Consider the following 139,605-nt stretch of genomic DNA (forward strand, 5'->3'; position numbering starts at 1 on the left):
GCTGAGGCCAGCGGGGAAATTTGGAGCTTGATCAGCTTCCTGAAGTGGGGGACTTTAGATTCAGTGGGTTGTTTCAATCACATTCCCACCAATATTTGCTAGAATAATAAAAACTCATTTCTTTCCATTAGCTCAACTTGGATTTGCTATGTTGGTGGTCTCTTTTTCTCTATTTTCTTTAAGTGTTTCTGTATAAACTTAATCAAAACAAGTTTCCTAGATTTGCTGAAAGATTCCATGACATTTCCTGACTGCTGCCTTTCATGTCTGCTTAGTCTGTTCCTCCCTGTCCTGCAAGGAACTTTAACACAACCCTCTGAACCCACACAGCCCCAGCCCTTCGGTCTTCATGAGGCACAGAAAGGCTGAAGTAGGCTTGATTGATATAGTAAAGGAAAAAGGTGTGTCTGCTGCTCCAAAGGAAAAATCCCTTTCCCTGCCCTACATGACCAGCAGTTCCCTGTCACCTCTCCCCTCCTGTTAGTTGGCTGTTTTCCAGACACTGGCTCTTCATCTCTGTCCTGAGGTACCTTACAAGCTGGGAAACTCATTGTGTCATGCTGATGGATGGCACTAGAGGTGGGAAATGGTGGCTTCCCCCTGCCCCAAGCCTGGGTAGAGGCACGTCTGCTGTTCAGAGGTCAAGGTGCAGATCCCTCCAGCACCCAGGGCTTGCTCCCCAGAAAAGTCTGTGCCACCTCTTCTCTGTTCCTGGATAACAGTGACCTACCTTTCTGCATCCTTGTACTGCTCTCTGATGGGATGAATGCCCTTTCTTAACCTTGCAGGAATGTGAGTGCCTACTGACAAGAGGGGATGTATAAAACATGTCAGCTTGTACCTAATACCATGTGAAGGTGCTTATCTGGAGACACTGAGGCACAAAGACTACGATGTGCTGCTGGGAAGCAGGAATATTTCTTGGTGGCTTTAGGCCTGACATCCTTTGCTGGCTGTCAGAGTGGCAGGGAATAGAGGCACAGACAGATTTGTGCTTCAGTGCTGCTTTAACTATCAGGAATTTATTGTTCAATCATTAACATCTTCCGTAGGACCTCCTTCCTCCAAAAGCTGCAGTTATTAGAGGGAAAGGAAAGGAAGGAAAGCCCTTTCTGCCCTTTACTTGTTTCCTCTAAAAAAACCTTAAAAAACCCAAGCTGCATATCCTGTGGAGTGTTTGTTTTGTTTTGTTTTAAAAGTCTTTGCAACAAGATGGTAAAAAGTGTCAGAAAAAACGCAGCGGTTGCTTTGTGGTTTTCCGTGATTCATTGTGTTCCAGCTGACCAGCTGCAAACTTTTTTCATGCCTTCATTGTTGTTTTTGCTGTCAGTGGTTTTATTGCTTGATTCCTAATCGGACATTTCTTGCAGGTGTACCTCCAGTGGTAAATCAAGGCTGCCCTCGGTTCTTTGATCCGGGTCTTCAAACAACGAAGCCGAGCACTTATCTCTCCCTTTTATCCAGGTGGCTGTGTACTCTGCCAGGGCTAATGAGTGCAGTCTCACAGCACTGAGGAGACAAGCTGCAGGTAACTACTGTCCCCATTTCATCAGAGCTACAGAAGGCTCTCCCAGCACAGCAAGGGAAGGCAGTGGTGCAGCCAGAGCAGCACATCCAGCTCAGGCTGCCAGCATAGCCTCTCTAAACTGACCCTCTCTACTCTGACAGTGACACAGGGAGAGCAGTAGCAAGCCCTGGCAGGTGCCATTGCTCCTCTGTAGATAGAAAGACTGGTCATTATAATGAGAACACATGATGAAGAAGCATGCTTCATCTTTAAAGCGGTTTTCAAAAGTAGTTCTATAAGTTCCCAGGTACACCCTTTGCTCTGTGATCCCTGCTTAGTTTACTGAACCTGCTTAATAATAACCTGTACTCTTAATAATTACTGCCAGAGCTCAGGACATTTTTCTCCTGGAAATTAAGGGTGCACATGAGACAATGGGAGCAAGTCAAAAAATAGAAAGGACTGCAACATCTCCCTCTTAAAAATTTGCTACCTCTGTTGTTCCCAGCCTGCTGTAGAGCCTATGGAGCATCCTGATGCACAGCTTCACAGCTGGAGACACAGAGGGCCTAAAAGGGATGACCCATCTGAAGCTGCAGGGCAAACCAGCAGGAGAAGTAGCCGAGTTGCTGACAAGAGTGGGTAATTTTGGTGTAGCTGCCCAAGCTTGCCCACTGAAATGCCACCTCATGAAAAATGACACAAAAGTTGGATTTTAGTGGTCATATAATCTAGTAGCTGTTTCATATCCACTGCTGACATTTTTTTCCATACTCTCCATAACTTGTTATTCCAATTTTAAGAAATGAAAGGTTGTTTACTCCTTCTTGTTATGGTGAGAACTGTGTCCAAATATAGCTTAATGCGCAGATATGATTTTAGCTGGAGGGTATGGTTTCACAAGGCACCTCAAGCTGAATGACTGACTCACAGATCTGCTGTTTTACTGGTTCAAATTGGCTTATCTTACAATGAGATGAGTGCCAGAGCTGGTGCAAGGAGAGTCAGGGAGGTGAGGAGTGGGTAGTGCAGCCTGGAGTCCAGAGAAGGGCATAGAAGGGATCCAGGATGGAGAACAGGCTCTCCCCTCCCGTAGCAGCAGGTAGCTTCTGGTTCAGCTCATCCATCACCGAGCCCTTATTGACCAGAGAGAGATCAGATCACAGCAGTGTCTGGACAGCTGAGTCACCTCTACAGCTGCAGGGGGAAAGCTTCTGAAGGATCTCATGGCAAGCTCATTGCTCCAGGCCACCATGGTGAGGATTCAAAGAGAACTGCAAGGGAGGTGTCAGCTTGGGAGAAAACAAAGGCAGCTCTGCTACCAAGATCCTGCAACAGCAATTAGTATTATAGGTTGGTATTGCACTCCCACAACAAGGGATGCAAGTTTTAATGAATACACTATAAAATGTAGGAAAAATAAGGGAAAGAAAACATGCATTCATGAGCCATGATGGTTCAATAAAGCAATAAATAGTTAATGGATAATGATTACAAAACTAAGCCAAAAAGGACTGCAGAAAGGTGGGAGAAATTGCAAAAGCAACTGAAACAAACTGGAAGAATGTGAAATTCTTAACGGGGTCTGAAGTGAGGAAGGTAAAGAGAGGAGACGGTCAGAAGACACTCCCTCTAGAGTGTCTCATAAAACCCCACATAGCTCAAATTATTTTACTCCAAGACACATATTATAAAGACAAACCTATTATTAATGGGAAATTTTCCTGATATGAAAATTTTCCTGATATGAAAGGCAATATGAATTTGATCTTGTTCTTGCCATATGTCTTCTGAAATGACAGCTAAAGAAGGCTGAATTGCCTCCAAGAGCTAGACAGTGGTTACTGACTAAGGAGCTTTTTTTATTGAGAAAATTATTATATTCCTTTCCATGATAATAGAATTCTTCATAACCCTCATTAAAAATGCTAAGACTTCCCAGGTAGCTGCTGTGCCCTGCCAGGAACATCGCGCTCTCCTGGAGTTCAGGCAAACCCAAGTAACGTGTAGAGCTGTCTGTGTATTTTCAACGTCTTTGCAATCCTCCTTTAAGAACTTGTGATTTGAATAAGCCCAGGAGTGTCCTGATGCTTCTGAGCTGATGCTTGTGCTGCTAATCTTTGCTCCACTATTTTTAGATAATTTTCCAATCTGCTTGCTTTTCAGTTACATACTCGCTCAAAGTGACGGCTTATTTATGTGGTCCGGGAGCATTTGCCGTTTGCCTCAGTGTGTCAGTCTGAGCTTTGCAAACACTTCCTGACAGAAGTAAGCTCCAGTTCCCCTTATCCTTGGCTCCCTGCTGTAGGAGAGGTCTACATGGGGCACCTGACTGTGGCGTGCTGGAGGAGGAGGGCAGAGCCCAGACCCCTCTCTCGCTCCCACTATGTGCCCCTGCTGCCTGCTGATAAAGGATAATAATCAATAAACAGTGTTCTTCATCGTTTCAAATATTCAGAGAGAGTGAATGATCCATGGAAGTGTAATGCACTGTCAGTATACAGCAGTGCCTGCAGCCATGGCTGCAGAAGAGCCCTGTGGCACCTGACAGAGGCCAGGGAAGGTGCCCTGGAACACTTACAAGCTTGGTTTTGCCATGTGTCACCCAAAGATAGGCACACAAGTGGGGCCAGAGGGTCTTTGTGGGCCCAGACCCCCTCAAGCCTATGTTGGTGCAGATGTGCAGTGAACCACAGCAAGGAACAGGGTAAAAAATTATAACTTGTTTCCAAATCTATTTTACTCCTGTCTTCATCTAAATAGCTGCAAACCAAAGACTGAGGGTTGGAACTTGGTGGGTGCAGGAGCCAGGCTTCTGCATCCTGGCCACCTGGTTCTATGGATGCTTTGGTGGCTACATGGAACTGACTTCTTCTCCCAGATGAGATAAAAAACCTCCTCAAGAACAGTGAGATACCCTGCTGCTACAGCCTTAAGGGACAGAGAGGGGGCTTGAGCCATTAGGAGATGTCTGCATGTCTGTTGTCCTTTTCACCATCTGCAGAGCAACCAGATCAAGAAAGGAAGCTTTATTACATTCAAAGCTTTATTCCAATAAATAGTTGGATGGATTCAGAGCTGCCTTCTGTGTCTGAAGAGTGGGCTCCTCAGGCTGCAGCAGCTCAGTGTGAGCTGCCAGTGGTGAGTGACATCTATGTTGGCACTGCAAAGCAAGACTGCCATTTTGCTGTGAAAAAAGCAACATTTCTTTATGCAGGCAGGCAAATTTCACCTTGACTCAAACTAGGACAACTCATGCAATGTTTGCTGTAGGAAATACAGTGAAAACAAACCTGTGATGGCAGAGATGGGCTGGATGGGTTTTGCCCTCGTCTCTGAGTCTATAAAAGTGAGGAAATCTCACTTAGGGTCATATCTGAGTACATCTGTGAATATTCACAAATCTGTAAGGTTTTGCTCAAAAAACAGCCCTGAGCTGTTCAGATGAGACAGTTCAAACCAACCTTCCTTCTCTGCTCAAGACGCCGAGAAGCAGCAGAGGGTCAGGGGAGCGTGTTTCAGCTACAGTGCAGCAGTTTGTGTTTCACACTCCCATGAAAACTGTGTGGGTTTGCACTTTCAGGAAATGGGGCTGCCCTCGAGGAAGAAAGAGAGGTTTATCTGAGCTGACACTGTGAACAGCACTTGGCTGCTATTGCTGCCACTTTTACTTAAGGCCAACACGAGCTCACGTGCTTTACACAACTGCAGATGCTGTGGGTGTTGCAAAAAATCAACAATTGCTGACAATATATCTCCAGATGAACCCAAACCAAAGCTATTCCTTGAATTTTGAGCACTGAACTTCACTGGAGTGCCAAATTTATTTATGTAGGATACAGGCAGAATCTTAAATCTCAAGATTCTTACAGCTAAAGTCTTGCTTAAAAATAGATCCAAAGTAGCCAGCTCAAACCCCTCGGTAATTTGTTTATTTTGGGTTTCTTTCTTTCACATTTGTGACTCAACAACCTGGCAGCAAAAGGCCTCAGTTATTCTCATTATACAGGGCAGTGCATTTAAAGAAATTGGACCCAATTATGTTGGTTGTGTTTATCTTGCCAAACTACTTCTGCCAGCAAGGAGTTACGTAGCCAATACAGTTAAATATCTCTCATTTCCTTCCAAACCACAAGTGCTTTTTGCCCAGAGAAGGCTGGCCAGAGCAGCAGGTAGGTGAGGCCATCCTCTGTGCCAGCAGCCACCCCTGTCCCTTGGCAGACTGCCTTGGGCACCTGTCTCCATCGAGGGTGCCCAGGCCACCTCTTGCCTGGGGTCCCTGGTGCTGAGAGGGTTACACAGCAAGGGCTCAGCACCCACTGAGAAGTGACCTGCACTTGGTTGCTGCAGCCCTGCTTTCACAGCTGGTGAAGCACAGGGGATAGAGCTTGGTTCAGCTTTAGGGCTGCTGCCTGTACCACTGTACCACAGTGACAGAAGTCCCAGAGCAGATCAGGTGTTGAGAAAAATTTGTCTGTGGCATTATCACCTGTCTGTGCCAAATGCAGGTAAGCCCTGATGAACAGGAGCCAGCAGGGACATGTGAAAACCTCAGTGTGGTAAAAGTACAAGCCAGTACTAAATTTACCATACCAAGTCACAGCAGGGCAGAAAATCCCTTCAACCAAACACAACAGGCTGAACAGCTAAACAGCTGTTTCTTGTGCACAATTTCTTGTTTCTAGGTGCATCCTCAATGTTTTCATGTTCTTATACTGGGGTTTAACCTTCACATATGAAGCTGCTCACTGGAGAACACAGACTCGCAAGAAAGCTTACAATAGGGGCAGAGCCTCTTTGTTCCCATATCCCCTCTGTTCAGACTTTAAAACCTCCTTGCTCTTTCCCTGGCAGCCCCTTTGCCCCCTCAGCAGTCTGCTCTCCCTGCCCAAGTACTGCTGCTGTCTGCTCCCACCTGCTTGGCACAGAGTCTTCCTTAGGGGCTTTATTCCAACAGCAATGCTTCTGGAAAAGTGTGGTTGATCTGTGGGAAGTGCACATGTAAATATCCTCCAGAGAACAGAATTTTTTGATTTCAGACCATGAACTTGGCTTAAGAGATGCTGGGTGACCCCTGGTAAGATGGAAATTTATAGAAATGGTTATGTGTTTTTAAAGGCCATAGAAGCAGTTGGCATAATCCTATTTTAGGGTTCATTCCTCTCTTTGAGAGGGAAGTCACACTGAAGGAGAGGCTGTGAGAGATTGAAAATTAGAATTGAAAATTATGAGGTCAGCTTAGCTTTGCTTCCCAAGCACCCAAAATACCCAATCACTTTTCAGGAGGTGACTAATGTTGGGAAGGTTAGTCTTTGATGGGAAGAAGTAAGGACCATGAGAAATGATGCTGTCAAACAGGGTCATTAAAGAGTCAGTCAAAAACAGGAATGTAAAGAACTGCAGAGCACCACTGCTGTCAGTGGCCCTTCCCTTTTCCCTTTCCCTCCCTTCTTTTTTGAGCATGTGCTATCCATAGATTCCAAGGCTTCCTAAGTTTTCAATTAAAATGAGTTCTACTGCAAAAAGTGAAGTCTCCCTATGGATTTATTACTCTAATAAGAAAAAATGATGGAATGCCTTGATTCAGCAAACCCTGCCCTGTGTACATACAACCCACACAGGTAACTACTGACAGTTCATCAGGATCAGCAGGAAATAGGCAGGGGAACTGGGAGGTGGCAGTGGCCCATTTAATTGTGCAAGCTGAGGAAATTGGAAAATAATGTCAGAGGAGCATCAAGAGTGAGAGGAAAACAAAACTTGACCATCCTTTCAATAGGCATGACTGGTAAAAAAGAGCTTATTGAAATCTCTAATGACTTTCAGAGATATCCAAATCCAAAGCAACAAGGGGCTGGGGGCAGGTGGTGGGGAAAGATAGGGATGTGATGACAGGCTGAGAGAAAATAACTAGCCATGAGCTTGCTGAAGATCATAAAGCCCTGACTTCACCCTCCATATTTGTCATGCAGGCAAGACAAATGCCTTCAATTTTCAAAGCCCCTCACATTCAAGTCCCTTTAAGGTACCTCACAGCAAACAGGCAAAATGCAAAGAGCTAAAGTTACAGAACACTCTGGGAATTATCTAATACTACTTTTAGAAAATTTTATTTTGAAATGATAACTAGTTTTATCTATTGAGAATTTTAAAAATGTTTTAAATTAGTCATGATTTCTATTTTTTTTAAGAAATGGCATCAATTGTCTTTTATTTAAATGTGTGGGGGAAAATGGAGCTTTCCTGGCCCTCCAGTTAGCACGAAATCAAGGAGGATTAACCAGCATGCAGCATATTTCTCATTCAAGCTCATTTGGCTTCTTTTTTTTTTTCCCTAGAGAGTTTTAGCCTCTTATCTTCAGCTGACATTACACACCAATCACACCATCAGTGTTGAAAGCCAGGCTAACATTTGTGGCAACTTCTCAACTAAATACCCATATGTACCTTGAGAAATGCTTACCATTATCCAGTCCCAGGAGCCAGACCTTGCAGTGTTGGCTGATGGCAACATTTACCAAGGGTAGCAAAAGCCTCATCTGAGCAACCTTTACCTGGAGAGGCAACTGGAACAGCAATGGCAACCCATGGACCCCCTTTTCCTGTGGGAGCCAGGACACCCAGAAGCTCAGCACTGGGAGGAGGAACTATTTGAGGTCAGGAGATACCAGGCCCCTGGAGCCTCACTCAAAAGGGAAAGTCAGTGGAGGTGATAACCATTTGATTGAAACTCCTGCTGAAGTCTCCTGTCTGCTAGAGCTCATCATTGAAAGGGAATTTAGCTCTCTATCTCAAGAAGTTTGTAAGCTCAAACTAAATTTTCTAACAAAACCCCTAAGTTCTGCAAAGATCAAGTGTAAGAGCTGGGGAATTTGTCAGCTAGCTCACTGAAGTGAAGAAAAAAAAGTGGAAAAAAAAAAAAAGGCTTTTAATAAATAAAATGCAACCAGAGTAATAAAATAAGCATAGTAGATTCAGTATTATTTGTTTTTATACTAATTTTATGCTGCCTCCACAAACTCAGTATACCACAGCTTTGTGTATTAAGAAAACATGTGCAATATGGAAAGAATTAAGGATGTGTTGCAGAGGTTGCTTTAGAGGAGGGTCGTTGCTTTTGGCTGTCTGAGGAGCTGTCTGGAGTCGAGGAATGTGTGTGTCAGCTGATTAACGACCACAGGAGTGATTAGTGAGAGAACCCTTAACAACACTGCATGTCAATGCACATCTTGAGGTTAAGGAGTTAATTGCCTCTCAAAACTGTGGTTTCAAGACTTCTGTAGACCTGGGAAGAAAACCCAATGTCATTTGAACTTGATCTGCAGTTTTCAAAATTCATTTCACAAGTACAAAGGCTAGAGATGTCTCCTTTTAGTTTCAGGAGAGCATTTTAATGCTGTGTTAAACAGCTAATGCTTGAAGAATGAGGCAGACATGAACTACACCAGTGTTTACCCATCACCTCCCCTGTTTGCTCCAACCTTCTATTTTCAGGAAAATTGTTCCTTGATTTATGAAGCACACTTGTCCAAGAGTTCAAGTGTGCCTACCTTCCACAAAAGCGCTGATGTGTAGCATGTCCTCCAAAATGCCCTTCCTGCTCCTGGGAACAAGCACTGGCCATTCTTCCCATCAAACCATCCTCTTCACAACCATATATGCCTGAAGGAATAAATATTGTCCCAAAATTAACTGACCAAGGTTTTATAGACTGAAGGAACAGAAAGACCTTGATGAAAATGCCCTGATGTCTTTATTGCATAAACATAAGGAGTTGGAGCACTTCCACATGGCAGCTCTGACTGGACCCACCCTGGTGGGCACTGGATACCCTCCAGCCTGGCAGGTGCAGTGTGGAGAGCTGTCCTGTGGGTTCTGGGTGCCCTTGGCAGCCTGATCTATCACCCGGACCCCAAACTGCTCACACTGCTCACACCCAGTGCTTTGCAGCTGAAACACTGAAATGTCACCATTAAGAAAACTAGGTCTTCCACCAGAGGAGTCCCAGGCCATTTACAGCTTTTAGAGCTGTTCCCAGACAGACCAGGGAAACCAGGGATAACACACACTTTTTCAGATTAAATGTACCCAAGGCAAGTGCTGTTTATGTCCTCCATTGCCACTGCTGGGAGGACAGCAGTGAGCCCAATCTCAGGGTATGCAGGTATTGCTCTCTGTACTGCAGTCTGCGAACAAATTAAACCCAGAAAAAGCCTCAGCTGAACAGAGGAAAAACAAACATTTGTTCAGGTCAGCTGCTCTGATCTGCTCACATTTTGCTCAGCCCCCCATACAAGCCAGAGAGACACAAGATAGACATAATCTATAATCAGGTGGATCTTTTCTTACCACAAACACCTGCACCATCAATCTTACCTTGGCTGAGGCCAGCTGGCTTCAGGTGAAGCCCTTCCCTTGGCCAGCCTTGAGTAAATAACCTTTCCTTGTAGCTCAGGGCCTGCACACTGATCCGTGCCCCTGCACCGCCTGGCAGGCTGGGGAGGTACAGGGCACTCTGACAATCCCAGGCAGTGCCTGCAGAGAATCCATCTTCTCAAACAGTAGATGTTGGGAGTGATGGCTGTGGCTGTGGACACTTTGTGTCCCTGCCAATAGCTGCTTAACACAACTATGAGTTTATGCACCAGCAGCTTTAAACAATAGGAGAGGCCCTTCATGACCTCAGCTAAATCTTTAACCTAAGGGGAGAGTAGCTTTAATTTGCACAAGCACCTGCATATTCAGATGTTTATTTCAGTTGTTTTGGTTTTGTTGTTTTTTGTTTTTTTTTTAACAGCTGGGCTTGTCTTCTCTAGATATGAGTTTTTCTTGAGATATTCTGCATTTAATTATCAGCTGGGATAGGAGGCTTGCAAGCACAGCTGTTATTGCAACATTTCAGTGCTTTGACTTTCAGGCCCAGATGGAGTGAGCTGTGCAAAAATGAGGAATCAAGAGCAAAGCAAACTTTCTCAAACTTTCAAAGCAGCTCCATGTGAGAAACAGCCTGGGATGGATTAAGAGTGCACAGGGCCCAGCTGAGCTGATGAGTCACGGTGCTACAGTGATGTGACACCACGCTGTGGTACCCTGCCCTGCACCAGTGCCCAGAGGAAGGGCTCCTCCACACCCTGCTGCTGTAAAACCTCTCTGCACTGCTGGGTAAGGACTTGGCTCTGCCCTTACTTGGTCAAATAGCCTTAATTCTTTTCCAGGAGCCCACGACAGATAATGGCCTGGTTTGCAGAACAAGGTATTTGGTATTTGGCTACTGAGTGCAGACATGAGGATGGCATGGGCTCCTTGTGAGCCCTCCCATGCTCACCAGCAAAGCAGCACTGCAGGAGCCTGCTCTCCAAAAGTGCTCTTCTCTCCTTAGTGCAGAGGCAGCTGAGGCAACTAGACACCAAGGCTTTAGTTCCTAACCAGGTGGAATCAAGAAAGGTTAACTCCACCTCTGATGACTTCCCCAGACCACAGAAGAGGATCTGAATCCAGATTTTTACATGGCTCATACACTAATGCCTGGACTACCTTACTTTTCTGGATGCAGACATCTGAGAGCCAGACTCTCATCAGCAGCGTCAGTGTCAAAGAATCAAACACCATGACAGCAAAGACAGCCTCAAACACTTTTTCCTCTCATGATTGGATTTTTTCTCCAAGATAATATTTTATGAATAACTGTAACCCACCCCTTTAATACCTACATTTACTAGCAAGAGGCCCCTGTGTCATGCATTGTGCAGGACACTGGCTGACAGTGCTCAGCTCCTGCCCCCAGTCAGTCCCACCAGTTTCGCTTTCCCAGCTGTTTTCATGCTAATGCTGAATAAAGTCCAGGTCTCTATTTCCTTGTTAGTTGGTTACAGATAAGGGGAAAGGCATCCTATCTCTCTCTGGGGGCCAAAGAATCCAGTCCACAAGCTTAAAGGAGTGGATTTCTAGGAAGGCAGGATTTCAGACAGCTTTATGGAGCTCTCCCTATTGCCTGTGCAAGAAAATAATCTCTTTGGCTGGCTCATCCCATATTAGCCTCCCGATTCATCCTCCCTACTCTTGAGCCAGGGCCATCCATACTTCATTAGTTCACTGAGCCCTGTTGCACCTGCCACATACATGTTATTAGGTCACTGCTGATTAAATATTTCAGTCTCTCTGAAAAATTACAATCCTCAAAAAAGTGGGTTATGTGTTGAGGCCAATCCTGTTTGCCTCAAGGAAGATCTCTGCTCTCCTGCCTCTCCAGGGCACAGAAACTAGAACTCAGTCTCATTCATTATCCCTGGAGAAACACTCAGCTAAATAATTATGATCAGCTGCTGCCTAAACATAGAGAGATACATGCAGGCTACAAATCATAAGCAAAATACAGCAAGTAATGTCTTATAATTTCTTTTATGAAGCTGGATATGGTGGTCAATGCAGATGGGGTGTTCCCATTTCTAATGGGACAATGTTGACCTTGTTTTATCAGAGAATCACACACTGGTTGAGGTTGGAAGGGATCTCTGGAAATCACCTCAAGCAGGGTCACCTAGACCTGGTTGTCCAGACCCATGTCCAAATGGCTTTCAAATATTTTCAAGAAGGGAATCTCTAGAAACCTCTCTGGGAAACTGTGTTATGTCATAGTTGAAAAAGTGTTTCCTGATGTTCAGAGGGAACCTTCTGTGCTTCAGTTTGTGCCCATTGCCTCTAGTCCTGCCACTGGGCACCTAATAGTCCCAAACATTCTGGCAGTCTTCCCTGGGAAGGTAAGCCTTGCTCCTGGAGGAAAGTACAGGACACACAGGTTTAGTCCTTTGCACTTGGAAATCACAGTAACTGAACCCTCCACTAACAGAAGGACCTTTAGGCTATTACTTATACATTAATACAACGCTTTAGGTTTGGAGCAGTGCTGCTGCATGAGTATTGTCAGCTGAACAGCACTGCTGCCTATTTGCTCTCTCCCAATATTGACTGTATTTCTTAAAGCTCCAGCTGTTGGAAGCAAGAGATTTAAAAGAGAGTAAGCTTAGTTTTAGTTCAGAAAAAAACTGTGGTCAAGAATTAAAAAGGGGCCCCGAGTAAAAAATTCAGGGGCCAGGAGTCACATTAAGAAAACTTCCCATTTAATTTTTAGATCTTGTTGGTTTTTAAGCTCACCTCATGGTTTTGAAGTATTGATTCATAAATATCATTCACTGAGGCTTGTCACACCTTGGCCAATGTGACACAGGGAAAGTGAAAATTAAACCTCTTTTAGATAAAATTGTTTTTCCTACTAATTTCTTACACTCCTAATGAACTTCTAGAATTTAAGCTAGTTTTGCCACTTTGTAATGTATATTGAATTTGCAATTTATTCCACCCAGACAATGAAAAAAGGCCAGTCTCTCTGATTAATGTGGCTACCCTTGACCTGCACAGTTACTGCTTTAAACCTAAAGCACTTGCCTACAGCAAACTTATACATCCAGCAAACAAGTTCACATTTCCCCTGTGTCACCCACTTCCCATTGCAGTAAAAGAAGCATAATGAAAGTACTGTCAGAAAGTAACAGCTACAAACACACACATCTAGGTTGAGGATTAACATAAATAACTTGTGCCCTTCTAACAGATGAGGGGATTATATGGTATCCTATTGTCTAGGCAGTGCATATATCAACCTCATTTCTTTTAGACAAAAGCTAAATTTGAGGCCTGAATTATTACTTCTTCCCTCATGATAAAAGACAGCATAAGGCAATAAGGCAATAATTTGCATAAGGCAAAATGTGCAGTGATGTCTGAGCACAAAAATGAGTGCAACTCTCAAAAGGCTTTGCAAAATTCAAAGAGAAGCAGTAAATACTCCTGTTTAAGGGAAGTAAAAATTGAGACATCCATTACTTTTATTAGAACTGATTTTGTTATCTCACTCCTCTCCTGCCTTTGATCTTGCTTCTTCTTCCTGAGACAAAATAGATGAGTCTTTTAATGAGACACCTCAAGATGTAAAATTACCTGCAAGATGGTCCAAACTCCTTGGGTTTGGCTTGGCTCCCAAGCCCATGCTCAGTCACCATTACCATCAATTCCAGAGGAACTTGTGAGCTTGGGATTTGCCTTCTCAGGAGATGCACACATGAACAGTGATGCTTTTACCCAAGGGAGTGAAGTCAAAGAATCAAAGAGCACAAGGTCAGAGGACAGTTTTTATCCTTCTGAAGAGACACCTTTTATTAGCACTGTTTTTCAGGAAGGTACAGGCTTTCAGTCAGCTAAGGCCTGTGCCCTGCAGCTCTTGCAGAAACTTTTCAGTGTTCAGTTCTCTGAAAAATGCAGTTACAGAATGTACCTGCTATGGGGCAGGGTGGCTCACACGTACCTCTGATGGTTTACAAAAATATTATTACTTTAAAATGATGCTTCAGGGTTGATGCAAACATTGCAAAAAGAGTGAGAGACAGAGATTCACACTGTCTCTTACAAACTTGTATAGTGTTATTTACAAATTCTCAATTCATTAGTATGATCCCACCATTCCAGGATGCCAGCTGATGTTTGCAGGGCTGCCAGATAGGGAGGAAAAAAGAACAAGAACTATAAACTCCTGGGTGTCATGATGCTGTATTTTACAGACTCACTGCTTTAGAAATGAGATGACAAAAAGCTGGCTTCAATTTGGCTACCTTACTACTACTACCCAAAAAAATGGTCCCAGAGAGAAGCAACAAAACCAACCAGAGAGAAAGAAATGTCTGGAAGAAGACAGGCTGAACAGATGGGAATTCCTCAGTCTATACTGGAGGAAAATAACACAGGAAAAGATTTTTAAAATAAGTATCAAATAACAAAGTACAAAAGGGAAAGTAAAGCAGAAACTTCTGTAAATATGTCTGTATAGATCTTATACTGCTGAGTGCATTTACAGGTACTTCAGCTTAAAGCAGAGAGAAATGACTGTGGTCAGAAGTGAAGCAGAGGCTGGCCTTGAGCACACATTTGAGGTTCCAGGGAAGCCAGAAGAAACACCAGCATGTCAGCGAAGGCAGTGGTCACCCAAACTTTACTGAATTGGTTTTGACAACTTTGGGGCTCTTCCTTTTTCCTCTAACACTTTTTAGCACTGCATAATATCAGAGTGACATCTTGAATGAGATGGGCCAACCTGGAGCCATAGCCCTGTGTGTAGTGCTAGTGCTGCTATTAGTCTCAAATATAATGATTTCTGTACCTTTTCCCAAATTATGTCATGCACTCTCAGGTTTCTGTGCTCAGTTTGAGCTGAGTGCAGGTTTCCACTGATTATTTCAATATTCAGTTTGCAGAGCTGCAAGTCTACGATAAGACCATGTCCACCCAGATGATGTGTCATAGAGGCCCCTTGCTTCAGCACCTACAGCCAAAGCCACTTCCAGAGTCAACTAAATCAAAGCATAGCTGTAAACCCAGCCATACATTTGTACAGGAGGAGAACAAAAGCAGGATGAGTTCCCCAGGCCATGGGCTGAAAGCAGGGGCAGCAGTAAGCACCTGTGCTTTGCTCAGCCTTCCTGGTTTGTGCTAAACCAAGAAAGTGCCAAATCTAGAAAACAAGGCAATGAATCAAACTAGAGAGAAGAGTAATGAAGTACAGCTGAGAATCCAACTCATTAAAATATGAATTGGGCTAAGTTAGATTTATAACTAAGGTGGGGGAAATTAAACTGCATTTTTCTTCCTCAAATTAGAGCTTACCTATGGTGGTAAAGTTCAGAGTAGGAGGAAGATGCTGCTGGCCTGCCTCCACCTCAGCCCCTGCAGTCCAGCACTAGCCCTGGAGTCTGCCACACTTGACCCCAAACACTCATAACTTGTTTGCTCTCACTCTGACATTGCTCCAAGTGCACTTAATGGCCAGCTCTAATTGGAGCATGACACACCTGCAGCAGCAGTTTGAAAGGCTGTACGAATAAATGCATGTGTGTTACTATTTTCTCCAGTATGAGTGATAGGAGTAAATAGATTGTAGTGAAAAAGGAAGGTCTGTTCCAAATCAGAGCCCCTAAAAGTCCTGGGATGTCAAAAGTCTTGGGATGCCTGGATCAAAGTTCCTGAGGATTTTTGCAGCAAAAAGTGCAGGCCTGAAAGAGGCAGATTCTGCTCTCCAACAAGGTATTTGGAGAGCAATCAAAGCAACATTTTTATTATTTTTTTTCCCCTGTGTGGTATAGTACTACATGCTGGAAACATACCTTTACCAAGGAGGGGTTTTTAATCCCAGGAGACATTTTGACTGATAGCTTCAGGTGACTGGTGACTCCAGCAGCACTGGTTTCTTTCACATCCAAACTGAGACACCCAAAAAGGAGTGTTTTTTCTGTTGGCAGAGAATGGTGCCCCCAGTATGACCCATTGGGAGGGCCGATTGCTTTTGTCCAAGTGCACATCTCCTTCACCCAGGGTGATTACTCTGAAGGGAAATTGCTGTAAGAACTCATTAATGAAACAGAAAGCCATTATTTCTGACCAGGTATACAGTGTCCTTTACAAAGAGCACGAGGCTGGAAAACAAATGCAGGTGAGATCACGTGCTGGCCTTTTCCTCTCAGGTAAGAGTGTGAAAACTGCAGTAAACAATGCGTGCTCTGTATCGGTCTGCTCAACACCCGTATCACTGCCTTAACACAACCTAAACCTGTGACAGACATCACAAACTGCTGAATTCCTTAAGTGACCTTGAAGGGAATAGCTCATGGGTCAAGTGGCAGCCCTGCTCCAAGCATCCTGGTAGTGAGTAGTCCAGCGGAGCACTTTAAAGCACGTTATTCTTATGTGTGGGCACAGAGCAAAGTAGTGGAGGCACACCGACTTCCCTGCCACCTCAGGAGCATGATTACTTTTCCAGAGTCACATTTTTTCTCCTTTTCTCCATCATGGTCCTACCAGAGCTGACATACTGCCTCCTTCCCCTCTTTCCTCCTCACTGGGCTCTGGATGCCATTTGCCATCACGGGGCTGGCACGCTATCGCTGCTCTGCTCCTCTCTGGAGGCACTGAGGTCCTGGTGGAGGGTCTGTGGCAGGGAGGCAGTACCTGCACCTTTGCCAGCTGTTACACCCATGTTTTATTGAAAACCACAGCACCCTGATGAGCTCCCTACATGAGCCAAGGATGGCATGTAAAAAGATAACATTTCTAGTGGGATCAGCCTAAGCTAAGGAAGCTAGCTCCCCCTCTCCTTCCCATCCTCTTTCCCTCCCACAAAAACCAGACTAGATGCAATATATAGCCTTAGTCTTGTCTAGCCCATCACATTTCTGATGCATAAAGCATCCTCAAAACGTCCTCAGATAAGATATTTTTCCTGCCTCGTGGAATTTAAGTTAACAATCAATAAACATAAACCAATCCAAGATTTAACTGGAAATACTGATTCAGCATGTAGTGGCGGGGGGCTACTAGGCTAACACATCTGGAACACAGCTAATGCCACTGCTTCCAGATGTGTGCCCAAATCAGTGGGTACTGAGGCAATATTGAGGACATAAGAGACTGCTGCAAGTGGAGCTCACATTCCCAAGGCCTCCTGCTCCAAGGTGCATTTGAGGGCACAGTAAAACAGGAGGAGCAATGAGAGCATGAGGTGAAGGAGCTCTGATTCGGCTATGGGCTACAGATACCTAGGGATTCCATTTCTTTGTTAATTTTCCTTTATTCTGCTTTACTGCAAAATCCATGTAAACATCCCACTGAAGCAGGCACACATGTAAAGCAGCACTACCTGAAAAAACAGATTAAAAAGGGCTTTTGAAGCTTCTCCTACCTCTTTTCTTTCCCACTTTGACTAAGAACTTTTCTCTGGAGCAGGAAGATGCATTTTTAATTTTTAAGAAAGATTATTGGAACCATGAATTTAAATATGGAGAGCCAATCTAGATTTGCATGAAGGCACCCCAGAGCACCATCTAATTGTAAAAACTAAGAATGGAGGAGCCATCTAAATCCATCCCACTGCTGATGGCAAATAGCTCCCCACAGGATATTTACAAGTTTTTAACGCCTTGGCCTTGTGCCTCATGTGCACTAGAGACATACTTTTAGGCCAATAAAACATCCCTTGTCATGGCTTAATGCTGGAAGAATTAATTTATCACTCGTTATTTCCTCTTTTAAAGCTCTGCTCTTTGGATAGCTGTGACATAATTCTTAAAAATCATACTAGTTAAAGAGCAGAATATGCTGTCCCCTCTGGCTCCCTGCCCACAAAGGCCAGTTATTCAAATGGTTTCATTTTCCCAGCTTAATTTCAGTTCTTGCAGCTGACAAGGGGCCAAATCCTCTTCAGGTGGAGCACCTGGAGTCCTCTTGCAGGTCCTGCCTGGCCACCCTCTGACTAAGGGACTGCTGGAGGCTGGGAATGGTTTTTCCTTCACAGTGCTGAAAGAGTGTCCCTCTTTGGGCTAAATCAGGGAGTTATGTCTGAATTCTGACAAAGCAAGGCCTGACAAAGCAAAGATGAAGTTTTTACTTAACTGTAGCCTAAGGAAATACGATTTCACTTTAAATAAGCCTCTCTCTGTCTCTACTGTGTACACACAATCCCAATGTAAGTGATTTCATCTTTCAAAGCTGAAGGTCAGCCATTTCAACATGGTATTTTTTCCACTGGGTGTCACAGTTTCTGGTCTCCTGGCAGATCTGTACCATCAACATCCTAAATAAACCACAAAAGCAAGACAATTTGAACTCATTGGACACTTTTATTTTAATGCAGCACCCAGCTTCATATCACATACATTTTCCAAAATTAGATGGGCATAGTATAGAACACTATACATTTCGCAGCTTACCGCGGGGACAGTCTGCAGCTGTGAAAACAAATTACTTAAATCTGGCTATCTAATTTATAAGTTAAAATTCAAATATATAATAGCCTTGGGGTATTTTTTTAGATTAACAACCATAACACTTGCAATACAACTTTTTTATATCAAAAAATCAGTAACAGAGTAAAACATAATGCATATGTTCATAGCACATATCAAGATAGCTGAAAAAAGCTTCAAAATACATCATCTCTTTTCAAAGATACGAAATCACTAAGATTTACTTTTTTTCCTGAAAAAAATACTTTACTCTTTAGTCAATAAAATATGTTGCTTCACGAACTCATGTATTTTCTTGTCAAGGACTGTATGCTGAAGACTGAAAGGCTGATGGAAAATAGACATCCCTCTTTTTCCAGATAGCAACTTTTACAGGATTTCTTCCTCCTGGTTTGGAAGCTCAGCTGGGAGGAAAGCAACCTATGCACCACCAACAGGCAACTTTCACATTATGCCCATTCTAAATGCTTCCTGTGAAGGTTTCCAAATCCCAACCATCTCTTTGTGGTCATTTTACCATGCACAGCCTCATCACCCTATGCTGGCTAGCCTTGGCAGTGTTGTAGAATCAGAGACTGGTTTGGATTTGAAGGGACCATAAAGATCACCTAGTTCCAACCCCCCCTGCTGTGGACAGGGACACCTTTCACTATTCAGGTTGCTCAAAGGCCCATCCAACCTGGCCCTGAACTCTTCAAGGGATGGGGCAGCCACAATTTCTCTGGCAACCTCTTCCAGTGTCTCACCACCTTCACAGTCAAGAGTTTCCTCCTTATATCTAATCCAAACCTGCCTTCTTTCAGTTTGAAACCATTCCCCCCTGTCCTATCACTGCATTCTCTTATAAAAAGTCCCTCTCCAGCTCTCCTGTAGCCTCTTTAGGTACTGAAAGGTGCTACAGGGTCTCTCCAGAGCCTTCTCTTCTCCAGGCTGAACAACCTGAACTCAGCCTGTCTTCATAGGAGAGGTGCTCCAGCCCCCTGATCATCTGTCAAGCAGGAACTGTCTGGATGATAGCCAAACCAATTCCCTGACGTGGATATGGAATTTCCATCAGGAAAACTACTGCCATGCAGTCTGAAGATAATATTTTGACTTTGACAGGACATCCAACTATGTACCAGTAACAAGGCTGCCTTGACTAAGCACAGTTTTGTTACATCACCATAACTCTCTGGAAGGGAGAACTGAGGACTTTCTGGATAGAGCTGGTAATGTTTCCACTGCACCCTAGTATAATATTAATAACTAGGAGAAGGACATTGATCCTTAAGAATTAATGTGTGTTCACAGGTAGTTTGTTTAATAAAATAATGCCTCAGAAATGGAAACTGTTTGCCTTGCTTAATTACCAGGTCAGTATTTATTTTGGAAGGCTCAAATAAAAATGGCTTATCTACAAAGGCAATCAGTCACTACACTTAGCTGGCATTTTTCTTTTTTCACCGTGGAATTACCATAGATTGAAACAAATATAGGTATCAGGTGATATGAAAGTTAACAGACCCAATAAAGAAATGCATGAACAAAAGGAATACACCTGAGTGTACACTTACACACACACTGACAAAGATCCTTATCTGCTCTGCCTAGCCCTGTCCTGCAGACAACAATATTTATTTGCCCACTGAAGACTTGATGGCTCATGGCCAGCACATCCTGTCAGATGCAAAGATGCTGTGCACCTGTTCCCATTTATCCTCTCTTACTGAGCATGTTGTGCTCTGCTCAAGTACCCACAGAAACCACAAACCGAGGACAGTGAGAGCTCATGCATGGGAATGTGATCCCACTCCTTCATCAGGCTGGCAGCTGGGGCAGGCAGACCTTAGTTGCTGTTCTGGGTCAAGGATGTCAGGGGCTTAAAGCTGATCACTCACCTGTAGGTCAGGAAAGTACTCTGAACATTAAGACTGTGAGGTCTCCCTTTCTGACCAAATGCTTTTAGATGTAGGAGCATCTCCCATCCAAAGTTTAAGAAAGTTCTGCAAGAAATGATGATTTTGCTCCACCCACATTTTTCTAAAGAAAAAGTAGTTTTGAAGAAAATCTGTAATACTGGCTTTAGATGTGAATGTGGAGCAGCCAGGGCCTGTTAACAGTAGCCATGAGCATGGCTGCATGGAGCAACTGCCAGAAGCACTGTCTGCTTCATTATGCCTTCTCTCCTCAAAATGCTAACAGCTTCCCAAGAACAGACACATTTTTTTCATTTTGTGTGGGCTATCATAAATGCTTATCCATTGAGACACACAGAAGAGTGACCTCCTGCATCATATGTATAACAGATCGACACCTCTCCTTGATATTTCACTTTACCAGTGTGTGGTGTATCATCATCATGGCTGACATTTCACCAAAAAGAATACAAATCAACTCACATTCTAGTCATTGAAGGCATTTGATTGCAATGCTAAAAATGCAGAGATTGTTAGATACTTTTATTTATTAATCCAGTGGTAAAATAACAGCCAAGCAAGTATTTCATTGTTGGCTAAGCATGTATCATAATTTCCAGTAAATGAAAAAAACTCCTGGATCTTACAAGGAAGACATTTGAAAACAACAGTATAAAGCAGACCCTTCCACTCTTCCCTTGAACAGCATATATTCCATGAATAACTCAGGTGAAATAAACAAGAGATTATTTCAAAGGAAGCTCCTATCAAACATGAAAAAGTCCTCCACTGCCTTAAAAATGCAACGTGCACACTTCCTTGTAATCATTTAAAAGCCTTCCTTAAAAAATCACCCATTAAAGAAAAAATAAGTGTGCCATATGATTATTTCCTATGAAATAGTAAGGGCTTATTAACCAAATAACAATATATGAACTAAAAAGCAAACAGGGCGACCACTTAACCTCATTAAATCTCAGGAATGACTCAGCAGTATTATGAACAACTGAAATAAATGATGATAAATTCTCAGCAATACCACTATTAGCAAGAGGGCGGAGGCTCTTTTGCAGATTCTCAGAAAAGCTTGCATTCCTCACATTTTGTCACTGATGAGGAATGACCACCTGACTGACCTCAGCTATGCAACAGCCACATAAGTCCCAAATCCAGAAGAACAATTGTTTCTTGTTGGCACAGTGATCTTTAGTTGAATCAAAAAGAGTGCATTACAAAAACAGACTTTTAGTAACAATTCTGCCAATGCTTATTTTCACCTGCAGACTTCTGTATTCACGTCCCCCTTCCACATTCCTTTCAGCAAAAGTAGATTGTTTCCTTACCACTTTAAGCACTCCCAGTGATGCCTTTCCTATCTCTCAACTTTTGGCAGCTCTGGTGCCCTCTGATATGCCATGGCAGCCATTCCATGATGCCCCAAGGAAAGGTTACCCAGCTGATTCAAACCTGCTTCTCCTCCCTCTTGGCCCCAGGACTGTCCTACAGCTACAGGGAGCAAGCATCACACCCACAAGGGTGACAAAATTACTGCACTGTTTCTGCAAGGCGACCACATACACTTAAATTAGGGCAGTGAGACACGTGCAGGGTCATGTTTAAGATGGACAACAGGTATGTGACATCCCAATAAAGCACACCATAGCCATGGTGGGAGCAGGGTTGACATCTTTATGTCTGAAGTCACCCAGTCCAAGAGTATTGCCCCAAGAAATACAGCAACATTCATTAACCAGCTTCCACTGTAAGAATTGAGACCAAAGCCACCAACCACTGCATCCATGGATCAAATGCAGGTTAAAGATTAATCTTTGCTTCCTCATTTAGAAAATAGTTGGGCATTAGCAGCTTTCTCCTACCACTAGCATCTCCACTGATGTGCAAAGGAACCTTAACAAAAGCCTGCTGTAAAAGGCAATTACTTCCATCTCACATTTTATAGCCTCATACATAGCACTTCTGCTGTCTTCCCTCTTCTGGAAGTACAATTCTTGTACACATCCTTAAAACATACCAGCAGCTATTAAGACAACAAAGCAGACTAATAAGAATGTACATAGAATAGGTTTTATAAAAGTGCCCTGAATGCATTTTTAACCTCTTGTTAGAAGTACACTACTGGTTAAAGAAGAAAAAGAAAAGAAAAAAGCTATACACCAGTCATCTCAAGCATGCTAAAAGAATGCAGAGACACTGGTAGTTGCAAGCAAGTGCTCAAATACTGGTGATTAGAAACAGCTGTAGCTCAAAAAGATTTTTTTCCTAATTTCCAAAATAATTATATTTTAGTATTTTTTTACTGTTCTCTTATATGACTTGAACTAATAAAATACAAGTTCTCTAACATTAAAATACATCCGTGATTGCATAATAAACAGTACTAAGAAAATAATTATTTGACATGTGATTAAGGATAAAGATTCTATACATCTTGCAAGTTCTATTCCTATGGTATGTTAAATCCACAGGTACTCTACAATGATACAATCCTACAGGAATCAGTAACATCCAGAAGCACATCTCAGAGGATGAGTTTTCAATTTAAGCAAGAACTCAGGAACTCTGTACCTCTTAATGATCGGGGCAGAAGGTGCTGCCAAAACGCATATAAATCAGGAATTCTTTACATAAATAAAATACTCTCAGGTTATTCATTTCAGTGATAAACTGCATTTACACATTAGGCTAGGAAGGGGGAGGAAAAAAGGCAAAGCATCCCCCACTCAGAAATATTCCATAGTCAGGTATTTGGTTCTGTACCTTCCTCACCTGCAAAGGCAAAATGTGCATAAATGGGGTGAAGAGAGACCCGGCAAGGCCAGTCCTCCCCACTGCCTTGGCAGAGACCCTGCTCAGCTGCACAGAACTCTCCTTGCAGGGCTGCTGGACACTGCTCTGCTCGTGCATGGCCGTGTGGGCAGTCACAAGACGGTGACAGGACGTAGCTGCTCCAGCTGTGTTTCCAAGGCAATGCGTTCCTTGTGAACCTCCTGCAGGAGGAGAGGTGTGTTAGAACTCCTGGGATGCTCACACGCACCACCCTGCTCCAGGCAGGCTCTCGCTGACCTCCCATGAGGGGGCTCCCTGCCAGTGTGGAGCTGGGCTGGACTGCAGCTCCTCCAGGTTCCCATTTGGGCAGGCTCAGAGCCCCAGAGTGGGAGTGCACTTGAACCCTCAGCCTCAGGGCAAGATGTGCCTGAGGAGTACCCATCAAGTCTTCTGGTCTCCATAAAAACAGCAGAGCTCTGCTCTATCAGAAAGCTTCCAGACTGCAATATAACTCAAAGGACAAGTTCAGTTCTCTTCTGTGAACTTAGACAAACTTATCTGTCTTTTCCTACTGCAAAGCACAGGTAACAGTACTGGCCTGCTGAAGACGGAAGCAAACAAGACCTGACCCAAGGAATGATGGCAATGTGTTCTCATTAAAAGCTTTCATATCTGTGCTTATTTCAATTACTGTCCTATATTTTGCTCTGATTTTAATACTGCTGGAGGTGACATGTAGTGACTGCAGGGAGCTTTGTCACTGATTTTCAATGCATTCCTTACCTTCAGCTGCTGCTGGAGCTCACTGTTCAACCTGGCGAGCACAGCATTGGCTTCTTTGTTTTTTCGTATAGCGGTCTGAATAGCCCTTTTCTGCTTGGAAGACTGTCTGCCAGACAGATAGATACAAGACATTTCAATTAAGAGTCTCAACACTGGCTGATGCCAGAAGAACAGCCACCCATTTTGCCTAACTTTCTGCACCCTGGACTACACTTCAAAGACATGGTACAAACTACAGATTTAAAAGAAGAAAAATGTAACGCTGAAATGAGGTGGCTGAATCAGGTGGAATATTTGAAACTTCTTAACCTGAATGACAGAAATAATTTAGGCCATATCAATTATTTCAAAATCACTGCATTCTCATTGAGTTTAAGAATGATCCCTGCACAGCTGTGCTTGTTGCAGCATCTCTGCATTAGCTGTTTTCAGAGACTTGTAGAATTTAAACAGTCAGGAGTAGTTAACAGAAAATACAAAAACCATTCCATACAGAAAGAAAGGACATTGGCATGAAAATTCTGTCTCAGAATTTTTGATGTTTCTTTTTCTCAGAATTTTCTCAGAATTCTGATGTTTCTTTACTTCAGAAATTAATACTTCTTTTATACAAAACGGTCATTTCCACCAAAACCTTGTGACATCACAAACAGGAAGGTGACGGATTGGCTTCTGTCAACTCTTTTGCAGCTAAAATAAAGGATGTACCTTTTTTATTTTAAGAACTTGTTTTGTTAATTAAGAATTTTTATTGCTTCATAGGCAGTGCTAACTGATCTGGAGGAAATAACAGCTATGTGGACAGGTATAAAAGGAGACAGCTGTACATAAGTACCAACCTATTCAAAGCAAGAAAGATAACAGCAAAAAAGAAAGAAAACACAGAAAATACTGAATGAATACCCAAGTCCCTTTCCAAACAGATTATTTTCAAGTTTCACATGAGGAAACAAGAACCCTTTAACACCAGATTGGATCTAAAACAGATGCCCTATTTAAATAAGGTCCAGTGGCACACAATCCTCATTAGCCCTTCTCTCTTAACAGAGCTGATGACACTGATTTTTGCAATAGACGCACAGCACAGTGACAGGACTTTGTGTTGTTATCTTCCAGTGAACTGTCAGTTTTCTGCTTCACTATTTTCCTGCAAACTACTCTCCATAGGCTATAAATTATAGGAAAAACAAAATAAAAGCAATATATGTCTGTGGCCATTTTAACATTTTAGGAGAAATATAGACAAGACAGGATTGAGATGTTAACAAATGCAGTTATCTTTGAACCACTATGGAATATGCACTCCCAAAGCACAAAATAGTACTTCAAGAGCATCCTAGGAGTCTTATTACTTATTCTAATCTCCAATTATGCAGCACAGATTCAGTCTACTGATAAACAGTCTGCCAAGAAACGCTCAGTTGATTTGGGCAGCGTGATTTTGTTTCAGACTGAATCAGATGTCTTTTGCAAGGCCCTGGGTGATGGTGGGGTATAATGTTTGCACAGTGCTTCAGCTGAGAGAGCTGCACGGACCCCAACAGGGTTTCAGTGCCTTCACTTACCATCTGTACAGCCCCTTCTCCACCACTATTAAATATACATAGAGTGAAATCCCTACAAGTCTTTGTTGCTGACAGCTTTGACAGCTGTATTTACGAGAGCAAACAACACATCTTGGGTTTGGCCATTATCGGAGGGACTACAAGTGGTCTGTGGCTCATCTCCCACCAGTGGCAAGCTCATTTCTAACATGCCTTGCAATGAAGAAATATCATATGACCAACATCAAGCCTTTCATGACTCAGCTTCCTGGGCATTTATGTGGTCATATCTGTTTCCATGAAGGAGCAAAATTCCAGAAGACACATGCAAGGCAGAAACACACATTGTCACATATAAATGAAGTTGTGTTAGAGATGGTTGAACAGCTAGGCTTGCTCCTCATACATGTCTACCAGGTACAGAAGTAGAACAACTTTGAAGAGGTTATCTACTTACAAAATACCACTGACAGTCACTACAAGCTTAGTCTGCATTTGAGAAGACTGATGTAGATTTCAGAGACCTGTACCTTGTGAAGCATTCTCAGAAACAGAACTGTTAAACACAAAATTACACAAAGAGCAAACCCTGCTATATCAGATCTCATATTTCAGTTTGACATGCTTGGTACAGGTTTTTACTTTTGGACTGGGAGGTGAGGCTTGACTGCTGGCAGGGATGAAGTCACATTTATAGTGGGAGAAAGCTCAGGGGTCTCCAGCCCTTGTGCCTCTGTCCGGAGCTTCCTGCGGGCAGGTTTGGAGGGTGGTTGAGCAAGAACAACCTCCTGAAAGGAAAAAAACACAGCAACATTAAGTCAGGCCATATGTGCCCCATCATTAGGCTGGAGAATTCTTGTGACACATAAATTGCTGACAGCTGGTTAAAGATTTCATAATTTAAAGATGTGCAGAGCTTAATTCCAATTTGGTAATAGCCTCTCAGGTTTCTGACTGAAAAAGGAACAGTAACTCCTGCAACCCCTTCATGAATGAAAGGGTATTTTGCCTTCATCTGGACAACAGGCTCTTCATAACTGGTTTTATAGCTTAGTGTGCATGGGGTGGAGGTGGAGGCAGGGGTATAAACACATGTACTAGCCCCTGGTTGACCCAAAAGCATTAAAAACAGAGGAAGATTTATTTTTGACTATGCTCAGTTGGACAGAATCAATAATCAATCACTTGTATTCCAACTTACTGCCTCACACATCTGGCGTGGAGCCTCTCCCTTCTCCCCTGCTCTCTTACGTGAAAAAACACTGCATACAGTTTTGAAATACAAATACATGAAATTATCCATGCAAAATTAATGTGTTGAAGTAGAGAAGGCCAGCTATTTCTCTTGATAAGTTACAGCAAAGAAATAGTCTGGGTTTTCTAGGTAGAGCAGAGTCTTGGATTTTTATGACTTCAGTGGTAAGAAGTGTTTTCATCATTATAAATGAAGACACCCTTTCTTTTGCAATGAGAAGTAATTTTACCACCTTATAGCTGATTTAAATTATAAACATAAACATATCCTCTTCAGTGTGTTTTATTATTAGATCTATTTTACAAGGGATATAACTATTACTGCCTCATTTCATGAATGAGAAAGTCAGGACTCAAAAATTTGAACTGACTTGAGACATGTTTTTTCAGCAAAGACAAAACCAAAGACCAAATTTCAATATCACACATTTTACTGGGCTAGATTTCCTTCACTACTGTGTTTTCGCCAATTGTTAATAAAATAGGAAAAAAAAATAATGGGGAAACATTTTATGACAAAGCAATTACAAGGGTAATTACACTGTAGTAAGCAGCCTGACTCACAAGAGACTACTATGAGTGATACAAAATGTAAGATATCAATATAAGATCATCAATCATTCATATTAGAAGGACTGCAATTATTAAAAGAATTTGAATTATAAGGAAAAAGGTTTAAACATTAAAAACCAGTTGTGTAATTACTGAAAACATCTAAAAATATTATCAGATGTTCTGATCAGGATATCAGCAGATCAGGAGTGCACAGATCTCTGATAATGCCGTGTTCTGAAACCCTCTGCACAGACACAGCTCCCTGCAAACACACCCCATACAGCAAGGGAGGAACTTGCATATGCCTTCCACAACTACAGTGCCAAACACACAATCCCAGTCTACCTTAAACTGCCCAAACCCTACTAAAACCACAGGATAAATCCCTCCTCCCTTCAAACCACAACGCTGTAAGCAATGGTCCAAGCAGATCCCTCGGCAGGGGCTCTTTGGCTGGCTGCTGCCAGCAGGCTTTGGAAGGTGGGTCAAGAGTGCAACAACCACCTGCCTCCCACAGCCTGGGGCTTCACTGCAGTTTAGGGAACCAGGTGGGATGAGGGTGAGCATGAAGGAGGTGGACCATAAGGACTTCATTTCCCCAGCAGGGCTACAAAGCAGAGCAAGGGAATAGCAGGGCCAGGCTAGAAGTAGCATATGATGAGCACAAGCAGAGCAAGGACACTGCCCAGAAAACCCTGTCACATACAGAAAATAATGACACTGTAACAGCCTGTTACACTAAGAAGTGTGATGGTGCTCCCTGAGCATGGCACATCCAGCACATGGCAAAAGTTCTTGGCTGGGCTCAGTAAATGTCTTGCAGATGCTGCCTGGCTGCAGGAGGGGCCAGAATGGGGAGGATCTATATTTGCCCCCTATCCAAACCTGTTCTGGCTGGGGATGGTGGAAGGAGGTGGTCAGAGCATGACCAGGAGAGGGAAAATGCTCACAGCCACTGATAAGGCCACTCCATCCCTAAGCAAGGGACTTTGAAGTGTGCCATTTTAATTTCAGTGCTTAATTTTACTAATTATAGGTTCATACAAAAACATATTAGAAACTGCAGGTCTTGAACAATCTCTCCTTTTAGTGGCATATCCTCACCTCTAGCAAACAGATGTATTTACATCAGAATCAAATCTTCAATAACTGAAACCAAGAAGTGCATCACAATGGAGGAACTACAGTGAGACAGGGCTGGAGTACAATCAAACTCTTTTTGTTTTCCCTAAGGCTCCACAAACCCCTATTGATTTGAAATAAATGGCAAGCTGCCTCTCTCAAAGCACGTGCATCAATGTGTACATACTAAGAGGTTTCTTAATGATTTATCCTAGTTGATGTCACATATGATCACAGCTCTCTCCAGTGTCTTGACCTCCAGAGAAGGTAAACATGTAAAAACATAACCCTAACCCTCAGTTTAATTGCTTTTAAACTTAAAATAACCAAGTTTGTTGATGAAGGCAAATCACTCCATAATGGTACAATGTGTGCAGATCTCACCTTTTTTGCTGAACTGTTTTCTTCTGCCTGCGATGGGGGTCTGTTCATCTGAGGGTGTAATTCAACCTCAGATGGTTGCTCTGTCTGCAACAACAAATCAGTCATTGCTACACCCAGAAAATGACTAGCAGTCACATGCAATAAAGCCAATGAAAGGAAAAGTTAGACACAAAAGAAAAGTTACTTTAACAATTCAACAGTAGGGAAAATGGAGATCTAGGTTGACAGCTGAATGGATGACATATATCTTTTGCAGATTTTTAATGAAACCATATTCTTGCATTTCATTGCGCTGGGAAAATGGGAGAAAAGTTTTTTTAGTGAAGCATCAGGAACCATGTCTCTGAATGTAAACAATCCAGTACCCAGAATTTCTTCTAGAATTACCATTATATCCTAAATACTCTGAGAAAAACTAAGAGAGTGGAAAAAACCTAGAAATATCTTGGATATGCCCTGTCACCTTATTATCACCTGAAGCCAATGAAAATTCATAGGCGTAAGCCTCTGTCTTTGAAGTTTGTGAGGCTGGAGTGAGAAAGCCAGAATCATACCAAAAATTCCAGCAAAGTTACTGAAAACACGAATCATAAAAAAGCAGACAAGTCTTCCCTCCTCCCTTCTCACATTTCAAACAGAAACCCAGCTGAAAACTCACCATCCAGATCTACACATCTGCAAAACGAAACACCTGATTCCCAAATTATCTGACTGAGAAGCAAATTAAAGCAGAGAGTTAATCCTTTGCTTTGCCTCTCATTAAAGTTTTTGACACCTTTTGATTTCCTCCACCAGGACAGGGCACAGCACCAGGTAGGGTGGCAGGATTTAGAACTGCCTGTCCCCAGGTGCACAGCAGCAAACATGGTATTATAAACATGGTGTGGCTGTTTTCTGTCCAGAAGGTATGGGCTGCCTCTCTAAGATGGGGAAGGCAGGCAGGAGCAGGAGGTTGGGGCCAATTGGCACTGACAAACAGCCTCTCCTCCTCTTTCCCAGCTTCTGCCAAGTTGGAGGCAGGCTGGCAATGGCCCCCAGGCAGCAGGGGCAACCTGCAATCCTCCTCCCTCCTCAAAGGAAGCTCATTTCTACACAGGTGAAAGCCTGTGTTTAAAACCAAGCATAGGGCAAACCTCAAACTTTTAAGAGGCCAGGATTTTAGCCATAATAACCATTTGTTGCACACCAAAGAACCTAACTCACTGTTGCCAAGAGGTTTCTGCATAGGCCCACCAAGCTCTGTAGCAGTCACAAGTTTCCAAGTGCTTAAGTGTAAGTTAAATAAAAACAACAGAAAGCACTGAATTTGGTATATTTAAAAAGGAAGAACTTTTCCATACCATTTTTATTTTTTCCATAACAGGCACAGTAAGAGCTGTACAGAAAGGTGCAGGGGAAATGTGGTTCTGTGGCACTGCTCTTCTCCAACCATACAATATCAAACAAGTGCACAGAGGTGGAAGTTTTGAAATTAGTTTCTTTAAAATGCATGTGAAATTCCTCAGGAGAGAGGGAAGAGAGGGACTGACAAGATTTGTGTCTAACATTTTCTCTCCCACCCTTTTTAAGTGTGCTACATCTGTCGTGTTACTTGATGGTTAAAAAACTCCAAAGAGCCCCTCGCACTGTAATATTTCCAGTATTTGAATATGAATATCTCAATTTTAAAAAAATAAATTAATAACTAATGGATGCTAACATTTGAATTTTGAAAAGCTTTTTATATATTGAAGCGCTTCCTCTGTAAATGTAGATTTCTGGTCAAATAGAGTGAAATGGAAAAAAGCAATTTTTTTGTGCGCCTATAAAAATCAAAGACCTTTAAAAGTCCTGAATGCAACAGAATATTTCTTTATCAGCAAGCTGAATAGCCCATAACCTCCCTGATTTCTACAACTGCTTTTATACATTTGAAAGAAATGAAGGCTCTAAGCACTGTTAACAGTAGCCTGGCAAAATCCACAAGGGTTTCATGAATAATTTGGGGAAGGCAAAGCTCAAATAATGAATAGAACCACACAGTAAGTTTAGACCACATCAATTTGACAACCCATTCATTCATTTAGGGACAGTAAGTGTAAACCCAGCTCTTCAGAGAGACCACAGATACACATACTATAAAGTCCTCACAGTATAGCTTTGCTGCACAGAACAGTGCCAGGGTACAGGAAAGGGCTTTCAGTGACCTTTTAGTGACAGAGAGCACTAGATACCTGCCTTAACCTGGCTAGACAGGCAGTTTCTCGTGCTCACACTCTTGTTGGAGTCTACACTAAACCTTGCATCAAAAGCAAGCATATATTAACTTACTCCACAGAATGGAGAGGAATAAAAAATACAAAACCATCGACCAACTCCATGTTATTTATGTACAGATAAAAAAATGCAGCTTTTGAAGAATTAGTATGTTCAAACAGTGTAGAAGTAACTGAACAGACTGGTATTCCAAGATGTCTGTTTCAAACAATCAGAACTGAAATCACTGTCAGATAAGGGCCTAGAGAGGAAAGAAAATTTTTTTAAAAACATAACCCAAAATTTGTAGAACCACTCTCTCTTTTTTCTGTTCTTCCTTTTTTTTTTTTTTTTTAATGGTCTCATTGCAGGAGAATACTGTTTTAAACCAAAGGGAGCTGAAAAAGAAAAGAAAGGGTAAACCTGGTGTTCTGGTGAAAGCAAATATAAAACACAGTGAAAATGTCAAAAAGGGTAAGATTTCACAATCCGTGAGAGCAAGACGTATTTTGCAAGCTGAGTGCTGTGATGTCTGTCAGGGACAGCCTGCAGCCCATGCTCAGGGCTGTGGCACATGCTGGCTGTGGTCACTGGGCTGGCCACTGCTGCCAGGACATGAGGATGAGAAAGCTCAGCAGCCAGTGATGCAGGGGCTGGTAAAAATAAAGAAATAGCTACATCTGACCGACCCTCACCCTCTTCCCCCACCATCCCCCCCGCCAAAAAAAACCCCCAAAAACCAAAAAACCCTAGTTCTGGTGATGCAGTTCCCGTATAATGAAGGAAACCAAGTGCCTGCCATGTCCCTAAAGTGCCACCTAGTGGCACGTGGGACAGGCCACTTCTGAGAGCTTGGCACACACATCGCTCACTGCAAAGCTCTGCTGGTGCAGCCAACCCAACAAAGGCCTCTCTGAGACTTTACAAATACATCTGCAAGCTGCTCTTTCCTCACACTGTCCCCACACAGGTTTTAAAGGAAAAATAACTCCTGCGTTTTCCTTTAGCAGAGGGATTCTTCACAGATTTCATTCACTGATTTGGATGTGGGGTATTTGTAACCTGCTGTTACTGGGCAGAGAGAGCCTGGCTCAATGGTACTCTGGTCCTCTAGTGGAGTACAAGGAAAAGGAGTTCCTTCAGCAGCAGCTGAGGTGAATTCCCTTTAGTTCATCATCATTTTAATACCATGCTTAGCACAGTCTGTCCACAGCTCACTCAGAAATATAGCAATAAACTACTTCCCTACAATCACAGAAATGTCTTAAAATAATCACATATCTTGGCACAATTATTTTCGAGTTTAAATTCTTCACCATTGGTCTATTAATTATAAATTATGCAATATGGCCTCCCAAAGGAAACTCCATTTATGCTAGTGTAGAAATGCTTTGATAGAGATGTCTCACATGCTCAGAATGGAACAAACTTACCTACAGGGATCTTGATTTTGGGAAGCAGGGTAAGAGACAGAAGACAGAAAAGAGCTAGAGAATGTTCTATTCCAAATCTCCTGAAGAGATTCTCTTTGCAGAGACCAGTCCAGTTATATTAATAGACAGTATCTCCTGTTTCCTTAGCACAGTCTTGACTTTTCTAGGAACAGCCATACCCTTCTCGTTCTTCCAGGCAGAAGGTAGGACTGGCCAACAAAGTTTGTGCGCAATGGCCACAGACAGAGCCCATCCTGCAGCCTATGACCAGCACTGAGCATTAGGACAAATAATTCCTCATGGTTAAGGAAAGTATTAGGAGTTGCAAATGCTCATTATTTCATTGCATGATCCTTGACCACTCATTGGTAATCTCAGTGCTCCACGTGACGGCACCTAACAGTACTTTCTACAAGAATACATAATGCTCACTTAAGCACCGAGTGCTTTGAAAGCCTCAGATGAAAGATTTTCATAACCATAGGAGAACACAGTATCTTAACAACTGGTTCTTCACTTACATTTCCAGTTCTTTTGCTTTGCAATGCTGGATTATAAGTAGATTTCACACCCACTTTTCAAGACAATCCGTAACTGATCTTCCAGAACAGAAGATCTACACCAAGCTTTCGTATTTCTGTTATGTGATAGCCTTTTTGCAAGAGATCAAGTACATATATTCAATCATTCCCACAATTCAATTTCACTCACACTTATGCTCCAGGCTAACTTTACACATGGCAATAGTGCCATTGTAGTCACTGGTACTACTCAGAGAAATTAAATTATCTTTGTGCATTCATTGGAGTAGCCCATAATCATTACCTATATAGTGCCACTGCTTAGCTTTGCAAAAAAAAGTATTGAGAACAGCTTATCTGTAAGAAAAAGTAAGATACCAAATATGCTTAACACTCTGCATGTGCCCATTGCAATCTTCTATCATCTCTGTGTAAGTTCATTTAAGAGGTATTTTGCTCCTTTCTAAACACTCGTGTTTTTGTGCTTAAAGCCAATTTCTGGTAAGTTGAGACATCTCAATTCCAGTTTCTGTGAGTCTCCTGCATCCCACACTGAATCATCAATTCTTTTTATTGCTTATTACAAAAAATGAAAATGGTAAGACAGGAAAAAAAAACCCCACAGGGATGCAAATGCAACAAGCTGCCAGGGTCTTAGTGTGCTGCCTGCTTTCTCAGCACTGTGCAGCCCTCAAGTTTGGATAAGCTTTTTCTTTCCCTGAGCTATCTGAGGGCTGGTGATAAGGTTGAGGAGAAAGGCAGTAAATACAAACAAATTGCTGCAATGTTCAGCTCATTCACAAGGAAAGAATAGGACCCAGATGGAAGCATTAACAATCTGTTTTAATACTTCAACTTCCACAAAACCAGATTAACGTAAGCTAGAAAGGCATATGTGCATTCCACTAGAGATACAGGCATTGGGTACTTAGCTTCTTTTTCGTTGTTATGATAAATGTGAAGCCAAATTAAAGAATTGTTACAACACATTTTAATTAAGATACTTGCCTTCTTTCACTCTTCCAGAAACCTCTCTAGGAAGGATTTTACAGCATCCATCAACTACTCCTCAAATTCAATTTTAACTGCGCTACTTTCCACCACTTCTTAAATCGCAATTTATTTTGTCTGGCTGTCTTAGATTTAATATATAATTTTCATGAGAGAAAGATAATCCATTTGTATTATATTAAAGTGGCAGATGGCAAAATCTTTCATGCTATAGAAGACTTTCAGTTTCATTATTGTTACATGCTTCTTCAGTACCTATTGTATGGCTTATACAACACATGTTATTCTGCAGCCAAAACCATGGAGATAATCAAAAAAATCCAACCTTTCATTGTACAGTGGTTTTAAATGCAAGCTAAAAAACATTCCTTTCATTTAATATAAAATAGTTATTTGCAGAGTACCATCATGTATAAAATTGCATGGTGCCAAAAGCAAAATCTTCACTTTTTTGCAATGGGTAATTTTTATTTATGCAACAGAAAAGTTGCATAAATTCAAGGTGTCCTGCCAGCACTTGAAATTCCTCATGTAATTTTACAGAATAAAGGGATGCCTGAGTATTTTCTCCAAACAACCTTGTAACCAAGTCCAACCTCATCCTCCATGTATCTCTGCTTTAGCCAAAGTTGCTGGTGGGGAGGGGGTTGCCTGGACCACCTCCCAGCACTGAGCCTGCACATGGCCATCCTTGTCTGGAGGCCCAGAGGTCTCAGCAGGACGGATGGGAGTCTTTCCTCACCTCTTGGCCTCAGCAGTGGCACGTGTAATTGATGGCTAAAAATCCAGCCTGAGCTACATTTGTGGCTCTCCATGGATTCAGCAGGACGTGGAGGCATGTTAGTAGAGACAACTTCTTGAAATGGGCCCCAGTTTTCAGTTGCAATTCTGGATGATGAATGTCCAAAAACTTCAAGGAGTTATGAAATAACATTTGGAGAGCAGAACATTCAATACATTAAAAAGAGCAATATCTTTGCTTTCCAACACCACCAGGGGCTAGGACTGGGCAGGGCAACCCACCCATCACCCTTCACAGTGCTTCATTTCCAGGATTTCACCAAATCAATAACAGTGGCCACTAAACTGACAGACGAATTCTGAGCTCATATAACACAGTGAGATTTTAATCTTTAGAGCTGCACTGTACTCAGGGTACTTCAATTTGATAATGTTAACAGCTGCTGCCTACTCTACTTCACTTGAATGCTTTGCCTTCACCCATAATTTTTTCAGTGCCTGCCAAAACTGCCAGCACGGAATCAGTGGGAAAAACACATCCCAAGGTCTCCAGAAATAAAAGTGCAGCACAAACCAGTGTGAATTTACAAAACCAACAGGCTTAAAATTGTGACTCTGGGAAAAGAGACCAGGAACATCAGTTTTTTCAGCCAAGATACACAAAGTTTCCTTCCAGTCCCGCTGTTTTCAAATTCCCTTATACAGCACAGGCAGGACTGAAGATACGCCTTCATTGCTGGACAGGAAGGTACTGAAATAGAGTAATTTAAATAAAGGAATGTTGATCTAATTGGGCAACATTACAGATAGTTAGCTGATTTTGGATAAAATCCTAAAGTTATATTTACTTTTTGGTGTTCATCCGTAATTCCTATTAACATAAATATGTTACTAAATCTGCCAGAGAAAGCAGCTGTAGTAAATGACTTCTGTAGGCTTAAAAGCCAACAGTAATAAAGTATGATTTGGTTTTCCATTAAAAAAAAAATAACAACAGGGGCTTGTATGAAATGTGCATACACGTTTAGCTCCAGCAGGACATTATTCATGAGCACCCAAAGTTATTTTCTATCTGAAATCTGTGTCACTGCAAATCATCTGCATAGCTACTCTGCCTTCCTACCATGATTCTTGCACCTTCATATTACACAAATTTTCTCTCTGCAGCCCTGGATCTGCACAGGAGTTTTGGGGTCACCTTCATGCCATTTCTCCTTGATGATTTAAGTTTACTATCAAGTTAGGAACACAGGATGAGGAAAACTTACCCAAGCCACTAAATCCCATTCTCTACAAGCCCAGAAAAAAAACCACAGTAGGTACCTCCAAAAGCTACAGGTTATCTGTTCTATGTACTACAGCATGCCATGGGAAATAAGCAGAGGTAAGGCACTGCCAGTATCCTAAGTCTACAACAGTTTGTAGTATATTAAATATTTATAGTCAAAAAAGTTGGGAAATCGATATGGATAAAATTATCCTTAAATCCAAGAAGCTACTGCAGACTTGGTAAACGTGAGATGCACAAAAGGAAAACATTTCAAAGTAACATATCTAAAAAATCTCCTCTTGTCTATGCTTTTCCATACATAATCTTTCCAAGAACTCTACAGAACTGAGGCAAAACCTGAATGACTTTTTTAATTGGAAAGCAATTTGAATTGATTAATTTATATTGATTAATCTAGTAAAAGAGTTAATTCTGCTATTTACAATGTCTTACTGTAAACATTAATTCAAAATGGCTTGGAGAGCAGAGAGTTATGGGCTGGAATTCGGTTTAAAAGATCATGAACTGAAGATAATGATGTATCCACACTATTTAAACTGGCCTTTTGTCCACCTTTACTTATTCAGGTTACTCACAGTTATCATAGTGACCTCAGATAAAAGCATCATTGCCTCAGAGAAGCATCTGGTGAAAGCTCTGAGAAAACCTTGAGTACAGCTTATGAACCGATACAAAGTCAATAAAATGCTGACTGGCAATAGAGACACATCTTATACCATAGTCTTTTAGAGGCCATCAAAAAAAGAGAAACACAGACTTAAATCCACCAGCTCAAAAAGCTGTTGTAGAAGTAAAAAGAGACGCAGACATCACCTGTAAAGGTGTCAGCCCAGCAGAGGTGTGGAAGAGCATGGGCTGGCAGCAGCAAGCTGAGCTGAGAAGCCAGCCCTGCTGCTATTTGCCATAACCTGGCCAGGTCGTCACAGCATCCCAAGACTCAAGCCTGCCACAGTAAACCTGTGCATCCCCTGAGCTGTGAAGTCAAGGCCACAACTGTATCAGCTGTAAGTACCACCTTGTGCTCTGCTCACTCTGTGATACAATCCTTGTCCCTCAGAATTCAGCCGCCTGGACTATGGAAGCAGAGTTGGATGTGGACATAATTTAGAAAGTTTGTGATATAAGTAAAGATGTTTGGCACACTATGAATAACCAGTGATTCAGTAACTCACCAAGGTTGATTACCTTGGAGGTTCTGACAGGAAAAATAATGTTTTCCTAATGGCTGAAATAAATTCTACTAAAAAGCACAGCAACATAGGACCAAAGTCAAGGTACGATTTCTATATTCTGCTCTGTATTCTGGACTTCTGATCCACTGAAAAGTAACACCTACCCCTGGGTACCTCTCTTTTATACACTTTGGTTTTTATGTCCCCTGAGCCCTTTAACCTCACTCTAAAGAGCCAACTAGTTCAAGCTGCTTCTCAGTCATCCATAGAAATCCATAGTCCTATGGTGTAAGAAATTATTTCCCTCTCCTCCTCCATTAAATTATTTCCAAAGCTGGGCTAAAATAATCATATCATCATATCATGAGCCTACTTATAAGGTGCCCAGCCACCTGAAACATGCAGGGTTTGCTTCACTTCCAAGCTACGTTTGTCATTAACAGTGCTTAAATGCAGGTGTACAGCAAAATTACACTAAACAATGATTTTCAATAACGTCGAAAAATAAGTTAAAACAGAAATTTAAGGAGAGAATTTGGGAAATCTTGAAACAAAAAAAAAAGCTGAATATGCAATTTCAGCCCCACGTCTTTTCTTCAGGTCTTGATCCTGTCTCAGCTTTGAAAGCAGATCCCTTCCTCCAACTTCTCTGTGCTCTTTAAATCAAGGGCCCCACTGGACTACTGTAATCCATATGCTCATTATTGCTTACATGCTATTTGCAAAGGTCAGCTCAGCTGAACTATGACCCCATCACACAAACTTCCCTACTGTCTGCTATTTTTATCACAGAAGAGCATGCTTGGGGAAAAAATAAATAATGTGATGAGTATGGAGTTTATCATGTTTTCAAGGACCAGCTTTAGATAGTTTTAGAAGACATTAATACAATAGTATTTTGATATTTGATTCAGTATCTTTAAATATCATCAGAAATAAATGAAGTAAATGTAATGCATCTTAGCAAAGCACCAGCTGTATACTCATTACTGAGCAGACAGAGAAACCACTCTTTCTTTTTCTTTTTCTTTGTAATGGAGGGGACTGAATAAAATATTTCACATGAGAATGTTCTCGTGTTTATCATTTTAGAAAGGTCCTACATTTTGCATATCCCAATGTAGGATGAGCATTTGGTTCAGTATTTGGCAAGGAAGCTGCTGGACATGCAGAAACAAATTAAGGTGACACTCCCCTGCTAAGGAAACATAATCTGACCACAGGATAAGAGAACGGACAATTAACAGAACCTTACTTAAAACCAAGGGTTTTGTTCTCTGACAGCAGGATTTATTGTAGTTAGTGCTTTCCCCAACGGCAGCCAGAGGGCTTGTACTGCACACAGCCAGCGCTGGGGGAAACTGGAGCAGTGGCAGGAGGGCTGGCATAGGGTGCACACCACTGGGAGGCAGGGAGCTGTGCTGGGGGAATCTGGGATTGGGAGGCAGGGAGCTGTGATGTGGGATCTGGGATTGGGATTGGGAGGCAGGGAGCTGTGCTGAGCGATCTGGGATTGGAAGACAGGGAGCTGTGCTGGGGGATCTGGGAAAGCCAGAGGGAAATGCTGTCTCAGATGTCTCTGGACATCTCCCCAATGTCATGGGGGCACTAAGGGGTGTGTGCTGTTAGCAGTGTGGCTAATGCCATCTGGACTGGGGAAACATGCAAACTCAAACTACAGTGTTCTACAGTCCTCAAGCCAGAAACTGCACTCAGTGCTAGCAAGGGATGGGGAGACAAAGAGCACAACAAGCTGCTGATTGAGCTGCATCTGGCAACCAGCCTCTAATAATTTCCATCATAAGCACTGTGCAGGAAGAGGTGTCCAACAGCACACTCTTAAGGGTAGATCCCTTAAGCTCAAGTGATGTCCATTATGGCCTAAGGGAAGTATCCAGCTTTTTGTATGTAAGAGCTGTCACCTCCCCTGTGGATTTGTTTCCTACCATACACTTCATCAAAAGGAGTAATATATGAAGCATATTGCTGCCTAAGACTTAACACAGCCAACAACATAGAAAAGGATTATGATCCTTCATCATCTCCTGAAAGGTGAAGAATTATCTTGATGCAGACATGCATGACTTTGTCGATTTATGCTGTCCTGTAGTTGTGTCATGCTCTAAAACACAAAACCCAAAAACTCAGCCAAAATGCAAAATAAAAGCACACAGCTAATGGCTTGAAACATAACAACATAACTATCGTGGCATTTGCTTCCTTTCAGCCTTATTTTTTTAAGCCCATGGGTGCAAAACACACTTCCATGCCATGGTTCCCTTAGCAGATGCCCTCAGTTTTTGAAGCTCAAGAAGTAAATAGCAACAGCAGGTATCAAGCCCATGCCTGCAGGCATTAAACTCATTTTAACAGACTAATTTTGCTAGCCTTTTATTTGCAGTTAGGTCTAGGGGGTGCATGTCAGCTCCACTGCAAAGAAGTTTAATTAGTCTGTAATTTGACACTGCAACACACCAGCCAGACACAGGAAGGAGGACATGGAACTGCAAACTGCAGATTTTCATTAGCTTGGAAGTGAGAGCAACTGCTGTGTCCAAGCCAACTTGTGCTAACCACTGCAGTGGTAACATAAAGAAATAACACACAGCAAAGAACTAAAGCTTTGTCCATACCTGAGACACAGAAGGTCGAGGGGGCAGTGCAGGTGGTGGTGGGGGCAGCCAGCCAGACCTCACAGCTGAACAGTGGGAAAAGAAGAACATGATGATAAAAAATGCCAACCAAACAAAACCACTGTAATTTAATACCAGCTAAACCCAGAATTAATTCCCAGGATAAGTGGAAATTCCTCCTAGCGAAGAGACAGTATTCAAGATTTAATAACAAAACCCAAACTTCATCTTTATTGAGCAAAAGCTTGTTTGAAATAACTTCATGAGTAGTAATTTAATTGCTGTAAACTCCCAAATGTTATGATAAAAAGAAGAGAAAGAAGCCAGTCAGCCACAAAACCTGTAGGTAAAGCAACCCAACTCCAGCTGAAGAAACACAGAAGAAGGGTCCACTTGTTCTTCAGACTTTGTTCTTTGTCATTAAAAATATTTCCCTTCTTCAAAGTGACACTGTAGCACCAGACACTAGCATTCACTCTGGATAAAACACACTCTGTGATAGTGTACAGCCTTAAAAAGAAAACATCTGCCATGAAGTTAACACCACAAAAGCCTAAATGAACCAAAAAGAAATCCATTTATTTAGCTTTATATTTTGTATTTGCATGCTACTACTCAGTGGAGGTACTTCAGAGGGAGGAGGAAGACAAATCCTAACAGTTAATTCAAGCCCCTAAAAGATAACAATGTCAGCTTGGAGTTTGAGCCAGCAAAAGGGAGGATAATAATCACATTGGTGCAATACTGTAATTTTTTGTTTTCTTAAAAATACCTAAAACCTATTTGGGACAAAGCTACATGACAGATGAGAGTATACAAAGGCAACTGTGAGGAGGCAGAGAGGAGGACTAGGCTGGCACAGAGACACCAACCAGGACTAACTGGGTTACCCTCCCCAAGCTCCTGTTGCACTGAATGCTCAGCACTTGCTCTGGCAGACACTGGACAGTCCATCTTGCACAGGTCTATCTTTGTGTAACAAAAAACCCCCAACAGAATTAAACTTAGAAATGCTCTTTACCACAATAATGCTAAGCATTCCATTACATTTATACACTTCCTATTTCCATTCATATTTTAAAAAGACCACAAAGACCATTAAGAGCTGTCTTATAGCTTAGCCAATTATATATTTTATACACCAAATCTAAAAATATCTATATGACTGAAAATGAGAAAAAAATATACTAACCATTACAGATAATTGTGACATGAGAGTCAAACTGTGTGTGAAAATACTGAAAACAGTCATATTGACTATTTACAGCTCCATAAAGACTTACAACACTGGTGGCTTTTTTCTGTTTCATCATCTCCTGTATCTTATAAAATGAAGCCTGATATGGCACACAATACCAGAGAGAGTTAAAACATCTAAAACAGAACTGAACTTATGCCAGGGAGCCACTAACACACCTACAGGTGTAAAAGATATTTGAAAAAACAGTCATCAGGATCCTTTCTCTTGCATTTAATTACTTCTGTTTATAAGACAATTGCAATAACAGCATGATGTGGTAACTACATTCTTCACCTCTCCCATGCAAGTGATCTTTAGAAAGGAAGAAACCTTCCTTTCCTTTAATCTGAACTTCAGGTTATTATTTCATTTATCTGGGCAGTGGCTTTGGCATTTATAGCTTGTGACAATATTTGAAAACAACACCTATCTCAGATACTATGTGCTGGAAAAGCATCTCCAAAAGTCATTGGACATACTGTGAAACTCCATGAGTCTCTTGGGATTTGGCCCAAAAAATTCCAGAGAAAAGTAATTGGTCCATAAAACAGTCTAATGAAAAAAACCACATCACCACACATAAAAAGCCACCACAAAAAAAACCTCCTTCTTCCACCTCCAAAATACAACATATATGAATCTAGCATTAAAGAAGTTGGATGCTTACAATACATGCATTTGACCCAGTTTCTTCTTTTTAATCCTAAAAATTCTAACTTAAGCTACTCATGAAATATTCATAGAATTCCTGCTGTTGCAGAAGATCTTTGGCCTGTTGTTAGAAGGAAATCATGCTTATGTGAGCACAATTACTAGCAAAACTTAGCTGACTTTGGAGGACTCCTAACAACTTTAAAAAAAACCCTCAGGCTTCAGCCTTCTCTGGTGTCACTACCCTAAAAGAGGAGAGTCCAAACAGACACTGGTAGGTTTTCATGTGCCTTGGCAGGTGACTCGTACTATCTGGCTATTCCAGGATACTCTTCCCTGGGAGAGTGCCCCGCACAGACCAGCTCCTGCAGTCAGAGATGGCAGCACCACTTATCTCAGACACAAATACAGGGAAAGGTCTGTTTCCACAATAAAACCAAGTACCCTGGAGTCGAGCAGCAAACAGACAAACGTGGTGCTTCCAGGTACACGCCTCAGAGCCTGGAGAAGCTGATGTCCCTGATCTTTGAAAACAAGTCTTCACCCTGTGCAGAAGCCCAGGGAGATGGATGGGCCCTGCACAGCTTCTCTTGCTATTGAGCAACTTGCTGGCATTCAAACCAGGCTGAGCCACAGAATCATGGAACAGTCTGGGCTGGAAGGAACCTAAAAGATGAGCACAATCCAACCCCCTGGTCACGAGCAGGGACGTTTTCCCCTAGACCAGACTCCTCAAAGCCCCATTGTGTAAGGCAAATCCCACAGAGAGCACTGTAGAAAGCCCATACAGGTACCAGTAAAACAGATTTAAGTATCCATATCACCTGGATATTATTCCTGTAAATGACAGCATTTTCATGCACTAGCTACTCCCACGAAGACAGTGGTTTCAATTCAAAAATCATGGCTCTTTACTTAGCATGTTTACACTTTAAGATGGATTATCTGCATGGAAACCTTCCAAGACCATTTTTCTGCCCTATTTTGGCAACCACAAAGGTCTGATAGTACTAACATGACACCACACCAGATTAAAAAAACAGGTTTTCCAGTCTGAAGGTAGATTAATATTTTAAAACAAACAGCAGGCTGCAATTGTATACTCTGAGAACCGGTCATGTCATCTTATCTGACCACTCTGCCTCCAGCTTCCCTAGCAGACAACAACACTCAGCACTTAATCATTATTTGTGGCAGTGAAAAATAACAATCCTAGGAACCACTCAGATAGCTCCTTTACTTACGAGATGTAGGAAGAGAAGATGAAAGAAAAACAGAAGTTGTAACAGCCCACACAGACCTATGGAAGTAGGTCCTTAAGTCACCAGATACAGCTGCAGTGGAGAATCCCAAAACTAGGATGAACAAGTCTGGGCCCACAGGATCCTTCAGAGAAATGTAAGAGCAAGGTGCTGTACTTCTCTTAACCGATGACAGTCACTTATGCTCTTGGTTTTCAGTATTGAAGAAAAAACTGCCATAACACACTGAGCTTCTGGATGCCTTCTGTTTTTTAAAATTAATACTGGAACAGCTGCACATAAAACTACATCTCCTGAAATATTTCCAAGTTATAAATTTAATATTAATTCCCTACATGAGGATGACATCTTGGTTGTAGATGTCCATCACCTTAGCTTGAATATCACCTCAGACAAGTTAAACTTAGGGTGGAAAAAATGTACACCCTCTTTCCCATCTGAATTAATATGTAAGCAGTCTCCTGAAAGAAGAGAAGGGTGCTTTTCCTAGGACAAGAGCCATTTTGTACCTTGCAGGCCAAACTGAAACTACATCCTGCCTACCCAAGGAGACCGAACTCATCTCAAGTCAAAAGAGAGAGTCTGGCTGATGTATTTGGTATTTTTCAAGTGCATGGTAAAGTACTGTTGGATCAAAGGAGAGGCTGGTTGCACGGTAGATTTCCATCAGTTTATGCTGCTTCAGAGTTCTGAGCTCCCAGATCAGGTTGAACAAAACACCAACCAATTAATTTTATCAGGAAGCAAAGGGAGTAAGGTACTGCAATCAGCTCAAAAAAAAAAAGATAAGCTGACAGAATGAATTATTCTTCAGTTCCCCCAACTACCTAAGGCTTTGGTTCCTCGGGGAAGCCAGGCCAGCATTTTTACCCTTCTACTCTGACACTGTTCTGGAGAGGTTTTTTCCTGCTTCTGTTGCCAAAGGCAGAGCACAGAAAAGTTCTGTGTCTAAGCTGGCTTCTGTTTACTTCCTTCTTACTAAACTTCTATTTTTGAAATTAGTACTTGGTTATCCCCTAACACTGACACCATTCTTTGTGCAACTTCATTTATTTACATTCCTGACAGCAGCATTAGCAAGTGATTGTGAAATAACCATTTCTCAAGAGATCCAATTTATTAATTCTCGCTACTGTGTCTAAAAAAAAAAAACAAAACAAACAAACAAAAAAAACCCACACCCAAAAAACACAAAACAAAAAAAAAACAAACCAAAACCTGTAAAGCTGTAGCCAGGAATGTAAATTTAATAAAGGATTCTAGTAAGGTGGTTGTGAAATATCACTGATCTGTTTCAATAATTTTTGCTACTGTCTCTTTGGAAAGTAATAGCATTGCAGAAAAAATCCACCTGTTTTAGACTCCTGACATTAACTTTATCAGTTTTGTAGAAATGCTGTAGAAAGCATTGTCAGTGGCAGAATGACATCTCTTTTCTCAGTTAGTTTTGGAACTGCTCAGCAGGCAGTTTCTTGTGTCACAGCAAACGATGCACACACCTGATGTCACAGACACACATTCTTGATACAGGTCTGTTTCATGTGCTAACCTTACAGAATGTTATTTGTATCTTAAGTGAGTGGAAAAATCCATGTACTTTCCAAGTAATTAAAAAGAGATATAGCCAGGCCTTAAGTAATTATTGCTTTTGCACTATGAGCTCACAGCTGTGACCGTTTAGGACACCATGTGCTAATGTGTCTGATGGGTCATTTCCAAATCCAACAAGCAAAATATCATTAGAGATTTTTTTTATGATGTCTGTTTTTAAGGTGCTATCCATGAATTTCAGCATGTGTTAAGAAATTCTGTAAAACAGATTTTTTTTTTAAACACCTGTTTTCTGCTTTACGTCATATACCCACAACATCTGTATTTTTACCTCCCTGTCCCTTGTTTTCCTTAAACCATTTAATTTTCTAGTTACTGTTTTCTCTACCCTTTCCTTTTCTGTGTGTTTCTATTTGAGGACTGTTTCTCCCTCCTCCCTTTGCCCTTAAACAAAACTACCCAAGATTTTGTTCTGTCTTGCTTCACCTTTAGCTCCATTCTCCACCCACAGGGAGGCACAGTCCCTCCAGCTACCTCCCACAGATCCACACTGGCAGAGATTCTCCCCTCTGGAGACCTGGGGGGAAGTGCTGGAGGCTCCAGCTCTGGCCATCTGTGACCACCTCCAACTTGGACTCACTCAGAACAGGCACAAGAAGAGCAGGGGACTGCCAGGCATCACCCCTCCGGTCCCTCCTGAGGCTCACACACTTCTTGGGGACATCTGCATCCCCACAAGGGAGGCAGCTTGACTCCTGTTCCACACCTGACACAGCAGATCCTATCTTGTTTAACCTATAAAGCTGTTCCATGATGGATGAACATGTTTTCACAGAACACACATGGGATCAGGAAATAGGTCAGTGGGGCTGGTAGGGCTAGTCTAGAACATTTCAACCTTCACGACTTTCTGTAGAAGAGTTTTTGGATTAAAATTTAATTTTTAACAACCTGCAACAGGACAAAACTAGACTGGAAATCATTCTTCAATCCCTGAAAGAGCTAAGATTAGAGAAATGGGAAAACATAATTTTTTTGAAGTTCAATATATTGACACAAATTGTAAAAAAAGCAGCTATACTTGAAAGATTGGTAAGATTTACCCCAGTACTGTCCAGACGCAACCTTTCAAGATATAAATAAACGTCTAAAAATCTAAAAATGCAAAAATAAGTTACCCCATCAGATTCCTATCATGTAGCAACTATTCATCCATTTATATCCTCACTATTTCCTCCATCTTATTTAACCTTAACTATGATCTTGTCCAGTTGGGCAAAGAAGTAAGTCACACAGTTGTAAACACATAAATCCTTTATAAAAAATTCTGAAAGGCTGACAGGCACAAAATTCTTCCATTCAAATCCGAAGGAAGACATGAATATTTTATTCAGGGTAAGCTCAGCTCAGTCATCAAATATATTCTGAAAGGGAACAGGACTAGAAAGAAACCAAGAGCTCCAGTACCAGATCAGGGGCTGATTCTCAAAAGAAAAAAAAATATTTTCTGATTCAAAAAAGTATTCTTGCAGCAATTATTTTAAAAATGTATTTCATAGCCAGAGAAAAATACAAATAGCAGCTCAATTTTGTGTTCTCTGTGCTCAACACTAAGACATTTTTAATTTAAATTTGTCACAACCCTTACAACCAGTCACACATTTGATTCTACACTCCTCACTTGAAGCTTGCAATATTAGAGCAAGTTGTACACTATGCACACAATAATTTGTGAAATGGCATATTTGGTGAGGGTATTTGCCATTAGCTCTTCTCTAAAATAAAAGGTCCTTCAGAATTTTCATCTTCCTAATTTAATGTTTAATGGTCTGATTAATAAACACAACTCAGTAACATGCAAGATAGTACAATATTATAGCATGAACAAAATCCCTAGAAAGCAGCTGGATTTTACTAAAACAAAACTAATATAAGAGGAAGGAGTCCTGGAAATTAATTACTTAATTCAATTCAGCCTTAAAAAACCAGAACATTACTATTCTAAGCTCCCCCTTGTCACTTTGGTTTTCAAATAAAATTTTAGTTAAGAAATCTGTACTTAGTAACACAAAAACATAATTGTACCACCCATTAAAAGTCTGTCTTTTGCAACTACATAATTCAGACAGCTAACCTCAATGGATACAGACATTTCCTAGAAATACAATTAAGCATAAAAAAATACAGAAGATAATACAGTAATCATGCTTATCTAGGTTAAGCTTCACAGGTTTTTTGTACTCAGTTTCATATACACAAAAGGGAAAGTCACTTGCATTTGGCTCACTAAGCTAAAAAGACAATCTAGCTGAAAAGATATTCTTGAAAATAACTGAGACAACAGTATTATGGTTACTGTGGTTTGGGCCTGTTTGTATCAAAACATCTATGACATCAGAGCAACAATAATTTTAATTCTCAAAATACTCTTTCCTACACACTTATGAACTGTTTAATTCTACGTGTAGACTTAAAACCATTCAGAAATACAAAGAGTTTTACTTAGGCAAATATAAAAAAACTAAGATAGCTCAACATACATTTAACTATTCACAAACCTCCACACTTGGCAAACAAAAACCCACTGTGCCTGTAAGCTCAAGCAAGGAAAGGATGTGGTAATTGAATGAAGTAATGGAAGTCTGATGAAGTAAAGAAATAATGAAAAGCCTTCTTCAAAGGTATGAAAAGGAGGGTAAAACATGATGCTGAACAGTCTTCCTTTAGCACTAATGAAAATGAGAGGGAAGACAATTGTACTGATTGAGTCTTAATGATACAAGTACCACTTCAAACTGCTTGGGAAACACGTATATGAAGGAATACAGGAGCAATGTGGGGACACACTTGTATCACTGATGGGAATGCTGATGCACACCAATAAAATCTATTCCCTTGTTCCTTTCCTGTGAACATCAAATTAGAACAAACAGGATGTTTTCTTGTCTGGCAGCCATCACTAGCCCAGCAGTGCTAAGTACAGTTCACAGATCTGACTGTAGTCAGGAAAACATCATCTGTGACAGAAAATACTGCACATGAAATAAAATGCTTATCATGCCTCCACTTGACCTAGTGTGGAACTTAACACCTCACATTTTAAAAGTGAGAAAACCCCCAAAATACTAGCCCCTTGTTGCTGGCTGAAGCCAGCACCCCAGAAGCAGAGAATTCAGGTTGCAGTGAGTGCTTCCTTAGAAGCCTACGTAAAAAATGGTGCGTGTATTCCACGTGTTCTTCACCACAGGGACAGCCACAGCAGGAGGTGAGTTTCAAAAGCAAATGAGTGCTGAAAACCTCCAGTGCAAAATTCATTTGTAAACAGTTATATGGCTGTTTTGTTCAATCTGCTTCCAGATAACACAAAACTACACTGGTTATGACAATCTTGTCGTTTCATCAAAGCAAATTCTCTTTTCCCAACAAGTATCCTTTGTTCAACAGAACTGTTAATTAAAAGTAGTTATGTGACTCAGAAACAAAACTAAATGGGAATTAAAAGTGTATTTCAGAGGGAACTGTATGACTCTAACAAGACTCAGACAGCTGTCACTGCCCAGAAGTAAATTCTTTATCAGCTGTCATGGGCAGCAAGCAGAACTGTACAAAACATCAGATGACAACAGATGCATTTTCACATTTTAATACTTAAACTGAGACCTGTCCCAGCCCCAGAACTGCCCCAAGGCAGACTCCAGCTTACTGCTGCTGTTGAGGCTAGAAGGCAGCTGGGGCTATGCTGCAGCATCACCGGGGTCTGAGCTGCCCCAGTTTAGGCCTCCTCAATACCCAGGTCTTACTCTGGGAGCTCTTTGCTTGTATCTGACTAGAGACCAGGCTAGGGGAGAAATGAAGAAGAAAACTAGGTCATTTATGCATTTAAAATGACATTTTTGTTTCTGCTTAAAACCTGCTGTTGTCCTTCCAGGAATGCATAAACTCTAGCCAAGTATTTTCTTAACACGAACACAGGCCAAATGCCAGAGATTACAAATTCAACAAAAAGAAATACATTGAGAGTGTAGCAGCACAGGATTTTTCTCAGATGCTAACATAAAGACTACACAAATAAAAACAAAAATAGAAGAGATTTCTGTCTCTTAACAGAAATTCACTTGCATATTTCAGAAAGTGGTTCCTTTCAATAAGTTCTTATGCTTTTTTATGTCTGTCCTGTGTAACACTTGTTGCAGCATCCCAGGGAAGTACAGCTATGAAGTATGAATGAAGGTGCCTTCTTCAAGTCCAGTTACCTCCCACTTCAACAATTTTAAAGCACATTTCAATGGCTAATACATTGCTGGACACCCAAGCCATGACAGATAAATATTCTGTGTATATACTGACCAGAAGAAAGGCATAATAAGATGATGACAATCATGATATAGCAGTGATAAATGAACAACAACAACAACAAAAAAAAAACCCAAACAAACAAAAAATTCCAGTGCTCACAACAGGGATTCATCACAGTCTTTAACTGAATTTACTCAAAGATATTTTTTATTTTTTGCCCTTTGAAAAGGAAATAAACAAAACAAATGCTTCAAAGTACAGATAGTTTTACAATTAAAGAAATGATACCTATAGATCAGCATGACCTGTGTGGAACTGAAAACAAAACTCAGTACTACTGAGCATTCCTTTGTGGGTCTGGAAGCAGATTATCCACCAATCTCCCCAAATGAAAATTATTTCTGAACTAGAATTAGCAGGACAAAAACTAATGCACCAAAATAGGATTATTCTAGTCATGCTGGATATACATAGAAGCATAGAATATCCTGAGTTGGAAAGGACTCACCAGAATAATCAAATCCAACTTCTGGCCCTGCACAGGACACCTCAACAGTCATACCGTGTGCCTGAGGACATTGTCCAAATGCTTCTTGAACTCACAGCTGGTGCCATGACCACTTCCCCTGGGAGCCTGTTCCACTTCCCAACCCCCTGAGTGAAGAAAACTTTCCTGATATCCAGCCTAAACCTCTCCTGACAACTTCAGGCCATTCCCTCAAGTCCTGTCACTGGTCACCAGAGAGAAGAGATCAGTGCCTGCCCCTCCTCTTCCCCTCACAAGGGAGTTGATGCCTCCCCTCAGTCTCCTCTCCTCCAGGCTGCTGGAGTGACCTCCAGCAGTTCCACATAAGGCTTCAACTCCAGACCCTTCACCATCTTTGTTGCCCCCTCCTTTGGACACTCTCTAGTGGTTTAATGTCTTTCTTATATGGTGGTACCCAAAACTGCACACAGTTTGTTAACTTCCCCAAAAGAAACCAGTTTGTGACTTTCAAAATGAACCACTGGAAAAGCAAGATGTCAATTTTCATTCACAGAACGACTTCTTTAAGAATTTACATTCTTGTTTCATTTGTGTTCCAAGTGAAATTTAAACCCAAGTTTATTTCTGTCCAGTTTCCTCCCAGTTATACTTTGTTATCTGGATTCCAAGAAGATTTGTTGCAGTAGAAAATGTGCACTTGGCTCTGTTTGCGGTTTTATTTTGATGTATAACAAAATCAAAATTGGAGGCACCAGATCCCTCAACAGGAACAGAGATAAGGAATTACTCCTCTGTGTAAGGCAAAAAAAAAGTTTATTCCTATTGAGTTTCAGGGATCAGCACACATAGCAAGACTCTTGAATTCTCTCTAGTGTTTGCACAAAACAAGTCCCATATAACAAGAGGTAAAACTTTTTAACTCCAAGAACCACATTAGAGAGTCCACTTAAACATTCCTTGACACAGCCAAACCTTGGCTTTCTTCTGAAACATAAGCATGCCCGTGTTTAAGCTGGTCCTTGAGTCAGATGATTGGTGTGCAGCACACAAACCTCTGATCTGGTTCAAGGACACTGCTGAAGCACAGCCACGCTGGGTGACTGCTGCCCTGAACAAACAGCTCCTCTTCCCACTTGAAGGCAAGAGGCACACTCAAAGGGTAATATTGAAAAGTCATTTTCTTTCAGTTCACTCCAGCTACTATTCTATATTTTCTTTCTCTGCCCTCAACATGCACCCATGTCAAAAAAAAATACTTTTTTTTTTCTGATTCTTCTCACACATATGTTAGACCTTAATTTCAAAAATGTTTGCTTTCTTTCTCCCAGTTTAAACATTAAGGGTTTTCTTCCTGCTTCTGAACTACAAAAAGCAAGTAGTAATAAAAACCAATTATACTGTAGTTACTGATGAGAGTTGTCTAAATAGCCAGACTAGTTATAAACAGTCAGTGATGACAGACTACCATATGCTATGCTTCCCATTATGTGCCAGAAAACATTATAATCACCTTGATTATAGAAACAGTGATTTTTTCCCCTCAGTGGCGATATAGCACAAGCAAGTGCACAAGCAGAACTCCTGCTCTGCAGTGCATTACTGTCTGCAGCATATGCACACATTGCCAAGCATTTCTGCAAACAGATCGAGTCGCCAAGCACGCAGCTAAGCTGAACAGTCTCAGAAGAAGTAATGAAAGTGAACTCTACCTTGTGTGTTTTGCTGAAATATTTTGTTCAGATCCAATGAGGAAGCTCTGGAATGTGATTTTTGTGGCCTGGGAGGTGGAGTAGGGGGCTCTTCTCCCTTTTTCATGGCATCTTCTATTGATGTGCTAGAATAAGACCTAAGGAAAAAAACATGTTGGAGAAAAGCAGAAAATATTTTATTTCAAAAATTAATTTTAAACAACCATAGTGAATAGAATAATGAACCTAAATCAGAAGTCAGGTTCACAGTGGAAATTCCTTGCCCTAATGACTAAGAGTTCCCTCTTATAACAGCACAGATTTGTTTGGCAACAGAGCATGTGGAGAAAGGAACAAGTCATGCTTACAGGGCTAGTATTTTTTAAGGCTTTTTGTAACACAGCTTGAGGCCTTCTTATGTAACTTTGCCAGCAGGATAATTGTCGCAACTATTTTGAATAAACCAAAGAAAAATTCCCCACATATAGCCCTTGGAGTTTCTGTTGCCTTTCCCAACTGCAAGGGTAGCGTTTATACAGATATAAATTCAATCTACCTCTTGCAAGTAAACATTTTGTAATCTGTAATATTCTCACTAGTAGAATAAATTTTTAATCATTAGAATAAATTTTCCATAGGAAACATTCACCAAATTCCACAAAATCCAGAAAAACTGAATGGCTCCACAGTGACTACTCAAATGCATGGCTCAGTTCCTCTTTCCAGGCCCTCCTACAGCACATTAATCCCAACGTGGTGTGGTGTATTCGCTAAGAATTTTGATTTTGCAAAATACTGTCCAATTTTTTCAGCTGTTGTAGTTCTCAGTTTAGGAAAACCAAGACCAAGCAAGACCAAGACTCTGCTCAAAATGAGCATTGACAACATGAGATGTTAGACTTACTGTAAAACACTCTGCATGTCAGGGAAGACCAAAAGCACATTTGAGCAGAACAGAAAGAACTCCCACTAATGGGAAATGGACCATTTTTTTTTGCCAAACAAAAAAAAATAATACCAAAAAAAAATAAAATGGTTCCTAATACCCAGTGCCAGCTGTCCAATTAAGAGCATTTTGAGCAACATCCTATTACCCTCAGTCTCCAGGTCCAAGTTGGTTCATTTATGAGCCACTACATACAACCACTCATAAAAAGATAATGGAGATTCTATCTCTCCCTGCTCCCTACCTCATACAACTTCACAAGACTCCTAGGTTTTTCCACTCCATTATGATTTCCATATAAAATCAACATTGTTACTCCTTTTAATCCAACATCTTAATTCAAATCTCATTCAAGATCTTCTTTAGGGAGAAGTTCAGGATTTGGGATCCTGATACTCTGGTTTTCTGATCTAGCTCCTCAATTTTTCTCCTGCTCAGTCCTTGCTTTGCTTCTTCTAGAACTACTCTTTTTTTATTCATAACCAAACTTATGTATTTCCCCAGGTGGGGTTATGTGGCATCATCACAGATTTAGTAATGCTATGCATATCATTTGGATTGTCACAATGAGACACAACATCCTTTTTCCAAGTCAATAAATCACAGATAGTAAAAAGTACATGCACATAGACGACTTTCCCAGCAGTCCCACAATTCCTCTTAAAGGAACCTGAAACACTGATTTACTCCATCTTCTTCTTCTTCTTCTGCTTGAGACAAGACTTCCTGATTTATTTCTTTCTCTAACAGAACTGTCAGAGTCCTCCTCACCCTCTGAATCAGAATTTTTAGGACCCACCAGAGGAGCCACCAGAAATTCTACTTGTTCATTATCACCACCAAGTTTAGCAGATTTACTTTTCACACCACAAATTCTTTCACTGTTTTTATTTGCTTCCCCAATTATGGAATATATTCCAACCTTTTTCGAAGTTTTTTCAGCTGTTTTTGAAGTCTATTAGTCTAAGGTTTTGAAGTCTATTAGTACACATTTTTGTCCTAACATCCCAATCATTCCTTTAAGAGAAAAATAAATCCCCCTATGGTATTTCATCCTATTTCCAACAAGCACAGCAGGTCTGAGTTCAAGGATGTGCTCAAGCATCTTTAGTCTCAAGTTCTGGATTGAAGCGGTGACATACAGTCAGATGTGAGACAGCCACATGTGACAGAGCAGTCACATTCAAGTGACTTGTTTGGACCTTGTTAAAGCATTTGTTGTTCTATGTATTTGTGCACATTCTTTGCATATTTGCAACTTAGTAACACAGCAAGAAAATTAAAAAATTTAGAACTCTGCAGAAACTAAAAAACTCTGGCTAGCAGCAGAAAAACAGCAGACAAGGCAGTTCAGCCTTCCTGAATATAGGTCCTAAGAACAGAGGATTTCCATCCTCAATCACCATGCTTATAGCTGATCCTCTCTTACTAGCAGGCTTTGACAAGCCTGTAAGCAGACAGCTTCTGATTACACTCTCATTACCCAAGCAAAAATATCCCAAGCAGAGTCCTCCAACTAGCACAAAAAATGAAAAGGTAAATTAACAACATGGCTATACACCAGTAGGTGACAACCAACTCAAGATGGAATCCATTTATATACAATATTTTCTGGCATTGGTTTCCCTTTTCTTTCAAACATCCAAATTCAGCAGGTGTCACATCTAGCACACAACAGTACTGAAGTCCTTCCATCATGCACCAAATAACCACAGCCAAGCACATGGATGCCAATGAAAGGATTCACTCACCCACACCTGAGAGCTGAGCTACTACTGCTGTTTCCGTGGGAATGTGCAGTGTCTCCCTCCACTTGAAATCACTGGGCAGGTTGTAAGAGCACAGAATTGCTGAGGATGTTCCCTGCCATGGGGTGGTCCCAGCTGCCCTGCCACGACGGCCTTGGGGCTGGGCTGGAGGCAGTCACCACCCTGGCAATGCAGCAGGGCTGGGCAGACAGGCAAAACTTCCAGCACCTTATGACCAGAGATCATGGGGCCCCAGCACGGTATTTATGTAGGGTCTGTAGCTTACAGATTCCTCCTGGCAAATCTGTCTGATCTGAGCTGCACTCCAGCACAACATCAATTAAAAAAAAAAAACCAAACAACACCAGTTCTGATGCCTTGTGTCTAACACAGAAGGAATGCATGCCTTTTCCCAAAACAGGAATGAAAGCAGTACCTGGATCGTGGTCTGGCTCTGAGTACATTAGGTTCTTGAGCAGCTGGAAGAGAAAAGAAAAAAGAACTGCTAAAATACCGTGTTTTAAATAAATGTCTTTAGCTTCAGAATCAGTGTCCATTAAACATGGGAGTGTTGCAAATGTGGATGTGAGAGTATACTCATCTCACATGAGCAATGGGGATTGATTTTCACTTCTCCTTCCCCTTTGTTTTTTCCAGTGTGTGAATGTCCTAAGAATTCAAAAGCAACATGTAGTGAGAGCTTCACATTTTTAATCTGGTTACCGGAACACAGGAAGAGCAATAGGTCTGGTAGCTCTCACCTGTAGTCATGGATGTAGTTGTGATAAAGCAGTGTAAGGAACAACATAAAATTTTTATAGAAAACATCTTGTTCTTAGTCCAGGTATCTATTACTTATCCTGCTTCAAAAAGCACAAAGGTTTATGTCCTTCCTAAATACTTTAACTGATTAGTATAAATGTACATCACCCATTACAAAATATTAACATGTCATGTTGAGACTGTTCTGACCTTGGGAAGGAAAGGTGTTTAAAGGAAGAAAGCTTTTAAGTCTACATGTTGATCAAACACATTTCCATTAAAATGGGTTTATGGTATTTGGATGAATTCCAAATATCCTGCCACACGCAGGTTTTATGTGATAGGAAAACAACAGTGCTGAATTATCATCTCTGGGTAATTCCTCGAGGCTGTTCCTTGGTTTACATTGTCTTCTCTGTTACTCTCCTCACTAGTATCAGATAATTTTGAGAAAACATATCTGCATGATTGCTTTCAAATTCATCCCACTGAGATATCCTCAAGGTATTACAGCAGCATCAATGATCCTAGTGCACGTACAAAGTGAATTCTTGTCTTTTTCCCAGTCTACTAATCAAGGCACAACACTCAAGAGAAACAAGTATGATGGAGAAAAAAATATAATTGTCAGAATTTCTAGCTTCCTTCAGATGTATGCGTACTTTCAAGTCAGACATTTATCACCAGCTACTACAGAGCACTACCTGAGAATACAACAGATCCTCCAAACCACCGAGCAGGAGCTCTGCCTGTGGCAGCAGCTGGCAAATACTGAGTTTTTAATGGCTTGCACTGTACTACTGCACAGACCCTCCACAGGAGGCTTTAGGCTCACAGAAGACAAGTAACAGCATAGGGCACATGTACAGCCACACACTAACTCTTCATAAAAGAAACTGCTTTTTGGATCATGCAGAGCTAGTTGGCGTTTTGCATAGAATAAACTTCACTGCAGCTGGCAGTGACCACTTATAAACCAAGTTCTAGTAGATTGTCATTCCCAAACTGGTTCACAATCATTCCAGATTTCTCTGCAACAAACTCTTCCTAGCAACTAAAGAAGGGAGAGGGAATTAATATTAAAATATGCAGTGGTGATAATCCTCCTCCCTCTCTCTGTGTCAAACTCCCAGAGAATACAACTTCAGACACTGCTTCCCTACAGCCATATGACCCAATTTTCCAATGCTGAAATTGCTGATTATTAAATTACATGCACAATTATTAAATATGTCACTTAGAAATAGGAAGTATAAATCCTTTCCAAGCTAAACCATGTTTAAGAATCTTCAAATTTTCCTTTTCTTATGGAGACTGTAATTCTATTCATACTTCTTTTAGAAAGCCTTTCATATAAAAAAACCCGTAGGTAAAACTGACATTCAAACTCTCCAAGGACATCCTGTTGAGGTAAACAGGAAAGCACATACGGAAGAGAGAATTCTGAAATGACTACTAACAAAAAATGATAGAAATAGAATGCTACTGCCAAGGATTTTCTTTTTAAGTTTTTGAAAAAGTAGGAAATTCAAGGCTACAATTACAGAATACCCAGACTTAGCTTTTCTTTCACAAGAAGTAGTATAATACAAAAAGCACTATGAAGCAGGTAGTTCATTATTAGGACATACAAATAATTGTGGCAGGATTTCCACAAAACGTGCAGCTATTCTGGTATGTTCAGTCTGTGCACACTTCATGTCTGAGGTGCAGGTTTATACAAATACATGACAAAATCATTCAAGATGATAGAAAACTATTTATCCAGTTCACAAATTTTCCATATTTCTACTGCTATGGTTACACAATCCTAATTTTCATGAAATGGATATGTTAAACCTGTTGAGTAAATAATTTACATTGGTTATCCAAAAGTTTGTACAATTCCTGGAGTAACAGAGACTGACAGACTGTGCAGCTTAGTCTGCAGTAATTAAAGAGGATGTGACGGATCCTGTTTTGGGTGTTGAGCTGCTCCTACAGCCCTCTTGTAAGACAACTTCATTTTAACGTTCCAAAAGATGCTGATTTGGTAACTTTTGACTGTAGCCTAACATCTTACACTCCACAGCTGCCTCCTTGTTTTACAGGCCTAAGATCAGGTGGAAAATTGTGCTGAAAAAGGTGAAAGGCTAAAGAAAAAAAACCAACCATTCCCCACTAGTCAACATCAACCTGAATGACTCATCTCTTATTGGTCATATAGAGAGAAATGTACAATTTAAATGCTTGGAAATTTAGCCCTCAATCCTTTAAAAGCTAAGGTCAACAATGATCCTGCACTTAGAAGTCAAAATAAACTGACCAGATATTCAGAGTGCTGAGCATATAAAGTTGTTACTGATTTCAAATTTCTAGACCTTCTGATGGCAAAGAAAACTTTCACAGACTATCATCTTTTCCTGAGTTTACATAAACAGGCTAAATGAATAACCAAAGAAGCATGTAAAATTTCTCCTGCTTCATCCCAAATGAGTTTCCATGCTGGAGGTTAATGATTACAATGACCTTTCAGAATGGTGACTGATTCTGAAAAAACCACTCCATTACTGTACTGCATCTACTCCACTGGATAGATAAACATTTTCACTTTTCACATCAGTTGCAACCTGAGAATGTGCTGGCCTAAATCCTCAATGTGCAGCACAGCAAGAGTGGAAACCCTGCAGGGACAGGAGCCACAATGATGGAGTGAAACTCTGCCACTGTCCCCCTTGGTATACAAACACAGCAACACTGCTGGAGGAACACAGCAGCATGGGGAAGACCTCCCTGAGCAGGAGATGAAAGACAGAGATGTGCAGGTGACAATAAGTTTTTTTCCTGAATGTACTAAAGACAGAATTGCTGAACTGTGAAAGTAAAACTCCCCCGTGCTCCTGGGCAAAACCCAGGGGGGGAAGGAGAACAGAACGCAAAGTCATGCAGCCACCCTCCCTTTTCTCTGAGAGGGATGTGCAAGAGTGTGTGTGTGTGGAAAGGAGAAGCAGCAATCTTCTGAGAATAGGAGCTGAAGATAGCAAATCTGGCAGCAGCAAAGTGTTTGGGAAGAAGCCAGGAAAAAAAGATTTGGGAAATGAGGCATGCAGCTGTTGAGCAGCCATGAATAAATCGAGCTATAAGGCAAAACTGCTGTGAGAGACATGTGGGGTCCATTTTCTTAATCAAGGATATCTTCATGAGTAAAAACATTCATACAAAAGGAAGAGTAAGCAAGATTTTAGGTTGACTGGGACCAGGGAGGGCTTACAAACATTCTTACCACTGTAAAAAGAGATTAACAAAGAGGAAGGCAAGGGAAATGAAATGATGAAATGAACTGAAGGCAGGGAAAGTTTCTGAAGCAAATAAATAATTTTGACATACACTGTTCAAAAAACAATATTTTCCAGAATTATAGGAACAAGGAATGAGTGTATGTTGGAGCTGGAGAGGGAAAAATCAGGAGTGGTTTCAACAAAGAAACAAGCCCTGAGTCAAAAGCTTGTGTCAGTATCTTAAGTGCCTCAAGGTCTGTGTTTCCAGAAGGCTCCCTGTCCTCTAACTCCTTGACACAAAATAGGAAAGCAGAGCTTTCAAAAAGAAACAGGCCATTTCAGAACAGTTACCGAAACATTACAGTTATTCTATACTTTAGATGAGGTTTTACCACAAGGTACAATATTCATGCCCTTGCATCTTGTTTGTAGCACAAAACTTCAGAATCTTCAAAATTACTTAAAACATTTTCCACACAGGAAGAGCCCATACACTAACAATGAGGGAAAGAAAGCAAGAAAACCTTTTGACAACCTGAAGAGGCAATTAATATTTATCTTACGTATAAATAATAGTCATTATGAGGTAAAAGCTAATAGCAGTAGGAAAATAGTACAAGAGCAAAAGGTTCTTTCAAAAATTAATCAAGTGACACTAATTTAGGCTTACTGTGATACAGAAATACTTGATCAAAATTCTCGTGCAAGTAACACATGGCATTTTTTTTCTTACCTGCTTTCACAGTCAAGTGCTGAAATTCCTTTGGTATAGTTTTGAGAGTAGTGCTTACTTTAAGAGCTTAAGAGAAAAAAAAAGAAAAGATAATTTAGTATTTGTGTGGGTAAAATCTAGAAGTATCAGGTCTGAGAAAGGAACACCTAAACTGGTATTAGAAATTTTATAATACCTAACATACTTGAAAAGTAGCCAAATACCTGAAAACTGAAGTACTCAAGCAAGTAACAATTTCCAAGAGCACAAAAGTCAACAGAAAGAAAGACCTATGCTCAAGTTGCCAAATAATCTCAAATTTTGAGAATTTGTGGGGTTGAGTGCTTATTCCCCTTCCACATTCCCCTATGCATCCTTTCCAATGGAGTTTTTAATGCACCATAGTGTAGTTTGATGTACTGTAACACTCAGTGTTAAATGTCCACTTGGAATGAAAACTCTCCTGCTCTAGGGTGAACCTGCTTTAGCAACGAGGTTGAACCCTTGTGCCCTCCAACCTCATCTGATTTATGATCTGCCTTTATAAAACAATACAAGTTGTAAAAGTTTTGGGTCTTGTAACCCTGTTCAGTTTACATTATCTTCCAAATTTAACTCCATTATAACCTAAGTGAAGTTAATTTACTTGCATACTTTTGAAAATGCAGGAAAATTTGCTTCTACTGTCCTGAACTGCATGTTCTTGACTGCTGGGGAGATCCCCTCAGTCAGGGGAGTGGTCTGTTCTCATGTTTGTCAGAATAGTAATAAAAGGTAGAACAAAAGTATGTGTTCTTTGGCTGAAAAGGTAGCAATCTGTGTCATAAATACAGACTCCCTGAAGGAGCTCGTCTCAAAACACATTCCCATGTGACTTAACATATCAGCTATAAAAATCAAAGTACAGCTTTGTCATCTAGACAGGGAAAAAATATTCCCTTAGTAAAAAGTAAATCTTCCCTAGACATTTCAAAGCAATAACCTTCAAGGTTCAAGTCCTTCTCTCGGTCATTATACATTTTGCAAGAAAACAAACTTTGTCAACAAAACACTGATTTCTTGGAATATGCTGACATGTAAAAATGTTTTACAAACACACATCAACTCTTGACAAACTTTCTTTGAAAAGGGGACACTGGGAATCTGTCAAACTGTCACACCTGAGTGTAGAAGGTGAATCAAGAATGTGGACTACCTGGTCTCACAGCTCTCATGCCATCTTAATGTGAGGACATCTGGGAGGCCAAGATATTTTTTATTTTAATTAATACATAATCTGCAGCTCTGAGAATCAGACAACAAAATACCCACAACTGTTTTGTTTCTACAACAGAGGGACAGCAAGTAAGAATTGAGAAACAGGAATATAAAAGGGAAGGAATGGCTTAATGATGATTCAGTGCCAATTCTGGAAATCATAGAAGCTACTACAGCAAAAATGAGAAAGATCACTTCAATTTCACATGACTTGCTGCTGATGGATGTCAAATTAAATGAATGAATCAAGTCTTTTCAGTCTAATTTGACTAAAACTTTTGCTTTGCAAGAAAATACAGGGATTCTTTTTTTTTCAAATAGGAGTCAAACCTGATTTTGAAGTGTTGGTGTTTCTTGCAAAATTGGAAATTGAAAATTTGGCACAGTGTAATCTTTACTCTTAAAAAATTCCTGATAACAATTAAAATTTTATTTAACTAAGAAGTACAACATTAATTGCCTTAGAACTAGACGTATTTTGGAAGGCACATTTCATATCATTCGCATATGATAGAACTAATTTTGAAGCAAACCTCTCCATTTGTCTTCAACTCAGCTGCTGTGAGTTGTCTCTACATCTTTAGCAACACATGGCCATCTTAGAAATTAAACACACCATTGCTTCTGTCACCAAATATAGGGGCTTAGTAAAAACACATATAATTTAATCCCTAATGGAAAAAAAGTATTTATTTGAATACCTTGTTTGTCATCTTTCTTTCCATCTTGTAACAGGGCAGAGTTATCAGGTACCTCTTCAGCTGATGACTTCTAAAGAAAGATTAAATTACACTGATTGTTACAGCTCCTGCCTTTCCACAGTCAAATATTTAAGAATACAGATCAACACAATGGTGACATTTTTTCTTGCACCACAATTTATTTGTTAGATAAAGAAGAATAAAGGACCTATAGAAAGACTGTATAACTGTGCTTTTCAAGGTACAGCAGTTCCACACCCAAAATTAGTTAGACGAGCACTTCAACAGTGAATGACTGAAGGAGATAAGGTCTATATGTAAGGAGAGACTTCTCCCAACAGAGCCATATATAACACCTGTGTAAGGGTAGATGAAAGCTTCTCCAGTCTCCATGAGAAAAGTCTCTCTAACCAGAACTCCAGCTGCACTGCAGAGCCTCATGGTTATCCTTTAAAGGCTCCTAGCTGATGTGGCTGATCCTTAAACTACTCTTTTCCTTCAACATCCAGTCATAGAAATGGGAAAACCAAATTTCATTAGCAAGTCTGCTGGAGACCTATTCAGGCCTTTGATAGGAAAACAGGGAATTTCTCCCCAGTCTTATTCCTTCATTTTCTGTTATTTCAGCAGCAACTTATAGGCATTTATTGTTCTTGGAGCTTCTGCTGGAACAAATTCTACCCCCATTATCTGGAAGAACAAGAATACACTCTGCAACCAAACAAAACATTCAAGCAAATGTCAGAAACCCTAAACTTCACTAAATATTAAGTGATGCTGGTTTGTTGGTTTTTTTCCCCAGGAAGCATGGAAGAGGTTTGACCTGAAAATGTCCTGAAACAAATTTGGCCTAAACTAATGAATTAAGAAACCTAAATTTCATAGGCATTTTTTAAAAACCACAAAAATCTCAAGTCAGTAGTTCAAAAAGGAAAACTCCACAGTAAAGGTCTGTGAGATTTGTTTTATAATGTTCCTGAGGAATGGGACACACTAGCACTTCTGAGAAAGCAACAGAGTAAAAATATGGCTTGAAGAGTCTGAAAATGTATAAACAAAACATTTCAAAACCATAGCTAGCCCTGACACTCAAGTGAAGAACATGAGACCACAGACCTAACTCAATGCAGGCTTTAATTGATGAAATGACTTTCAGAAATTTTAATGAACTGTGAGCATGACATTTCTGAGGAAGCCCAGAGGAACCTCAGCCAGTCTTTTTATGCATGTTTTAACTTTAAGATTTTGGCAGTGAGAAAGCTTGCAGAAAAGAACCAAAGGAGAGTGGGAGACAAAAACTTGAGAAAAAAACAAAACTGTGAAGATAAAACTTCCTTGGTAAAGAAAAAGATCAGTCATCCGTGTCATTCCCAAGCACAATATCAGCAGCCTCAGTGCGTTTTTTAAGTTTAACAAAACCTAGCATGCAGGTGACGTGTCTCCCACCATTATTTTCTTTATGAATGCAATCAGGAACTGTTTTTATTTTATTGCAGTATTGTAGTTCGGCAGTCACAGTAAAAACAGGCATCTGAAATGAAATTTAATAGCCTGAATGGATGATAGGTGGAAATGAAAAAAGAAATTGAGCTAATGCCTAACAGATTGCATTGATAATATAATATTTTTAATGTAGTGATCAAGTATCTAAAGTATAATTCCTCAGCTAGCCAAGATACAAATGAAAATGCAATAGTGAATTGCTGCACTTCCCACTGAGGGAGATGAATGAAAGATGAATTACTGACCTTCCAAATGATACTCATTCAGTGTATTAATTCTGAATGTAAAAAACATAAGTTGAACACAAAAAAAAAATCAAGTCAAAATGATTCTCAAATTACTTTTGGGGAGATTTTAAAGTCCATTAATCTTGGACAATGTAAATGGAAGTTTTAAAATTATGTGTATGAAAGATACATAATTATATATTTGCTTACATTTCAAATATAATTTAATTCAATATTATATCTTCTTTTATAGTTTAGGTTGCAAGGCACCCAAAATAAGATCATAGCAAGGGATTAGGTGATTCTGGTAAAGGACCTGCCCGTGCTGCCAACATACCAGCACCCTGCACTACCAGATCTGCAGTGCTGCTTCCAAAGCCCAGTGCTGTGCTTTGGCCAAGCTGCTGTAGGATGAGCAACACCTCCCAGGTGTTTATTTTATTTTAACAGTTTATTTATTTTAACAGTTCCAGAAGATACACTGGGTGCTTGACGTGCTGGCTGCAGCATTGCCCAAAGTGAACACTCTGCTCCATAGAAGCTTAGGAGATTCTGTTTGGTGGTGCCACTACCAAGATGGATTTGATGAGGGAGCAGATGAATTCTGGACTCCCAGGGACTTCCCAGAGCAAGCTGGAGAACAGCCTTGCTGAGCTGCCATAACATATCACTACTTTTAAACTTGGAAGAGTGTCAGAAGGGCCGGTTTCTGCTGTCAGTCTGCCATTTGATTAACTATCTTAACACTAAACCTTTAAATCCCACAGCACATATATTGAGAGTTGCAATATTCAGGCACAACTCAGTGGCCATGATTAGTTCAGTTCTATAGGGTCTTTAAAAGTTTGGGATTTTAACCTCAGTGTTAAATTCTTCTCCTTAATTCAGTTTTCATTGCAGCAGGCTTCACGGAAACATGCAACAGCTGGGTTTGAAAGGGACCTCTGGAGATGTAGTCCAAAGCCCCTGTTCCATCAAACCAAACCTACTGTGTTCAGCTGTGGGCCCCTCACTACAAGAAGGTCAATGGAGGTAGTGGAGGCTCCAGAGCACAAAAGGAGTGTCTGAGGGAGCTGGGGTTGTTTATCCTGGAGAAAAGGATGCTCAGGGGTGTTCTTATTGCTCTCTATAAAGAGAAGGCAGTGCTGGGCTAGCAGTTGGAATTTATGATCTTGGAAGTCTTTTCCAAACTACATGGTTTCACGATTCTAGGTCTGTGCTGAAGCCTCGTATTTTCAACCAGTTTAGACTGAGCAGACACTTCGCCCGAACACGGTCCACGTGCCCCACTGCCCCTCGTGCAGCAGCCCTGAAGGACACCAACAGGTAGAGCCTACCTCTCTGCAGATTCCAGCATCTCACGAGTCCCTCAGTGACTACTGCGATATCTTACGTGGGAATATCTCTTGAAAAGCCTGTCAGCCCATTCCATACACAGAAGAGATGGCTGAGAGGGGGTTTGAGATGGCTTAATGAGAAGCTTAGAGATTCCTAAAGTCCTCTCAGACACTCCAAGTCCTGCTGTTCACATAACACAGTCTCTGTCAAGCTGGTCCAGCCCCCTCCCCTCTGCAAGGTGAGCACCAGCTTAGACCTTCTCACCTCTGTCCGACTGAAGTCCCGGGTCTGCTGGCTGCTTGGCAATGGCTCAGAGTAAGAATCAAATAGTGCACAGTCACGTATGGGCTTCAAACAAGCTGCAGGGAAAGAAAAAGAGAAGAAAAAAAAGTAGAAAAAACCCAAACCGACAAAAAAACAACTCAAAGCCAAACACAGAGACGCACCAAGTCTTTGGTTAATACATACTTCTTAGAAACCTCTGCTAGCATAATTTTGCCCTTCATTTTCACATCTCAGGCCTAATCCATAAGACATGGGTGACAAACATCACAAAGAAAATCTATCTTGTGTCTTAAGTAAGCCAGTGTCATGATAGGGATAGCTTGTATAATTTCTGTTGTAGAAATAATGGTGAAATTTGGAAGAAATTTTTCTTCTCCCAGTCCAGTATCAACTTAATTGATCTTACAGTTTATACCTGTTCTAATAATTTTAAAGGTACTTACATTACCTTCAGCTCCAATTTTGACTTTTTGAATACTGAAAAGTATAGTAGAATCTACATTATACTCTGAAACTGAGGGTCAGCAAAAGCAAAGCACTAAACACTGCCAATGCTGTAGTATATACCACCTCCAAGTAAACAACATTGAGAGCAGGGGGGGAAAAAGGAAAAAAAAAATCACATCTAACTTCTCAAAGGAATATTTACAACAAGCTTATTTCTATCCCACAAGCTAAGGTCCTTCTGCTGGTATCACTCTGGGATTAGCTCCTCTGATGTAAATCTATTTTATGAGCTGGAAAACATTTTTTAAAAGATCAATATATTAAAAGGCAGAACAACCACATTTCTAGTTTTTTGGCTAGCATTTATTTTATCTCAATAAATTAAGCTCTTGGAGATCTGTCCTAATTTAAAGTACAGTGGGTTACACACAGGGCAAATAGCTTTTGAGATTCTGCAAATTATTTTTAATAAAAAGTTATCAAAAAGAAGGTGGTGAGTCAAATTGTCAATGGAACTGCGCCAGGATAGCATTTGGACCAGTTGTACTTGCAGTTTACAGGACAAGTCATAAAACTATCAAGATTAATGCATTCTTGCATGCTTTTTTGCTCCAAGTCATTTTATTTGAAGATTCAACAGCATTGTTATCAGATATAAATAATTCAATTGAACCAAATTATGCCTCATTCTGAAACTAATACAGCAATCTGATGAAAAACAGTTTCCAGTAGTCTTCTTCAGGGTCCTAAGAAGCAAAAAAAAAATTTGAAAAAAAAATTCTAAATTTTAAAGGAATCATATTATGAAAATACGAAAACGTAAGATTTCTCTTGAAAATTGCTTTTGACATTTTAGGTAACTATATGAGGCACTTACATACTTGTCAGTGCTTTTATTTCAGAAGTAATGCAACCAGGGCTCTATGCTTTTCTGTGATTCACAGGTTTACAGTGTGTTGAGATGTTCTGCTTTTATTAATCCAATTCTTTCAAAAGACGGCAGATCAGATAGCAAAATGTGCACGAGACATTTTCAGACCCGTAGATTAACCAGAATTAGTTCATTATCTAATGAACTAATCTAATTGGGGTATTTACAGGACCCACAAGAAACAATTAGTCCTTTCACCTCTTCCATGTAGATTTGCTTGAAATGCTTGGTTTCATGCAACAACATGAAACAATAATCATCTAAGAAAATGGTAGAACTAAGTGCTTAAAGGGAAAAATAGGGGAAAAAAGAGGAGTCCCAATAGCAGCTTACCATGCTATTTCTCCCATTGACATAATGATTCCCTGGTACTACAGATAGTTATTTCCACTGCAGTTTTACCCAAAAAGACTCAATGTGAAGACACACCAAAAAGAACCTGTATGGATGAGTTTACAAGCCAATTTATCATAACACCAGGCATGAAAGTAGTGAACAAAGTGGTGGTTCTGGAGGGAAAAAGGTAGTTTTAATTATGACAGGGGAATGTAATTAGGGAGACTGAAAGTGATAAAGATTTAGAAGTGCGTGTTTTCCAGAAGCTCATTGCTTTGGATATGAATATAGTGGATTACGGGGAACATGACTACATCAGAAATTATTTCACAAATCTGATACAGGTCAGCATTTAATTTTCCTAACTGCAGCTTGATTTGTTCTTTTCCTGCCTTTTAATATACTCAGTGTCATCAAATTTAATGGAGATTTTATTAGGTCTTAAATATTATCCCTTAGCACTGTGATTAATCCTCCTTGCCCTGGAGAGTCACGCACATTTTTCAGTTGTAACAGTATATATTTCAACATCCATTTATAATTAAAAGAGACATAAATGAAGAGAACAAATGAAAGGGCAGGTCTTTCACTGCACATTGTTACTAAGTATGTTACATTTTAGATTAATTCATCCTTGTGCTACACAAATTGTTGCAATCCTCCTGCCATTAATGCAAACTACCCACAGAAGAACCTGTGGGTTACATTAAATAAATTACAAAAAAATTCAACCTTTGATATAAACAGTATCTCCATCTAAAAATACACTAGCATATGAAGCTCTAATGCAGTCCAGTATAATTTTTAACAAATCCTCTAGAGATAGATACTTTAAGGAAAAATCATCAAAATAATTAAAAGCTATATCATAGACTCACAGAATGGTTTGTACTGGAAGAGATTTCAAAGATTATCTAGTTCAAATCTCCCTTAGCATGGGCACCTTCCACTAGACTAGGTTGTTCTAGGCCTTATCCAACTTGGCCTTGAACACTTGCAAGGGTGCAGCATCCATAGCTGCTCTGGGTAACCTGTTCCAGTGGTTCACTGTCCTCAGAGTAAACAATCTCTTCCTAAAATCTAGCATAAACCTGTCCTCTTTCAGTTTAAAGCCATTGCTGGATTCCCTTTGCTTTACAGGTACTCATCTCTGTCTGTCCTGTCTTTATCTGTCCTGACACCTGAAGCACAACAGAGCAAAGGGACAGACATTAAGAGGCAGGTGACTGCTCCACTTTGCATCCCTGTCTCTATGCTTTGAAGTATTACTTCTTCAGCAGTCATCTCATGAGTACAATTAAAAACACATGCCTTAAATGCAGCTGGAGAATCATTACACAGCATAGAAGCCCATGCCAGGATGAGAAGTGAACCTGTCTTACACACACATTGGATTTCTGAGATGGCTGCAGGGATATGACTTGCCATGGGAACTTTACCTGCTTGAAGGTACTCGGGTAGCAGCGTCTCTGGCAGTGTCTCAGGCAGCTGGTAACCATTCTTCCTCGCAACCACGAGGTGGAAAGCAGCACAGAACTCCGGGAGTGTCAGTGCCCCATCACAATCCACATCACTCAGCTCCCTGTGGATTAAACAGGCACACATTTTCCAAGGTGTTACCTCAGGGAAACATAAGTGTGCCATCACGGGGGAGACAAAAATGCAGCTCTGAGAAGAGCTTGTCATATACACTTGATCCTGACTTGCACATTTGTCTCAAGGAAGACGAAGTAAGCTGATTTTCTAAAACTGACCTGCCACTTTTTCATTTTTCACTGAAGTACACTTTAATACATCATACTATTGAATATGATGGTATGTGTATATTAGAAAGTTAAATACATAATCTATACTTACAGAATCATAGGGTGGTTTGGGTTAGATGAGACTTCAAAGATCATCTAATTACAACTCTCCTGCCATGGGCAGGGAACCTTTCACTAGACCCTTCCAGCCTGTCCATGAACACTTCCAGGGATGGGAAGTCCACAACTTCTCTAGGCAATCTGTTCTAAAGCCTCATGACCCTTAAAGGGAGGTAAAGAAGTCCTTCCTAATATCTAATCTAAACCTGCCCTCCTTTAGCTTACAGCCATTCCCCCTTGTCCTATCACTACATGCCCTTGTGGAAAGTCCCTCTCCAAGCTCTCTTGTGGACATCACTAGGTATTGGAAAGCTGATAGAAAATCTTCCAGACCATTTTCTTCAGGCTGAACAGCCCCAGGTGTCTCAGCCTGTTTTCATAGGAGAGGTGCTCCAACCCTGTGATCAACTCAGTGGACCTCCTCTGGACTTGTTCCAACAGCTCCATGTTCCTCTTGTGCTGGGGAGCCCAGAGCTGGATGTAGCACTCCAGATGGAGTCTACATCCACAAGAGCAGAGGTGCAGAACCCCTTCCCTTGCCCTGCTGGTCACACCTCTTTTGATGCAGTCCAGGATGTAGTTGGCCTTCTGAGCAGAGATTAATTGCACATTGTTCCAAGTGCAGAATGAACCTTCCAATATTTGGAAGCACTTTTAGCTAATCCATGCAGGATCTTAAAACAGTTCAAGCAGAAAAAGTTAAATATGGAATTTAGCAATGGTTACTTAGCACCATTGACTAACGTTTAAAAAAGAGCAAAATAAATTCCCATGATGAGTTTAAATATTGTTAACTTCTTACTAAATGGTTCTCTTTAATTCTAGCATGTTTCACAAACACAAAAATTAATCTTCAGAAATTCAATAGTTCAATTTTATAAATTTTATAAATTAACTCTCTGTAAAATTTGAGTAATATTTTATCTTGGGCACATGGTTTAAAATAAACATGTAATTTCTTATTCTTTGAATGTAACAAGCATTATCAAACTGTTGAGGTTATAGTGACAAGGACTGAAACATTCCATGTGTTTAAGACAGCAACACAACCTGATAAATCACACTGCCACAAAATTACAAGTATCTACTAGAAAGGAATACTTTTCTTGAAATTCTGCGCGAAGAACGAGTTGTGTCAGCAATAGAAATAAAATCTGTTTTGCTACCATATTAGGTTAATCCATTCTTTTTAAGTAATCTTAAATTTAAATTCCAATATTCACTTCCCCCAGCATTATGTTTCCTCAGTTGGGTTTTTTTTTATTTTCACAACTGACAATCCGCTTTGAAAAGATTCCAGACATATCCTTTGACCCTGACAGATGTTTAGGCTCTTGCAAGCTTTTCTTCTCATCTCTCTTCATAAAACCATATAGAAAAACAAAATCACTATCCCCATTTCTGATCCATGTTTAAAACTGTTTGTTCCTCTTATCAGACATGTAATGATGACAACAAATTACAAAGCACCATGTTGTTGATGAAAATATAATAGAATTCTTGTCAAATTTTATCACATACAGTTCCATCCACAATTGTTTCTCAATAAGCTCATTAAAAGTAAGCACACTGGTTCATTAGAAAAGCACTAATGAATTATGCAGTTGTTTAATTAGGCCTCCTCTGACAGAACAAAAACATAAAACCAACAACACATCTAAAACATTCCAGAGGTGCTTCTCCTCTGTGTCATTTCATGAAAAACGCCAGTTCTTTGAGCTAATGATGCTGCCTACAATACACTTAAGAACAGCTCTCAGCTACGCTGCCATTCAAACCTTCCCAGTCCTGCTGAGTAGGTGACCATCTCTCCAGAAAACAAGTGGATCAGAAAAAGCAATGACCACCCTGCTGCTTGGGCCTCAAAGTGACTCTGGAGATAAGAGCAATAATTATAATTAAAGACACTTTTAAAATTTAACAAGAACTCTTGAATTAAGCATCTTTTAAAAAAACATGAGAGGCATCCCCAACACTATTACAGTACTCACCAGATGTGAGACAGTTCCAGGATGGGAAGCTTGGATTTTGTGAAGAAATTCTTTGCTATGGAACCTGTTGGGAAAGCATGCCACATCAACTATTGGAAATTAATTCTCCCAATTCTTCCCTTTTACCCGGTCTATCATGCCAGAAGCAGACAGTTAATTTATGTCCAAGAGATGCTCAGATTAATCAGATGCTACAATAGATGCTGGACCATTTGTCTTCTGAGTAAATGATACAGAAAGCCAGACAGAGCTGTTGACCTCATTTCTCCATTCCCCCCATATGGGAAAAATAAATAAAGGGAAACCTGCTTTAGTGCTAGTGACTCTAACCTGCATAACAAGTACGTCACCAATGATGAAATAACAGACACAAACAGCCCTGCTTCACCCAGAAGTCATGTGTTTGGCAGTACAATGCTTTGACACCTGCACTTCTCTCCCAAGATGCTGCTTCAACCATGACTTTTCTCTGCAGTGAAAATTTTACTGAGGGGGAAAAAAAGAAAAGAAAAAAGAAACTGCAGGAGCTTCTGCTAGCACACAGCTCCTGTCCTACTGCAAGCATCCTCACTCATCCTACCATAGCAGCCATTCTCATGTTTCTAGTTAACAAACACACTTCTTCACCATCTCATATGCACAGTCTGTCAGGAGTACCTGGAAGCCCTTCCTGGGTACAGGCTTACAAATCATAAGAAAACAAAGCACAAACATCTGGGATGATAATCCTCTTCCCCATGGGCAACCACTGGGGAAAGAATCCACACTGAACAACCATTTGTTCTTTGAAGCAAACTGCATGAAGGAGACTTAACTGAGGTGAGGGACTGCTGAAGCACTAATTTCAGTTAGCAGCAGGTAATTTCTTTAAACTTTCAGCTGGACCAAAGCCTCCTGAACCCTGGTGATACAGCAGGGCTCATTACTATTGCCTCAGTTTAAAACCTGTAACATAATCCTTGACAGACCAACTCTGTACATGGCAAAGTCTCCTCTCACAAGCATCCTGGACCTTCGATTCAGGATGGAAATCTGAGTATCAACAGAGCCATCTCAGTATGCTCTTAACAATACTTCTACCATGTCTGTCCTCTCCAGGATTGTTTCCTAATTACCTAGAGGTCAAAATCTTAATTGCCCAGAACCATCAGCCTCAGGCTTGACCACCCAGGGCAGTTAACTGCATGCTTCACTGTCATCACATGGACACTGTCACAGGTCTGCTGGATAAGCCAGCACAATCCCCAGGGGTTTTTCAACTCAATATACACTGCAGGTGTGATCCACAAATACACCACATCAAATGCAGAGAGCTCATTTTAACTTTTACCAAATTGCCAACACTTCTCCCTTAGATGCAATTATTTTTCTAAAATCAGGGTATTTAGGAGAAAATATAAGGGCCATAATATTGGTTTGAATAGTCTGCCTTCAAAAAGAAAACATAATCAACTCTTACAAATGTGCTACCAGAGAAAAAGTAATTTATTTACTTAACACTTTTCACCTCCCAGCTGGTCCCCCTATTTGATGTGCCCAGTGCTTGGTAAAAATTACCGGAAATAAAGGCGTTGAGGTCGGGCTGCAGGGACCTGAACTGGTTAATGTAGTAATCTCGCTGCTCCTCTGTTATCCTCCAAGGGTCATCTGAGTACTGGGTGCTGCTGTCCTGCTGCTCCCGCTCCACTGAAAGAGACTGAAGGGAGGGACACTGGTACCAGACACGGAGAGGGCACCAGAAGGGACTAGGAGCCTCAAGAAACCAGACTCACACTCTTCTATGAGCAGAGACAAATTTTCAGAAGACAAGAAGCAGAAATGGCCACACTGATGACCATCCCACTGCTTACCTGTTAAAACTGAGACTATTAGGTATCTGCAATTAAAGGAAGTTTTATGTGACCATCACTCAAAGGAAAAGGAAATCTCGCTACTACTGTTCACTGAAAGTCCAAGTCATACTTAATTACCTCTAGATTAATTTTGGGGGTCCTTTTTTCTGTCATGCTTTTCAACCCTGAACTGCACACTGTACACCTCAAATGGATGGAACCAGTGAAGGACCTAAAGCTGCATTTATGCAGCTTTGTGCATGAAAATTTATCTTCACTATGAAACTACATATTTAATCTAGCAATGGTGCTGTAAACTATGGAGATATTCCACTTCTGGACCTTCTGCTCATCCCAGTAACTCAGCACTCTTTATGCTAAGTCAGGGAGACACACAAGTCCTTAGAGACCATCTCAGACTTCCCACAGTTTAAGCAAAAATCCTCCTTTGGGTAAAGGAATACTCTGGAGGAGAAGGGTATTCAATCTAATTATTTCTTTGCCCTATCTTTGCTCTCTGATTAACTTGTTTAAGGGAGGCTTGGAGCTTTTGCAGGTGGAGGTATCTAGAAGAAGGCTGCCAGTACAGCTGGTGTCTTTGTTAAAATGGAATAAATGAGTATTCAATATTTGAGCCTGCATGGTAAGAGTCTTAAAAAGGGAGGGCAAGAATGAACAACAATCAGCTATGAAACCCTTTCTCTGACATACCTGTCTGTTTCCCAAGAATCAAATGCAAAACACCAGTTCTGAAATACATCAAAAGATCCCTGAAACAGGCAACATCATAAAGCTGTAAATTAATTTTCATTTCAAAGTGCTACACAAATGCACCCAATTTAATTTCAAGCTAACACAAATTATGTGACACTACCTGTAGATCGCTTTTGGAGGCTCAGGTGACATTTTATTGTGTGTGTGAGGTGCTAAGCACTCAGGAAAGGGTGGAGTCTCTGAGTAGAAGACTCACTTCACTTTTTAGGAAAATCTCTCGCTTAAGAAAGCTTTGCCCTTCCTTACGACAAACAAATTGTTTGCATCATAAATGCACAGCAGGAACACAGGAAAGATCTGCTTTTGCAACCAGCAGGAAAATATAAGACTCATTTTCATAAAAACAAATAAACACCCAGAAATTAATATATTTTGCTTAAGGTGCAATTTAACCAACTCGGGTGAAAAACCAAAATATGCAGAAGGCATAAATACCATGCAAGTGTTACAGACAGCAATCTAAATCAAGAAGGACTCTCTGTGAAATCTCATGTACTTTAAATGAAAATGTTTTACTTCGACTTACCTTTAGCAATTTAATTAATTTGATTACTTATTGTAATTTCTCCATACCATCAGCTTTTTTTCCTCATATACCAAAAAAGCACACTTCAGTCTGTAGTCTAAAAACACCACAGAGAACACTTTTCACTGTCAAAGTGAGAATATTCTGCTTTTTTTCACATTTTTCTATTATTTCATTAGTAGCACTACTGAAGAAAAATATGCAATTCATTACCCGGTTAGGAGTTGAACAGGTGAGTGAAGACTTGGCTCCATAACTCCCTGAAGATGGTCCATCTGGCTGGTGAGTAGAGTGTCTGACTTCATAAGGAGCTACATTAGACATTTAAAATTAAATATATAAATGTCAGGACAATAAAAAAAACCTGCTAAGCTAAAGGAAATAATTAAATTCCACAAGACTGAGAATGTGGTTTGTGAACACTGTATCAGAGCATCAAGTCCATTTGGTCAAGCATCTACCAAGTGAACCAGGTACCACAGTATCAAAGTCCATTTTCTCTTATGCAAGAGAATTCCAGCTACACACTTGTCTTTCCCATTGCATCATTCCTCTTCAGACATTACTGAGATACTGCCACTTATATACTGCTAGACAACAGAAATCACTGTTCATCATGTTTAAATATACATTTATATAATCTGTCCATGCATTTATACACTTCATATAGCCACATATATCACAACAACTATTTTAAGTAAAAAATAATTCAGCTGGGCTATAAAAAAAAAGCTTTGACAATGCGATGTGTCCTGGTTTAGAGCAAATTTGGGAGAGAACCTCCCAAACCTTCACTACTTCTCTGTATACTCTTTCTCTCCCTTCCCTAATTTCTGTTGAAAATCAAAATACATGACTCATCAGTTTGTACTATTTGAAGTAAAGTTAGTGAAAAAAAGTAACAATTTCTTCTTCTTCTTTTGCTAAAATAAGTCACTTAGGCTCCACTGCAACAAATATAGTAAGCAGCGACACAATGACACATTTTAGGAACAATGTTTTAAAAATAGAGCAAGTATGCAAACAAAAAGGCAACTCACTTGCAAACCCTTACACAGCTGAGAACTGCTGCTCACCTGTTTAAAATTTACCATTATGAAGTCTACATTAGATACTCAGAACCTTAAAGACTCATGATGAAAAAGAAGTCCAAGAAATTTTAAAACTTCTGACCTCAGGAAGAGCTTAAAAATTATACCCCTAACCCCTTTGTTTTCCTAAGGAGCCTTATCCTGTATTGCTATCTATTTTCATTCCTGTACAAGTTACTGCTAATTTCAGATTTAAAAAAAAGAGGGAGGAAGGAAGGTGAAAGGTAGGTAAATTTAGATGCCCTCAGAGTGGAGGTTTAAGCATGAAGCCACATGGCTGTACTAGCCACTGCTAGCATGAATAATGCACAGAATTGTAAAGAAAAATGTACAGTCCTGGTTGCAGTGCAAAGGGCTGCCCTTGGAGACACCGTGTCCAGTTTGAGGGTCAGATCTGAGTACAGCCCAGGGCAGGGGCACAAGCACCTCCTCCACATGCACTACACACAGCTGCCCTTTGCAGTGCTCTTCAGGAAACTGGAAGCGTCTTTATCTGAAAGGCCAGGAAGAACCAGCAGGTCTTGCACTACGCCTGGCATTTGGTACAGCGTGGGTCACAAAATGTTAACCACTCACTACCAATGAGAACACATTTGGCTAAAGTATCCCCAGTGGGATTAAAATAGGAGAGATTCCTTTTCTGGAAAATAGGAAAAATTTCTTTCTGAAAAATAACCATCATTCTGCACATCTAAGACTTTATTACCTTAGAAAATCGAGCAGTTAAATAATTACTTTTGGGAGATGTTGACAGCTGGACTGGATGATGCTGTCCCTGATCACTTTGCATAGGTGCTGAGTCCATGAGAAATTTCAGAGAGTTACATTCACAACCAAATTCATAAGGAAGAAAACCCCCAACACCCAAAACACTCCCTCATAGCATTGACAGATCTGGGACAGAGTGCCAGGAAAGAGCAGAGCACTCGACAGGTACACGGTCAGCCGGTCCCGACGGACACCCCCTGCCCAGCTCTCCACAGCATGGGCTCTCTGCCACGTGTCTTCTTCACTGGGGCAGAACATGCATTGTTCCAGAAAACAACTGCACTGGTGTGCTGCTCTCAGAATCAATCCCACCTCTGAACAGGCAGCAGTTTACCTCTGCAGCAGGGGAATGCCTGTGATTCAGTACTGGTACAGTTTTCAGGTGGAGGCCACTTTTATAGTGTCAAACACATTCTTATCACAGCTGTACTGAGTTTCAACATGTTGAATAGCTCTTTTGTAACTTATTTGTAAATAAGGACAAAAGGTGAAGGAGTAGCATGCTTCAATCTTCACTCACTGCAAACACACTAATGTAAAGCAGGAGGGATGATGGTACACACCAGTGTCTCCTGTTGCCACCAACTTGGTCAGCACGTGTTGCAATTATGAGCACACAGGTGCTTTACTATTAACAGGAACCTGTAAAACCATAGTTAAACTGGCTTCTGCCCCATTTGCCTCTGATTAAAATCTGAATGTTTTCCCACCTACTCTAATGGCATCAAAATGAAGGATAGGAACATCCAAGGCAGTGCCTTGTTTTTGTCTGAATTACCTAAGTTACATTGTGGGACTGCTTTTATACTCTCATCCTATTATTATTTCTGTTACAAAACCAGAGATGATACTATCTGTTTCTGCAAAAGAAGGTTCACTTCCAATGTGAAAATTAATATGTGGCTGCTAAAATCGAGAGCAGGCTTTTCTTCCCCTCTAATGAAACTAAAACCATCGTGCACTCTGACAATACTTGCAGGCTCTCTGCCACTGGGGTATACTGCAGAGCCTTGTCAGAGATTAGGTATTAGCATTTGTGAGCAGTCACACATAAATCTAATTTAATAGAAAGTGAATAGGAAGACGGGATTGAACAGTCAAAATAAATTGATCAAATAATTTTCCAAAACATGAGCCTAATTGAATTTTAAAATCATTAGCCTGATTGTCACTAGAATTTGCTTACTTCTAGTGTAACTAGTGCAGAATTTGGAACTTCTGATAAGGGAAAAAAATTGAAAAGAAAAACTATTTTAATACAATGTTCATTGCTGTTTTTATCCTACCTCCATGCTGCTGTTCCAGCCCACCTCTTGCTTTACCATATCCATAATTTAGCGGTATTCTCTGGTAAGTAGATGGAGAAGAGGGAGGTGAGCAAATTGGAGACATCGGAGGAGATTTGGGTTCCTATTTCAAAAACACACCAACACAAAACACAATTCTGAGACAAACATTGTAAGAAACAACCAAGTAATGCTGCAAAAGTGCATACAATATGATGAACAAAGAAACACTGCAGCATCCTCAGGCCCTTTATTTCCAAGAAAAGGCTTAAAACAGACAAGACAGCATTTGGTATTGAGTCTTTGAAGGATAAAGCATGGCAGTGCTATAACAAAGCTTTACAATGGTCAGCTCAATGTATTTTATTTCCAAAGATGCCTGAAGTAGTATATGTAGAAGGCTCAATGTCAGTGGATAGCTTTGAATTTGCATAGTGTGAGTGCGTTCTTTGTGGAAGATCATTTTCCATATTTACAAAAAAAAAAGTACAAAAAATTAAAATACATCCCTGGATCAGTATTTTAAATACTGTGGATTTTTAACTATCACTGGGTAACTATCCTAAAGCTTTCTCTTTCCTTTGATTTACTGAGATTGCTTGAGAAAAGGCTGTAAGCATGAAAGGTTTTACTGAATAAAGAGGAAAATACAACACAGATAATCCAGATGGAGCCAGGGGTTTGAGGGCAGTGTTCTGCTTTGGTGTCAGTACACAGAGGACAGGCATACATGCTCTTCTTCCTCATCCTGTTATTCCACCTGTGTATCTTGTCATCAGCTCACTCCTGCTGGCTGACCTCAGGCTGGGAATGCTGTTACTGACGCCAACGCACCCTGTGATAAACATGGGCACTGTTTTGGGAAGATAAAAGTGCTTCCACCAGGCACTTATAACATGACCTGATACTGTACAACAGGAGAAGGTGTCAAGCCTGGGGAAAATTATGCAAATCGGTCTTTGTGAAAATTATGCAGCACTGTGAAGCCTCCTGTATCTGAACAAGTGCTCTCTACTCTCCAAAATACAGGTAATACGAATGTCCCTTAGATCCTTCATTAAACTGGCATCTCAGAACTGCTGGGACAATGCTTCACTCAGCAAAAAAGAAAAGCAGATGTCTTCTGGACTACTCCTTGGGGAAACAAAAATGAAAGAAAACTTGGGGGCCTTACCCCATCCAAAAATAGTGGTTCATGATTGAACACCTCATCTCCAATTGAGTATTTCTAGAGTGACTAAGGACCATGAGTCCATATACCATACTGGCCAAGGGAAATCACTCATTTTCTTGTTCTGTTTCACAGACAGATTTGTATTTGCTGCTTTTCCCACTTTCTTTCAAGAAACAGTGGTGGATTAAGTAGGAGAAAAACACTGAAAGAACTTACACAGAATATTATAGGGCTGACAGCTTTATGCAAGTTCATATAGAGAATTTTTTTTCAGGGAAGCAACTGGGATGCATCAAAACCAGAGCACAGGCATGATGGGGATTATTTGTACATCAGGAGTTCATCTCCTGTCTAGTATTGCAAAGTTGAGTAAGCCCCTGTGAGTGTAATCATTTACAGAACTGGACCCAAAATGAGGATGCATAATGACTTGTTGGCCTGAAGGAGACTAGCCTGTTACCTGTTTGTCCCCTTCATCTGTTCTTTTGTAGGAATTTTTTTCCAAAGTTGCATGTGGAACCTGAAATTTAACTCCATGGAGTTCTGCTGGAGTCCCATAACGTACTTCAGTGTCATTTTTCAGTGCCATAAATCGTGGTAAAGGCAATTCTTTATTAAGAGAGAGAAAAATGCAATTGAGACTACAGAACATTAGAAGCACTTTAAGCAGTATCATCTTGTAATACCAATGAAAAGTTTACAAAAGATTGCTAGTTATATTTGTGATCTTTTTAAGTGTGGGACTCCTTTGATTGTTTATGTCTTAATAAAAATGGGAATGTTACACAAAGCTACATTCACTAGCTTAATATATAATCTCCCCATGCAAAGAGAAAGAAATAAGCCTTGTGCATGTTATTAAAGCAAGCAGCAAACTCATTTCCTGCCTTCAAAACCTTGCCTGTAATGAAAAGAATAGTTTCCCACAGAAACTGTGGGACAGATAAATTAATCAGTCAGGACCACAGTATCCTCAGTGCTGCCATCATAAAAGGAACAAATCAAAAATAATAGGGTTCAGAGATCACACCAAGGCCTAGAGAGACAGCTGTGTCAAAAGGTCCCATGTTGCATCTGCTGTGCTGAGCAAGAGACTGACACTTTGTCACTCTTTAAGACAATCCCTGATTATGTTGCAGAAACGCCATTTATTTTGGTGTACAGTCACCCTAAAAGATCAATACAACTAAAATTAACAGAATGCTCAACACCAAGCAAAACCATTTATCCATCACCTCTGTAATCTTTTACACCCACAGTTACAACCATGAAAAAAATAAATCACTTGAAATTTGGTACATGTTACTCAATCCACTCTAAAGGTGCTCATATATTTTCTAGAGAAAATGTAATTAGCACTAGAAGATTTACTGAAATTTTATTGAAACAGTAAGTAAGATATCAATACAAGGACTGCAAGTACCTGTTTTCACTCAAATTTGTGGATTATTTGCATATGCTGGACTTGTAAAACATACAGAGTAAATCTCAGTCCAGGTTTCTAATTTAGTTTGTTGAGAGTTTTTTTCAGGGTTTTTCTTGTTGTTGTTGTTATTTTTTGTTTTAATTAACATATCTAAAAAGGACAGCAATGCAAGAGAGAGTGAACAAGCTGTCCATAGAGGAAAAGTGACAGACACATCCAAGCCACTCCTCTTCATCTTTGGTTCAAATTCCTGCTCCAGCAAGGCACTGAATCAAACTGTACCAGCTGCATCTGATCCCTCCACTTGGTCAGGAGCTCTGCAGCACTGGAGCTCAGCTCACACAGGTCATCATGGGCTTGTCATTCATACACATCTAGATGTGTACACTTGGTCAGGAGCTCTGCAGCACTGGAGCTCAGCTCACACAGGTCATCATGGGCTTGTCATTCAGGCCTTCCCTCCCTGGGATGGGGCAGACCTGGGAAGTCCCTCCCTGTGCCTTGAAACGCACATGAATATGACATTTCATTTCCTTTATTAGGGACAGCAGAGCAGAAGCTGTGCTGGGAGCAGTGACCTGATTGCAGGGTTGTGGGTAGGTGCTGCCTTTCCAGCCTTGTCTCTGATCTTGTGGCTGGCTGCACTGCTCCTCCAGTGGGATGGTGCAAGCACAGCCTCAGGGCACGGCTTGAACACTCACCCAGGATATGGGAGCTAAAGGTTCAAACCTGTTCAAGCTCAAGCAAAAAGCCCTGCGTTTTGTAAGCCCTGCTGAGGCAGAGTGTGCATCGCTGAAGCAAGAACACAGAGTTCCTTCCAAGTTGCTATCAAGGTTTCACAGCTGAAAGGGACCTGCTTTCTCTCTTCATCGCTTGAGTTAGATAAGACTCTTCCAAGAATCTTTCCTCTCCACCAAAAATGGTACATTTAATATTGCTGACAATTCATTGGGAAGAATAAAGCTGTTTTAAAGTATATCTAATATACATTTTCACACCTATTCACAGTAAGCACTATGATTTTATCTCCACTACCCATTTATTTCATCAGGATTATTTGCTAAAGCAAATGAGTGTTACAATCTGCCCTGCACAGAGGGACTCCCTGACCTGTCCATGTCCCCCACAATGTGCCTCCACTCAAAGCAGCCATCAGCTCCCATTTTGGACAGCTGTCAAGATTAGAGGCTGAAGGTGAGAGAGAAATGCATCTCCTGCACTGATCATCTGTCATTCCTGCCACTCCTTTGTAATGCCTTTTCCAGAGGGGGATGTCATCTCAGATCTCCCATATCTGTAGTTCTCTGCAATTTTACACCACTCACTCAGAGCATGTAACATTGCCATCCACTCTTTCTCTGCTCCTTAAAATTGTTAATAGAAACATAAGAATAAAGAGTTTACCACCATGGAGAGCTGACAAGCATTAAAGGAAGTGAGAAACAAGTGCACAGTACTGCAAGCAAAATTTGCTACTTACCATTCTTAATGCTCTCAATCCGTACTGGAAACCCTGACTGTGCTGCTGCAATTAACTTCAAAGCAATATAAAATTGAGCAGGACCAAAATAACCCACACGCTTGGCTCCACAAACCTCTGTAATCTAAGAGAGAAGAGACACATTGTCAGTTAAATGCATTTCATTCTTCCAGGAGATGTCAATATCTCCACATATCTCCACATAAACAAAGAAAAAACTTTAGAAACACAAAATGCTTGCTGTATTTGAAGTCTTCTACTACAAGTATTTGTTTCAACTAAGAACATCAGTACACCAAAGACATGTTGAGTAGTTGCTGCACTTTTCAGAAGCACTACTGGTTAACACTGCTATCCTAAAACAAGTTATGGGTTTTCATACTATGTAAGATTTTAACAGCAGAGGAAATTAGAAGTTCTTAAGTACCCTGTCCAGGAAAACATTTCCACCAGAGAAGCTGTGATTTCCTTAGAAAGTTATACATAATATCAGCCCTAACAACAACAGTTCAAATAATTACCGTAACTGGAACATTAACACAACAAAAGACCCCAGCATACACTTGAGCAAACACTTAATTTTTTGCATGAAAATTAATATGGTCACAGCACTTAAGTTTAAATTCTATGTATACTTCATTATTTGCTTCACTCTGCTGCTATTATTTCTATATCTTCTGCTTCTCTGTTGCCACCATCTGCCCAGCTGCAGCCAGGGAAACAGGAGAGAGATTATATAGCATGGACCAGAGGGCTAAAAACGAGGCTCTTTCCCTTGCTGAGATGGAAGTTCAGCTTTATTCTTGTTCTTGGGATCCCATGGAGAAAGAGAGCAGGAGAGAAAGAGGAAGAATATTGATAGCATGTGTCTTTCTGAAGGCAGGGGGAAGAGGGTGGACTACTTCCACACAGCCAATAAGGAGAACTGGGGAGAAAGAGATAAGGGAAAGAAACTTACATTCTATATTTTGAGGGTACATTCTCTCAGGTCATACCATTTTTCTAAATGCATCACAACACTCTGCCACTTTTACGAAGCAAAGAGCACCATGTTTACACACTCAAACACAATGCCTAAACAAACAGCAGATATCAGCAGGTTTTAAGTATAGGTACCAATTCTCCCATGCCTGGAGCTCCCAGATGTTCACAAACAAACCTCAGACAGGCACTAGGGCTAGAACAAAACTCCATTTGTCCCAGACACAATAGGAAATCTCAAATTGTTTTCTTGAAAATACACCTAGATTAGCAATGTCTACTGGCTGGCAAGGTGCAGCCTCTCTGACAATTCTCCATGGACAAGTGCTGCTTCTGGAAAGCCACGTCTGTGGATTGGCTCCCAAGCTACGACAGCATGACAGAAAGTATTAAGCTACATATAAGCAAATAGCACAAATGAATAGTCTATTTTTTCTGATTTATTTTTGTATGTGTACATACACATACACAGTGGCAAAATGTAAGGTCAAGCAATTACTGAAAAAATCAGATGTTTTGGAATGGTAATTCTTACTAATCAAAGACAATTGTTTTCAAGCAAACCCTTTCTTCTCTGGATGTGGCCTCTGCTTTGACTGAATGAGCTCTGGCTACTTTCTCCTCCTAAAAGTTTCAGACTTGGTCACAAGACACATCAAATAGTTTTTCTTCTCTTACAGCTTGATAAAAAGGGAGATGGAATCTCCGTGTAAGGACAGCTTCAATTAACCAAAAGCATTTGTCATTCTCTTTCCTCTATTTTTTTTTTCTGTTACTGTGGCCTTTTTTATTCCACCCTTCCCACTATTACTGGCCTTGCTTCTTTTATTTCCCAGTGGGAAAGCAAGGCACTTGGGACGTGCCCGAGATGGATGATTTGGCACACCCTTGGTACCCTTTCTGAGCTCCACAGCAGGGCTCTCCTCATGGGTCCTGGATGCTCCCAATTCCCCCAGTCCCAATGCCCACACCAGCCACTCCTGCATGGTCGTTCCCCAGCCAGCAGCCCTGGCTCTGCCTGGTGCAGTGGTGTGGAGCAGATGACTGGACTGTGGACAGGACCACGCACAGCACTGCACTTCAGACAGCTCCTCACGCCCAGGCACAGCAGGATCCGGCAGCTCGGGGGACAAGGCTTCTGTGGCAGGTATGTGAGAAGCCACCAGCTTATCTTAGCCTGGGGAGAGGCAGATGGAGAAGGGGTACAACCTAGCTGAAATTCCATCTGGGTTCACAGCTCCAGTCTGTTATGGGAAATGTTTGTTAAAAAAAACACCAGTGCTGAACAGGGCAGTTGCAAAAGCTGGGCACCCACCGGCAGCCAGGCCCTCCCACGGGTGCTCAGCTCCTGTGTGACCCATGGGCAGTGCTTGGATGGCTCCTGCTGTGGGGCAGACATAGCAGACAAAGTCCCTGGATGCGCCTATAGGGTACACCTTATAGGGACTTTTTTCCTCTTGGGCTCTTTTCCTGCTTTTCCTATGTTTCCTGCCCAGCCTGTGCTTGCTGACATGGAGCATGTGTTACCATGATGTGCTTGCTCTTGCTGGCTGCTGGAAAAAGGCAATACTGAGCAGCTGGGACATTCACAGAGATGCTGCTACCTTCCTGAAGAGTTCATTTTCCATATATTTTCTATACTTTGAAATATTAAGCTTGTTGAATGCTGCAAATGCTCTGCTTGCTCCTCATATGGAAACATGAGCATTTAATTCTGAACAAACGGAATAAAAATTTTTTTCAAGGACTTCTCATCCCTCAAAAATACAGTGATGTTTCTCAAGCACACTCATAGCCAACCATCCAGAAACTGCCTCTCTCTAATTTTGCTTTTTGATAACAGAAATAAATTTTTTAGACACAAGCTTCTCTGTTATTTATGCAACCAGACTCTGAATTCTTTGTTAATGGTCCAGAGCAAAAGATGGAAGCTGACAGAGTAGTAAAATTTATTACACAATTAACTGTGGGAATTTATAGAGATTAATTGCAGGTACAGGCATGTACTCTCATCATGTTACTTGTCCAATTAAAGGAGAGGGCCTGCTCCTTCCAGACAGCATCTCACACTATCTGCATCAGAACCCTGCTTAGAGGTACCAACAGAGCAGCCCCTCTCTCCAGCAATCACAGAAGTCAGTACCAGATTAGCCTTTATCCAAAAGCAAATCCCCAGAACATGTTGCCTGCTCAAATTTCCACAGCAGCTTAAATTGAATGCTGCATTATTTTTTTGTTTCCTGGTTTTACCTTTCACAGGGACAGTGCACATAGCTTTTTGATAGGCAGATTACACTTAGTGATATGCAATTCTGAAATTAAGCTAGTTTGTGTGATACATTATTAGGAGTCTCCCAAAGTCCATCCAAATTAAAGGCATTGCATATGAATGTGATATGGTAATTTTTCATTTAAATCCTTGAGCCTGTTGTCAGTTTGGGCTGCATGCTTTTTAGCAAGCCAGCAAGGAAAGAACTGGTATTTTCTGCTTCTGCTAAACAGACACATACATAAATCAAAACAAGTTGCATACCTTGACATTTCAAGGGAAGTATTACAACTACAGTATTACAATTTTCCCTTTAATTCTCCAGCAGAAAACTGTAACCCTCTAGTGATAGCGTAGTATTGAAGTGTAATGAAGAACATATTGGAAATAATTTTTCATGGTGGTGGGTCACAGATGTTGCTTGCCAAATCTAAGACAGACAGAGTTAGTCCAAAATCACACAGAATCACAGAATAGCTGGGGTTGGAAGCAACCTCTGGAGATCCTTGAGTCCAATCTCCTTGCTCAGGAGATCAGGATCACCTAGAGCTGGTTTTACAGGATCGCACACAAAAAGGGTTTCAAAAATGTCCAGTGAAGGAGAAAGTGCCATTCTTACAGTAAAGAAGTTTTCCTCATATTCAGAAGGAACATCCTTCGGGGTTTTTTTGTGCCTGTTGCCCCTTGTCCTGTTAGTAGACACCACCAAGAAGCCTGGCTCCATCCTCTTGACACCTCCCTTTATATTCTTACATACATTGATAAAATCCCCTCTCCATCTTCCTCAGGTGAAACCTCAGGTCCAAGTCTCTCAGACCCCTCCTAAGAGATGCTCCAGTCCCGTGGTCATCTTTGGAGCACTGATGCTTGAACTTTAACCACTTGGACCCATCCCATACCTTCTAGACCCCTAACCCATGGGATTCCTCCAAATAGATCCCTGAAGAGGCCAAAGTTAGCTTTCCTGAAATCCAGGGTTGGGACCCTACTTTTTGCCCCACTTCCTCCACACAGGTTCTTGAACTCCACCACGTCATGGTCACTGCAGCCAAGGCTGCCCCAACCTTCACATCCCAAACCAGTCCTTCTCTCTTCATTAGGACAAGGTGTAGCACCACACCTCTCCATGCTGGCTCCTCCACTACCTGTAGCAAAAATTGATCATCAGTGCTCTGCAGGACTCTTCTGGACTGTGTGCCCAGCTGTGCTGTCTTTCCAGAAAATACCAGAGTGGTTGAAGAAGGTGGTGAAGGCTTGTGATCATGAGGGTACTTCCAGCTGTCTGGAGAAGGCCTCATTGACTCCTCCTGATCAGGTGGCCAGCAGCAATATTCCAGTTGTGGAAAATTGCCCTGTTCAATGGTTTGTGAGGCAAGGACATGCTGAGTAGATAATGGGTTTTCAGCAGGTAGCCTTAACACACTTGTTCTGTAGAGGAATCATACCACATTCTCTACAAGCACGCATAAGAAAGGAAGAAAGAGCAAGATCTATAAGCCTGCACACCTTTGACATGTCCAAAGTTTTTATAGGGTTGTAAAAATATATACTTTTTAGTAAGTATTAAAAAAAATAACTCCAGTTCATAAACATTAAAATCTGACATGTAGCTAGGAGCTCTTCAGAAGAGCTGCTGAAACCACATGAAGCACAGCTGAAACCACTGTGCTCCATGCAAACTTCTAATAGAAAAGCTCTACATCATCAGGTACTGGAACACAGAGCAGATTTTTGTATTTTTTATCCACTCACTGCTCTGCACTATTGGCTGACAGCAAGTGTTATTTTTATAATTGCTCCTTGAAGACATCCCACATGAAGCAGCTTTTCCCAGAACAATCTGACATTGTTCCAGCTCTCTCCAGTTCTCTCCAAACAAGTTTCCACTGCAGCCTCCAAGAGCACTGACCTTGCAAACAGTGGGCAGGTCTAATTTAGATTGCAAGAACTAAACTTCAGAAACTGAATATAAGCTGAGAGCTGAAGTTTGTTTTCTGTAAGTAGAAAAAGGAGTATAATCAGAAATACTTACACTCTAATCCCCTAGAGGCTCAAGGCAAAGGTAGACCTGGGACTTCTGCTTTTACATTTAGCTGCTGTGGCATCCTCTGTGTCAGGCTGGCACACAATTTTTGTCTGTTCCCTGTCACCCTGCTGTTACCTGACACATAGATGGTCACTGCTTATCATTTGTGGGCAAATCCAGCTCAAAGGCACTCACACCTCTATGTGGGCTGTGGGATCCTGCAAGAGCACATGTAAGCTGAATGAGTCACCTCATCTGGAGGGAAAAAGAAGGTGACCATCACTGGCTTCTATGTTAAATGAAATTTTCTTGCTACAATTTCCATCTTGGTGCAACCCCAGAATGCACATCTATTTTACTTGTCCTTGCTCAATCTATAATGAAGTAGAAATATTTTCCAGTTTATCGGGTGCCTCTGAATTTTAGGAAGGGTGTTGAAAAGCTTCTGCCATTACCCAGTGCACACCTCAGCCAGGGCTCTCCCAAGGACAACCAGCTGTGATGCCACTGCTCAGACCTCAACCACAGAGTGACCTCAGGCTCCCTTCTGGGTCAACCAGCCGCTTATAATAAGTTTTAAAGACAAATATTTGCTGCAGTGGCTTATCAACAGCTTATCTCAAAATTGTGTCATGCATCTGACCCACTTTACCCTTTTTTTTTTATAAATTTGTGTTTACAGACTCTTTGATCTGCTTGTTACAGACAAGTTTTGCTACATTCTTAAACAGGTATTTCTCTCTCAATGGATCACTGTTCAGACATTTGTAATACTAGTTGGAGCCCAGGGTTACATATCTATTTCTTCAATATGTAAAGCAAAGTAAGAAACAAGACATCAAGGATTACTGACTGGGAAGGCAATAGGAATATGCTGGGGTGTTACATTCCCAGACATACGTAGGAAGCAGCACTGCCATGGATTAGGTTCATTACCTCTGCTCTGTCATATCAGTGGTATTTCTGTAACTATTTATTTTATTCTGTCATCTTATCTTTTAAAAAGAGATGTTTTCTCTATTTTAGATTTTTTTAAACATCCCTGAAATGCTTACTAAAAATCAAGCTATTTTGAACAAGCAGGATTCCAATGTTTAAAACAAAATTTAAAACAGCTTAGTTTATAGCACAGAAGACAACAATATTTTTAAAGAGCTAACTATAATACATTCTCATGGCTTAAGCTCTGCATGATCATCAGTGTACATTTAAGAACACCATAATTTTAAATTACAAGGCAAGCAACAGATAAACTGCCAAAGCTTCACAACTTCACATAACAAACATTATGCTAAAAGCAGCAGAGATCAACCCCCTGAGTTAGGCAAAAACGTGCTGACAGCACCATCAAGGTTTCCCTAAACTCCCTCCTCCTGGCATGACCCAGGGCCATTCACATCTGTCTGCACTAGTGCTCCATCACACCTTTGCATATCTGGGGGGAAAACATTTCACTTTGGGAACACTTTTCCATCAGTTCCAAGCAGAACATTTTATGCCAATACCAAGAACCACAAGGCTCACAATTCACTGTCCACTATCTGTGCATGCATGACAGCCAATGACCACCAGCAGAACTGCATCAAACAAACACAAAACCACATTCAAACAACTCCAAGTCTGACAATGAAGCTTAACAGCAGAACCATTTTATATACTGGAAAATGTTGGTTCCTTAGCAGAGTTTAAAAATAACCCCAACCTGTAACACAACATGGTTTCAATCTTTAAAGAGCCTGTGAGGACGAGCAGGGCAGGAGCAGGACAGTCACACTTGGTCAGTGCAAGGGTCTGCCCAGTCCTCTCTCTTGTACAACAGTGAGCTATAGATGCCTAAGGAAACCCAAGTATGTGAATCATGCAGTACTTCTCTTCAAGTGGGAAGACTGGTAATGCCAGCATACCACAAGTCACAAAAATATTGATCTGAATTACACAGCTATGAGGACATGTGAGTCAGCACTGATAATGAAATTATTTCAATTATTAAGGAGTGTTGGCAAGAAAAAGTCTTCCAAGGATTAAAGGCTGCTGATACATGCTAATACTTATAACCACTGAAATATACCTGAAAGAAATGCCATCTCCCATGCTCAACCTCTTGTCTTTCATATACAAAGGCTACTCAATCATTTACCTGCATGTGATGTGGAAAAGGTGGACACTCATCTCATGTCAGTCCCATAGGGGAATTTAAGAAGGCCCATTCCTGAGAAATACCTGACAATTGTCACACCAAGTAAATTATTTTTGTGGTAACAGTGCCTACAGCATTAGGTCAGAGGTTATTACATACATTTGTTGATACTTCATTCAATCTTTGATAGGAAATCTTAGCACCACCTTCACCAAACATATGCCTTTAGGAGTATGTGAAAAGCCTAAAGGTGAAAGAGATGAAGAAAACTATTTTCAAAACTTGCTTGCCTTTTTCTTCCTACTTGGAAAATGAATTCTCCTGGAACAGCGTCCATGCATCTAAAGTTGTTTTGTGTTTCATATTCACTGTCTGCATCAAATTTGTATTAACAAGATTGATAAATACAGCAAATGTCAAAAAATATGTGTAGGAGTATAAGTAAAATTTTATCAATGCTTGGAACATAAAAATAAAGTCTGAAAACAGGTTATTCCGGCTTTAAGAACTCGGCATAAAGATACCAACAATCAGTACAGACTTTTTAATACAAATCCATTTTTTCACTTAACTGTTTCACATTCTTTGTAGATAATCAGTTTACATCTGGATATGGCAACATGGATACTCAGCAGGTGTACAAAGTCTCTGAAATGCTGCATGCACAGCCTTGCCAGAAATCACTGTTAAAACCTGAAAACCCACAGAAATTTGCAAAGTACACAGAATTGAGTTATAGATGCTTTATCTGCTTTTCAAATCTCGACTGTGGAAGCAAGGGAGTAAGAGCAAGTAAAATGGCAAGCACAGAGCTGTCACACTGCCCCATCCAAACAAGTAAATTGCAGAAAATTTCCACAAGAGTTTTCCAAATTTCTTCTGATTCAAGTCCCTGCCAAGAGCATTTAATTTTCTTGGACATGAGGTTCATAAAGCTCATCCTACAGCTGGTTAACACTGTATGTTTTATACATTGCAAAGACAGTAAAGGCACTAGTCATCCCAGGATTTCTGTTCATTTTCCTGCTCACCTTGTCTCTTTCAATAGCATATCTAGGGATGTAACACAGTGAAGGTCCAGGACAGGACAGAATAGAACCCAGACTCTCCAATTCTTGTCCACTCAGCAGACACATTATCCTGAACTCCCTTTCCCCACAAGCAACTGACACTGCAAGGGCTTGATGGAGGCAGGATGTAACTATCCACACTGAAATTTGGCCAGGGCTGGAACAAGGCCAAGCAAAATATCCATCTGTTCCTAAAACTTTCATTTTCTGGAGACTGAACGAAAATATTATCTAAATCTTACTAGTCAGAGTGAATGGGGAGCTGCTTTTTAGCTCAAGTGGAAATGCCATGTTTTGCATAGGAGCTCCATGAGTAAGTATCCTGTGGGAATGAAAACACAGGATGATCATGGGAAAATTAAAGGACAGCACTACTTTTACCGCACAAAATCCTTGTGGTTTGGGCATTTTAGACTACTTCGGCAAGAAAGCTGTTTATTATTTCAAGTAATACTTTACACAAGCAGTATGTCCATTAGCATATTTTGATCTTGAGAATACATTTTCACTGACTTAAAAATATGGCACTCATTTATAAGCTTGAGTTCATTATTAGACCAATGTATTTCAAAATGCATGTTTTTAAAAATCTATTCAAAATGCTGTGTATACATACGTATGCAAAGTTTAAATTAAATGTAACTTGAAACTCAGCCTTAAAAATCGAATCTTTGAAGGAAAGATTTCTGCAATCTGTCCAAGCCTTTTTTTACAAAAGGAAGAATTGTCTCTCCATTGCTGCAGTTCAGATTAAAACACGTACTCAGGTTTTTTTAAAAAAAAAAAACCTGAAAACACTAACATTTTATACTAGAACTCTGAAGCCATTTAAAATGCTGGACTCTCCAAGTCTGCACAAAAACATATAACTGAATCTTGTAGTTTGTCATTCATACAGAGAATCCTTATCCTACCATTGTCAAATTTCAGTCTCTTAACAGCATACCACAGACTGAGAAATAACAGGTTTTTCTGAAAAAAAAGAAAATCCTCATTGGCTGGGTTGATGCCTTATTTCTTGTTGAAGTAAAAAGTCCGTTTGGGTATTATTCATACAAAACAAATGTGTATTACAGAAAATTCAACGAGGTGTTGCTAGACAGGATTTAATTCACCCTTTGAAGAAGCAAACATCAACTCTTTGTTGCAACTTACTCTTCAATAAATGAGTATACATATGAAGTTCTGCAATACAAGTCCATTTTTTTCTCATGTTAAAACATCACCATAAAAAGCTTCAGTACAAGTAACAGTCTGTGAAATCATTGCCCCATCACCTATAAAGAAGCTTGCCAAACTCACCTAAGGTACAAAGAGTCTCTTGAAAAAGGCTGAAAAAGCTTAGCATTAAGGATATACATAAGGATATCACCTCCTGTGGACACACCATAATGTGTTATGAGCAAGCAAAACATCTTTGCAAATTCAGAGACTCTTTTAGCACCTAATGAAAAACAATGGAAACTACTGCTAGGTAAGTACTGAGTCAAGTATAGTGAAGAAAATGGGCAGAAAGGCTTGTAATCTTTTTTGTAAAAGTATAAAAATTAACTGTTATCAGAAATTTCTTTCAACAGCTCCACTACGAAAATCAAGCCACGGCTACCCAAAATATGTGCCTTTACAGTCAAATCTTTCTTTTCCCATTCTGTTCAAGTAACTGCACTGCTAGAAGTGAACTCCAGAAAACAAAGCTGTTTTAAGTCAGCACTGCGAGGGCTAGAGGGCTGCCGACAGACGGTACTGCAGTGTGCTCCTGCTGCCTCTACAACAGCTGCTTTATTATTTCCATATTTCTTTGTAACTACAAGGAAATACTTCAGGAGTTTCGCTCTCAGATGCTATGCCAGGATAACTTTACGATCTGTTCCATTTGTAGGCGTCCTCAGAGCTGAAAGCATACCAAGAGTGACCGACAGCAAATCTCATGACAATTGCCTTTATCTTTACATAGACAGGCAAAACATTTCTTTACTTATCTTGGAACGTGAGCAGCCTTTTCTTCTAAGCAAACATTTTCCTACTTGTTGATGGGACACAACTCCTCCAGCCATCACTGCAGTCTTGATGCACCCAGCTACAAACTAGATCTAAATAAATTCTTTATCTCTGATCATACTCAAACAAGGCACCTCACTCAAATCTCTGCACAGGGATAAAACACTTGGATGCTGAGCCACATGGGCCATGATTTAATTGTCCAGGATAGATTTGTGCAGGTTGTAGATGACAGAAGATGAACACAGAGGACACCAAATGTTGCCTAGAAAGATTACAGAAAAGCATCCAGTGTTTAGCTTTTTACATTTTAGTGACAACTTGCATCATTGCAAGGCCTGTGAAGAAATTCAAAATCTTTTGAAGTTTCACGATAAACATGAGTTTTCTGCTGTTTGAGTTCAAATACACAGGATATTGCCCAAATAATGAGGTACTTTGAAAAACTAAAAAGGCAGAGGCAATATTCCAAACTCCCCTTTCAGCAGTCATCAGCACTTAACTCATTTTGCCAAGCTGTTTTGGCCTCAAGCAGCAGTAGCAGCGCTGACTAGGAGTGCATTGATCTGTTCTTCAGGTTTCCTCCCACAAACTCTTACAAAAGCCTAGCCCAAAGCTCAATAGCCCTCCACTTCCCACACCCACACTGCCAGCACTGTGCCCCTTCCAGAACGCCCCAGCAGCTCCAGGCACAGGCGGCCAGGCTGTACCCAAAAGTGCCCAGCTGCAGACCTTCCACTCCCATGAGCCCAAATTCCTGAGTGAGGGTTTTCAGAGGAGTCTGGAAAACCCCTCACGTGGGAGATGTGTGCATAAAGGCTCAGAGCTAATCACTTTGCTCTAAAAAATAGGCAATTGAGTCAGGTTTCCCATGACTTTTGGGACAAACCCTTTAATATGTGGGAGAAATAACCAGCTTCCACAATTACCAAAAGAAATAAAAGCAGAGGTAGTGAGCTGAGCTGAGACTTGAATTTTGTGCAGCTGTGCTGAACTGTGGATCAGCTGCACGACTGCCTTGTCTCTGGCTGCCCAGATCCACAGGTGCCATGCCAAAAGCCCACTGGCATAGTGGGTTCTCAGGGCCACAGCAGGGGGACAGGCAGGCTCCTGGAGCACCTGTCAGTACTTCCATGCAGAACACATTCCCAGGATATGCATCTGGGAAATATTCTCAGACCCCACCAAAACATAGTGGCCCAAACCCACCCAGTGATACACAGCAGAGCTGTCCAAAAAAATACAGCAGCAAAGTCATCAGCTCCAGGTTTCTGGATTGAAGTTTTGAAAGCCTGGCACATGGATCAAAGCTGAATGGCCTCTCCCACGCAAGACTCTTCAACAGCAAGATTTTTGTACAAGACAAAACTCTGGCTGATCCCTCTGGATCTCTTTGTTTTCAATGAGCTTTGGTTCCAGTAAAGAAATTGAATAATTTTTCTTACACATTTTTCTCTAACATATGATTTATAACACCAGATTTTTTCATTCTGGCCAGTGCAATACAGATGAGAACTTAAATATTCAACTCAGCAACACCTTCATGCTTGTTTTCATTACATTTCCTCCCTACTCTTTCATTGCTTAAAACAACTCTAAGACCCAAACATCACAATATGCAAAAATAAATAATACATCACTTAAGAACACCAACTCTCTTGCAAAATCTTCCATAGCACTACAGAAAGAGATAATTGTCCAGAATTAAACTTTAACAACATGGTTTAAAGATACAGAAACTATTCAGAAAAACTACCCTTTTTTTTAACCACTTACAGAAATTAAATTCTGTATATTAGAAAAGGAGATCAAAAGTCTTACAGAGGTTTTAAAGTATGCCTTTTCCAAAACCCCAAGGGAGCAAGTGATGAAGCTTGTTTTCCAAGTCTTGAAGGCAGAGTGAAGATTTGTGCAGTTTAAAATTAATTGACATGTTATTAGGAGCATTGCACTCAATTGAAATGGGCATAATTCACTGACAAAGAGGTAAGTCAGGAGTGAAATTCTGTAAAAGGATTTTCTAACCACCAGGTCAGTGGCAATTTGTGTGGAACAGCTTAAGCTGTTTCACTCTGGAAAGGCAAAAGTCACTTAATGGCACAGCCTATTTCTCAGCTATTAGAGATGCTGCATGATCCATCACATGTCACTGCCACAGCCATTCCTGCTCAACTGTTCTCTCCCATTCTGATACAGATAATGATGGCCTAACTTTCACTTGCAAATACTACTTTGGACTTTTAAGACATCAATAATTCTCCACACAGGGTATCTGTGCACCAAACCAAGGAACTCACACTCTTGCACAGCTGAGACGAGCAACCCAATGGCAGAGATTTGCAATAGGTATGCAAATCCCTGTTTCATTTCTCCACTCTTGACACAACTTTCAACAAAAATTTATGGCTCAAAATAGCAAATTAATAAGGGAGAAATTAAAACATTGCACAGAAAAAAAAGACTGCTGATTTATTAGACTCTAAAGAGATGGGTAAAATGGAGAGTAATCTGTAACCAATGCTGCATGCCGATTTCAGCTCTCCAATGGCACTAATGATCACTGCAGGAAATGTACTATCTGCAAAGCAAGAAACAAAGGTCCAGTCAAATCTCAGTGATTTTATAAGGATATGAGTACAGCTATTTGTGATCCGGGTCTCATTTGATACAGAATTCAAAGAACTCTGTGAATTCTGTATCAAATGAGACCGGAATCACAAATAGCTATGCTAAAATCTATTTGTGATTGACACAAAGTAGATGAGCACTTCTTTAACCCTGCAAGCAATCTTTCTACAATAAAATGGGACAATCCACAAATGGAGCATAACCCAAAAACAGGACAGTAAGTCTGCATTTCCCATCAGAAGACAGTTCCATGCTTGTCTTCTGTAATGCTGCATATTCACTATTTACAATCTGCTCTAATAACTATTATATTAAGCAATTACTTTGCATTGGCCCATCATTCAAGAAAAAGTAGCTCAGCAGAGATGCACTGAGCATACACAAGAGCAACTGCGTACCAGTTCCACTCAAGGCTGCTGCTGAAACACCTTCTCCAGCTCTCAGCACAGTTATGTATGCAAGAGGAACTCACAAGGTATTTGAAATGCAAAATTATTCAATTTCACATTTCTTTGGTCTTAATGCAACCATTAACAATATGCTTATTTTAATGTACCTCTATTATTGAGAGGAAAACACAGCAGGCAAAGCACTTAAGAATATTAACTGTAAGGCTTTTATGATTTTCACAGGACTTTCTGGAATTAATCTAGAAAACAAAAAGACATCTGTACACATTACTACATATCAGAATAAAAATTATTTCCAAAAGCTTGTCTCATGGAGCTTTTCTAAATATCTGTTCATTTTTAGCATGACTTTGTTTCAGTATTGAAAATTAAGCCTATGTACCAGGACAGTGAATGAACTAGTTAGCAATCATTTTTCCTTTCAATTGCTTTATTTTCTTTCTTGCTCTTTAATACTGGGAAATTTTATATTTAGACAGAAGTCTCTAGGCAAATTATTGCTTAAAGTAAAAGAAAGCTAAATACTAGAACCCAAGCCTGCTTTGCATGCCAATTCATGTCTTAAAGGCAGCAGCCTCTCTTCCTTCTCCTAACCCTCTGCCTTATGCTTTGCACTAAATTCTGCACTAAATGAAAGAGCAGTCCTGCAGCACAAATAGTTTATCGTGCAATTAAACCTCACAACATATTCACAAAAGGACCCAAAGTGCAGCAGCTTAAAAGAAAAAAAAACAAGCTGCAGATGACTTTTAATAAAAATTATATTTTACTAAGCACGTACTCTTTGAATGACTGAGGTACAAATTTTTTTCTTCAAAAATTTCTCTCTCAGATTCATATTAAAACAGCCCCATGCGAATTCACTAGGAGAAAGCTCAAGGGTTGAAAATCCCCGAGTTTTTTAACTGCTATGTTAGTTTGAAGCCTAACTGAGAACAAGCAGAAGTACTTAACAAATATATACTCTTTCCCCTATTTTCCTTGACTAAACCATTTAAACTCCTCAGAGTGCAGGAACCACTTAAGCTTTTAATTCCCTTAGTGCTTTTGCACAGGAATCTGTTGGCTTAGTAGACTTACAACAACCACTTTGTTAGGCATGAGAAGCAAGATAACAAGGAAAGTCCTATTCCAAACACTCCACATCAGTCCCACCTAACAAATACTGCTCTACCTCCCCAGCAAGACTAACACAGAAAGTGCTGCCAGTTTGGGGTATCTCTAGTTTTATTTTACACTGGATAATTAAATTTCAGATGTTCCTACTACTGACAACTTACTGAAAGCAAGTTTAAATTAAAGAGGAAAATATTTGAATACAAAAGAAAACATATTATTGCCATATTTCTTCACTTGTAATTTTTCAACTATGGCTTAGTTTTATTTTGCTGTTGAAACCAGGTCGACAGTCAGAAAGTAGCAGTGGTTTTTCCATGTGTAAATACTTAAAATAGATATAGATTACATTTCATCATTGGATTTGAGGGTAGGCTGACAGGGAGAGAAGGGCTGATGCAAGATACTGAGAATTTCTTGGGGCTGGAGAGAGAGGCGTTATAAGTTGCTGGGGGTTGTATATGAGTGGGGGAAATACACCAGTTTTACATCTGCTCTCCTGGTGATCCATCCACCAAGAAAACAAAAAGAAGCGCCTCCAATGATGTTCTGCTGTTCACCAAGCTGTGGGCTCATTGCTGACGAGCATGAATGGGAGTTTCTTTCTTTCTTCAAGTCCTTAGCCACACTAACTTTCTAAGTTGTTCTATGGCATCTGTACAGAGGAATTTCCACTTCTAAAAAAATTGTTTTAAGCAGAAATAAACAAACTCAAACTATTTACCCACAAGCACTTTTTCTCTGGAAACAAATCAGTGTATACATATTTTGCAATACTATCTGAAAGACTCTCTGGTTTTATTAAAAAGTGAAGCATCAAGATAAAATTACTTTTAAAATAATCTGTGGTATGACATTAGTTCTGATTTTAAATTACTTGCCTACTCTAACTAGCAACAAGAAATTAAAAGTATCACTGTCCATTATACATTTTTTTAAAATGTTAACTTCCTAATTCTCAGAAAAATTTCTGGTAAGTACAAATTCTTAAAATATTTGGGAGAAAAATAAAAAATAAAATACTTTTCTCAACATGTTTGGCAGATACACTGCATTTCCGGACTACAATTTCAAAATCCTGTTTGGGACTGATGTCACAGATAATTCTGACTCTCAGCACTGTATGTACCTTACTGGCACAAAGAGGGTATTTAATACTGACAGATAAAATAAAGCTTTGAGGAATTTTATGCCTATATATTCAGGTGATCTTGAGGTACATGCAAAACAGGATGATTTTAAATCTGACAAGTAACAAACCGTGCTACCTTTTTCTCTCAAATAAACCCTACGAACTGCATAAATTTACTGGTAATCTGTATGCTTCCATGCAAACAATCACCAAAAAATAGTGACAATTGCAAATACCACAATGCATTAAGCAGGAAAAAGCATTCCAAATGCCACATAAATAATACAGTTAGGAGGACCAATAAAAAATTATTTTTCAGAAAGATAGCCTTACTCTTAAAACAGCCATGCCCTTTTAGAAACTTATTTGCTTACCTGTTTCATTCTTCCAGATTCAGAAATATAGAAAACCTCTTGCTTACAATGAACAAGTTGTGTAAAAATAACTCAGTTAAACTACAGTTTATAGTGGAATTTATTTGTATTCTGTACCTTTCTTTTTAATGCCACAATATTTGGGCACCATACCCAGGCTCTTATTGTTTTAAATCCCTCAGAACTGCTTTTACAATAACAATTCCCACAGCACTTAAAATCTTTGGCACTATCCTTTAATGTCAAAATGAATTAATTCAAACTGAAAGAATACAAAACCTTTTGTCCTTTTAAACAAGAACTTTTAATGAGGTATATAATTGTACTTATTGCACATAAAGAGTACAAATTCAGTTCAGACTTCATAAGAATACCAGATTTATTTTTTTCCCTTCTTGCTAAAAAAGCTAGAGGCACTTCCACAGAGTATTAACTTTAAAAACCTTGACAATCCCCACTGGAAATTGATTTTCTACAAAAACTTTGGGAAGGGTTCAACTTGGATTCCTAAGCAAGACACCTACAGTCCATTTGTGTTCCCAGCCTACAACACAGACTGCAGATGAGAGCACAGGATATGGAAACCAAACACATTGAACAAGTCCACATCAGATGAAACTTTGAGAACAGGAGGAACAAAACAGAAGGTAACAGTAAACCAATTCTAGAGTTTAACATTTTTCCTACATCTCCTTCTTAAGCATTCTGTAATGAAATTATTTGCACAGTAATTGCTGATCTTCTGTAAGTCTTGACAGACATATGAGATGGCAATCATCCAACTTATTTTGCTCCCAAGAGCTTCAGATATGACTTGTTTTTAAATTAATTAATAAGAAACATTTTCAACTCAACAAGGATTTACCGTGAATTCATTCTCTTATGGAGGGATGACTTTTGGGAGGGTTTTGTGGGTTTTAATCCTAATTTTGGGGTTGTTAGTTCAGTTTGGTGCCAGTATTTCCAGCTGAGGGCTCTTTGAATGTTGGGTGCTGTTGTAAGGCTTTTATTTTCTGGTCCACAACCAATGCTGTTTTCAGGGAAAAGAAGTGTACATGACTACACAAGGTGGTCACTAACAGTAGTATGTTTTTAAAAGTAGAATTTAAAGGAAAGAACACAGACACAGGTGAACACACTATACAACACAATCCACCACTTCAACACACGTGCAGAAACTCCAACCCTGCCTTGCTGGAAACTAACATGCTTTTATGAACCTCAAAATCTTCATGAATTCTTTACGGATTAGCCCATTGGGGCAAGGAGACAGTTTTGGGGCAGGCAATGACCCCAGACACAATTCACTGATGGACAGTAAAGTTCCTGCAGTTGGTTGATGCATTTTGACTGTCTTGAGCATCATGAACAGTGGTTGTGATCAGCAGAACGGGCACTACAGCCCTGTCCACAGGGAGGACCTCTCCTGGCACTGCAGCTCCCCAGGGCCTTTGAAAACACACCAGAGTGCCTCAGGCACAAGGGAATCCCCACTCAGAACCCAGGAGTAAGCCACAGTGGAATTCCCACTTCTCTGAGGAATCACTCCCATATTGGCTTTATTCTTATGTCTGATGTGACCATTTGCACTGTTTTCTGTCTTACTAAGCAAATGCTACCTTAAGATTCCTGAAGACAGATTTTTCTGCTTGCTCTTTCCCAAGACATCCTGAAGAAATGTCCAAATGTGTCAATTTGCAGCACTAAACTAAAAGGAGGTATGGTAGCAGTTGGCTTGAAAAAAAAGAGGAATAATCTGTTCTTTATATCCTCTGTACACTGCATACAAACATCAGGCTTAAAAACAAGCCTGAACCCAAAGATAAGGCAGCAGTAGAGTGCATTACCTATAAAAGTTGTAGAGTTAGCACCAAGGATTAACAAATTACTCAATACCTGGCAATGGGATTTTGCTATGGGCAGGAAAGGGTATTTAGGGATGGTCCAAGGTCCTCTCCATGTAGATTATTCCGCTTCCTGTAAAGATGTGACTGATGTGATCACACCATACAATACTCTCTCCAATACTTTTCAGAACTCGTTAACTTTAGTGTCTATTTGGTCTGAAAGAAGGGCAGAGGTGTCAAGAAAAGCACTTCCTAGACCATGATTTTCACAGGTCTTATCAGTACTGCTGGTGCAGCTCAGCCCCTTCTCTGTGCTGACACAGCCATCAGGTGTCACGAGTCGTTTCTGAACCAGTTAATGTTTCTGCTACCACTGGCCCATGAAAAGTGCTATGCTGTGCTCATGCTGCCACTTGCCTTTTTCCTATGAAAAGGCACTGTGGAAAGCCAGGAGCAAGGGTGGGCAACTCTGGGGCAACTAAGGACACAAGTCCCAAGTCCTGAAAGACAAGAGTGTGTCCATTGGTACCTACCTCAGCAGCCATTTCAAGAAAAAAGTACAGAAAGATCACTAATTTTCAATGACACCTAACATCTACAAAAAATCTCAAACATGCCTTTTACTGATTATCCTTTTTTTTTATTCCCTGTCATATTTTAAGAAGTGAAAATGACAAAGTCTGGTCTTATTGGGCAGCCTCGCTTACTAATGATCAAACTCTCTTCCTTTTGTACACTAAAGGGATCCTTGACCACTCCAGATTCACTATTCTTCCCCCTTACCAGCTTCCTGCTCTACAAGCAGCAGAATCAGTAAGGAAGTGAAGAGCAGAGGAACATCCAGACCCAGCTGAGCAGGGATACAGGGATGAAGGTGTGCATTACCCATTGCTTGTACCCTGCTTCTCAGAGGAAGCTCAGCCCTGGCATTTTCAGACCATGCACAAACATCTTCCTAGACTTGGAAAGCTGGTTAAACACAAGCATACAACCTCTGAAATTATTTTGCATTCCAAATAGTCTGTCAAACAAACCACGTCACAAGCATTTTATACAGCTCAAGACCTAAAACACATCTACAAAGTCAAAAGGTACACAGTCAAGGTAAGCTTGGCCCATAATTAGATAACCTTACATAATTCGTTCCAAGATTTAGTATCAGCAAAAAGCACTTCTGCCACAAAATGAACGGTGGAGTTTGTTATTTTTAAATTCCACTGGGCACAGTCGTGCAGGTTTTGTACAAAAAAGTATTTTCCTGCAATGTTTGTACTTAAACATTTCTATAATAAACGTTTAAAAGTAAGACAAATGTTCCTTCCAAGTAAAGAAAAACAGACAGCAGAGAAATAATAAGAAATTAAAGAAAGTCTATTAGTCATTTTTACTCATAAGAAAAACCACTGGATTTTTTTTAAAGATTAAAAAAAAATCTGTAAATAATTTCAGAAGGCTCCACCATCCTCTTAATTAAGGATGAAATAGATATGGAGATAATTAATGAGATAAATATATCACAAGAGAAATGTTTTGTAATAAGACATAATCTTGCTGCAAAGGAGTCTTAAGCAAGCAGAAGAATCTCCTGTACACCAGCACAGCTAGGGCAGTTCTCTCACCACAGGCAGTGAAACCTACAGGGAAATCACTGCTGAATGACCTAGACTTCTTAGACATAGCTGAAAAAATTAATTCCTCCTCACACAAATGAGAGAGGAAAGAGCAAATGGCAGGCAATGATGTTGGGTATTTAATTTAGAAGTAGCCATCAACAATGCAATATGCTGAGCTGGCCCACTGCATGTGAGGGGCTCATCTCTTTGTTGTGCAAAGGATAATCCAGCTGGTCATCTCAATCCCCAATCTGAGACAGCAATTGGAGTCACTGGGAACCTGGGCCTAAATACAATTTTAAAAAAAACAGGGAGTGGGGGGAAGGAACAGATATTATCTCCAACTCACAGGCAGATGGCAGTCACAAAGGCTGGAAACTCTGGGAGAAAGAACTAGCACAAAAGGAACAAGAATAGTGCTGGGGCACACTGTCTTCAGCTTCATGGGGAGTTAGAGGGAATTTATGGGACAGACAGCTCCCTAAGCCCTGCAGTGATCAAATGGAGGTGCAGGTTATCCTGCAAAGCACTCCGTGGGCAAGAGGTGCCTGCAAACAGAACTGGTAAGCCCTTAGGGGACAACATTAAACCTCTCAGTGGCTGTGGTTATTTAATAGCAGAATATATGAGAATCCATCACCACCAATGTCCAAGCACTTGCATTTTTCTTAATGCCAGAAAACTAAGGAAACCAAGGAGGCAAAAGGATTCAGCTCTAGTTTAAAGGAAATCTTCTCAAAGTAATGCATTTTAGCAAGGCATACAATTAAAAAAGAAGCCCTAAGTAAAGCTGACAAAATGAACAAGAACACATCCCTTCCGTTTCCCATCCCTGTATTTATTTATTTCCTGGCAGATGCAGAGAAGTGCTGAACCAGCAGCTCTCTTGGCTGGTGGAAGTCGCCAGCTGGAAGCCAGGGGAACAAAGAGAAGTGCAGGTGGAGCTGTGTGGGAAGAGATGGGGGAGCAAAGAGGGGCACAAAAATAGCGACACAGAGCAGATATGGAGGCACTCTCCCGTCCCTTTTGCTCTTCTCCACTCACTACTACAGTGATTTTTAAAATGCCATTTTACAGACATCTTTTATCTCATGCCCACACCACTCTTTAGAATCACAGAATCATTTAGGTTGGGAGAGACCCTAAGTGAGTCCAACTGTTAATCCAGCACTGCCCAGGGACAGTGACTTGACCACTTCCCTGAGCAGCCTACATCGGTCAGGGAGCTGTCTCAGAGCAACAGAACCAATAAATCCCAATTTCCTCCAGACCCTTGTCTTGAGGTGACATTCCTATAGGGATTCTTTAATGTTAAAACATGGGCTGATTTCCTTTTGGAATGCTCCTCTCAGCAGCAAAATTAATAGGCTTTTCTTTTACTAGATGACTTAGTCTTCTGTATAACTCTCAGGTACTCTTCAAAGTCTCACAATTTTCTTGCAATTTTGTTGAAATAGTTAACAAATTCACAAGTTATTACAGGGCTGAATTAATAGCATAGTTGCACAAGCCTCACCTCTTTCGAAAATCAGACCAAAGAAACCTCAGGTCATGACATAGGAAATTGACAAATTTTAGATTACGGTAAGCAAGGTAAAGTAGAATAAATAGTAATAAAGGAGACCATCTCTTTTTCTAGCTAAAAGCATGCAGCTATGTAGAAAATGGCAAAGCCTTTCAGGAATATAGGTTTGTGGTTAGTCATATAGTGATAACAAAAAGACCATTAGTTGAGAGGTCATTGCTAGCAGGAGATAAAATCCTGAACTGAATAAAGAATGGGGTGACATGTCAAGCCAGCCCCTAACATGCAACCAGATGAGGGATGCCTTTCCTGCAGTATACATTACACATTCAGAAACTCAAAGGTGTCCTCAACCATTTAATGGTTAATAAGACTGATGGGTATTCACACAAGGATATAAATAGCCTTCATATCCTCCTTGCAACCTTGGTAATAAAGGAGCTACTGCAGCTACATAGGGGTAAATGGAATGGTCTATTGCAAATAAGTACTTCTAGCATCGTGCTTGTAGCAGTTCTAGATAGACCACAAGAAAAGGGGAACTCAACAGAGAGCAAGGCCATCATTAAAAGCATTGACAGAAAATTCTAACAGAATAGAAACATCAGGAGCAGACTAAAAGAAACATTTTTTATTATGTAGTAGTGAAAAGCCATATGAGGTTAAACATTTTTTAAGTGTTAAGTTTGGGAAGTGGTCCATTGTGGCAATGTATATTAGCTTATGATTCAAACACACCATTCCTTGGAACTATACAACTCCATTATGCTCTTTCATCATAAAACTATAGCCCTGGCCATCTTAGAGCAATGGTGAAATGTTTTTGAAATAGCTTAATGTTCTTCTACAATGGAAAATTTCTGTACAATGTTTCTTGCAAGACATGTTGTCTAGAAAGTGTCAACAGGAAGCAAAGCACAATTTCAGGTATTTAAAGTTGGCCCAAATAATTTCACTGCTCCTAAGTTTTTCTCTGTGGAGTCACATATGACCCAAGCCCCCCAGTGAGACAGTGCTGTGAAAACTGCAGCAATGCCTTTCTGGGCCAATGCCAATTTGACCATAGGATGGTCCTGCAACTCTCAGTTTAGGCCCCTGAATTCTCCATATGGATGGGAATCAGGAACACATAAAGCTAGATAGTACTATTCATCCACTTATTTAAACGTATTTCACATTTACAGCCCTTGACACATCACTCCTCTTTCCATTAAAATGTGAAACACCTATGTTTTGAAACTTGACCAACTTCCAAGAAATATAAAATATTATGGTGCTCAACTATTAATTAGATGGTTAGTAATATTTGCACTTATATATTGCTAAATAATTTAAACTATAAAATTTAAACTATGTAGGAAAGAAAAAAAAAGAAAAAATATTCATAAATGTCCCTTTTACTTTTGCCCTCCTGGATGTTTCCCTCACTCAGAGATATTTACTTTTAGGTCCATCCTTCAGTACCTGAACAGAAGACTCTCCTTCCATTTCCAGAGTAATCTCTTCTGTTGCAGGGCTTAAATACAGTAGTTATACTGAAACAAAGTGCCTTTCTAGACTTAAGGAAAGCTTTACCTCTTGCACACTTCCCCTGCAATCAAATATATGCATAGTAAGTAATGCAATTTAAAAACAGCTAATGAGTATTTCCTATGGAAAAATACTCCTTTGGAGAATATACTCCTCAAGGACAGTCCTGATTTAGACTAGATCAAATAAAAGATATAATTACTGTAATACAGCTGTGGGTGGAGGAGGGGGTGGAGAGAAGGAGAAAGAAAATAAGGGACTGATAACTTGATGTAAATAACACTAAGAATTATTTTCCTGCTGACATCAGTACTGCCCAATGCTGCTCTTCTTGCTCTGAAACATATGCTCTGGCCAGTGAACCTGGGACCTGTCATGCTGTGAGGTAGCAGGTGCTGTAACATCGTCAACACCAGGCTCCCCATCCTGGTTCCTTCCTCTCACAACACTCAAAATACATTTTGACAGACATGACTTCACAGCTGTATTATTTTAGAGGTATACTGTATCTCCAGAATAACAATAGCATAGTGCCTTTTTAAAAAGAAGTCCATGGTTAAGCAAGGGTAGCAGCAGGATACAATACAATTGCAAAAAAACCCCAAGCATACTATTTGTTACATGTCTATCATATGTCAGGCATAGAAAACTGAAAGCTAAGGTTCTCCTCATTTCTAACCTTGGCAGCACCTGGTGAAAAACTCAACATAAAAACTGAGTAAGATTTTGGCTCCAAAAATTTGGTTGGTTTCGGGGAATTTTGAGGGGTTGTTTATTTGTTTTGGGTTTGATCCTTCTCTTGCTGTTGCCAGGCTTTCCAAGATATTACCCAAAGACTCTGTAGAAAGCTTCAGATCTCAACACAGTTTTAAACTTTATGTTATCTCTCTTTAAAGGTTACTGGGTTCTAGCCTGTTTCATCTTCCATCTGCAGCAGACATTTATATTTATAACCTGTTCACCACCATGATACCTAAAGCATCTAATAAAAACCAGAAACAAGCAGCTTCCTGGACCCTGTCTTTTATCACTCAACAACAGAGAGCAGCCGTTAACAACATAACTGGGTTTTATTTATTTTTGCCTTCTGATCTCCTCCCAAACCAGAGAAGCCCCAATGAACACTGGCCACCTGGATGACTCCTTCAGGCTCCTCCAATCTCTTTCACATCCACTGCTTCCAATGGCATTCACTGCTGTCCTGCTCCTACTTATCGCCCTTAGCCTCAGGTAAGGTCTTTGTTTACACATTCTTAAAAGGGAAATCTCTTCAGCCTATCTATTCTTTATGCTTCCAACCAGCACTGTAAGGGATCTCCTGTAAGTACCAGAAGCACAAAAAGCTGCTGGGAGGCATGAACTTCACAGGTTCCAAACCCAAAAAGGAACCCAGCCAGTAACACAGACATCAGCCCACCATGACCTGCAGAAATGTACCACCTACTTTGGAACAGGGTTGTTTCTCCTTCTCACACTTAAGAAGAGTATTGCTGTATATAAGGTCCAAAGGAAAATTTGTTTGCATTAATACTGAAGTCAGAGTTTACAGAAGAGACAGCCTGAACATATGGGACATGTCCGTGTAGCTAGATAGGAAAACACTTCTAGCAGCTACAATTACCTAGGTCATCCACAAAATTCAGCAATAATAGAGAAAAAGCTCATTCTTCAGAGGTTTAAACATCTGTTTCTTGCTTGTCAGAATGAATTATGGATAACTCTGCATGGCAGATCTGATAGCTGGTGTCTGCCTCATTCTGAAAGCAGTGGCATAAGGCATTTACAGTTGCTAAAAACCACTGGAGTTAATATTCAAGAAGCAGCAAACACCACACAAAAAACATGAGAAATCCTCCCCAGCTAGAAAGCAGATACCAGATCCAGTCATCTTGAACTAGACAAAATGAAAATACTGCAACATCTTGAATCTATTCCTGAAAAAAAAACCAGCCAACCCAAACCCAATCTACTACGATTCCAATGAACCTTTCAAATTTCTACCAGGAAATGAAATGGGTTCTTTCCAGGTCACCTTAACACAAAGGTACCACAGAGTGCTGGAAGCTGTTGTTTTGATGTTTCACACCTTTGTGGTTCCTCAGCAGGTGACATCTCTGAGGCAGTAGAGTCTCCCTTCTGAACAGGCTGCCTGGCCACCACCACTTCTATCTGTAACAGCAGAATTAGTGTAAGGAACAGAAAGGAGCTACAGATGATGTACATGAACAACCTCCTTCCCAAAAATTCATGTGTTTAAGGTGTCACAGTGCTTCAACATCCAAGCAGTTCATATAATGAAGTGTTTTGATTTAATTAAACACATTACAAGTTTTTAAACATTTCCAAAGCAACTTCTCTTGCATCTTCTCTTAAATTTGCCCTAGAAGGCAGGAAGAAATTCTGACATTTCCCATAAAAAGGCAGTTCTGGGTGTTGTTCCACTTTCATACAAAATGAGACTTAACTAATACAGAAGAAAACAAAAATTCTGTGACACAATGCATTTTTGCCACAAACAAATCTCTTACAGACATATCTCCCACTCCATCATTTTTATTTTTATTTTTAAAATTAGCTTCCTTCATCCATAGTTACTGTTACATGATTTTTTGGACTGGCTACCCCAATGAAACCTTGATGCTTCCTGTACCCCTCCTGTTTTATCACATTTGACATGTTTCCTGAGTTCACTTCCCTAGTGCTTACAACTACAGCAGGTCCTTTTAAAGGCAATGCAGCAAACACACAAAACATTATCTTCTACAGTTGTGCAGTTATCTTAACCAATAACATTTATTAAAACCCTTCTTTAGTTGACAGTTATGGACCATTTTTATAAGACTGAAGAGTTGTCAAAAGTTTTCTTGGCTGAAGGCACAGCCTTGTTGAGAATTCCACTGCACGTGGTGTAGGCTGAAGACACTTCCTGCCCCTCCTTGACCTTATATATCGTTTATCTCTAGCTGGAATCAACACATCTTTTAGAAAAGCAGGTTAATTTTTTTTCTCTTCCACACCACTAAACAAAACAAAATTATGACTATTTCACCCAACGTGCTTGCACCTTATGTGCATCCTTCAGTCATTGAGAATCTACTTGTCTGTCCAATCCAAAAGTCTGATTCAGCTAAAGAGCACAGGATTTCAAAACAGCAACACTAGAGTCAGTCATGACACCATCTCCAGTGCCCATGCACAATATGCCAGCATTTATGGCACATTTTCTAACACAATTTTTATTTGCAATTCTATCTGTACACAGTAAAGGAAAAGCAGCCTACATCTATTAAAATATAAAGATGTTCTTATAAAGACCGCAATTATTCAGAGGAGAGAAAGCAAAAATACAGATCCACACAACTGAGTTTCAGCCTCCCTCCCCTTTTATTCTTATTTTTGGCATTTGGAATCTCAAAGTACTTCACCTTTTACTGTTCCACTGCTGTTACTGTTCACAACAAAATAATTCTGACTGTTTGTTAACCCACAGCAGTCACCCAGTTTTGCAAATGATTAGACACATTATTTTGTTCTGAATACCATCATCTTGGCTTCCATAGGACATCATTGTGTAAATTACGCCAGAAGTAAATAATGCATGAAATGTGAAATGTTGCTTATGCCAAAGCTGATCTAATGCTTCTTGGTGTGGAAAGACACTTTAAGAAAAAGAAAGTATTAAAAAAAAAAAGGTAAATTAATTTGAAAGGCTCAAGCCAAAAAGACATTTGAAATTTATAATCATAATAATAAAGTAATGCTACAGACATTTGCTACTGAAAGTAGAATTCAGCTTCATGACTCATACCAGAGTGAGCAAGCAGACACCATGGACCATGTTCAGACAGTCTGAATTCAAGCTCAGCCAAGTGTTTCCCATTAGCCTACACTAAATTTTCAGTGCCACCAAGCCAGTGGGAATTATGAGGCCCAAACCCAGCACTTTCTTATGGCTCAGCCCAAAGGAGAATCTCCCCACCACTTCCTGACAGTGAAGGGACCAACCCAGTCCTGCACATGCAGAATGGAGAACTACACAGGTGCAGGGCTAAAATACTAGAACCAATATTTGCAGCTTTTTTGGATGGGGGAAGGACTGCAGGGCAGGAAATATCCTATATACATAAAAAATAAAGCAGAAGAAAACACTGAAGATGTGCTCTGATAGTCAAGCCATCAAAAGTTACTCAAGACCCCCCCTTTTTTTTCAGGCTTCACGGTGCTGAACATGGGACACTCCTGTAGCTCTCTCAGCAATGTATGCCCATTGTAAAGGCCTGCATGGCTCAAACAGGCACAAGAGATGATTTAACAGGTGGTCACTCTGTAACCTCAGAGCAGTTCTAAGCAGCTTGTTCCAGACCAGAGAGTGCCCAGGATACAGAGGAGCATCTTCAACACCCCTCTGCAAATGCACCACCCAATCTGAAACACCCAGCAGCACCAAGTGTCTGAACTTCAGTGTTAGCCTATTTTCCCCCAAAAATCTGCAATTTAAAACATTATTTTAGTCCAAAGAGATAAGACCTAATTTCATAATTATCTAGATAAAGACCTGTCTTGTTAGTTGGTCATCATTAAAACAGGACATTTAAAAAAAAAAAAATATATTGTAACATTTTTGCTCTTACCACAAAGTAATAATTTAAAATACATTTGGGCAACCACATCATCTAATATACATCTTAATTCTTTTTATAAGAAATTTGCTCCATTACAATTGTTAATAAGAGACACACCTACTTGTATAACATATGCAAAGTTAAATTTAGCTGAGAACTGCAATTCATTTAAAAATACAGTCTTCATCTACTAAAAAAACAAAAGCTACACATATCTTACAAATACAAAGATCTTGAACTTCATAAACACATTTTGCCTTTTAAACACTTTGATAAGTGAAGTATATATAATTAGCAGTTAATGATTTAGTTGATTCTTTTGGATCACTATGTCCTACCAGATCACAGAACTAATAGACCTCATCCCACCACATCCTCCCACCTCATCATCATATCTTAAAGGCAGAAATAACAAATAAAAGTGAAATTTAAAAAAATAATGATAAACAAAAAAAAAATTATTCCCAACAGAGTTCTCAATTTTATGCAGTGTCAGCCAATAATGCTGTGGAATACAATGGATAAAGAAAATATTCCCTCTGTTCCGGAAGAGGGGATTACTATTTGTTCACACTTGATTTTCTACTCCACCAACCTTTTCTAGTTAATTATCCATTAACTCAGCTGTTAAACTGTTTGACTGTCTCAAAAGTTGAGCTAGCACATATGGCTCATTAATGTTTTATTTTACCAAACTGTTGGTATGTTTAGATGTTAATACATCAAAGATTCCTGCTTTACAATTATTATATCAGCTGTATTTCTCAAATCATAATATTTTAGATTTAAACAGGTCAGTTATCCTGACTCCTTGTCCAAGAAATACTTGTTCCATCTTTCATGAACCCATCTTGGCTAAGCTTTTTAGCTCAGCTAAATTCATGTTTTCAGAGTTTATACCATGCCTCTTTCACAGGAGGGGTGTCTGAGCCAGATTCAGCTACCCAAGTGAACTGTGTTCAACATTTCCTTTGCAAAACAGACTGTGGCAACATCATCAATCGGTGTATAAACATCACAAAATGACAGCAGACTGCTGTAGAGAGATACACAAGACTAGAAGAGGTTATACTTAACTGTTTGGTGAACCCGACTGCACTTATGTAAGTACCATGACAAAACCACTTACTGAAAACATAAAAATGAAAACCATTCTTCATTGTCCCTACTTCATACTGCAGCAACGTCTCATGAAGAAAGTTAACTCTTTTTCATCCCAATGGATCTTCTTCCCCCAGCCCTTTTGTATTATTTTAAATCACTGGCACAGCAAAGCATTATTTTCTTGGGAAATTAAATAATTAATTGACACTTGGCTGTTATGAGGGTTAATTACTGAAGGCTGCAGGCCCTGACCAGACTAATTCTGACCATCCCACTGGATGTCTGTGACAAGCAGGTCTGAGAGTCTGCTTTACAGTGTGATTTGAAACACACTTGGAAAGAATGGCTTCTACAAATCATCTGCTGTGTATGTCAACACTGAGGCACTCAAAACTACTAATCTTGTGAGCAGTGACTATGAAGCAATAGTTTACATCATAAAAAGTAGTTTAAAGATGTATTAAGACCTCTGTTTTATTTTTTTAATGGAACACATCAGCAAGATAGCTCCAGGTGAAGTTTTACCCTTTACTTTGTTACAATTTAGAAATTTTCTTAGTGACAATACAACTGTATCTGGGTTTTTCATTTTCTTGCTTACAAGTTTGCTTGTGACTCTAGAAAGGCAAAAACAGCTTAGGAGATCGTGGTCAGAAGTACTGACACTGAAATGTCAGTTTCCCTTTCCTCCTCTTGCTGCACTGCTCACACGATGATGTACCATGCTTTTGTTTCTTCCCGACCCAAAGATATCAGTAGGATGCAACTTCTCTCTAACACCACTTTTTGATGGACCAACTGTTCACTCAACAAAATCACATGGCCAGTACAACAAGTATAATGCCACGTTCTGCCAACATCTGCAACAGAATGAACTTTATTTTTGTAAAGTGACATTGAGTCCAGACTTTCCTCATTCAAACAGCTCACACTGTAGCTGCCACAGCTCTTTTTTTTTTCTGCCTGTTCAAAGCAGACAGTTCCACCCCAGCTATCGTGCAGGTAATAATTTATACTTACAGAATTTAGAAAAAAAAAATTTCAGAAAGCAAATCCTTACTGACATTTTTCCAAAGAAATATCAACATAACCTTTTTTTTCCTTTTTTAGCCTATCCACACTTCTGCTTTTTGAACACAATACAGTTAAAGTGTAGAGTTGTAACTATAGAGACAAGGCACAATAAACACAAGTTAACTCACGAAGTCTGTGGAAGAAAAGCACGACCGTTTGTCTGTGTTCCCTATTCACACAGTGCTGGAAGGAGAGTCCCAGCTAAAAAATGCACTGCCTGTACAGCTCCAGCATCACACAATTAGTACTTGTCATCCCTGGAGCTCAAAATAACACAGTGTGTTCGTTTGCAGAGGAAAGAATGTGTTTTCTTAAGAAAATTGGATCTCTGTGCTGATAGTGCCAAGTCCACAAACAAGATTTAGGTCTATAAAAGTGAGAATTAAAGATACTGTCGGACAACCGAGTGAGAATTAATCAAATAAGGCTGGAAACTAATGAAAAGAAATAAGCATTTTAGTGTAAATCTTGAGTCCAGTTCTGCTCCTCAATTTCTTAAGACAAAATATTCAGAGACAATAGTAACATCAACAAACACCAAAACTAGCACAAAGTACCTTTCCTGTGCTGATCAGAGGGCAGTGATTCTGTAAAGCACTATTTCATCTGGGATGCCTGCAGACATCAGCCCTTTGTTAATTGGGACCCACAACAAACACATTTGGGGTCCCATGCTCAAGCAGCAGATGCTGTATGTACTTGCTGGTGGCCAGCTTCAAAACAGCATCACAAGTCAACTGCCCCAAATGAGACAGGGCAAACCAGCCACTGTCAGCACCTGGCACAGCCATCAGTGTGGATATTGCCCTCACAATGCACTTGGGGAGCAAAATCCAACTGATCTTCCAAGGAATAGGCCCAAAACTCCAGAGAGTTTGCCCACATGGCCACACAGTCCTCTTTTAGTCATCCACTGATGGCCAACAGTGGTGCCTCCTGCCTTCCTCCCACACCTCTGCCTGCTGTTTCCCCTTGTTATAAGGGTTACTGATAATGAACTACGTAACAAAGCATGCTGTAGGATCACTGATGTTTTTATGGGCCCACTGAATCAAAAATATATACTTCTTTCAAAATTTTTTTTTCTTTGTACAAATTCAGCTTTTTCCCCCATTGTTAGGAGCCTAAAGCATAGAAACACAATTTTCCACCTCATCAACATCTATGTATATATATAAATCCAGCTGATGCTGTTGAATTTCTTCTAATTCTGACAATCTGCATAAGTGCACGGTGCATGACTAGTCTGCTCCCTCTCCTTCAATACAAATACTGTAAAAAATAAAAACAACCCCAGCACTGACCTTTCAGGCAAATAATTACAGACATTTTGCAGAGTTACTTTAAATGTCCCTGGTAAAAGATCTACCATTGGCTTTGTGCAAGTCTAAACACAATCTTAATGACTCTGTCTTTAACCAAACAATATGTCTAGCCAAAGACTTTCAGTACACTGGGGAAGTATGATTATACAGTCCACAAAACCCATGCTGTTCTGTCCCTGTCATGCCCTTCTCTGTCCTATGAAGTGTCTGACATTTTTAATTTTAGTGCTAACTGCAACCTTTTTTCCAGAACTGAAATAACTCTTGCTGAGTTCATTGTTCGATCCTGTCTGTAAGTAAAGCAAAATCAGTACAAGCTCTGCTGAACCCTACTGCCCAGCAGAATTGCTGGCTTTAATGAGCCTGGGTGTAATGAATCTGTGTTCAATCACTTCATTCTTAGCAAGACCCAGGACTCTCGGGTGCACGCCATCTGCTCTGACTGACCCGGCTGCTCTTGGATCTTTTCCATTTATTCCAGCATTTCCTCTTCTGCCACATGCTCTCGCATTCCCTACATCATCTCTGTTACCTTGCCTCTTTCATCCATGTAACTTCATGGAGTAAGCCAACTAACCTTTAAACCAAACCCTTGTCTGTTTGCTGTCTGAGAGCACACACCACTGCTTTTCTCCTAGGATCTGGCATCCCAAACAGCACTACTCCATCTAGGATGCACCCACTGATTTTTCTCTTGACAGAAAGCCCTGCCATTACAGGTAAGGAAGCGGAGGGAGATTTCCTGTGATGCTTGTGAGCATCATCCTGAGGAGTAATAAATCTCAATCAAAGAGTATAAGGAAAAGCTCCTTCTTTTTCAAAGTTGTATCCCACTTATTACCTAAGTACAACTGAAGACAACAGCACAGGTTTGCAACTACCACGGCACTAAATGTCAGTTCTGGAAGCATCCTGATTTATACAACCATTCCTCAATGAATGCATTGAGAATAAAAAGCTGCAAATTGCACATTGCTTACAAAACCATCCTTAACTGTCTCTTCCTATAGCCTGTGCAAGGGTCAGAGAATGGTGTTAAGTACCTTCTGCACTGAGCAGACTCTGCTTAGTAGAAATCCAGAATTGGTTTCCAAAGCAAATCACCCCATTTCTGACATGAATAAACTCAGCATGACCATTTCTCAGTCGGTCAGTATGGATGCTGCCTGTACACAAAGCACTAACAGTGACAGATGGGGACTTTAAAAAGCATTAAAAAACCCCAAGAAACATTCATACTCAGAAATTATTTCAAGGAAAGCATGTTATCTTAACCCAAATGAGCTGTCTTGGCCTAAAATAGGTGTTCCCTGTACTAGGAGAAAATGTGTACCAGGAATCTCTGTCTATTGCTCCCCTAACTGTTAGAATGGTAGGATTTTTTTAATATGAAAATATTAAATCACATTTTTGGACTATAATAAGACAAAACTATAATCAGAAAAACATCTCAAACAACATCATGAGACTTTCCCTATCAAAACAACCCCATTTGCAATTTTTTTTTAACTCATTCCATTAATTATTTTTTCCTGAAGTCTCAATAAATGTAAGAATACCTGACAGCAGTGGGTTCTGAGGACAGGCACACCAGCAGTAGAGCAGAATGCCACTCTGATTAGTGTCCTATAAACAAGAGGGGAAGGGAAGGAAGGAAAAAGAGAAACAGACCCAGATCCCACAGGCCTTATTAGCTGAATATTCCTGAAGCAAATTACAGGCTTCTTTGCCAGTAACGTTCTCCCTACAGCATAAATATACCTGGAAATAATCTAAAATAGTCAAAAGAACCCAGAATGTCAAAACCAACCAACAAACAAATCCAGAAACAAAACCCCCCCAAAACAAAACCAAAATCAATACCTCACCATTTCCAGGCTTAAATCACACATTACTACCAAAACGACCCTGAAAACAAATTATGATAATAACATAATAATAAACTTCATTTAAATGATAGGGTAAGAAACTACACAGCAAAAATAAGGGTTTTTTTACACACTTCTTTGAAAAATTAAGTGGCTATTCGGATAAGCCTTCTTATTTGAAAATAAATGTCCTGTTCTTCCTCTTTGCAAAGCAAGGAAAGAGGAAGAACACTCCTAGTGCTGTATCTATGCAAAATCTCTACTTTCACCACTCGATTCACCTGCAAGACCAAGGTCACAGTGTGGTTCAATATAAGGTGCTCAATATACAGTGCTTGGTAGGATTTTTTTTTTTACTGATCTGGTAAAGAGCACAACAAGGAAGAAAAATATCCTTGAAACGCCACAATTTTCATTCAGAATCTCCTGTGCAATACGAATTCTTATAACCCATTAAGAGATGATCTGCCAGCTATCTATCTGCCAGCGGTAGAGTTCACTACCTTTGGGCAGTGCCCAGGTACATGACCTCCATTTCAACATAACTTTGTTCTGCTTGATAAGTAAAAGCTACTTGAGAACAAAATTCCTGAAAATAAAAGTTTAATAAATAAATAAATATACAAACAAACAGGAATAGCTTATCTCTGTTCAGGACGCATTAGGCAACTACAGCATGTTAGTTAAATTACTAATCCGCAGGTGGAGAAGCCCCAAGTCCGGTTCCTCCCTGTTCCTGGAAACTGGCTGGCACAAGCTTTCTCCCACCCCGGACAAGTCTTTTTCCTCAAAAAGCAGGAGGGCTCCACCTCACAGCCGCTGTTGGGGAACACTCCTGGGGCTCTGACGAGGGAGACCCCCGCATTTCGCACCTTGTGTTTGCGCTCAAGAACTGACATAAAACACCGCAACATCATTTACCTGCGGATTTATTTTTTTTTTCCCACTGAAAAAACATTTAAGAAAAAGCCCACAGTGGTAAACCAGGAATTCAGCACATGGCACGTCCTTTGATACAACTGCCTTTATGACTTTCGGGGTCCTTTTGAGAAAGGCGACGGCACATTCGAGCTGACAGGGAGAGCCGGCCGGGAGCCCGCGGTGCTCTCGGCTGCCCGGCCCGGCGCAGGGCGGCCCCTCACGCACCGCACCCCGCGGGCAGAGCAGCGGAGCCAGCGCCGGTCTGGAGGAGGCAAGGGGGCACGGAGCAGCCCCGGCCCCGCTCCGCTCTGCCCCGCTGCCGACAGGGCTGTGCCTCGTCCGGCCCCACGAGCAGCACAGGGGCGCCCGCAGCCCCCAGCTTCCCAGCAGAGACAGCGCCTCTCCCGAAGGGCTGCGGGAGCGGGTCCCGTCCCGCACCCCCCCCAAACCTCCCCACAGCTCCGGGGGGAGCTGGACCGGACAGCCCCGGACCCACCTGGTGCAGCGTGTCCGGGGGCAGCTGCGAGGCCCGGAACAGCTCGCCCACGCTGCTGCCCCCGGCGGCCGCCTCGGGGGGCGGGCAGCACCGCGAGAAGAGCTCGGAGTAGCGCTGCTGCTCGGTCTCGCTCAGGGGCAGGAGCAGACCCCCGGTACCGGCGGCGGGGCCGGATCCCCCCGCCGGTCCCTGCTCCATGTCGGGGCGGCGCAGGCACAGCCGCTCGGCGGGGCAGCGGGTGTCGCGCCGCCGGGGAGCGGGGGGACGGCCGGGGGGCCGGGAGGTGGGCCGGGAGGTGTGGCGGGGGCCGGGGGCGGTGCCGCGCTGCGGCGGCGAAGGTGCAGTCCCCGCCCGGTGAGCGCCGCGCCGGCTCCGCAGTGCCCCGGCCGCCGCCGCCGGCCCCGCCTCTGCCCTCCCCGCGGCCCCTCCGGCTGGCAGCCTGCGCTCCCGGGCCTCCCGCTCCTGCCCCGCTGCGGGACGGCGCTCCGCAGCACCCCGCTTTCTCTCCAGATCGTAGAATCACGGAATGGCTTGGATTGGAAGACCTTAAAGAATGTCTCGTACTCACCTCCCTGCCATGGCCAGGGACACCCCATGCTAGACCAGGTTGCTCAATGCCCCATGCAACGTGGCCGTGAGTACTGCCAGGGACGGGGCATCCCTCACCGGCAGTGTTTTCAGTGTAGCACCTGCTGCTGAACGTGCCACGTGGGCACCACCGAAAAGAAACGGCATAGTTGGATACCCTGCAGCGAGTCCAAATCGATTAGCTATGACGGTTTGAGAGAGAAGCATCTCACCGTGTTCTCCATAGTCTTTGCTTTAACGTGAAGGGCAAAGAGCCGCTTGCTCGTGGAGATTCCTCTTTATTACTCATTTGTCAGCAGTGACGCTGTAAATGTTCCCTTTACAAGTCGAGCAACACCTCACAAGACAGGCGGGTCACCACCGAGGTGGGAGGGCTGGGTACATCTCAGCCAGGAGATTGTGTGTCTCATACTGGTTTTTGCAGCCTTTCTTTGAGGAGTTCCAAGGAATGAGCTAATCACAGATATTTACAAGGTTGCAAAAAATATCTGTTGATATTTACATTTGAGGAGTTAAGAAGTCCTCTTCACAGAAGCTTTGGTGCACAGACATGGGCTGGCCCAGGAGAAATCAGACTACCTGCTTTTTGTTTCTATTCTGCACCATTAGCAATGTCGGGCCAGCACTGTAACCTGTGTTCCCAAATACAAAACATTTGGGAAGTCAATGTGGTTTGATTTTTATATACTTCTTTACTATTAATTCAGGGAAAAAAAAATGAAATACAAATCTAATAATTTCACATAACATTTTTACTAGAAAATAGTTCTATTTATGGTCTGTAGAGCAAAAAAAAAAAATTACTAGCGCATCACTTCTGTTCTTGTTAACTGAACATTGTTACCTCTTTTTAAAATCTTTTTTTTAATCTGCTTTGTCATCTTTGCACCACATATCTGTGCCTCCTTCTCACTTGCACAAAACATTCAAATTCTTAATTCCTCTAATCCAAAATGAAGATCTGTTCCTGCCTTCTCAATATGTGGAACACTGTATGATAGCTGTTAGCAGGTGAATAATTGATACTTGTGTTTAAGGACAGAGTGTTATGGAGAAATCTTTTTTCTTTCAGGGACAGAAGATTGTAATTGTATTTTCTTATTTTAAAACATCTTGTTACACAGAAGGACAAGACTATTTCAGCAACTGAATCTTGCAGCCTGACTTAAAGTGGCAAGTATCTGTAGTAGCTCAAAAAAATTAAGCAAGTCCTTTTGAGAAGTGAATGAGCTCTTGGCCTCAGGGTACATCACCTGGAAAGTCCTAAGATGTCACTGGCCTTTTTCTGTTCTCCAGCCAGGCACAAGGTACTGCTCTGAGGAAATGGTGCCAGCCATGTGGAGAGAATGTAGGGCCATACCTAACTGTTGCCATATTTAAATAACTCTCATGATAAAATATCTTCAACCTAGCTTATGGAAGAACAGCTGGCTTCCAGCTGAACTTGAACAGGAGAGGTGTTAGCCTGACAAGCAAAAGAAAACACTATTAATAATTTGTGTTAATTGTGCATTTTCCTGTGCCCGAAGATGCTCATTTGTAACTGACCAGCTCAATATTTGTGATGTCTCATCACAACAAATACACCCTTTGCCAACACTCCAGCAGACACTATTTGATATTTGTTGATGTGTCAGCCAATTCTTCGAAGTTTTTCTAAGGTGGACCCTGGCAGGAAGATTTTGGAAACACACACTGTCCAGAACACAATAGTCTGTCTCACCAGCCACACCTCTTACTGTCAACACACACAACTGGGTTGGGGTTTTTTTCTCCTTTGGACAATTTTCTCTTCTTCCTTGACCTTTAAAACTTGCATTCCTCTCTCCATACAACCCACTCTCATCAGAAATGACACAGTGGCTGTGTTCACAACCAGTCTACTCCAGTGTTGTTATCTCCAGCATGTTGTCTCCAAGACATGAAAGAAGAGAACTACCATAAGCTGAGGGAGGAGGCAGGGAAATCTCTTATGCCCGCAAAGTGTGAGCCTAGAGGTGCACCAGGTGTGAGCTGACCACCCATTTGCCTTTGGGGAATATAGAGGGTACTCAGGTGTTTTCCTGCTCCCTGCAAGTGTTCTGCACTCAGCAGTGCCAACCACACTGACTTACTCTGCTGTACCCACTCCTTATGGGGAGTTTTAATCCACCCCATGCACCAGAGCCACTTTCTGTACAGTGCAGTGCGCCTTTTGCAATGACATTTACAGCCTTTGTGTGCTTTAAAGTTCTTGTGAGGGTACATTAGTTCAGACTAAGAGACACTTAATGATAACAAAAGCCATACAAATATCGTAGGAAGAGAGATTCAACCTTCCTGTTTACATGGAAGTTGTGACATCATTAGAGATTACAAAGCTTCCCTACAATGAAGAAATGCTACATATCAGTATCAGAATCCAAATAAGTATTTATTGTTTGCTGGAAAAAATAGTCAGTAATGTATACTGAATTGAAATCTGACTTATCAAACTATGGCTTAGATCTGTGTGTGGTCCTCCTTCCCTCCCCACCCAACTAGTAATGCAATTACTTATTCTGAAGTCAGCCAGCAGCAGTCCTGCAAACAATTGTATGTTCATGTGTGGGAGGGAGACAGAGGTTGTAGTAAAAAAAATAAAACCGAAAAAAACAACAAAATAAATACTACTTTCAAAGATGTGCTAATGGAAATAACAGTAATATGGATGATAAGTATATTTTGTTCAGGGTATAAATTTGTATAAATTGTCATGTATAATATGACATAATACATAACCTCCTGTAAAAAGGTTATGTATTCTTCCAATATTTTAGTATATAGAAGATCCTGGGAATTTTTATGTGAACAGTACAACCACACACTAGTCACTCAAATTCATGTGTTATTCCACAAGTCTTAAGGTTGAGATCATGTCAGACTTGTCCTGGCCCCAAAGGCATGAGATCTGGCTGGCAGCTGCTTTCCACTGACAGTGGAAATACTCCATATATTGCCAAGTAAAGCTCTGGAAACTCATGCAAATGGTTGGCTGGAAAACTGTGATTTAGCTTTTCCCAAACCAGTTCAAGTGAATCTCACCCATTGTTCCTCATAACAATTTTTTTTATTTACTTTATTTGCAAAATCAAAGAAGACTTTGATAGCAACCAACTGGTGAGGCATGTTTCCTGACCATGGTATCAGACATGCTTGGAATATACTTGACAAGCTTGCTGTTTCATGTATAGATTCACCATGCAAATACTTATATTCTTCTTTGCATGGTTGCTTACATGAAGAGATCCCATTTCTAAGAAAAACAGGAGAAATGCTTAATGAACTGTAAAATTTGATTCCCTATTCTCCAGCTTCTTAACATTTTTAATACATTAAAAAGACTAAGAAATAGTAACTGCTTTCTATTCTGACCAATTCACTGTTTTCAAAAATTAGATGGGATCATAAACTGCACATTGTGGAACATGCAATTCCTGGCAGGTTGTTTTCTATAAGCAACTGAGTACATAATCAAGAATTAGAGTTTGTGTCACGAAATATTTGACAAATATCCATATATTAATTAGTTGGGAAGAGAGGAGGGAAGGAGGGAAAGAGGACCACACACAGATCTAAGCCATACTTTCATAAGTCAAATTTCAATCCAGTTTACATAACTGACATTATTTTTTTCTAGCAAACAATAAATACTTGAATAATTTTGATTTACTGGTATATAGAGTTGCTTGGTTCCAAGAAAGCTTTGCAACTTAAAACGATATCACAACTAGTTGTGTTTAGACAGTCTTTTTATAAAGTCCTTTTGTGAAGATTTATGCATGTTGTATGAGCTTTAGTGGCAGAAAGCAAAGCCCATGCTCACATCTTTGTAAGAGCAAGGACAAAAAGAGTACAGTGCTTTTTAGGAAACTTTCCAGGAAAGTACAGCCGCATCTCCATTGATTTCCATCACAGTGCCTCCGGTTTATTTCTTTTAAAATAATGGCTTCATGTGAAATTGAAAAACAATTTAGGTGTGTGTTTTTATTTTAGTTTTAGTTTTTAAATATCCACTTACTTTTGTATTCTGCAGAAGCAAAAGGTCACTCAACAAACCAAGCACTAGAACATGTTGCTCCTCTATCAATTGTCCTTTAACTCAGGAAATTTACAAAGCCTTCAGCAGCTACTCAAACACTAGATTTCAACCAGAATACACCAAGCCTTACTTTGCAGGGTGATCGTCTCGAAAGGTCCTATCATCAGATACTTAAATGCCTCAACCAAGAAATGCTGCCAGGGGAAAATCTATGTGATACTGCAAGTCCCACACAAAAATAATAAATAAATAAATAAATAAATGAGGGTCTTATTAATAACTTCTCCCATACATACAAGGTAAAATATAGAACTTGCAATATATTTTGGAAGTTGAGTCTATTCTCATGGACAGGGAGAGAAACACATTAGGCAGAAGGGGCTATTATAAGGGCACAGATGATAATTAAAGAAAATTTCTTAGTGCATTGTATGGCAGCTCATGTACCCTTGCTTGTTTCTTTTAACTATCTGTTACTGATAACCACACTCCTAAGTGAAAAATAATCACAGAAAGGCACAGAGACATTAATCACTGCAATGAAGCCATTAATGCAAAGCAAAATGTGAATTTTCCATTTGAAGAAATAACAAGTAAAAAATCACTGTACGCTTACTCATTTGCTAATGTGCCACTCAAAATTTTGCCTTCAGACTTGGAAACAAATTCTAGTAAGTGTTCAGTTATGGGATAACCTAACAACCATAAAGGGCTTTCAGTGCTGCTACTGCAGTCTCAAGTTTCCTATGTAGTTTTAACCTAAGTAAGTTGAATTTTGGGCCTTTACGCCAATTTCCTTGTTACATTTTAACATAGCAAGTGGTCTACCTTGTTCTTCAGTTAATTCATGAACTCAACATAAACCACAAACAAATCAGCTGCAATTCACTCTGGCTTCTGTTGTTAGTACAGACAGTGGAGATAAACCAACAACAAATTATATTTATGATTAATTTTCCCAGACTAAAACCACGTACAACAACGCCATTGCAGCTGCAGAAAGTATCACGGAAGGTACTTTCAGCAGGAGCATGCACTGTGCTGTAAAGCTGGTAACCTGCATATGATAAAGTTTTTCATTCAGCATCAGCCTGAGAGGGGCTGTGCTGTCACTGCGTGGCTCTTTATGCAAAAGGCACTGTAACAGCAGCCAGTCCTGCAACGTGATAGCTCCAGCTCTCAAATCTCACATGCAGATGGAGAAAGCCACAGCTGGTTCATATTCCCCAGCATCCAGAGCTTCACCTCCCTCACCTGCAGCACCATGCCCCGGGCTCTTCACAACCTCTCCCAAAGTGGGGTTTGTCAAGCTGGGCAGCTGTGCCTGGTGCAGGGCAGCGGGGCAGGGCTCAGGAGCATAGAGAGGCTGGTGGAACTGCTCCAAGATGTGCCAGCCACTGCCCGGTGCAGAACCGCTCTTACACCATCATATAGGAGCCCCCTTTCCCTTCTCCCACCCCTCTAAGTTCAAACAGATACTTGGGATATTGTTTTCAAAGATAAGAAACTTGAGATACCTGAGTAGTGTCAGTTTGGATCAGGCTTTTTTTCTCAGCAGCACAGGAGAAGGTCTTCCCATTTTCTAGTAAAGCCCTCCCATAGCAGGGACAGCCTCGGACAGTCAGAGCCCCTGAGGCCATGAACAGGAGATACACAGGAAAAATAACATGGACCATAGCTGGCCTCTCAATGTCACTGCCAGCCCAAACATCACCAGCCTGTTCATGGTCAGCAGGCAGCAAGCAGGGGAAGGTACCACAGAGGTAATTCAGTCCCTCTCTCCCATGTGGAAGGCAGAGCTGCACAGCTGAACACAAGAGGTCCCACATGGATTACACTGCTTGACCTGGGCCACAGTGAAAACAGAACACAAATGGTTTATGGCATAGTCACAGGAACAGCTTTCCCCTGGAGGCCTCTTGCAGCATAGTGCAAGATGGTCTCCCCAGATCCCTCTTCAAAACATCTCTCCTGCTTGCAGGCTCCAGAAGGGAATAGGGGTGGCTGACCCACTCTTCACAGAGTACTGCCAGCTTGCTTCCTCACTCTGGACCAGCTTCACTGAATGTACTCTTAATTTACAGCAATGTCAGAAAAGAAATGGCTTCTGTTCTTTGAAATATGTTTAAAGTCTTTCATAGATTTGATATTGAACTATCTAAAGTCACAATTTAAAATATAAATAGATTCAGTCCTGAAATAAAGGCTAGTCTGTGCATATATACTTTTTTGTATTATTGAGCCAGTATCATGTCAATTATTATAAAAATCTTATCTTTTTAGTTACATGTTCTTATTGTCAGTATTTGACTGGTGAAGACTAAATATTGTTAGAGTACTATTTGCTTTGTCATTTATATACATTCACCATTTTTTCAGTGTAAGAATTCCAGGCAGTTGACAGCTGACATATTATTATCCAGTACAGAGATGAGATATAATATCTCATCACAGTGAAGAAAGGTGTGTGCAAGAAAGATAAATTAGTCTTGTGACTGAGTGTATCTTACTGAGACTCAGAAAAGTGTGGTACTGCTCCTACCTTTGCTACATTTGCTGTGCAACCCTGCAGACATCCTTTAGTAGCAGTTAACGAAAATATTTTCCAGTCATACTGCAGTCTTGTGAGATACAGACAATCTCCTGTGAGATACAGGCAATCTCTGGTGAGATAGTTGGGCATTGAGATGTTCTGAAACGGTGAAGGGAACCAAAAAGAAGGAAAAAAAAAACATAAAAAAGGAAGACATCTCTGCACAGGCAGAGTTTAAGCTCTCTCCACTGGTAAAACCTGTCTTCTGTCTGAGCATTAGCACTGAAGAACTCAGGTTTGCACACCCAGAACTGCCCAGACATATCCTTTGTCTCCCCTTGTCTGCATGGATCCTCCTGGACACATCCTGTGTCTCCCCTTGTCACACAGCAAAGCAATAGATGCAGCCTTTCCTGTTTACTATTATGGGTGTGGTACATCAACTGCTCCTTGGCCCTAAGATTAGAAAAACAATTGGAATTGGACCTCAGGATGTGTAGCTACTCTCTCGTGCTTGGTCAGTTAGATGCTTACAGATATTCTCTACAATACCATTCAAATTCTGCTCATAACTAATATTTCAATCCGTTCTGTTCAGGTGCAGGAACACTGCAGTGAAACTCAGGATTAGTTCTGTCCTGAAAAAGCAAAGCTAGAAACAAAAAGTTTTAAAAAATATTGCCATTCTACATTAAAACTTCCAGGGATGTCTGCTGGTTTTGCTTTTACATATCAAGCTATTAAAAATGTGAATGTCTTGTAGCCGTGTGGAAACCTCAAAGGGATCTGCTGAAGCCACAGGTGAAGCATTTCAAACTAGGATGGCTCGAAAGCAAAGCCCTTGCTCCTGGAATCCCTGGGTTTGTAGGGAATATGCACCCTCTTTTCTAGCAAGCAGACAAGAATTTTTGAACAGCTGTGCTTCTGAAAACTGTTGTACTTTGCACTTAGTTTAAATAATAAACATTTGGCAAGACTTTTCTTCTCTAAGACTGTGCATATTTTAAGGGAGGAGTATTTCTAATGTGTTGGTTATAATTTAATGAACATGCAGTGTAGTTAATTTGAAGGAATAAGAATTGTTCAGATATTCTGGTTTGAGTTTTTGTTTTGTTTTTTGTGGGGTATGGTTGGTTGATTGGTTGGTTTTTTGGCAGGAGGGTTGCTGGGGGTTTTTTGCTAAATTTTGGGGTTTCTTTTTTGTCTTTCAAAGTAAGTAAGATACAGTTTTATGAAATGTATGTTCTAATATAGTTACAGAAAAGCCTACTTATTTCTAGAAAAGCATACTATTTTCTAGAAAAGGTGACTCATATTTATGCTGTCATTATTGCATTTATTAACTAGCAATATTGTAATAAATCAACATGAATAATTTCATAAAGTATGAATATCTACAATCGAAAACAGAGTATAGGATGTGGGGGCTGCAAGGGGAGGGAAATTTTACTGTGCTTTGTAGCATAACTGTTTCTTGTACTAACTCTTAGTACTTAAACAGTCAAGTAATCCTGTACTCTAAGAACAAGGTCTTTTTGTACTTGCTTACCTTTAAAATCCATGAAACAATGCTGAATTTACACAGGGCTCCACACAGCTGCTAAGTTAAGAATGTGCTGGTTAATGGTCTAAAAATTTACTATAAGATAGATAGCACTGTAATAGATTCGTAATAAATGACCATGCCAAATGAGGCCTGATCTCAGTATAACTTTCTATTTTAGTGAATTGTCATTGAGGCTTTCATGGAACAGTGCATCCTGAGCAGGCATCTAAATGGAAAGTCATCATCTAAAAAGTCAAGCAACTTTTCCAGTTATAAGAAATGCCATGGAAAGAAAATTAAATACAAACAAAGGGGAAAGCTAAAAAGAATAGCTAAAGCAGGATGACTGGGTATGAGTTCTGCAAAATCCTTCAATATTTAAAAAATGTGTAGGAATTAAAAAAAACATATAGGTAATTATGAGCTTTCAGACAAGTATATTTCTTCTAAGATATCCACATCAAAAACATTTCAGCAAGGAGAGAAAAGATTATGGTATTGAAGGGTAATATCAGAGATGTTTGAAATTTGCAATAGAAAACTGGTCCTTCTGGGACATTCAGTGAACAGATGTTCAGAGAGTCTGCTGCTTGGAGTAGTTACAAATCAAAACCATGTAAGAAATATTATAGATGCTGAAATCTGCAAGAAGGACAGATTCTCCTTTCTGGATTTTTTTAATGTCAGTTCTAGAAATCTTTAATCCTGGAGATTCAGAAAAATCCAATTATCTTATCCTGAGAAAACTTAGCAGAGATATGAAAATGAAAAATAATTTAATTATCAGCGTTCCTAATGTAAAAGAAAAGACAATCAAACCAAACCAAACCAACCAACCAACCCCAAAAAACCCAAGAATTTTGAGAAGCAAAATTTCTGAAATGTGGCTTTCCCACATTTCTCTCTTTTCTGGGTACTTGGGTGCCCCCAGAGTTTCCCCAGTAGGAGCACTAATTTTGGTCTGTCTCTACCTTCACAACATTGACAGAAAGCTTTAGTCAAAAAGGTTCTTCTCTTCTGAAGGCTTGAAGATGTCAGCATTAGGTTTTATTTGCAGCAGTCACTCAAGCCAGGGCACAGCAATCTCATAGTATTATTGAAATATTTTCTTCTTCTTTTGTGGAACTTTCAGGGATTTTTTAATTTTTTTTTTTAAACTTTCTGCAGTCCAGTTTCTGCAGTTACTGATGGAAAATAATCAGTTTGTTGATCCCTCTTTCCTTTCCTGAAGCTCTGTCCTGAGCAGGTGTGTACTGCTCAAATTCAAAAGGCACTTGCTTGTAGCTTCTCTGGGTCATCTGTGAAATTCAGAAAGGACTGTAGCTGCCTCAGCAGCTATTAGCTAAACCCAGTATTATCAGTTAAACTAATACTGAGAAAAATCTTCATGCTCAGGAGGAGGAAAGTAGCATGCAGTTGGCAAGGCAGCTATATTAAACCAGATACCAATCTCAGCAGAACCAGAATTAATTAGGAGTAACTGAAATCTACTTCTGCACTGAAGAGAGTATTTTTTTATGAATATATATCTTCTTATCTTTATGTTCGAATCTGTAAGATTATGATCACATTTTTAAATGTTACTTTGGTTTGATAACGGAAAATTATATCTGATTATAGTGTCATTGTATTAGCATTGTTCTAGATAAAACATTTTCAAAAAAAAAAAAAAAAAGGAAATAAAGTGTCCCACAATTAGGAAATATCACAAGCAAGAAGCCTACACAATGTTATTTCTAGCCTTTTATGGGCACAGAAGCTGAAAAGTGAAAGGTAAAATAAGTTCCTTAATTTTCAGCCATATTTGCTAAATGGTGATGGCATTTACCAGATTATCTGCAGTGTGGTAGATGTGGCCTTACTCTGTACAAATATGCATAGGCACAGATATATTCAGTCTGGTCTGACTTCTAAGGGTATGGTGATGTTTTTAAACCATATTTCTATGTACAGCTTGCTTCTACTTCCACAGTACTGAAATATCACCAAGGAAAAAAAATATCTTTTCTTTTGCAACACTTTTACACATCTGTGCAAGTTTAAGTAACCATGTAGCCAATGAGACAAGAATAAGGCCCATGGTTGCTAGAGGGAATTCTACTCTGTAATTGAATCAGCCCATGTGGATCTCAGCTCTCAAATCAGATGAAATGCAGACTGTTGTGTTTAGGAATGGCCATGCTGACTGTATTGGTTTCCTCATGACTTAAGATACCTATCAACCTACTGCACTAATGACAGGGCTAGTCTGTAACAAAATTCCTCACAGTAAAGAACAGTTATATGTTAAGAGAAAAGGGAATACAGAGGGGAAAAAAAGCTCAGCCACTTCCTTTTTTTCAGTACTGCTCAAGATATTAATTGCAGAATGTGAAGCACATTCTGCAAATATCTGAATATTGATTTCCTCATAGTGCTGATGTTATCAGTTGTGCTTGTTTCTCTCCAGTGTATCTATTTCCCCAATTCTGTTGGTCTTTTACTTCTGCTACTTAACAGCAAAAGCTAAGGATGTTACTGCCTCCCAGTAATAGTTGGTAAACAAATGCTTTTCAAAGCAACAGCTGCACTTTCACAAAAAACTTTAATTTTCTTTTGCAATTTTACAATGAGGTGAAGCAGCTGGAATGCTTTGGAGACAAAGGAGCTTATGAATAATTCACTTGATACCTAAAGGTGAAGTATGAGTCTTCTGAAATATGGGTGTCTTCATTAAATAAAATTGCCTCCTGTCAAGGGCAGTGAGAGGGTTCTGGGAGGAAGGCAATGTTGTTTCCATTTGAGACCCCAGAGAATGATGGTTGATGGCAAGGTGGAATTTAATGTCAGTATAATTTTTTAAACTTTTTGTTTAATATTACCCTTTAAATAATTTCAATATAAAAATCACTTGAGTTCAGTACTTTGGAAAATAATGCAAAGTAAAAAAATTAGCAGGTATATAGATTACAAATGCTTGTAGCCAGTGAAAAAGAACAGATTATGTCTGTTTACACATATGGCTAAAATTGCATACTGCAGCATACAAGGTATTTTATCAATTTTTTTTAGTATGAGGTGGTGCTGGACACCCTCCTAGGTGTTTCTGAGGGGTGTCTGGGTTTCCCCCAGTGCTGGCTCAGCAGGCCCAGCATCCTGGGGTAGTTCTGCTCCTTATCTGTGGGTTGCAAGCACCTACTGGAGCATAGTTTTGTTAGGACCCAGCCAGACCCTTGGCATTCTTACACACACACACACACACACCCCCGAGGCAGAGCATAAACTGCAGGCACTTAACATCCTTGTGCTGTCTCACTGGCAGCTCCATAAGAGACACCACTTTGGTTAATTCCTGCAGAACAGGAGCGCCAATTTGGCTCTGTCTAGCGCAGGATGTGGATGGAATCCTGGAGTCTTTGTTGGTAGAGAAGGTTGAAGGGATCTGAAGCAAGGTCAGAGGCTGCAGCTCTCCTCTAAAATACCTGCCTGCTCAGATCAAGACACATCTCAGCTTTCAGGCAAGCCCCTAAAGCTCACACAGCATGTAAATGTTACTATTGGCAGTGTGAGGGAGCAGGCAAATGTCTTAATTGGGTAGTAAACATTGCATTTAATAAATTGCACAAACACTCCAGAGTGAACTTATGGGCAGGTGGTTTGGAAAAAGGTGCTGCAGCATCTTGGGGTGGCCAGCACACCAAATGTTTAGCTGAATTTTTAATGGACTTTAGAGCCTTCATTGACCTAAGTGTATTATCTCCTATAGTCTCTTTAGCTAGTCTCAAGCTACCTTCAGTACATCTACTTAGGTTATACCTCTGTCTTTGCCTTAGGAAAAAGGTACCAAGATAACTGGCAAGATCTGTGAGTTAACCGTGATCCCACAGCTGGTGAAGGAAAGGTAAATATTCTGACTGTAACATCACTAAAAATCTCCCACTAAGTATTTTTTCACATTTCTACCCTCAACTGTCTGTATTTGTGAATATTGCAAATATCTGCAGTCTTCTAGACAAAACTACTGTATCAAAAAGTTCAATCTACTGTCTACCCCAGCTAGATACAAAAAGCAGAGCTGATCCCACTGGGAAGCTTTTGACCAGCTTTAATGAGAGCTCTTCTACTTGCAGGTACTTTTTGATGACAGTGCATCACTGCTATTTTGAATCAGCCTGAGTTTGGTGCACTGTGAAGAATTTTGCTCACAGTGATTCAGCTGCAGTGCTGTTAGCAGCATTAGCATGGACAGTGCTGCCAGCAGAAACCTCAGGAGCAAGGATAACTGGCATGATACTGAGAGCAATACAAAGCTGTTGACAAATACAGCTCTTAGTACCACTGACTGTGCTAAGCAAGGATGGAAAGCCTCCTGCAGCTTGCTTGGTACAAGCACAAGTGCAAAGTCATTCCTTGGGCTTTCAGATTGTCTGGCTGAACCAGGAACACTATGGGAGTCTGCTGAGTGATGCTGTCTTGCTATGATTCTGTGCTAAAAATACAGTGTCTTTTCAGAGTTTTCCTCCTCGGTTTTCTGTGGCTTTTATGCTGGCAACATACAGTACTGAATGGGAAACAGAGCACCTCATTTTTTCACTGAACCTCAAAGCTTCCTTGGTCTGGTACCTTTTTTGCTCCTAGCTGCATTTCTGTGAAGATGCCTCATGGCCCTAGCATGCTAGCAATTACAATGTATTAAATCCTAGGGAGGGCATAACACATACTTTTACCTCTCATTGAGGACAACTGAAAATTTATGGGACAAAAACATAACACCTGTTAAATTTTAGAATCAGTGAACTTCTAGTTTTTCATTCTTCATGCAGGCTTTCTAATTCAGTATTTTAAAATCTGCATTTCTAGGCAAAGATCAAATAGCATCTCCTTTTCCTGGTGAAAAAGAGAAACTTTTCCCTAAACTATCTCCCGAGTGACTAATGGCCATACTTCTGGAATGGATGTGAGCATTGTATCTATTCTGAACCCTCTTATCACCGTTTCCAAGGTGTTTGCAAAGGATGACAAAAAGCTGTGGTACAGAAATTACTGTGATGGCAGATTAGAATTCTAAGGCTTGTGTGGTTTTTCATTCCAGAAACAGTTGCAATTACTTAAGATGCTACCAATCCTTATTCTCCTCACTGCCCAGACCCTGTTACACTTCCTAAATCTCTTACAAGTAACATTGATGTGATTCTAAGCCAATATCATATGATACCTAGCACTTCAAGATCAGCTGCCTCTCACAGTAATTTGGGATCTGTTACTAAACTACTTAGATTTCACAGTAAAGTGGCTGAAGGACCATTTTGCTCTACTGATTCCAAAATGGTGGACATTGAAAATGTGGTTGTGTTCATCTCTGTCAGGAGGACAACAAAGAGTTGCTCAATAACAATTTCTATTGTTGCAGCTATTTTTTTACTGAATGTGTTTCCAAGACCTAAGCTACAAATGTGCAAAACCAAAGGAAATAAATGCAGAGTTAAACTCTGCAGCTGATGACCAAGTTAGTTATTGCACAAACATTTTTTAAGTGCTGTGTAATTTTAGTGACTACTAATTGCTTGCAAGCCACTTAAATAAATATAATCAAATAAACCAAACCTTTCTAAGAATCATAAAAGAAAAACTACTCCCTTTGGCTCCACAGTCCTCATTACTTGGCTAGATGCATTTGTTGAGGCAGGGCTCCACTAGACTGATTCAAGCCAGGATAACAAATCACATATTCCAGATGACAAAACATTTTCCATCAGGCTATCTTTCAGAGGTAAATCTCTTATATTGGCAATTCCTATCTTGTGACTAAAATTTATTGCAATTTGAACTGAATACTCTTTATTTTCAGAGACAGTGAATGTCAGTTTGAAATTGTCAATAACCTGTAATAACTAAAAAAGTTTCAAACCCTAGCGTGCCTAATCTTAGGAGAAAATAATGAAGTATAGATTTTAAAAGGTCTTTATCAAAAATTCTTCATGTACACTAAAAATTGAGAACTTGGGAAAATGTATGAAAGGTTCCATTTTATTCTGCAGCTGACCTGACACAGCACATCTGCACTCCTGAATATAGGCAGCATGAAGAAACAGCTTGAAATATATATTTGCAAGGCTTACATTAGTCCTCATTAAAATGCTTTTGTGCCCCCAGTGACCTGCTGAAAGAACTAAGTTTGAATGCTTGGTTTGGGAGGAGGGGAGTTTCAGTTTTGACAATAAAAAGTATTATTTCTTCATATAAGCTTTGTGTTTTCATATAAGCTGTGAGACATTCTCCCACCTTCTTCTCTTGCATATTAGGAGCGACACTGGTTAGAAAGCAGGAGTAGTAGCCTCAGGTCAAAGGCAGGTGTCCAGGCATGTAAAAAGATGTTCAGTTGACTTCACTGCAGAGTGATAATTAGTTACACTCAAATGATGTCCCTTGAGGTAATGCACTTGAGAGAAAATCTGGCATGCAGCTCAAAGTTTTCTGGGGCCATAGCCTCAGATCCTCAGCCAAGTATGCTCATATGTATTGCATGTTTCTTTACAGCAAAAGGTGGAAAAAAATTTTGCCATTACAGTGTATAAAGCTAGGTAACACAAATACTAGAATTGGCCTGGGTGGAAATCCACAACAGCACCGGAAGAAAGAACAGAGCAAAGCAGCAAGGCTACAGCATGGTGGAAGAGCCATTCCCCTCCCTGTTATCTCAGCATTGAGACAGACCATAGTCATAAAGATATGTGAAAAGAAGAAGCGAACAGAGCAGCAATCTTATCAAGTATTTATGGAGGATAAAATAAACAAGGTTGTTCAGCAAAAGTATTGTCCCATAATAACAGTCAATGCCTAGAGAGTTTAAAAACCTGTCCAAACCCATTTGTTGTCACCCACAGAGAGGAACCCAAGAGATGTAGTGAAGACCTGAAAGCTATTTGCTGCTGCCTTCCATGGCACACAGGTGATCCTAGCAAACCTTGTCAGACACGCACATGTCTTAGTGCTTGCAAGTATGTGGGCATGAGAGTGTGAGTGGGTAAAATCAACTTACTCAGGGAATTATAAATTAAAATCATGTTCTGCCTGCCTACAGTCTTGTACTGTCTTTTGTTGCACTAACAACCTATGAGGACTATGTATCTCCAGTCATGTAATACTTTGCTGTGGACTCACTGTTTTCTTGAGCTGAATGGATCAGAAATTCTGATTCTGTTCTCACAACACTTCCTTCAGAAATTTCAGGTTTGGGTAATTGTGGGCAAATGGAGTTTTCCAATATATACTTATATATAAAGCAAGTCAAACTCAGTTAATGGTTTTGGAAGTGAAATCAGACAAGTTTGGGTGGAAATATATGGCATGATTGCTTATGCAGAGAAAGAGCTGGCTCTGGTAACTCTGTTAAAGTCTTGCAAATCAATATCCTGAATTGGTGTGGTCAGTTCAGATGCTGTTATCATACAGCTGTGCAGAGAAAAATGACCCAGAAATTATCTCACAGTTCACCCTTCAGTTAACAAACAGGACATCACAAGAAACAGCATGTTTTAGCTATGGGAGACGTGTTTTTTCCACACTCCTTTGCTTGTTCTTTCCATATCTGCTTCGTTTTGGGGAGAAAAGGACAATTTTGGTGGAAAGCAATGTGCACATGCACACAAACCTAGATATATCCTGTCTTCAAAAACATCTAGAAATACAGCCAGTAGTCCACTTGCACAGAACTCCACAGCACTTGCTGGGGTAAAGCTTAGTTAGACACAGCTTCAAACAGCTAATGGCACAGACATATGGTGCTTCTAGCCCTCACTTTACCATGAGAAAATTAGTTTGCAGTTTGCTATAAGCCCTGTGCATATTTCAGCATTGCTCTGTGCAACAAGCCAGATGTTAGTTGCTATGCAGTATATTCAAAATTTTCATGGAGTCTCTTCTTTTGCTTTTCTCTTAGCTTGGCAGAAACACCTGTGCCAAAAAAAGTGTTTGGTTTTTGTCCTCTTTTAACACAAGTTCTCTCTGCTAGTAAGAATTTCTGAAGTGATCAAACATGATCCTGTTAGCAAAAAGGGTCAAGGACCCATTAGTGATCTGTGTCTCATGCTGAAAGATCACCTAGTAGGCATTATCAAGGTCGTGCTGCATTCTAAACACAAATAAATAAGAATCCTGAATAAAACTTTGACCTCCTTTATGGCACCAACTCCCAAACCAGCTCTGTTGCCCAACACTTGCAAGATTTCAGTGTCAGCAGCTGATTTCTCACTTTCCTCTAAGACAGTAGCTACTTTGGCACTTCTTCAGGCTCCCTCTAAGATGCTGTTATCCCAGAAAAAAAAGAGGGGCAAGCTGATGTCTGAAAAAAGACTCAGGCATCATGGCATATTATTACATGTGCTGCCCTACCCCTCTCAGAACAGGTCTTTACATAGACTTGATTTTGCATGTGAACACAAAATTGCCATTATCAGTCACTTAGAAAAATGCTACTTAAATACAATGTATTTCAAGGATTCCGTTATATAAAAATAGCTTTATAGTCTTTATGGCACACTTTTGAGTTTTAAGAATGAATTACAAGTGTGACCTGACTCTTGTAACATGGGGTTTAATATTCTTTTATCTCTTCTTAGGAGGTGGGTTCTGTGCTTTTAATTTTGGCATTACTTTTTTCCCCCTTGCTACTAAATGCCCATTTTGCTACTTATTTGAATTGTATTACAAAAGTTTTGTTAAATAAATGTGCCTGGGATTTGTGGTAAAATGAGGGGGGGGGGGTGTGGAATTTATTATCCTTAATTCTTGTAGCAGTTTAGCCCAAATGAAACTGGAATTCTTCTACATAAATAAGCCTTAAGAGACACAAATGCCTCACTACAAGAGAGGCTGTGGGTACCTGTTCCAGTCCAAGGAAAAGTCTGAGGGAAGAACCAGGTTTCACTTCTCTGGGGCCCTCCCCTTCCCTGTGGTTGACTGTGAAAATGTGCTACATTACCCCTTAACAACATGTGGTAAATTCTTCCCTTTCTCTAAGTGTATGGAGACTGGGGAGTGTTTCCACATTTCAGCCCACCTCAACTTCTTCTGTTCCACATGTTACCAGAACATTTATCTTCTGAACTCTTCTGTGGGATCTGAAAGCACGCTAGACCTTAATAAAACACATACAAGATCAACAGAATACTGCCCCTAGATATTTCCACTGCTGAGCCAAGTAAGTGGAGAGAAAAGACTGATGAATGACTCCATGGCCACACATGGGAAAGAGGGAAAAGTGTTTCCAAATGTTCGGTTAAAACCTGTAACATATTTCTTAAAACTCTCACATTTCAAGTCAAAATCCCCTGAGACAGAATTTCTGACCTTCACTATCTTTAACTGTGTGTTTCCACATGTGCCACTGCAAAAATGCTGAGTTAGGCATTTGAGATTTACCTTCAGTACATCATTTTAGCTTAAAAGATGCTTACTGTGAATCCAGAAACTTTGTTCTGAAATTGGTTCAATTTCACTGCAAACACTAAGCAGAGCACATAATGCTACCTAAGCAAACTCCACTGACATTACAGATGATCAGATACCAACATGTTTAAGAAATATAAGCAAAAATCATTTGAAAGTCTACCAAAAAGCTATATTCCTTTCAACAAAAAATATCAAAGAAACAAGGTACTTTATGTCTAACACTAGAAAATAGTACCATGGAATAGAAGTGGATCTGTAGAGTAAAACAACTGCTTTTGAAGACCTTGACTCCATGCTAAATATATTTGATGGGAGGTGTTAATAATTTTAGATTCTCTTTTGTCTAGCTCTGTACATCTGATCCCCTCATTAGCAGGTGGAACATATTTCTGATTTAGTTTCTCTCAAGAAGGATTCAGAGACCAGTGCTCTGTGACCAGTCTGCAGTGTAAACCAAAGTGTACTAAGTGTGGACAATCACAAGGTTTGGTTCAAAGTTCATGCTTGGCCCAAACGAAAAGATTATTGTTAACCCCACTAGTCTTGCAGTCAGGGTTATGAAACAACTCCTTTGAGAGGCAACCAAATTTAAAAAAAAAACAAACCAACCCAATCTTATCTGAAAAGTTACCTGTCCCTTTTTCTTACTTGCTTGTTTCATCCAGGCACAGCTCTCCCATAAGTAGTCACAAAGCCACATTGTGTCTCTTTCAAACTGAAATTTAAATTCTCTTTCTATATTTTCTTTGCTGCCAGGAAGGTTGCAACCATGAGAACTGCTTATTTTGCTCACTAATAATTGCCACCTTGCACTGCCCCGTCTTCCTGCATCCAACTGTCTTGTTCTCAGAATCCGAGAGAGAGACAGATCTTCAGGTCAATAACTGGCATCTCCCTTCAATGTCTGCAGAGCGCTGACAGAATGAGGTGCTGCCCTGTGCCTGTGGCATGGAGATGTTACAGTAACACAAAACTAATAACAGAGCCCTTCTGGCATCCAACCTACTGCATCTGTGTCACTCCTCCAAACAAGGTTATTCACACCTTCTTTAACCTCCCATGTGCAATGGTTTTTAAAGTAAGAAAGAGCCAAAAATTACTTTTTGCACAGAAACACGTTAACATGTAGTCTATACTTGTCTCCCTAAGCTTCAGCAAAAACCAGGTCCTTCCTAAGAAACAGGGCAGAGGTGTTATGTTAACAGTTATCACTGCTCTACTCTTCCCCCACTGCACCTCACAGCAGAGAATCACAGAAAAACAAAACAACAAAGCCAAACGTTAGCATTCTGGGCACGGGGCTAGAAATCTGAGCTAGTATTAGCAGTCAGCAGTTCTGATTTCCTAAATTGCTTTGGCCAAGTTACTTTGGCCCTGTTTACATTAGATTTCCAGCTGTACGAAGAAATAGTTCAAATATGAAAGCTTAGATTTTTCTAAAGCCCCTAGTGCTAGGGATTTCCTCAGTTGATGGATTCTTAGTCTCAGATACCTTTTAAAGAGGTTCTCTGCAGTATCTCAAATCACAAGATGCTTTTAAATTTCAGATTTCATTTAATTTGATCCAGTTGTGCTGCCTCTCGGCAAACCAGCAATTTTGTTAAACCCTTTTCGTTTAAAAAAAACACTTTGAAGAATATTTTAAATGCATGTCAAATAAAGTCTCAGTGGTGTCCCATGACAATGTGAGTTCCTGTACTCGTATTTAGCTCAGTTGTCTCCCACTGAAGTCCTAATTATATATCCTACTTATACCAGTAACTAAGTAGGGATTTTAAAGCTTTCCCCCATGTCAGCAAATGAAAGCATGTGAATGGAGTTTTCACCTTCCTTCTCAGGTTCTACATCCTCAGAAGACAGACAAGTGGCAAAGAGACAATACTCCTAGCTGAGTGGTTCACAGAACTGAACACTCCAGACTTGGCAGTGAACCAGCAGCAGAGTGCTATAACTATTGACTTGCATGGCCCATGGTGCAGTCTCACAACTGATGGTGCAAACTAATCTGAAACCAGAACCTGAATGAATCATCCCTGCTCTTGCCCATGGCCATGTCCTCCCCTTGGAGCTTGGTTTAAAACCAGGAAGAAATGTGATGGGTATGCTCAACCTGATCACCTGGCTGAAAATCAACTCTGCAAAAAAACTGAAAGCCAGCTACCGTGATGATCTGATTCAGCTCCCCACTGACCTTGTGACTGTTAGCACTGGTCAGAATAGAAGAGTGGTGAGCAAGAGGGGAGACCAGCTGATATTGCTATGTTCTTAGACTGGTTTAAACTGTTCATAAAAATATCCTCTGAAATATTTAACAAAATGGCATTGGCAGCATTGAACTGGTGCACAGGGAATATAAGAATGTGCTAAGTACTGGCACAATAGGGCCATGCCACTCTCCCTTTTTCTTGCATTTCTGAGCATGTGGCTATGCCACTTCAGCTGAGTCACCACTGGGAGTAACTAGCAGAAACAGCAGCAAAATTTATTTGCTTGGGTACCCACCAATTTTAGAACTGACTGTAGAAATGTAAACGGGCACCAACCAGGTCTCAGCAGATCTGTCTGCCTGTTCCTTCTTCCCTTACATGATGTGCACACTGTGAATCCATAGTTCCTCTGGCCCCAGCCTCTGCCTCCCAAAATAAAAAGCTGCACAGATGTCTGATGCCACACCTGTCCATTACTCTGTGCATGACTGTGGTTCTTGGTATTTCAAGCCCTTGGAAAGAAGACAACATAAAAATCAAGATCTCTAGAGCTTCCAGAAACTGCACATGAGGGTGTTCTGCCATAATGACTGAGTAAATCAAACAGCATAAACAAAAATCTTCATTACCACAAAAACAGGATCAGTGAGCTGAAACAGCTTGGCATGGTTCCTGTCTCAGTGGACTCACTTCTGAGATATTCCAAACCTTGAAGATAATGCTGTTATTAATTGCTCCAAATCTCAAAAGAGTAAGAGTGAAGAATACAGAGAGAAACCATATGGTGACCCCAGAGAAGTCTCTGAAAAAGAAGGCCAGGCAGCTCAGGTGGGGAGAGGCATTTCCCAAAGATTAGAAGGCAAGACTGGAGATCACTTACCTTCACTGAATACTTGCAGAGGCTTTTTAAGCCCTAGAGTGGAAGTTGAAGAGGAAATGGATTATAATAAACAACTCCCTTTCACCTTCTTTGGCATGAAAGGCTGAGACTTTCCTGTGCTTCAGCACATCATTGAGAGCAGCAGTTTGCCTCAACTCCTTTCCACATAACTGAAAACAGCAGTGTCTGGATTACAGTCTTCTCTGATTCCTGTGACCCAGACACAGACTTGGAACTACCCAATTCATGCTCCCCAAGTTCCTTCAAGATCACAATGAGGGAGGCCAAGGCAACAAGCAACAAGGAAGTCCATTAAGCCAAGTGCTGGAAGCTTCAGAAGTCAGAATTCTCCTTCCATTTTACTGGAAATCTCCATGTTGGTATTAATTTAAGCATTTGTACTTCCAGGAAAATAGATTGTTTGTTGTAAAAATTTGCATATCTGCTACATCTGTCAAAAAAGCCAAAGTATTTTCTGCTGAGCAAAATATTCTTTGCCATTTCTTTTAATATCCCTGCAGCTCCACATATATTTGCAACTCCACATATGGGCAATAACCTGTCCAGGCTGCAGAGCTGCAGCAGACACTACAATGAAAACATATATTGAAAATATATAGCACAAAAACCAGCACATATTGCAGCACTATTTCATAAGATGACCTGTTAAAAACTACTCACATATTCCCCTGCTCTTCTGTAATTCAAGCAGTTTCAGTACTCGGTGCAAAATAATGAAAGTGTACCAAGCCAGTTATACAAACACTGATATCTATTTCTCAAATAATCTACCTGCTATTCTACATGAAATTATTTTTTTAAAAAGCATAGAAAATGCCAAACAAATATCACAGAGCACAGAAATAGCCCAACAGACCCAGTTGTTGCGGGAATATTGCCATGTCCATGCAAGCAACATAAAAAAGTGTTCAGAGTTGGATTAGTCTTAGCTCAGTGCAGTGCTACTTTGGGGGGTGAAGCAGGGACTTGTTATATGAGAACAAGCTTGATTTGTACCTTACAAAATAAACATATTCCACTTCAAAGGTAAAACACTCAATATTCCTGAATACTGAAGGAATCCACATGACTGCTATAGGATTTCCTTTCATTTGCAGCTTGAAATTCAATACAATCTACAGCAGTTAGCTGAAAGTGTGACAAACAGTGCTAGTTACCCAAACCCTCCAGCTCCTGAGCTCCCACTACAGCATCCCAATGGTGGGAACAATACCACCTAAAGGTGCAAGAGGAGTATTTGTCTACAACGCTGGATATCATCTCAGTGAGTCATGCTTTCCCCTAAGGACCGACATTCCCATAAATGCTAAAAGCTCCCATTTGCACATGGCTGTGCAGTACACAGATGTTGCATGTCAAGATAAAACACAGTCATGGCTATTTAGAAGTGAACTATTGGAGACGTGCTGTCATTAGACAAATGCAACCTGCATGTCACAGAGAACGTGTCCAAGACATGGCTGCAGCTCAAGATTTTTTGTGACAGCAGGTTAGGTGTGATTGATACTGGGGAGATGATAATTGCTGGGTATATAAAAAGAAATATTGGATGAGCAGTGGAGAAAATAAACATGGTCACATTTCAAGAAATTCTGAGTGAATGCTTGCGTCAATTAAAATGAAGTGTGCTTTTCTTATCTACATGTTTTAAGAAAATGATGCTTTATTGCAAACAGGCTACTGAGACTATGAAGTGACTGCAAATATATTAGAGGTATTATAACTGTTGAGGCTGCTGTTTTACTTTTTCAATGGGCAATTTTGAGTTTTCATGCAAACTTGTTTTACCCTACACAATTTTCTGACTGAGATTGTCATTCACAGTAATACCTACACCTACTTGCTGAGTTATGCTAAGAACATCCATCACCTCTGCATAATGTAGAAGAGACAGAAGCAACAGCAAGCCAGCTAATTCTTTGCAGAATAATAAATTGGCATACATATCTTTAAGCTAAAATTAACAATTGCATATAATTCTTCATAAATGTATCTGCAATTTGAAGCATGATGCAGCACATACAATTGAGGATGCAGGAGATGGTTTTCTACTGAAATGAAGATGCAGTATTTGATGCTTAGGTCTGAAAGAAGTATAGCTTAATAAAAATGAAACTTATGATTCTAGTCACTCTTTCACTTCAGAACTAATTTATGGTGCATTTTACACATACTGCAGATGATGAACAACAGCCTTGGGTAATTGCTTTCCTTACAAAATGTGGGAATCAAAGGATATGATTTAGATATGCGGCCACAGATATGATCACACCAATGAATTGCAAATAACCAACTTAAGAGTTGATGATGTGCTGTCTTTGATAGATGTAGTGTTATAAATTATCTCTTCCATGATAAAACTCAATGGGAGAAGACCACTTAATAACAGGATTTTTGGTGCACAGATTTAAATGGAAAGAAAATGTGGTTGTGTGCAAGTGTAATTGTTAACAAGGAGAAGGGAACTGTGCTGGCCACTTACCAACTATTTTGATATCTATATGTAACAAGTTTTGTTCACCAAAGCTAGTACTAGTTCTGGAACCTATTACAATCTAACTTTATTTCCAGATCCTAAACAGAGGATTTGGCAAAAATTTGTGGAGGGTTGGGGAGCAATTCTTCACTTATAGTGCAGCCAAGCTCTACATGATATCACTGAAGAGCAATTTTGTCCATTATTTTTCAAAACTAATTCACATTTTCCCTATCATATTCCAGGTAAGCTGTGGCTACAAATACTGCTGTTTACAGCAAAATCACAAAGAGCATCACAGACAAATGCTTATATGTGCTTCATCTTTCAAGGGGCCACGTAATAATGCTTCTGAGAGAACTAACAGAGGTCACTAAAAACCAGGAAGCCTGACAGAGATTTCCTTTATCCATTATCTGAAGTTTAAGTGATCAACGCTCTGTAACAACACACAGGCTCTGAAAGGTTCAGTCCTCACTCTGAAAATGTTTTAGGAAGGCCTCAGCACCTCATAGGAGTAGACACATACTTGGCAGCAAACCCCAAAGCATCGAGTAAGCAGTGCCAAAGGGAAGCTGGTGCCACATCTGGCAGGACAAGGCCCTGTGTCTGTGTTAACTCATGCACTCATATGGTGCTGACTACTGTACAGCTTCCATGCAATTTAACAGGATTCACATTTTAAATAAGTAAGCCATGCATAGGTATAATTCTAATCTCTGCAGGTTAAGGAGAAGATAAATATGTACTGATTTAACTTCACCAAAAGATTTCTGCTTTTTAACACTCTGGTCAGAAAAGCAATGGTTTATTAGGGAAAGCTTCCAGTTGGAGGAGCTGGCTGCCTTCCTCGATCTTATTCCCTGATTCCCATGCTACAACCTTTGGCTGCCGTTACCAGCCTTGGAGCCTTCTGCCTTTCCTAGACATAAACATTTTCCAGAACTGGATTCCTTGTTTGGAAAACTGGTGTCCAGACCCTAGAAGGCTCAGTCCATGAAGACTGTCCTCACAGAGGGGAAATTAAAATTAAATGCCATCTATTATTTGTCTGTTTCCCTCTCTCTCCTGCCACTATCCATAGCTGCGCACAGTGAGGTCCACTGAAAGTGGACTCACTAAAAGTCAGCTCCACTTTAGAGCTGATTTCCTTCTCTTCTGGGACTCCAGGCAAATGAGCTTTATTTATAAGGCTGATAAGGTGATACATAATTCATCTCTGTGAATTTAACACTGAAGCAAGGATTCATCTTAAGACTAGAAGTTACAACATGGCAAGAAAACACATGGTATTTAGAGACAAAAATTCCTTTGAATCTTTAAGGGCATTTGGGAGAATCTAACCTGATTCTTAACTTCCTCTATTTCCATTATTGGTCTGGAAAGTGTTATTAGCTGCCAGAAAGATCTACCCAGCTTAAGGCAAGCACTATTCATTTAAGCTGAATTGAAAGCAGTTAAATTAAATCATAGAAGGGCTTGAATTGGAAGGGACCTTAAAGATCATGTAGTGATCCTGAGCCCCTGACCAGGGCAGGGACACCTTCTCTAGACCACGTTGCTCAGAGCTCCATCCAGCTGGCCTTAAACAATCTTTTGTCTACTGATAGCTGAAAGAAGAGATCAGCAAGGCTGGGCAGGCATGGTGTTTGATTTGGATGGTGGTAGAGCCATACATTTGATTTGTACGTGGCTGCTCAAAGAAAGCCATGTCACTTGCCAGGGAATGAGACACCACCACTGACCCCATTAGGGAAGGATAGAATTTAAAACTCTGGTAACACTGACTGATACTGTGTGTCTGACAGTTCAGTGCCTTCCATGCCACAACTGCAACTGAAAAATAATTCAAACACACATTTCTTCTAGGAAATTAAGCAATATTCAGCACCGTTTCTGAAAATACAGTAACTATTGAGCTGTGGCCACTGTTGCCATTTTTACTTGCAGATTTACTTACCTGTGCTATCCCTGCCCAACAGGGCTGGAATTCAGTTGGAATGAGCTGATCTTTAAGGTCCCTTCCTACCCAAACCAGTCTACAATTTAATGATTCTATCATTTCTAGTTGTGAAGGGGGGGGGGTTGTTTTTTGTGTGATTTAGGGCTCATTAGGTAAAACGTAATTAATAGAGGTGTCCTCGGTGGTGCTGCTTTACCTCCAGCCCCACCTCGCGGCCACAGCGCAGCGCAGCCGCCTCCGCCTTTCCCCGGCCCCTCCTCGCCTTTCCCCGGCCCCGCCTCGCCTT

General features: G+C 40.5%; 1 protein-coding gene across 4 annotated transcripts; it reads right to left on the reverse strand.

Moving 5' to 3' along the window:
• Positions 1 to 18,202: 18,202 nt before the first annotated feature.
• On the reverse strand, positions 18,203 to 113,883 carry REPS2 (RALBP1 associated Eps domain containing 2). 4 transcript variants are annotated; one of them, XM_015638285.1, is made up of 19 exons: positions 113,617 to 113,685; positions 104,293 to 104,375; positions 79,551 to 79,674; positions 77,105 to 77,253; positions 75,471 to 75,594; positions 72,539 to 72,636; positions 70,751 to 70,889; positions 69,194 to 69,257; positions 66,777 to 66,919; positions 63,603 to 63,697; positions 60,271 to 60,340; positions 58,334 to 58,399; positions 54,018 to 54,060; positions 50,909 to 51,045; positions 39,713 to 39,777; positions 28,676 to 28,759; positions 26,003 to 26,148; positions 23,817 to 23,922; positions 18,203 to 23,254 (listed from the first exon to the last, which is right to left on the reverse strand). In XM_015638285.1, the coding sequence occupies exons 4-19, from the start codon at positions 77,231 to 77,233 to the stop codon at positions 23,186 to 23,188; spliced, it is 1,578 nt and encodes a 525-aa protein (XP_015493771.1). In that variant the 5' UTR covers positions 77,234 to 77,253; positions 79,551 to 79,674; positions 104,293 to 104,375; positions 113,617 to 113,685; the 3' UTR covers positions 18,203 to 23,185. The 4 variants fall into 4 exon arrangements, with proteins under 4 accessions (XP_015493771.1, XP_015493747.1, XP_015493737.1 ...); XM_015638261.2 differs by lacking the exon at positions 104,293 to 104,375 and having other exon boundaries at positions 60,271 to 60,337; positions 113,617 to 113,883; XM_015638251.3 differs by lacking the exon at positions 104,293 to 104,375 and having other exon boundaries at positions 113,617 to 113,882.
• Positions 113,884 to 139,605: the final 25,722 nt, after the last annotated feature.

Source organism: Parus major, chromosome 1, assembly GCF_001522545.3.
Source record: "Parus major isolate Abel chromosome 1, Parus_major1.1, whole genome shotgun sequence".
Taxonomy (NCBI): Eukaryota; Metazoa; Chordata; class Aves; order Passeriformes; family Paridae; genus Parus; species Parus major.

Coding starts and splice junctions, on each gene's coding strand:
- REPS2 (XM_015638251.3), bottom strand. CDS start 113,814: ATGGAGCAGGGACCGGCGGGGGGATCCGGCCCCGCCGCCGGTACCGGG. Junction 69,258..70,750: donor CCTCAACGCCTTTATTTCCG/GTAATTTTTACC, acceptor CTTTCCCAACAG/GTTCCATAGCAAAGAATTTC. Junction 28,760..39,712: donor CTCGACCTTCTGTGTCTCAG/GTATGGACAAAG, acceptor TTGTTGTTGCAG/ACAGAGCAACCATCTGAGGT.